At 41.8% G+C, this 125,186-nt stretch overlaps 2 protein-coding genes and 1 long non-coding RNA gene across 8 annotated transcripts; 2 read left to right on the top strand and 1 right to left on the bottom strand.

The window, feature by feature from the left end:
- Positions 1–26,435: 26,435 nt before the first annotated feature.
- HMGCS1 (3-hydroxy-3-methylglutaryl-CoA synthase 1) lies at positions 26,436–46,638 on the top strand. Of its 4 annotated transcripts, XM_017665320.3 has the most exons (12): positions 26,439–26,587; positions 31,698–31,758; positions 35,713–35,773; positions 37,299–37,756; positions 38,059–38,184; positions 38,724–38,888; positions 40,036–40,201; positions 41,021–41,191; positions 42,640–42,746; positions 43,591–43,716; positions 43,931–44,094; positions 44,894–46,638. In XM_017665320.3, exons 4-12 carry the CDS (start codon positions 37,309–37,311, stop codon positions 44,981–44,983), a joined length of 1,563 nt encoding a protein of 520 aa, XP_017520809.2. In that variant the 5' UTR covers positions 26,439–26,587; positions 31,698–31,758; positions 35,713–35,773; positions 37,299–37,308; the 3' UTR covers positions 44,984–46,638. The 4 variants fall into 4 exon arrangements, with proteins under 4 accessions (XP_017520808.2, XP_017520810.2, XP_017520809.2 ...); XM_017665318.3 differs by lacking the exon at positions 35,713–35,773; XM_017665319.3 differs by lacking the exons at positions 31,698–31,758; positions 35,713–35,773 and having other exon boundaries at positions 26,436–26,587.
- A 5,443-nt stretch (positions 46,639–52,081) lies between these two features.
- NIM1K (NIM1 serine/threonine protein kinase) lies at positions 52,082–116,131 on the bottom strand. 3 transcript variants are annotated; one of them, XM_037023563.2, is made up of 4 exons: positions 115,994–116,131; positions 70,033–71,021; positions 57,662–57,930; positions 52,082–55,602 (listed from the first exon to the last, which is right to left on the bottom strand). In XM_037023563.2, exons 2-4 carry the CDS (start codon positions 70,322–70,324, stop codon positions 54,853–54,855), a joined length of 1,311 nt encoding a protein of 436 aa, XP_036879458.2. In that variant the 5' UTR covers positions 70,325–71,021; positions 115,994–116,131; the 3' UTR covers positions 52,082–54,852. The 3 variants fall into 3 exon arrangements, with proteins under 3 accessions (XP_036879458.2, XP_073092701.1, XP_073092704.1); XM_073236600.1 differs by lacking the exon at positions 115,994–116,131 and adding an exon at positions 114,636–114,729; XM_073236603.1 differs by lacking the exon at positions 115,994–116,131 and adding an exon at positions 83,934–84,141.
- Positions 115,785–118,571, top strand: LOC108400111 (uncharacterized). The gene is made up of 3 exons (XR_012131339.1): positions 115,785–115,921; positions 116,330–116,666; positions 117,323–118,571. It is a non-coding gene; the product is annotated as an uncharacterized lncRNA (long non-coding RNA).
- Positions 118,572–125,186: the final 6,615 nt, after the last annotated feature.

The following is a 125,186-nucleotide window of genomic DNA, read 5'->3' on the forward strand; positions in this document are numbered from 1 at the left end:
GATACAATCAGTACTACTTCATAGGCAATCTCCTTTGTATATAACTCATATCAGAGCACATTCAGGCCTTCCCGGGCCTATGACCCAAGGCAACCACCTGGCAGACCTCGCAACCAGAAGCATAGCTTTTCCCCTGCTAGACCCTATCACCACAGCTTCAAAATTCCATACACAATTTCATGTCACTGCCGAAACACTGCGCAAGCGGTTTAGCATAACCAGGGCCGAAGCTAGGAACATTGTCCTTAGCTGCCAACATTGCTGCAGCTTCCTTCCCACACCTCATGTTGGGATCAACCCCAGAGGTATTAGGCCTTTACAAGTTTGGCAAATGGATGTGACGCATATTTCGTCTTTTGGGAAACTGAAATATGTACATGTATCCGTGGATACTTGTTCAGGAGTCATCTTTGCCTCCCCATTGTCAGGAGAGAAAGCTTCCCATGTCATCCAGCACTGCCTTGAGGCTTGGAGCACATGGGGGTTACCACAGATTCTGAAAACAGACAATGGCCCAGCCTATACCTCTACAAAATTTGCTCAATTTTGTCATCACATGGGGATAAAATATATCACTGGCCTTCCCTACAACCCACAGGGTCAAGGGATTGTGGAACGCGCAAACCACATGCTCAAATCCTATTTACTTAAACAAAAAGGGGGAATTGAAGATATACCCCCCACACCAAAAACTGCCATAGCCCTAGCACTTTTCACTATAAATTTTTTAAATCTGGATGCTCAAGGCCATACAGCAGCGGATCGCCATAATCAGTGGCCAAAAGACCCACAAGAACTAGTAAAATGGAAGGACGTGTTATCTAACCAATGGAAGGGCCCGGATCCAATCATAATCAGACCCAGGGGAGCTGTGTGTGTTTTCCCCCAGGGTGAAGAAAATCCCTTCTGGATCCTGGAGCGCCTAACGAGGAAAGTCCTAAACAAAGGAGATGACTTCGCTGTACCTCCTGACCCTGCTCCTGACACTGGAGACCCCGACTCAGGGAGTATTGAGATGGGGAATCCTGTCTGCCTTTCCTAAGCCTATGCCTGTCCGTTTCAATGCAGCCGTTTTTCTGCGCTTTTTCACTACCAATGCTAGTATGAACTTGCCCTACTTAGTTAAAGACACCCTAGTAGCTCCCCTGGGAGAAAACCGATCCTTCGTAACTAATGGGTCATTATGCTTCACCACTCAGAATCTAGCTGGCTGTATCTCCCTGAAACGGAGGAAATACGGATGGTTCAGTGACATAATTCTAGAGGCCAGTAGCCTCCCCGTTATGTCAGCTAAATTTGAAGGGCCTAATAAGGAAGGGAGCCCGCCCTATAAGAACATGACTATCCACCAGATGGTTCTCTGGATCAATGGCACATTTGTACACTCTCCCAGGAACAATTCCACCAACAGGCCTCGTCAACCCAAATATGCCTCCCATTGTGTGGGCGACTATGAGGGAGAGCTGTGGCCCTGGACTGACTGTCAGTCAACTGTAGTAATGTGGGCAACTGAGAGGCAGGAGTTTACCATCTCCCCAGATATGGAGGGACGGCCAGCCAATGAGGCTTGGTGGCCAGTAAAGGTGCTCGAAGGCGAGTTTCGTCAGCAGCTGAGCATGAACCCCTTCCATAAATGGATGCTGTGTGGAGTCAATGGCTCGTGTATCGACCTCTCCCCCTTTTCCGCCCTCCAGGGTGGGGGAATCGGTGTAAAAAATATCACCTTTTGGTGCGAGAACAACCACACGCGCGCACACTGGAACATGACCATGACCCATAACAACAAGAACTACACGTGTTCAGCAAAATCAGGTCCAGAGTCACCTAATTCCCTTTTTCCACCTTCTCCAGTATGCGTATACCCCCCATTTCTGTTTATCTTATCCAATAGTAGCTTTGACTCCTGCTCCAATGAAACCTGCTTTCTGTCTCAGTGTTGGGATGCGCGTAACTTTACCAATGCTTTGGTAGTCCGCATCCCCCGTTGGGTCCCTGTTCCCGTAGACGCCCCTAACACCATGACTCTGTTTCGAGAAAGGCGCGATTTCGGCGTTACAGCCGCCATAGTGCTCCTGATCTCCGCGACCGCGGTCGCAGCCACCGCCGCTGGTATAGCTTTAGACACCTCCATCAAATCGGCTACAGAGCTCAATAACCTTGCAGCCTCAGTAGCTTCTGCCCTGGACCAACAGTCCACACTTGATGGCAAACTGAAAGGAGGAATAATGATCCTCAATCAGCGCATAGACCTTGTAGAGGAACAAATGGAGGTGCTTTGGCAGATGGCCCAATTGGGATGTGAGCGGAAATATCGTGCTCTCTGCATCACTAGCATTCAATATGAAAATTTTACACGGGCAGCTAATCTGTCACGAGACCTGTCCCAGTATCTTTCAGGAAACTGGTCCCAAGACTTCGATGGGACACTAGAAGAGCTGCGGCGAGAAATAATCCACATCAACTCCACCCGTCTAGATATCTCCGTAGCAGAAGGACTCTCTTCCTGGTTCCTCAGAGCTCTCTCCCACATCAAGGAGTGGGCGGGCATGGCTGGGATGGGCGTGTTCATGCTTGGAGGTCTCATGCTCCTACTCTGGTTGTTATGCAGACTCCGCAACCAACATAAGCAGGACAAGGTGATCCTTGCTCAAGCCCTAATGGCGCTAGACGTTGGCACCTCTCCCCAAGTGTGGCTCAACATGCTTAAGAAGGAAGCTCGGCTTTAGCTTGAGGTAGCTCTTGCACCCTGAGCCCATGTGGCACTGCACCAGGCCCGAGTACCTCATTGCTTAATCACAGCTTTCTCTAAGAAGCTCATGGTGCAAGAGGGTTGAGAAAAAAGGTCCAAACCCTTTGTACCAAGCGGTCCCAACGCCAGCCAGAGGATGCGAGGCAAAGCACTGCAAGAGGTCTTGGACCCCTCTGAGAGGCATGCCTGACTGCATAGGGGTAGATGCCCAGAACCCCTCTCCAAAAAGGGGGCATCAGGAAGTATGATGGAGGTCAGGCCTCTGTCTCCGCCTCTGCTGGCAAGTTCCGCCTTGAGCTTCTGTTAGACAAAAAAGGGGGAGATGTTGGCAGCCGCGCTCAGAAAATAGCGCCCAATGCAGGGCAGCCGGAAGGCCCCGAACTTCCTAATGACAAATCATCCCACACCACTAAACTACATGCTAATTGCGCCTTGGCATAAGGACCAATGAGACCCACCAAATTGTTATGCTAATAAGGCATATGGAGCCGCACCAACCAGGTCAGAGCATGAGAACTATATAAGCAAGCCTCTCCTTCCCCTCTAGGTCCTGCCCAACTCATTTGTTTCACAAAGAGCTGAAGAATAAAGCTTTCTGCAGAAGAATCCTGCTGTTGTTGCGTGCTGTTCTTGCCGGCGAGGACGGGGCGCGCGATACATCTCCCTAAGCTGGTCTGTGTGTCTGGTCCAGTAAAGGCATCATTGTCGGGGGCCCCACGGTATTGTGACGAGCTTGTGAGGACAGAAGCCATATGTAGTGTGTTCCCAGCTGCCTCTGTGGTGCCTTGCCAACAGTCTGGTACATACAAGGTGCTCAGTGAATATTTGAGCATAAAAGTTGCTAATAAATGACACAATCTTTCTCTACCTAGTGTTTGCGAAGCAGGGGTTCTCTGCTTTGGAATGAATTCTTATTCAGGTAGAGGAGACAGAGAGGTCTTGAGAAGGAAAGAATCCATTTGCGAATAAAGATAAATTAATTTGCCATCAACTGACTGGAAAAATAAAGGAAATGTGACTGTATTTACATCCCAAGTCAGTGGAGCGAGTCTTAACTGGCTGTGTAAGATATTTCAGATACCTGAATCATGTAGATCACAGATAACAATTACAAGATTCTGATTCCCTGAAAAGATGTGCCTGAACAAGACTTACTTCAACTGGGTTTGCTCCTTATCATATCACATCAGTTTTCTAAGTTAGAAATGGCTCTTCACTTCAAAACAGGCTAAAGTTACTTTCCAGGGGTAAAAGTTGAAACAGCATTTTTAGTTCCCCAAACCAAATCTCAAAATCAGGCCAATTTTCCCATATTTCAGGCTGAGAAATCAAAGGTAATGAAGATACAGCAGATATTAAATGCTACCTGAAACTAATATACTCACAATGACTGCAATGTAAATAATTCCAATAAAATATTAGTTTTAATAGTCTTGCATGAGTTTTTATGAAGTTAACAACTGCTATTTAAAAAACATGCACACAGTTAAGAAACTGTATGAGAATCTGTTTTTTATAAACTAAACATTTCCCGAAATACTAGGAAATACTTAAAAACTATGTCAGTGTTCAGTTTATGTTCATAAGTAGAATTGAATTTTAAATGAAGTAGGAGTTTCTTATTTAAGGAAATTTCTCCAGAAAAAATCATTCGATAAAACTAAAGTTGATATTTGATATTTTGTTTGTGCAGCATTAGGTAGTAGAAAAAGCACTGGATTGTTTGGTCAGACAGGCCTTGAGAAATGCTTGTTTGGAACATTGGTGTATTTATCTGTAAATGGAAATTTAAAAACTGGCTCAAAAGATTGTGACAAGGAGGTGTGACAACAGAAGAGTAATCTATCTCGAGAAGAATCTTGAGGAGCTGTGGGAAAAATCTGACTGACTGTTGCTGGCTGAGAAGTTGGAGGAAAGACGCTCAAGTCCCCGAACGTATTCACAGCCTCTAGAAGGTGGAGACCGCTTCTCCCCCAGGAAGTCCCCTGGAACCAGACAGAATGCAGCCCTGAAGACACCTTGATTTTTGCCCCATCAGACCCATTCCACATGACCTCCAGAACTTCACGGTAACAAATTTGTGCTATTATTAAAGAAAATTAAAAAAAAAAAGATTACAATGAGGATTTAATGATTTAATGTAAAGCACAGGGTTTGATACATAAGAGGTGCTCAATAACTATACTGTTTGGGGGGAAAACTACATCCTGGTTTGTTTCAAGTGAGAAAAGGCTTTGAGATGAAGGTCTTCTCTCCAGCCCAACTGTCACCCTAGGCTTCTTAGCACTCGACCCCCACTAGGCAACACCACCCGGCCACAGCCCCGCTGGGAGAGCTCCGGAAGGACCTGCACTGGACTTCGGGAAGCATAGCTGGCAGGGAGAGCAGTGTCCTCACATGGCCTGAGTGGTGACACTGGGGACCTCTCCTGACAGTCTGCGCCCCACAGAGCAGCAGCTTTGTGTGGGTCATTTAGCTCAGGCAGCAACAGGGCAGCAGAAACAATGCCTGAGCAAACGCACACAAATTGCCTGTCCCAGAACACAGGTGGGGTAATACCTTGGGCCCTGGGGTCACACCGAAGAAAAGTAAAATCTGACCAGTAGATTCCTGGGTTACAGGATATCTTAACTGAGCATCAAAATAATGTGTCCCTATCTTTCAGTCACATGTGTTGTTTGTTTCACACCATGAAAATAACTTGTTTCATTGATTAGAATTGCGCTGGAAAGAAGTTTAAGAAGATGTCGTGGTCTGCCCTTTCTTTATCAGGAACCTCCGAGATCGGGGTGGGAAGGAAGGGAGAGAGGGAGAGAGAAAAAAAGAGCAAAGGATAAACTATAGCTGCAGCTATGTTTTTGGTTTTATATATTTTTTTCCCTCTGCTTCCATTTTCCAACAATATACTTGCCCAATGCCATTGCTGAAGATCAATGACAATAACTCTTACAGGCTTTCCTGTCGTCCATGTCAGGAATGGCATCAAAGAAGTGTTTCCCCAGCTGAACTTGGAGTCTGCGATGGATCATCTGTGGTATATTGAACCGGTATATTGACAACTCCTTGTCCTTCCCTGTGGCCACGCCCTTGCCATGTGACTTGGAAGCTCCTCCCACAAAAGCAGTGTTTATTTCCCTTTATTGGGGCACATTAGCAAATGTGATGCATATAGGAGCTTGAAAGGCACCTGCGTGGTGGGCTGGCCCTCTTGCACTCTGTCACTGGGGAAGCATCCTTCCACCCCGGGTAGCTGCTTCCTCTATTCTGGGTCACAGAGTGAAAAACACAGAAGTAGTCTGAGCTGGCCAACTCGAACAGAACTGTTCTGCTGACCCCAGCCTGAATCAGCTGCCCCCTGGCTGCCCCACAGACATATGAGCGAATAAATGATCACTGTTTTCAATCACTGAGTTTTGGGGTGGCTGACTAATACACCATATTTCTGTGGAAGGAAGCAGAGAAGAAAGAATGCTGTTTTCGCAGTGATTCATCTGTCACAGGAGAAATACCACTCCCTCAAGGAATGAAAAAGAAGACAAGAGGTGGTGGAGAAGAAATGAGGCTATGAGAATAAGATAAATCTGAGACTAAGAGAAATCTGAGACTAAGAGAAAATAAAATCAGCTGTGTAACACCCCTTCAGGGTGGGCTGAGACAAGTGACTTCCTTCCAAAGAGTACAGTAAGGGGGGATGAGTAACTTCACAGTGGAGGAACCAGTTAACACGGCCTCAGCCTGGTGATCAAGGTCAGCATCACGCTGACAGTATGTCACTTTGACATGATGTGATGAGAATGGCACTGTAGCCTCTCCGGTCTTCTTCCAAAAAACCCATAACCCTGTCTAACCATGAGACAAACCCCATTGAGGAGCATTCTACAAAATAGTTGACCAGTATTTCTCTGTCAAGGTCATCAAACACAGGGAAAGGCCATCAAACACAGGGAAAGCTTGAGGGGTGGGGGAATTGGAGGAACGTGGTCAAAAGATACAAACTTCCAGTCATAAAATAAAGGAGGACTGGGGTTGTCACGTACAACACGGGGGCTATACTTAGCACTGCTGTATGGGATGCTGGGAAGTTGCTAAAGGAGTAGACCTTAAAAGTTCTTATCACAAGGAAAAATACATTTTTCTTCTTTTTGTATCTATAGGAAATAATGTAAACTGTGAAAATCATTTCACTACATATATATGTGTAAGTCAGGTCATTCTGCTGTACACCTTAAACTTGCAGGGCTGTATGTCAATTATATTTCAGTAAAACTGAAAGAAAACAAAATAGTTAAAGGCAAAAGATCAAAAACAAAACAGGAAAAGTCTGAAAAACTGTCACAGCCTGAGGCAACATACGAACTTAATGTAATGTGGCATCCTCAGTGGGGTCCTGAACAGAAAAACGTAGAGTCTGAGGAAATCTAGCTAGATCCTGATAATGTACCAATACTGATTCATTAGCTGTGACAAATGGAGCATATGCAGGACATGCACAATAGGGGGATCTGGGTGCAGAGTACAGGGGAGCTCTTTATACAATACTTGTAACTTTTCTGTAAACCTAAGACTAATCTAAAGTACAATTTTACTTTTAGCAAGTATAAAAGTAGATTTTCTTAACCAAATCTTCACTTCCACCCAAAGACTTTTTTGCTTTAATTGCACTCATTGATCTCTTCCTTCTCTTTGCTCAGGGCCCAGAAATTCCAGTTCAGCCACGTCTCTTTGAAGTAGTGGGTCTGACCTCTTCGTGCCTTTCATTTGCTTCCATGTTGCCTGCTGTCATCCTAGTGCATCTGAGCACATTTCTTGCTGCCTGAGTGGTGAGTGGGTTGGTGGTATGCTGCCCCAGGCAGGGCAAGACGGGGCAAGTCAGGGCACCAACCTAACATTACTTCAGCAACTCAGACGTTGTCACCCTAAAGAGCATGTTTTTCTCCTTGGAGCAAAGATTATTTCGTTGAAGAACTGAAGACAAGACAAGTCAGCAATCGCATGTTTGGCATTAACATTTTTGTAAGTGTTGTAGAAAGAACTCAGAAATCATCTGGTGAAGCCTCTCATTTTAAAGATGAAGAGAATGGGGTCCAGAAAAGACAAGATTAATGAGTGTAAGCTTAAAGCCAGGTTTCCTGGTTCAGAGGTCATATGTGCAGTTCCATACATAACATTTTCAGAGGAATGATGACCCAAATCAACTACATTCATATCAGAAAATAGTTATTAAGGATCTCCTTTGGGCAAAGCATTGCTAGATGCCAGAGGCAATGGAAACATGAGCCGAAACAGTGTCTGTCCCCAAGGAGTTTCCAGTTTAGGGATGGGTAGGAAATAACAGCAACATGCAGAAGAGCTATAAGGTAAGCAAGAGTACTAGATGTGCATGAAAGGTATAAGGCTGTGAAAGGGAGGCTGGCATCCAGTTAAAGATATCAAGAAAGGATTTATGGAGGGGGTATCATTTGTGGTGGACATTGAAGGTTGGGTAATATTTAAGGGGCTGGAGATGGGAGGGAGCAAGACATTCTAGACAGAAAAAGAGCATAAGCCAAGACAGAAGTGTTGGGAAGTATTGACGCATTTGAGGAAGAGCAAATCCCCTGGTTTGGTGAGAATATTCTTCAATAGGCCAGAATAACATTATGGATGGCTTTAAATGACTGTGGCTTTTATATTTAGTTCTGTAAGCGATGAGGGATGCCCAGTCTATGCCACTGATAGTGAAGAGGTGGGACTTCATCTGGGCTGGTGCTTTTCACTGCCAAATTGATAAGGTCAGAGCCACACTTCACCCGCTATGTAAAGACAGAGAGTAAGACGGAGTGGAGGAAGCTGTGTCCCTTGAATGAGGTGGGAGTAGACTGGGCAACCCACAGTGATCTAGGAGGATATGGGGCTTGAATGGGAACAATACCAGCATAGCCATTAACTGTGTGCGCCAGGAGGAGTGGGACGTACATCAGAATGAGGCCAGAACAGCAAAACTTGTGGCCAGTGTAAGAACCAGAGAGGCCAAGAGATGTCCTGAGCAGTGAATTATTGAAAAAGATGAGAGTGATGCCAGGAAGTTCAAACTCAAATAAGATGCTTATTGTCTGGAATATTCTCATGCTGATCATCAAGATGGTCCATAAGGCAATCAGATTGGTATAATAGATGCAAAATTCTAAAGTGAGTGCTAGATTTTCAAAGGAAATACTCAAGCACATTCCATAATTCTAAAAATACTCAATCCACAATAAGGGTGTGATGGCCAGCTCTATGTCGGTTTAGCTAGGCTCTAGTCCCCAGGTTACTTAAACACTACTCTAGGCACTGCTGAGAAGATATTTTGTAGATATAATTAAAATCCAAAGCTGGTTGGCTTTAAGGGAAATCATCTATATAATATGGGTGGAATTGATTCAGTTGATTACAGCTGAAACACTTCAAGTGCAGAGCTGCGATTTCCTTAAAGAAAAATACATACCCTGTGTGGAGGGCAGCTTTGGCTCCTGTCAGAGCTGCCATACTGCTCTTCCTGACAGCCTGTCCTATGGATTTGCCTCCACAATGAGGCGATTCAATTCCTTGCAGTAAATCTCTTAATATAGACCTCCTGCGGGTTGTGTTTCTCTGGCAGACCCTGACTGATGCAGAGGATATCAATGAGTTTGAAGGAGGAATGCCTAAGAGACAATCTAGTGAGGAGAGAGTCTGTGCACGGGGGTGGGCTTTGAGTTTTTCCTCTCAAATCAATTGGGACTTCAGTGGGGCCACTGAAGTTGGACATGTGTCTCTGAAATTGGGGGCAGCGTGGACGGATGACAACAGCAGAGGACGAGGGTTGGTGTCTAGCTCCTTTGATAGGGGATCCACAAAAACCAGGCAGAGACATCCACGTACAAATGTGAAGCGAACATGCACTGACATTTCCTTTCTAGTGACAACTGACTGAAATGAGCATACATGATTTTCTAAAAAGCCATAAATACATGAAGATGGAAGTCTAGGAAAAGAGACAACAGGAACAAATTTTGCTGGGAAGGAAATAAAGGAGTGGTGACTCAACCCAGCAGAACCTATTTGTGTCATCTGAATATATATAACCAGCTATCTGAAGAGAAGAAAACTTCTCGGTGTTCCCTACAGGGGACAGTTTTGAACGCAAATATTTACCTCCCATTTCTCTGATGTCTTTGAACAAGCGAACACACATTCGCTACCTCAGTATTGGGTTATCCTGAGTTTTTGAGAGCAGTTGAGAGTGTTAGAAAATACAATTGACTTGATATCACTATAAAATACAATCAAATCAATATCTAGGTGTGCCATATGGATGTGTTGCCTCTCAGCTCCAAATTCACCATGTGTGCCCTCTCTGGGAAAATGGCTCAGTCACCCACAAACATTTTTCTTTTGCCAGTTGGCATGATGTTAAACATTGCCAGTGGAAGGGTGCTAGAAAGTCATTACAGAAGGGTTTGCTTCCTGTTCCGCAGGGTGCTCTCAGCAGGCTCCTGCAGAGCACAGGGCACTGGGTGGTAGAGGGTGGAGGGTGGGGAAGGGCACTCAGAGGCCAGCAGCTCTCCCCCTCCCTACACTGGCTCCTGGTCCTGAGCAGTTTTGCAGCCTAGTGCTTCTGGCAAGTCCCGACAACTTCCCTAATGCCCTAGAAGGTGAAGTTCCAGTAAATTCCAAAGGACATGGCATTGCAGTGATTTCTCTGCCATTCCGTGAGTTACAGCCAAGTGCTCTCCTACAAAGTTTGGATCTCAGCCCTGTGGATGGTGGTTGCCCCTTCTATCTGCTGGTCCTATAGTCGTTTGCATTCTCTTTACTTCTGCACTAGTCAAATCCATATATAGCAATCATGTCATTTAGTTAATAGCTCTTAATATTAAAAATTTCCTGTTTAAGTTACTGTGCATGTTCTCTTTCCTGACTGGATCCAGACTGATAAAGGAGGGAAAAAAATAGCAAAATAGACAAATATTAAACTTTAAAAATTTTACTCTGAAAGTACACCTAGAACAATTTTTTTAATAAATCTGTAGAGCTTGAGGGAACAAATAAAAAGCAGTCCTCTTCTCCTGTTATGTTCTGAAAGAACTGTGGTTGAGATTTAACTATTGCCTTTATTACTGATAAAAGTCAAGGTAGAGGACATGGTCTAAGTGTGTGGTATCCGTGGGCTTCCTAATGCTGTGCCCCATGATCACAGACTTGCCTTTCCAGACAAAGGCAGCTGTGCACTAGGCCAGACCTCTTTCAGAAAGGCCAGGTTGATGCTGCAAGTTACGATCTGGCAGAGAGCAGCAGACAGCACCTACCCCCCCAACAGGGAGGGGGAACTCACACCTAGCATCTGCTCCCAAAGTCGCTAATTAGGTAAGTCACTCCTTCCTCCCAGGGTAAGTAGGTACAAAGGCCAGTAGGATTATACAGCCACGCCTTCCATATGCCTCCCAGACCACCTCCAGGTCTGTGCCATCTTTGTTATTTTTCTGGGTTTCACAAGTGCCGATTTAAAAAAGACATAAGCACAACTAGATTATAACACGTATCGGTTTAAACTCCACCTTCATAATCTCTGAGTATCAATATGGGGGATGAAATAACATCTACAGGTTATTTTTAACATAAAATTAGGTACAATAAATTTAGCAAGGTACAACCATAGAAGGTTAGTCATTGTATCAGACACCAATTCTGGTTGGTTTAAATACAAAAAGGATTTTTTGAAACAATATTGGAATATCAGGCAAGGCCGAAAAACCTGAATGGGAAAATGGGCAGAAATGAAGGGAGGCTAGCCAGTCAGCACAGCAGCGGTAGCCATGCTAGTTGGGCAGGACCTGCTGTCCCTGCTGAACACAGTAAGGGCCATGGCTTGCATTGTTGATCCAGAACACGCTTTTGGACTTTGCCCCTGGAAAATGGATGGTGCAGCCCCAGCAGTCACTGTCAGAGAGAATTCTCCACTTGCCTTGCTTCTTTGCAACACTAGCTTCAGGTTCAAAGTTCCATGTGAATGTATCAGACAGACTGAATCTGGGACATATACTTTCTCCCTGTTAGGTGACCTGGAAAATTGATTATCTACTGTTCTCATCTGATTGTGGGTGAACATCAAGAAACATTCATGGGGAATTCCCTAAATGTAGGAAAGAGATCCATATGCTAAGAAGTCAAAAGAAAAATAAAAGATAAATGTGCACTATAGCTATTCTTGGCAGTAATACAAATAACCAAATTTACATGGATTAAAATGGGTCATGCCTCACATGAAAAGATGTTCAACATCACTAATGATCAGGAAATTGCAAATTAAAACCACAGTGAGATATGATCTCTCACCAGTCAGAGTAGCTAATATCAACAAGACAAGAAATAACATGTGTTGGTGAGAATGTGGAGAAAAGGGTACCCTCCTACACTGTTGGTGGGGATGTAAACTGGTGCAGCCACTGTGGAAGGCAGGCAGTATGGTATTTTTAGTTTCTCAAAAAACTAGAAATAGAAATACCATAGGACCCAGCAATTCATTCTACTTCTGGGGATTTACTTGAAGACAACAAAATCACTAATCCTAAAAGCTATATGCACCCCTATGTTTACTGCAACATTATTTACAATAGCCAAAATATGGAAGCAACCAAAATGTCCATTGATAGATGAATGGATAAAAAAGAGGTGGTACATATATACAATGGAATATTACTAGGCCATAAAAAGAATGAAATCTTGCCATTTGTGGCAACATCGATGGACCTTGAGGTTATTATGCTAAATGAAAGAAGTCAGACAAATACCGTGTGATTTCACTTATATGTGAAATCTAAAAAAAAAAACAAATGAACAAATAAAACAGAAATAGACTCATAAACATAGGGAACACACTGGTGGTTGCTGTGGGGCAGGGTCGGTGGGGGAATGAGTAAAATAGGTGAAGGGGAAAAAACTGGTGAGATTGTTTGATATCTTGATTTGGGTGATGGTTACGTGAGTGTATACACGTGTCAAAATTCATCAGATCGTATACTAAGATTTGTACATTTTATTATATGTACTTAAAAATTATAAAAATAAATCTGTTTAATAACAAATAAAGAAAAAATAAGTCATGCCCAAACTCACAATTTTGTATTCTTTAGTGCCTTTATTATCACCAGAGAGATAAGATTCAAAGTTCAACTTTTAAAGAATTAAAGTCCACAGAACAAAAAGTCAATACAGCAATAGATGTTTTTCTTCATTCTAGCTAGGGGAATCAGGTAAGAAAATACCTAAACCAAGATATAACAAACTTCTCATATTCGGTGTATCATGCATTTTTACTACTTTTTAAACTGGAATGTGGGTACATTCAGTATGTGGGTACAGTGATTCAATGTCATTTATTCAGTTCAGAAACTGAGCCTGAAGCCCAGTTTCTCAATATTCAGAAATGACAACCAAACACTCATATTTTTCCTTTCTGTCTTTTTCCTAAGTATTTGGCTTCAGTAACAATGTCCATAATTTGTTCTGGGCATATTGCCCCTTAATTATTTGCTACAATTGGGACTCTCATTTTGAGAGTACATTTATACTGGAATAGAAACTATTCATATTTTAAAACAACTTTTGCATAGTAACATTTCATTTGCTAGTTTGGAAGCTGTAAGTTAGCACTCCCTGCACTTTTTCCACATAAAGGAAACACATTAATCCTGTACAGGACATACTTCATGCATCAAAGATATTTTTTTTAAAGTGTGTTTTTAAAACCCATCTTTAATATTGATATTTCATGTTCTTGATTATGTATTTTATTTATTTGCACTTTCCTAGGCAACCATATTTGAAACTGGCATTCTGAATGTTTCATAATGATCATCATAAACTTGGTTGATCTGACTGTCCTGAGCCTTTTACTAAAAATTACCTTCTGAGCCCACAAGGCAAAGTGCCAAATCCTTGAGCATGTTCAGTTCCTCAAAGAAATGAGCACTGTCTTGTGAGGCCTTTCTGGGGAAGCTTCTCATGCCCCCTGTCCAATGTCTACAACCCTACTCTATGCCTGTACACAACTATGCTTACTGGGGAGTACATATAATAGTGGAAAGAGCATGAGTTTTGGGACAGAAGACCTGGATTTGGATCCCAACTTTGCCATACTCTATGAGGCTTAATTCTTCACTTATAAATTGGGAATAATATTTACCTGTAGATTGGTGGGTCTGATAATGTACCTAAGATGCTTATTACAATGCCTAGAAACAGCAGAAGCTCACTAAATGGCAGCTAGTATCGAAACATTTCCAAGTGATAGCAGGTAACTTAGAATCACAGTGAGGGAAGAACACTCTCCACTGAACTCAATCCTGTTGCCTAGATTGGAAGAGAGGAAAAACCCAGCACATGGGCTATCATTACTTTTAAAGTAAATTTCTTTCTTTCCATTAAAGTTATGGCTGTCACATGGCTGTGATTCTCTTTGCCTAAAATAAATGACCCATCATTCCCACCCCCACATCCAAGTCTGGCTAACTCCTGTTCTTTCAAACTCAGCTCAGGCGTACGTACTTGTTTTATGTCTCATCTTCAAACAGGAGCAGTTTTTTTCTGTCTTGGAACCTTCTGACTTGCTGTTTTGCAACAGCCAGGGCTTCAGAAAGCTGGCTTTTCTCATCACTAACTTCTCAGCTCAACTGTCACAAGAAATGAATATTTTCCTAACCAACTCATGTATTATCCTCCTCCTCCCAACCAATCATATTCTATCTTATTATCCCGCTTTCTTAATAATATTCAATCTGGAAGCATTTCAATTTATTTATGAACTTACATATTTGCTAATATATTCCTCTGGCTCCTCTCCATCTTTAATACAGTGATTCATAATAAGAAATATATTTTTTGGTTTTTGTCCCACGGCTGAATTCCTCAAATGCTTGGAACTTCCTGTGTGATAAGAACGATAAAGGTGTCTTTTGTTTGTTTTACAAACCCCTTTCAACCACACCTGAGTTTCTGTTAGGTGACTTTTGGAAAGCATCTAAGGATTGGGGGCCGGTTGTCAGGGAACCAACCTTGTGATTATAGGTGTTTAGGATTTTCAGTACCCCCACCGCTGGGGGGGAGGGGAGAGGGACTGGAGGTTAACTTCAATCAACCATGTCTAAGAAATGAAGCCTCCATAAAGACCCAAAAGGACAGGCTTTGAAGAGCTTCTGGACTGTTGAACAATGCTGGGAGGGTGGCACACTTCAAACTCCATGGGGACAGAAGCTCCCATATTTGGGACCTTCACTCTGTGCATCTCTCCATCTGGCTATTGGTTCATATCCTTTAATATACTTTGTAATAAACCAGTAATCTAGTAAGCAAACTGGTTTTCTGAGTTGTGTGAACCACTCTAGAAATTAACTGACTCAAGGAGGAGACTGTGTAATCTCTGACTTAGAGCTGGGAGGTCAAAAGCACAGGGAACAACCTTAACTTATGATTGGCATCTGAAGTGGGTTGGGGGTGGCAGTCCTGGGGGACTGACCCTTAACCTGTGAAATCTGATGCTATCTCCTCATAGTGTCAGAATCGACACTATGCAGCACACCAGCTTCCACGAAACAATTGCTTGGTGCATGCCAGCCACGACTGGTGTCAGCACTGAAGTGTGCTGCAGAGCAGAGTTGACATGCAGAGGTGTGCTTTTTCCTTAGCCCGGTCCACAGGAGGGTGAACTCTGCGGCAGCAAGGCCTCTGTCTTGTTTCCACTGCTAACCTTGTAGAATGGGCATTTTGTGGAAGGAGCTTTCTGAGCTAAATGTCAACACTGAAGCAATTGTTCTTGAAAGGTGAAGAGCAGAATAATAGTAAAGTGTATCAACTGACCTCTTGGGTCCAATTATCCTTGAAACAAAACCAACCTTCTGACTTTCTTATTATGTGAACTAATTGATTAAGCAAGTTTCTGTTGGTTTCTGTTCTTCCCCACTGAAAGAGTATTGACTAATACACCAGAAAGTAGACTCTCCATATCAAATTAGCCAGCAGCCAATTAGGGGTTAAAGGCAGTGTACTGCCATACAACCCCAAACCTACCAGGAAGTGTCTGTGATTACTGCATGCGGCCCCCACGAGCCCATACCCACACATGGGAATGGGTTGCTCAAGTGGAACAGCTTCCAACTGGGGACTCGTCCAGATGGCAGATAAAGTTCCTGCCTATCCTATAGCCCTTTGCTCCACCTTTCTTGTGCACAGAATCCAGAATTTTTTTAGGGAAGGCTGAAGCTACTTGTGATAATTCTATTACCCCATAATGATTACTTTAAGAATGTGCATGTGATGTAATTCTGCCCAGTGAGATACGAGAGGAAGTCCATAGGGAATTCTAGAAATGTCTTCATTCTTCCAATGGGATTTAGGGAAGTGTACCTTTTTCCCCCTCTTCCAGCCTTTGGCTATTATTATGCTTAGATCTGTTATAAACTTATTGTGATGTAAGGAAATAAACCTGAAGACAAAAGCCAAACAAAACTATGAGGGTGGTGGAGCCTAGCAAGGTTTTACATGCAGCAGCCATGCAGCTCTGGCGCCTCCTGTTCCCAGAGCGCCTTTGCATGCAGCCATGGGAAGTGCTGAGGTTCTCTTCCATAACTCTCTTAGTGTCGTGGTAGACCAGGGCAGGGGATTCCCTCATCTTCCCAGGCCCCGGAAGACTGAAATGTGACCATTCCAATAGGTTTTCTTTCAAAAATCTACAGACTAAAAACAGGTATGAAGCTTTATGTGGACACGTGTTCTTCCCTTCCTCCCGGGGGATGTTTGTAAAGCTCTTTCAAGAATTCTCTCTCGAAGCCCCCCAGTGCTTCTAAGGCAGCAGTAGGAAAAGGCCCATAGGCCCTGCAGCTTAGCAGTCAGTCAGTTGGGGACAGAAATATCAGCCTCCCCTTTTTGTCAACAACCACCCTCCACACACACACACCTTGATTTAGCCGGAGCGAACAGAGGAAGAGCCACCCTTCCTCTCTTTCCCTAGAACATAGCTCTATACCCAGGCTGCTGTCTCCTGACCTCCCCCTCTTCCCACCCTCACCATCCCACCTTCTTTTAGGTTAGGGAGGTGCAGCAGGTGAGGGTTGATTGTAGAAAAGCTTTTTTTTCAGCAATTCAAAAGTCCTTTGAAGGAAGGTGCCTGGCCCCAGTATTGCTCTGTTTAGAGGATAAGGTCTTTAGTGCCTCATTAGTTCTCAGCTTCAGCCCTCAATGTTCAGGTCTGCCTGCATGCTCTAAATCTAGGGTGACTCTCTGATAACCACATTACATAATACAAGCTGTCTGTGGGCTAGAGGAGGTCTTTATACCTTTCCTATGCACACCTCTGTGAGGGTAAATGAGGGCAGTAAGTGCCTTCAGTACGGAGAGTCTACTATGAGGTAGCCCCTAAGGACCTGGAGATGAGATTATCTGCGGTGGAGCAAGCTTAAGAAGTTGACACATACTGGAGCAGAGATCATAAAAGTCACTTTAAGGAAACCGAACATCACCCAGGCAGTTAAGACTAAACTTTAACCTGATTGATTGTACTGACTTGTTTAGAGAATAGACAGTTGGAAGTGGAAATGGTCAGTCATACATTTATCAAAAGGAGAGTCATAGATAGAAATGCAAGCAGCGTTCAATTAAGGATGGACTTCAAGTTTCTAGAATTATTAGCAAAACCAGTCTTAAAGTGGCATGGGTGAAGGTCATTGGTAGATTGATGGCCTTGGCATATCTCCTCTCCTATTGGGAAGACAATCTTATTGAAAAATGGGATGCATCACATTCTCTTTACCCAATAGCTTAAAGAAGTTGTGCTTCTAACTTTCTTCCCAATGCCATGTTTACAAATGTGAGGATGACTTCACTTCCTGTGTAGGTTAACCTAGAGGGTTAGTCATATAGACTTTGAGGGTTGTGGTCCCTTTGTATGATAAATAGTAAATGCTTTCTGATTTTATGTACTGTAAACTTGGTTAATGTAGTCCTCAGAGATGGACTTGTTTTTAGCAGGCTGATAAAAGAAGTGAGCCAAGCACCAAACTGTTCTCTGGTAAGATTCCCCAGGGTAGTGAGGGCTGTCCTCTGAGGCCTCTCAGGAGGAGTTACCCACCGTTCCTTTATTCCACATCTACCATCCCCCTCTCCCAGTCTACCCTACTTTGAGTACAACTGTGCTTTTGTATATAGAATAGGAAGATGAGTTTTGATGTCTGAAGACCTGGGTTTGAATCCAGGTCTTTGTTACTTGGTTACTTTATAATTAAGTAACTTGGAACATGTTACCTCACCTCTCTGTGCCTCAGTTTTTTTATTTGTAAATTGGGGTTTACCCAGTGGTAAACTGGAGGTACAGTGTATTTAAGACACTTAAAAATTTTGGAAAATAGTAGATACTCAGTAAATTCTCATTACAAATGTTGACAAGAGAGTAGTAGATTATTCTCAGGATCACAGTGTGGGAAGGACATTCCACTGAACTCAGTCCTTTTCCTCCCAATGGTACAGGGGAAACATTGTACCCTGCTCCATTACCACTTCTTTTACAAGAGTATTTTCACTGTTTCTTACCACTACCTTACTTTAGCACTTTAGCAACTGGGAAGTTGCAGTTCCCACTTAATACAACGGATAGATCCCTTTCCCTGAAGTGACTCCCCACTACCTACTCTTCTTCCTGCCCTCTGGTCCACAGCCCAGATAATTCCTGTTAGTCCTTCAAAACTCAGCTCAGACACGTGAGCCTTTTGTTTCCTGTTCTTCAAACAAGCAAGCCTTTGCCCCTGCAGGCCCCTCTCCTTGAGTCTGCCCACAGAGCTTCATAGACTGGCTCCTTGTCATCCATCACGTGTCACTTTCAGGGAGATCGTTCCTAACTACCCCATGTGCATATCCACTTCACAATCATTTTCTGTCTTGTTACTCTACATTATTTCCTTCATAGTTTTTGTAACTGCATGGAGACACCTCAACTTATTTTTCTTGGTATTAGTTTTCCTCCACTAAGCTTGACTGGATCAGAAATTGTGTCTGTCTTACCATACAGGACACCTGATTTTAGAACAGTGCCTGGCACACAGTAGGACTCAATAAAGATTTCTGAATGTGATAAATGAATGAATAACACCTGCTCTGGAAACCCTTCCTTCAGCAAGATGGATTAGATACTGCTTGGAACTTCCATTGTCCTTTAGCCATGCTTCTTTGTGTAGCGCTTGAACTATATTGTAATTGTAATTGTTAATTGTGCTATTTTTTAATTAAAATATCATTGATATACAATCTTATGTTGGTTTCAAATATACAACACAGTGGATCAACAGTTACTCATATTATTAAATCCTCACTTCCTCTAATGTGGACACTATCTATCAATGTAGTAATGTTACAGAATCATGAAATGTATTCTCCATGCTGTACTCCAGTCTGTGACCAATTTATATTTTGATTGTGAATTATTGATGCTGGGGTTCTTGTTTGTGGAGTCGGAGAATGAATTTAGTAAACAGTCAAGGTAGGAGAGCCAGGGAGACTTTTATTGAGAGATACAGTGAGAGGACAGACAGAGCTCCTGGCTTGAGCCAGGAGGGGACATGAGAGCGGGTAGCCGTTGTCTAGGGGATTTATAGGCGGTTGAGAGACAAAGAGCTAGGGATGCAGATCCACCAAATGGTCTTTAAATCTTTATTTTTAAAGAGACACTAAGTTTCTTATCAGTTTTCTGGATTATTTGGCAGAGTTAACATAAGAAATTTACTGCTTTGATCCTTTCTCAGAATAGCAGCTTCTTGGTTTGGGAGCATATCAATCAAGGCTGCTTGTCTTGCTTTCAAGGGGAGCTGAGTTATTGACTTGATTAGGGCTGGAGGAGGAAAAGCAGCATCTGGGTAAAGTTAAAGATGAATTGGGCTTTTTATCAGGCTAAAGTAAATTTTACAATAGCCTCATTTAATTGGCACAAACAATACATGGGCTATGCTGAGGTATTTTCTTATCTGGGGGATGTTCAAACATTCTACGCTAGGTTATTCCTGGCTTTTTAGTTTTAACTAATCTTCACTGAAGAATGAATGCTTATATTCTTAGTTTAATATTTTACTTAAGAGAATTAATGTGAGTCTGTCTTTGTTTAATTGTTTAATATGGAGCTTTGGTAGGGGTCTTTTTTCCAGAGGCCCTCACCCTGCTCTGACTACACCCATGGTCCCTGTCTCATTATTGTGCCACTTTATCCCCTTCCTCCTGATACCTCAACCTCCTCAGCCCCTCCTCCTTGGTAAGCACTAGTCCTTTCTCAGGGTTCACTATCTATCAGTGTAGTGAATCTACTGCTATTTTGTTCCTTCTGTTTTGCTTTGTTTCTATATTCCACAAATAAGTGTAATCATTCGGTATTTTTCTTTCTCCACCTTGTTTATTTCACTGAGCGTAATACCACCTAGATCCATCCATGTTGTTGCAAATAGGTTTCTTTTCTTTTTATGAATGAATAGTATTCCAGTGTGAATATGTACCACATCTTCTTTATGCATTCATCCATTGGTGGACACTTCAGTTGCTTCCATATCTTGACTATTGCAAATAGTGCTGTGATAAACATAGGGGTGTATATATCTTTTTGAATCAGGGACTTTGGTTTTTTCAGGTAAATTCCTAGGAGTGGGATTACTGGGTCAAATAGTAATTCTATTTTTAGTTTTTTGAGAAACCTCCATATTGCTTTCAACAACAGTTGCACCATTAACTGTCCTATTTTTAAAATACCTTTCATGCCTCCTCTGAGATGGAAAGAAAAGGGCAAGAGCTAAAGCACTGGGGGTGGGGGATAGTGTTGGAAACAATACTGTATTGTTGGAAGCAGTTAAGTCAACAGGGTATCCAATCAAGTACCCATTAAGAACTCTTGTCTGCTAGAGGCGGGGAGAGCCTGTCTGGAGAACTATCTCCCTGGGAACCACCTACTACTTTGGAGTATAGCAGTAGGGTAGAATTAGTGTCATTGTGTCCTCAGGGAGGGAAAATGCCCTGAGCATCCCTTAGCTCCTAAGTTGTGTGGAAAGGTTCCAGAAGTTCCTTATGTCACGCAGAGGAAAGAAGATAGCTGAAACTATGGTTGGTAGTGCAAAAGGGGCTGAGTGAGCCTGTAGCTAAGGGCTGCTATAGAGCTGCAGAGAGCAGACTACCAGGTAGGGCCCCAAATGGAAGTAGTGGTGAGCTTTCGGGTTCTGAAGTGCAGAACGCACCATGGCCACGTCCTAGTCAGCCAAGGGAGGTCAGTACAAGAACCCACAGTGGGGCTGAGCCCCCTCCTCTGATGTAACACAGCCCACTAAGCTCCTCTGGGTGCCATCTCATGAAGTAAAAGGAGAAATAGCCTTGATAGGGAATTAAAGTTTGAACTGGCAAAATATTTAGGCAAAATAGAGTGGCTTAAACCTGAAGAGATAAAGATACTTTTACTTGGCAAATCTGAAGCTTCCTCCCACCCCACCATCTCCTACTCTATCTAGTGAGATAGAGGCTGGAAACCCAGCCCTTTGCTGTGTTTATTTTTCTCTCCTTCACTCTTTAGACTATGAACTCTTGAGTGACAGTCTTTCAATTGTTACTTCTATATTATTGTTACAACATGTTGGTAATACAAAAATTATTAATGACATATTTCCTTTTTGCACTAAGTCTTTAAAATCTGGGGTGTATTTTACATTTATATCACATCTCACTTTGGACTAGCTGCCTTTCAAGCACTCAGGAACCACTTGTAGCTAGTGCTTACCTTTTTGGACTGTGCGATTACAAGTCCGATCGCATGCTCAAGTGGGCGAGTTGCAATGGGAAAGCACTCAAGAAATCAATGGAAAGACCCAGAGATGGGACAGTGTGGAGACATGAAGGTTTATTGAAATTACATACAGGGAGCCCAGCAAGGGCTTGCTGGACACAGCCACTGTCATGGACAGGGAGGGAACTGCGTATAGGGGGTGAGGTACTATGTGTGTGCCAGGTGCAAAGGGACAAATGCTATGCGCTATTCTAGGAGGGATCATTCTTGTGCCACTAGTGCCCCAAGGAACAAAAGCTGGGGCAGAGGGGTCTGCCTCCCAATAATATGTTTCCAGAGACAAGGCCAGCCTAGGTTTGGCCAGCCTCAGACCATCAACATACCCTATACCTATGTGCGCACATGATTATTCTGGGACAAAAGGTTCTACGCAGCAGCACTTCTCCCTGCAGACAGCATGGGTGTAGCACAATCCCTGCCAAAGAGCCAATAAAAATTAAATGTTTGTTTTATGGATGAATTTATAATACTGTTATCATTATATCTTCCTGCCTCTTAAACTTCCATTCCTTTCAAAGTAGTCAGAACATTATATTTAACTTTTGATATATAGCATCTATAGTGCTTGATCAATACAACTTGGCATTTGCAAATCTGGAGTGCAGCCAGGGGTCGCATCCAGGACACAAGGACTGTAGAAGCAAATAACTATGATTTTGGGGGGGCTACTTTGCTGTTATTCCAGGAATACACAGGAGGCCAGCTTCCAGGCCTTTTCCCCAAGGTGCCAGAAGAGTCAGCCATTGCTGGTCCATGTGTCAAAATGTCCAGGGCCCTGTCCATTTTATTCCTAATTGCTGCACCCATCCTTGCAACACATGTCCAATAAAGTGGGTGCCTTGATAGCTCTCAATCACTGGTGACTGTCCATAGGCTGCAAAGAGATGTTCTAGGCCCCTCTTGGTGGTTTGATGATCTGCACAAAGTGCAGAGCACTCCTTCTGGGCTTGGCTGACTTCTTCAAAGTTCAATGGCAAGCCCCACTGATGGGCTACAGCCCACATTGTCTTTTGCCCCACATGCAACAAACGCTGGTGCAGCCATTGGGCCATATTTGAGGCAGGCTTTCCTTCTAGCCAGTGCACCTGGGCCAATGTGTCTGCTTCATCATTCCCTGGGATGCCAAAGGCAAATGGCCAGTCACATGATATACGGTAACAGTCTTAGTCTGACCAGAGGCACATAGATCTTGCCACAACTCTTGCCCCCAAAGGGGCCAGTGACCAACCATCCAGTTGGCGTGATACCATGTCAGTAGCCACAGGGTCAAGCCCTGACTGATGGCCTAGCTGTCAGTGCAGATAACTATGGGAGAAGGCTCCTGGGTGATCACGAGCCATACTGCCTGCAATTCAGCCCATTGGCTGCTCTTCCCCCTCTCCATTCTCCATCCATATTGTCTCAGTCTTAGGATGGAAAGCTATAGCCCTTCACTTTGGGGGCTGCCCACAACTGGAGCCATCTGTATACCAAGCATCTTCAGGTATAGGGACTTTTCCTTCCTGATAAGGAGTCTCGGCAACCAAGGGCTGAAAAGCAAGTTCTTCCTGCTTTCCACTGGTATAGGTCACTGGCCCAATAAAGCATTGGAGTTCTCCGCTTAAGGGGCTAGTAGAGAGGGCACTGTACTGCTGTAAATATGTGCCCCATTTGACCAGTGTAGGTGTCTGTGCCATGCCACTCTGTGGCCTTTGGGCTCAGTCTTGCACCCACCCCGTGAAGGGATAGGTGATTATTACCTTGGTCAGAACTGTTCCAGCAATGGGCTCTGTAGCCAGGAAGGTGTGGTACACAGCAGCCAGTTGCTTCTCTATCAGGGTGTACCGGACCTCTGCTCTTTTCCATAGTTGTGACCAGGCTCCAGCTGGCAGCAGGAGCAGCAGCAGTGGCAGAAGCAGCAGACTTAGGCTCAGGCCATGGGCCAGGGTTGGAGTGGCCAGCAGCGGTGGAGGTGCCTCCACGACCACACCAATGTAGGCATACTTCCCTCGGCGTGAGTGCCACTGCTCCCCATCATTTCTAGCGGTGGTCCTCCCAAAGGTTGCACCCATTATGACAGATTTTGGGTTCAGAGGAATCCTGTCGGCTACCACCAGATATAAGTCCACGGAGAGGAAAATACTGGGGCAAAATACCTCTAAAAACTGAATCCAGGCCATCTCTCTCTCTCCTGCTTTAGCAGAAGCAAAACCGGCCCTCCCCTTACCTCTTGGGTACAGATAAGCCCTCCTTGCCCAGGTAATTACCCACTGATATGGAGATGAACTTCTTTCCACCCCTGAGGAATGATGCAAATGCACTAAAGCCATATTTCTTTCCACCTCTGAATGCCTATTGATATGCAGATGTACTAAAGCCAGGCGAGATATTCTGGAAATATTACAATTTTACTCACAGCATTAAAGTTAGAAACAATGTAATAAAACATGTTACAACTGTCTTAAAACTGTACATTCAACTATGACATTAATTTCACTATGCTTGTCTCAAATTGTAGATAAAAAAAACTGTGGTCCCTTCCAGAATAAATATATGTATACTTTGTCCTCACTGGCATGGTCCACAGCTGATATTTGTGCAGCCTGTTATAATCTGATATTATATTTCTCAGAATCTGAGAGACTTGTTCTTTAAAATTCAATTGAGATGTTCTATATGTAATTATTAACCGATTTCATTGTCCATTGCTTGGTTTCTGAATGATTAATAATCATGCTCAATTAGCTTGCTAATTAAAGAATAATTTGATCAAACAGACAGTCTGTGCCTTGTGGGAATTTCCTGTTGTGCAAGATGATTATCCTCACAACTATCTGGCTTATCATTTCCTATTGTGTACTACCAGTTAGAATTGTTATCCTTTCTAAGGACAGAGCTCTATCTTTTTCTTTTTGTTTGTCCATACTGCCCTTCAGTGCATTCTAATATGCCAAGAATGTTTAATTCTCCCCTTAAAAATGGCTGTTGATCAAACTGGGCAATGTCTCTCTCTCTTTATCACCTGGTTACTTGATAAGGTATGAAATGACATTGATTCTAGAACAGAATGAATATCATGCACAATTATTACAGACTGATAATCATTACTGAGTGGTCTTCTCCCCAAGTAACTTAGGCCACTTCACAGTGGTTCCATTGCCAATGTATTTTGCCACTCTGTGACTGAGACTGTCCCTTACTAGGTTAGTATCTATAGTGAATAATAAATTTCACATAGCAGTAGTTATGTGATGTACAGACTCATCAGTGAGCCCTTATTAACAGGGTTCCTGGTTCATATTGAAACTGAGAAGGGGAGAGATACAAATAGCTTTGGACCTCTGTCATTGTCTGCTAGCAAACCTAAGTATTACAGTTTCTGTCTCTGAAGTGATGAGAAGCAGAGTCTGACCTAAGGACATGTGGATAAAATGAGAGTTCCTGTGGCTAGGATTCTCACCTGGCCCTGGTTGACTAGCTCACTGCACACCTGTGAGCAATACATGGCTGTTGACTCTATAAAAAGAGCTCTGCCCAGTGCTCTGGGTGCAACATGGTGGCAGGGCTGCAAGGCTGCAGGAGAGCAGAGGCTGGAGTGGTGGCAGCGCCAAGGACTGAGGCCCAGAGGACGGCTGTGTGGGACAACTGTGCAGAGAGGCCTAGAGGATGGCTGTGAGGGATGGCTGTGCAGAGAAGCCCAGAGGACAGCTGTGTGGACAGAGGGGCCCAGAAGCAGAGACTGGTTTGCTGCATGCAGACCCGCTCTGAGTGAACTGGATTTTAGTGACTGACCTGCCACCTGGAAATAAAGTTGGATATAACCCTTTCACCCCAAGAACGTTTTGCTGTCATTTTCTTTGGTCACATTGAATCCATAGCAAATTTGCCTGGGGCTGAAACTCATTGGCAAGGCAGGCCATAACTGTCCTTTGGATTCTCTCAAATAGTGTTTTGGTGATTTCCTTGAGCTAGAATTGCTCCTTTCTATCTTCTGGCAGAGCTTGGCAGTCCGTATCCTTTGGATTCACTATATGAAGAATAATGGAGTCCCTTCTTCTTTCAACTTTTACTTGGTGCCTACCACATGTCAAGCTCAGAAGATACAGTGGGAAACCGGCCAGATGGATTTCTTCTGGGTGCCTGGGCTAGCAAAAATCCTAGAAGCAGGACCAACTTTTCCTGCTCAGACAAGGCCCCTTTCCTTCCTCACTGGTGTCTAACCCCAAACTGTCTTGTTTTAGGTTTAGTTAGGAAGAATTGTCCCAGTAGCAGTGGCTTTGAAAGTCAAGATCATTTTGAATAGAGGTGAAAATGTTGGGTATTTACAAATGGCTATTTAGAGATTTATAAATTCTGGGTGATGTATCCTGCTCCAACTTGTAATGCAGGCGCATTTGGCTGCTCTGGAAGCTATAAAACGTTAAGACTGAATTCAAATCAAGTATTTCAGAAATCTTACAGGGGCATTGTAGCTCTGGTTGCTAGGCAACCTGACAACCTCAAGCGGGGACCAATTTGCCTCCCACACTTGACCATCTCTCCCCAGTGGTGGGACGCGGAGGCCTCATTGGCCCCCATCGTCTCTCCCTAGGCTCCAATTGGTCGGAGAACCTCTCAGTCCGCTCCCGTTGGCTCTCGCCGTCTCTCGCCGCTCTGTCATTGGCAGGCCGGCTCTCGGGCCACTGCACGTCACTCTCTCACCCCACTTCCTCGGCCCTCTGACTTTGTCCCCGCCCCTCCCACCGCCCTTCCAGCCACGAGGGAAAACCCGAGCGAGTGCCCTCCTCTAGTTTCCTTCGGATTGGTGGTAGCCGGCCTGGGGGGCGGGCACTGTAGGTCTACTCTGCTGGCCGCGATTGGCTTTCGGAGCCGCGGTCCCGCCTCCCAGCGACTCTCGGCCTTGCCGGAGTCGGGTGGGTCACTGGCTATAAAGCCGGCGGTGTAGGGGAGGTGCCGCGTGTTGTCCCTTCTTGTCTCCTATACTGCAGTCGCCGCCTGGTCACATTTGGGTAAGTGCCCCGCGCAGGGAAGAAGAGCTGGGCTGCTGCGGCGCCGCGGGAGGAGTGTGGGCCAGGCGGGGGCGGTGTCCTTGACTAGGCCCGAAGGAGCGTCCGTCCCGTACGGGTCGGGGCAGAGGAGTGGACCTGGCTGGTGAGGATGCTGCGCCTCGAGCCGGGGCGGTGCGGAGCCTCCCCTGACAGCGATCGGAGGCTGACCGCGGCTCGTGTGAGCAAGCCAGTAGCGAAGGGGAGAAGGGGAAAGGGTGTTGAAGACTCGGTTGCTAATAACCTACTCAGCCAGGGCTGGAGGTGCTGGGGAAGTGGTTGTGACCTCTGTGGGGGAGTTGGGCGTGGGGAGTGCACCCGAGGGGACGAGGGACGAGTTGGGCTGCTAAGGGCGTCCCCAGAGCCTTGGATTAAGGCTATACGCCGGAGGATGGGGAAGATCACGACTTCACGGAGGCTTGCAGGTTGACAGGGGGTGTGTCTCGCTGCCACATAGAGTTGATGGGAAAAGGGAAGTGGGCAGCATTAGGTTCTTCCCCAGCTCAGGTGCAAGAAAGCTTCACAGGTATTGATTTAACCTGGTTGAGGTCTTGGGCTCCTGACTGCTTGAGTCTGTGCTTGCTTCACATATCACAGATTCCTATCTCCCACCTTCCCACCTCCATATTTTTATGCCTGTTTTTAAAAATAGGTTTCCTCAGTGTTCTGAAATGCCATGAATCACTGCAAATAGCTTTAGGAGAAGCCTGACCTGAGACGATAATGTAATGGGCAAAGTGCCTCAGGGTCTTCACACACAGTAGGTTTTGGGTTAAGCCAAGGATATTTCAAAGCCAAGTATATGGCGTCTTTGAAAAACGTGTGTCCTGCCTTGACCACTGGTAGAGCAAGGATTTCTTGGAGCCACCCTGGAGGAGGGATCTGGGCAACAGGTAATGTGAGGTCCTGGCATGACATGCCTGCCCTGTTGCCTTGGCTTTAGAGCATCACAGGCTGCTTTCACTGCCCACCTCTGGTGCAGCTTTTCTCTCCTGCTGATGCTCTTGCCAAGCTGCTGCAGTAAGATGATGTATTCTGGCCGCTGCTAAGTAACATTTGTTGTATTTCAGGGATGAATTATGAAAAACAATGGCAAGATAAGTGACAAAATTAAGACAAATGGAAGTATTAGTATAGGTAACAGGTTTTCCTTGTGAGATGGAGTTTGGACACTATTGCACAGATTCTACCAGAAGACAGATTAAAAGTCCTTAACATGCCAAATGGTTCTTTGCAGCTTGAGACATTTAAGTAGTTTGTGTTTGTTCTTTGACCAGAACTTTTATTTTTAAGATTTCAGTTATGTTGGTGTGGATAAGGAGGGCAGGGATAGCATTTCTTATGAGAGAAAAGGAAGACTTTATTTTCTTTCTGTCTAACCTTTGTAGGTCTCTCCTAAGTTGGTAAGTCTGCCCTTTATTCAATTCTAATTTAGTCAGTAACCCAGTTCTCAGAAGGTGTTTCTGATGAGGAGAGTTAAATAGATAATGTTTGTGGCCATAGAAGATCGTGTCATCTGTTAGGCTAATTCTGGGCCTTCTTTTTTATTTTGTTTTCTTTTTCAGTATTCCTCCAGAGTGCTTTTAGACCTAGTTTCTCCTAACTGTGGGACTTACTAGAAATTTTTTTGAGCTTTTTAGATAGCTTTTCTCACAGGATACAAAACTGATAATCCTGTATCATGTGTCTCTTGGGTACCCTAGAATTTCTTGAAGCCATAATCCTGTAGAAATGAATGGGGAGGCGTGGCTGGGGTTGTGGATTGAAGAGTTTGATAGTCTGTACATTGGAATCTATTTACTTTCATTTGGAAAGGAATATAGAGTCTTATAATTATATATTGGGTTACTAAAAAACCAAATATCATATAAAGGTATGAATTTTTGTTTCTCAAGAAGGTGGTATTAATTGAAATTTTGGGAAACACGTTACCCAGTCTAATGGGAGGATGGTAGGACTCAGTTCTTCTGTTCATTCTCATTCTTGGCACGGGTTGATGCTCACTTGCTGTCTGTTAGCTGAGTATAGTTAAGAGCAGTAGAGGAGAAACTAATACCTTAAAGCTGCATCTCTGCAGGGTTTATATTTGGGGATGTGTGCCTGCATAAGACCAACAAATGTTCTCTTCTGATTACATTTGGACTCCGTACATTTTTCAGGTTAGGAACTGAAAACAGTTGAAGCCTACCATTTGCTTTGAACAGCAACAGTAAGACAGTTTTCTTAAAACTACTGGAGACTGTTTAGTGCTGCAGCTTATATTAGAAAGTAATAGCAAAGAGAACTTACTAATGAAGGCTGCTACAAGTACTTGTATCTAAAATATTTGTCTTCTTAATTGTTATAAGTCCAAATTAACCCCTCAGAAAATGGCAGTTGACTGCTTTACTCTAAAGTCTCAAAGGGATTTCAAAAGAATCAAAATATAGCCTCTCCCAATAGGAGTCTAGGAATCTAGTATGGATCAAAAGACTGCCTGTAGGTAGTTTTCCATTGGGAGCAGAATGTGAAGACCGGTGTGTATGACATACCTGCTGTAGGAGTGCCAGGGGCTTGATATACGAGTAGAATCTCTGATAAGCAGAGCAGTAACTCCCAGTGGTGGCAGGAATGTCTGTGTTTTTCACTTGAGAACTAGAGTGGAGTGTACAGGTGTGAGCAAGTCTTTCTTAACAGTTTTTGCTTGCTTGCTAAGGAAGACACATTGCCAGCTCATTCGCAATTGAAAGGGATTTCCTTGATTTCTCTTCTGTAACAGCGAAAGGTATCAGCAGGCAACTGCTTATGGTTTACTAATACCAAAATGTGTACTAGATGAACTTCTCTGACAGCTTGTTCAAACCAAGGCTGAGGAGGGAGCCAGAAGGAAGAATTCAGAATACTGAATAAACCCTCGGAGAAAGCATCATGTCTTTAACCTGTTGGCTCCTGGCAGTGTTATCATTCTTCAGTTTAATCTTGGCCAAACTCAAAATGCCTCTATTGTGGTTCAGGAGTCTCCAAATATCCTTTGTGGTATCCTGTCCAGCCATTTGTGATTCATAACTGCTTCCTGACCCATGCTGCTTCCTTCTCTATCGTGTACTCGGATAAGACCTTCTGTTAGAAGTGAGCCGGAGACCTTCCTAAGACCTGGGCAGTGCTGGGGCACACAGGCGGGTAGAGAACCCCCTAGCAAATGTAGAAGGGATTGGAAAGCCTAATGCCTTTCAGATCTGCTTTTCCCCAAAGTGTCATTTACTGCCTCCATTTCTTTTCCTTGTTCCCAGGCCTCTTTTTCCTGAGCATGTACATAGCACAGCAGTCCTCTTTTTTCTTCTTTCTTCTTGTGCCAGTGCCCAAGACTCTGTCTCCCTCTCCATCCCCTTCCTTTCCTCCCCACCTCCCCAATTTAAATAACCAAAATGGAAAAAGAATATTCAGGAGAAATTTCATTGATGGAAATAGTGTCAAATGCGTTTACATACATGGCTTCAAGAAGAGATACTATGAAGCTATTTAAATAATCTCAACATGGAGAGGGACTCATGTTTTTCCCCTCACCTGTGATAACTGGTCCCTGTGGTCTGCTTGCTTTGCAGATTACAAAAGCATAATTTGAGATAATAAGGAAGAAAAAATACGTTATATTCTCAAAATGTATATAATCCTGCAGTTAGGTTTTGAAATGTAGTAGTCTCATCTTTTCCTACAAAACCTAGGATATTTGAGGGAAGCCAGGTAAACTTAAATAAAAGTAAATCTATGTAGAGCTCTTAAATGATCTAATCAAAAGAAGTTAAGCTTTACTAACATCCCGATGTAATCTCTGATTACTCAGGCAAGAGCAAATGCTAAGTTTCCCAGTAATTAAGTAGAGAGGAAAGGTAATTGTGTTTGCAGTAAACATAGGTAGTGTTGTCTCAAGTAACAATCCTTCAAAACAGACTGAAGAAAATGCTCCAAAGTCACCTGTATTTTATTTCCATGCAATTAAAGTGATCAGAAAACTTAATGCTTCTTTGTCTTGATATCAAATACTTATAATTTTAATACAAGCACAAAGGAAAATTACTTTATAAAAAGTGGGGGGTGTGAAGCTGGCCATGTTGAAACCCAGGAGCATAAGATTAAATAAATGAAGATAATTAGCTCTTGCTAGAAAGATACTTATCTTGTTTGAAAAATACTAAGAACCTGGATAATAGTTAATTGGTGCTTTATATTATGAAGTGTTATTCACATACTGTATCTTCTCAGCAATGCTTCATGAAGAGCTGGGAGGGCAGGTAATTAGCTCCATTGTACAAGGAAATTGAGGCTCAAAAGGCACAAATCATTGTTAAGGCTGCAAGCTCTTCTATGTTTAAATCTGTTTACTCCAGAAATTTGCTAGCCCAGTGTGGGGAAAATTACAGATCCTATGGCCAGGATCCTCACCTGAACCTAAGCTACTTGGTGATATAACTGGCCTTATTGTTAGGCGACTGCTTCTCCACCTGTGGGCAATAAGCTGTAATTGACTGATACACTTTATAAAGAGCTCTGCCTAGTGTCCTGGGCAGAGGGCATAGACAAGGTGGATTACAGACCTGCAGACTGTTGGATGCAGACATAATTCTATTGCTTGACCTATTGCAGGGAGCATAAGCTGTAATAAACCCTTTTACCCCAAGAACATCCAATTGTCATTCCTGTTTTACTGAATCCATAGTAAATTTGCCTGGGGCTGAAATCCATTGGCAAGACACCTAGTACAACTCATTTATTATATTCCTTTCCTCCAATTCTTGAAAACCCAAATTTAGTTGAGAGAACTACAGTACACCCAGTGTCATGTGTGGTTTAAAGCTTGAATCAGTGATATGAACTTGTTAATGTTAGTTCATTACCAGTACTGAACCTACCACTAGGGGGGTTAATACAGGTGAAAAATTTTATAATGTTTACCTTTTTTTTTTTTTTAAGCAGAGTCAAATTCTGTTCTGCATAATGTAATTGGATGAGGAAATGTTTATTTTAACTCACTTTGGAGTCATTTTAATTTGTGTGGTGATTTATGACTTTAAAAGAAGTTCTTATTTGAAATTCCTAGTGCCTGAAGGAGAAAACAGAGTGACAGACCTGGAGGCTGCAGCTCTTTATCCCTCATACAGGTATGGCATCCTGTCATGCTGCTAAGGGAAAATGTTCCACTCTACTGGAAGGGGGAAATTATTTTTATTCCAGGGCAAATGAACATTTGTCTGTGCCACACATTCTTAAAACCCATTACAGGATTATATCTTATCTTTAAAAATTTATTAATGCCATAATGCTTCAGGAGACTGTCCAATTTTGTGTTTAAAATCTAGAAACTAATTAAAAACATTAGTGCTCATGAGAGAAAAAATACAGAAAATAAAATGTAACCACATGAACTACTTAATCACCAGAAATAATCCACAGGTATGCATATGTGCCAATAGTATTTTTTTGAATTAGAGCCTCCAAAGATAAACATCTGGGTTATGGGTGAGTGTTTACAATCATGTGAGACTGGGTAACGATTACAACTGTAATATAATTATTTGCATCCACTGCTTCTCCTGTTGCCTTGGAGCTAGCTCCTTTACTATGATTCTGCTGTGTGTGTGTGTGTGTGTGTGCATGCATGCTTGCATGTGCTCAGTATTATGATTTCCTATGGTTGTTACTGATTTTAGATTAGAATGCTCATAGGATTTCATTTATTCAGCATTCAGTTTCTACCATATGCCAACACTGGGCTGGGAACCAGGTATACAAAGATGAGTGAGATACAATTCTTCCTTTGCAGAAGCTCCTTGTCTAGTGAAGAGGCTGAGACTAAATAACAGAGAAAAAACTTGGAATGGTTTTAAATAGCATCTTGACAAAAAGTCAGTTAAGCATTTAGAACATTAGCCTGGGACAGTGGAGGGCGTGGAGGCAGAGAGCTCAGTTGGGCTGGTGTAGTCAGGGTTGCCCCTGCCTCAGCATCTGCAGCTGGTTTCCCTGCTTTTCTGCCCTTTTTTTTCACTTTATTTTTCCAGTTGTCTTTCTTTCACAGATTTTAGAGGCCGTCTCTTGGTTCCTTTTGTGTCACAGGCAGGAAGCGCTCAGGAAGTGGTAACAAGGCTTCCACTTCATCTTGCTTTGCCAACTCGGGGGAACAGGGCCTGGGGCTCCTTTTGTCCACCAGACAGGCGATCAGCCTTCACTTTAGGAAAAAAGACTCGAGCCTTCTGGTGGTATTTGCTTGTTGGAACATAGTTTAGCAAGGTTTACAGAGTTCGGTCATAGAAGTGTACCTTTTCCCTCTTTTTTAAAGATGAAATTTAAAAAACTTAAATATTTTTTTATCAATACAGAATCTCCATTATTATACTCTGACTTTTTTTATTGTGAATACACTGCTTTGAAATATAATGAAATACTTTTTTATCAGCAAGTTTAAAAATAATATGCAAGTAATTTTTTAAACTGTAGATTTTAAACATTTTATTAAAGTATCATTGATATATAATTTTATGATGGTTTCATATACCCGACACTGTTGTTCAACATTCACCCATATTATCAAGTCCTCACCCCCTCCGGTGTGGTCACTGTCCATCAATGTAGTAAGATATTACAGAATCATTAACTATATTCTCTGTGTAAACTGTCAGATATCTAACTGGATTCTATTTAGAAATTTCTTGTGATACTTAGAATAGTGAACTAACTAAAATACCCTACTCTCTATGGGTGTAACACCATAATGTGACCATCTCAGATCTTGAGCTGGCCTTTTGTTTCTCTAGTTTGTATCTGGCCTCCTTGAGACAGCATTTAAGGAGGCAACATAAGAGCATAGACTTTACAGGATAGTTAAAAGTAAAGATTACAGACCACAAACTTCAAACTTTTTGTTGTTTCAAATACCAGGGAAGCAATTACTTCCCTATATTAATTCCCCTCTTTTTGCCAACTTAACCTGCTCCCTCTCAATTTCAACGGAAAGCTAGTATTTCAAATTAGGTGGTTTGTTTTTTAACAAGAGTGTGGTGAAAACTTTTTTCATTTGGTGTTGAGAATGAACAATATTGACTGAGTCAGACAACGTAAAAAATTTTTCTACACCAAGATCAGTGTCATGATTCACTTTCAACTTGAGGTGTATGGGTTATTTAGTTAAGCTACATTTTGTTTTCCAAATTAAACAAGTTGCTTATTTAACCTCGAGGAGGTTAAAGAATAACAATTTTGTAAGTACTACAGTATAAGAACTGATCAGAGCTAATCAGATTATGGTAAACGTGGCTTTGTTTTGGAATTAAAACCTTGCATCATAGCTTTTTATAAGTGGTTTATACCTTCAGAAGGCTATATTTGCCTATTTTATTTCCAGAAGCATTGTAAGATGTTGGGCCAGGCAGGGAAAATTACACTGTCCTTAACATTTTTTGAGCAGTTGAAAGACCTGAAAAGAATCTAAAGAGTAACCTATGGGAAGGCTGGGAAGGTGGCTAATCCTGCCACCTCTGCTTTGGAGACTTCGAGGGTAGCATAGAGGAGGTGTTCCTCATATGAGTATATGGACTGGTCTTTTTTTAAAAAAACACTACTGTAGAGCTCTGTTCTGTGGACTATGCAGAGGACTTAATCTTATTTTACTATAAATTTAGAATCTGCCTGATGACTTATTAGCCCCTTTATGTCTTCATTTCAACCTCAGTGTAACAACCCATCCCACAGTTGATGGGTTTGTGTGGAAGCCGGGAAAGGTTAGGACCAAGTGGAGAGATGCTTATCTATTCACTTAGTGTAGCTGACAGTAGTAAGCCTGTGAGTCATAAAACACTTCAGGCTAGAAATCTGGGAGTCATCCTAAACACTTCCTTCTTCTAATGTCTAGTCACAGTTTCTGCTAATGTTTTGGCTTCTTCTGTGTTTTTGGAAGCTGTTCCTTCTTCACCCCTCATGTAGTAGTTGCTCTAGTTCATGACCTATCTCTTATCTGGACTGCGGTATCAGCTTCCTAACTCAAATCCATTCTCTACAAAACCAGTGACTATAAAACAGAGACTCCCAACCATTTTCAGCTGTGACCCTCAGTAAGAAAGACACTTTATATTTCAACCCCCAGGATATGTATGACTAATTGAAACAAAGTCTTCATGAAAAAAATCCTTACATTTGTTATGTGCCATGCAATCTGATATATTTTCTCTTTTCCATTTCATTTATTAAAGTGTATGCCATCAATTTAGTAATTGATTCCAGAGTTATAAAAACACTGATATGAACATGACCATGTTACTCTTGTTTAAAACTTTGATGGCTTCTTACTTCCTGATAAAGTTGAAGTTCCTTAGTGCGAGAACCTTTGTGACCTGACCCTTAATAGTTTTCCTGACCTACTCCCTGAGCCTCACATTTCACGTAAGTGAATTTGCAAAATATGCATAGTTGCTGGCAGTGGGACTTTGCTTATGCTGTCTACCCTCTTGAAAACTACCTCCATCTGCTCCTGCAGAGCTTTATTGATGACTAGTAACTACTCATTCCTAAGACTCAAGTCAGGCACAAGTAACCAAGAACTTTCTTCCCACTCCTTCCCTGTTGCTAGGCTGGGTTAGGTAGTTATTCCTAATGTAATGTGACTCTCTCTGTTGTTTCACTTATTCATTATTACGTGTTTTTATCTTAGTATCCCACAAGACCACAAATACTGGAAGGGGCAAAGATTATCACCTATTATACTTATCCCAGATGTTTGGCATGTAGCATGTTGTCCTTGTTTGGATGAATGAAAAAAAAATGAGTTAAGATTCTTGTGTTTAGAAAGTATTCACCTGGTATCCCTCAAGACCTTAAGATCTTTACAATTGTATTTCTAGGTACTTATTTTTTAGGTTTTAAAATACTCCTAACTTGATGACCTACAGGCTCAGAGTTGATTTCATGATTTAAGGGTAGCCTCTCTTTGGATATTCTCTCAAGATTTCAATAAGTACTGCTCATTCTGGCAGTAGTCAGTAATTTCATTATACCTGATACACCAGAGTTTGCAGAGTGGCAGAGGACATGTGACATTAATACAGGATTTGACTTATCATTTTTAGGAGTCAAAGAAGTGGTGAGCTGGTAAATGATGTAGAAGATTAGTGAACAAGTTTGACCCAGGTAACTCCTAAAAGCCAAGACCTTTAGCTCAATGAAGCCCAGAAATTCTGCCCCCCTAAAGCAGCATCACCCAATTATTTGATACTGGAAAAGGAAACTGAATTAAAGAGGTTCAGATATGAGAAATCGCTCTGTAAAACTAAGGTGCTATGGCGCTCCTCAAAGCCTGACAACTGCATTTCTCTCTCACAGGGTTCTGGGTAAACTACTGGTGGAAGTACTCAAGTGAGATTAGAAGGTGGCAAGAAGTAGCCATTTTGGTTTGTCTGTGGCGGTGGCGGCAGGAGAAATGTGGGTCTCAGGTTCTAGCTGAGGAGCGGAGGTGCTGGTAGGGTAGTTCCTGCAGCTTTGGTAGGAGTGAGAGCTCATGGGATCTGAGTAATTACCCTCCCCCTTTTGCTCCTCTAGCCTGGCCAATAAGTTTATTACCATTTCCCTGTATTAAATTCTCCTCTGTTGGAAATATCTAGAATAATTTCTTTTCCTGATTTATACAACCTCTAAGGAAATCAAGGCTCTGTTAGGTTATGTGACTTGTTCATAGGCACATGGCAATGGTCTTGAGTGTTTAGCACTTTTTTTTGCTGTTATTACTGTTGATAAGTAAATTTATACACTGCTGAAAGTCTTTACAATGTGGCAACAGTTCCCAACTTTCTAGTAACCCTTTTAAAAAAGAAACAGTTTTAAGAGGTCTAAGATGCCACACAAATAATATGTGGATTACCAATTTTCAAATTTGAATCAGAGTTTGTTTTTTTCTGATTTAGAAACTAAGTGAATCCTTGTGGTATCATTTATTACCAGTGCATAGTGTAGAAAGTATAGAATATTGGCATTTGATTCTGTGATGGGTCCTGGAACTTGTTTTGCTTAAACCTTCAATCATTCAAGGGTGGGGATGGTTCTCGGGAAGGGTAGGATTGTATTAGCAGGTGCTTTGTATACATTGGCCTGGTAGACTTCCACAGTGTGGCTTTTCTATTTGTCGTAATTATTTGGATCAGTAAAGAATGTGATAGGGTTTGATCTAACAAACTTTAGATGAACTATGAAGTCAATAGCCATGAGTAGTCAATGTATCTACGATTAATGAATGACTGACTTAAACTTTTTCGGGTGGCCTGGAATAGATTAGGTACTTGAAATCTAATTTGTGGGCCCTATTGGTAAATTGTCATTGTACTTTATCTTGTAGTTCTTTACAACATAGAAGAATCTTATTTTAAGTTTTCTTTACATCCAGTAATCATGTTTTAAATCTAAACATGTCTAGTTTTGAATAAAATGCAAGTCTTTATGAAAGATAATTTAAAATAAATAGTAGTATTCCATTCATACTGTAATTGCTACTTCCTCATATTAAAATTGACTGCCCTAAGTATAATATACTAAACTTAAAAACTAAACTAATATTTAAGGTGATAGTTGAACCCCTACTGTCTTCTCAAGTTTGGACTTGACAATCTGCAATTTATAACCTCAAACAATGTTTTTTTTTTTTTTTCTGTTTTTCTTTTTAAAGCTCTTTCACCATGCCTGGGTCACTTCCTTTGAATGTAGAAGCCTGCTGGCCGAAAGATGTGGGGATTGTCGCCCTTGAGCTCTATTTTCCTTCTCAATATGTGGATCAAGCAGAGTTGGAAAAATATGATGGTGTAGATGCTGGGAAGTATACTATTGGCTTGGGCCAGGCCAAAATGGGCTTCTGCACAGATAGAGAAGATATCAACTCTCTTTGCATGACTGTGGTTCAGAATCTTATGGAGAGAAATAGCCTTTCTTATGATTGCATTGGGCGGCTAGAAGTTGGAACAGAGACGATCATCGACAAATCAAAGTCAGTGAAGACTAATTTGATGCAGCTGTTTGAGGAGTCTGGGAATACAGATGTAGAAGGAATAGACACGACTAATGCATGCTATGGAGGCACAGCTGCTGTCTTCAATGCTGTTAACTGGGTTGAGTCCAGCTCTTGGGATGGTATGTGATATGTTACTCTGGAAAAGCTGTTCTTGAGGATGAATGAGCTTTTAACTAACAGTATATGCAAACGTTTACCAGTTAATGCTTATTTGAATATGGTCAGAAAGATAGCTATGACTTTCAACTTACTTATGAATTGGTTATCTTTATCATGTAGAAGAAAATCATCAGAATTTAGTCAGAACATTTTCTTTCTTTACCAAAGACGGGGCAATCATGCTCTGGGAAAATATAACAGGCTTCAGTTTATATATATATGATATAATGTTGATCACCTTCTTGTGTACTAATATTTTTAGGACGGTATGCCCTGGTAGTTGCAGGAGATATTGCTGTGTATGCCACAGGAAACGCTAGACCTACAGGTGGCGTTGGAGCCGTTGCTCTGCTAATTGGACCAAATGCCCCTTTAATTTTTGACCGAGGTGAGTATTTGGGAAAGCATTTTTTTATTCACATGATACACTGAGAAATTCTAAACTATAAGTAGGAGCTAGTACTTATTTACTGAATGTTTATGAAATGCAGGCATTACCTACTAAATGCTTAAATGTGTTGTCACATTTATTCTTCATAGCAGTTATTTCAAGTAAGTGATGTCATCCTCATTTTACAGAGAATTAAAATGGCTTTAAGTTGGTCTTATGTAATTACTAAAAGGGGTAACTTGCCCATAGTTACACAGTAAGTGATAAGTTTAATTTGTTTTCAGTTCAGAGCGCTTGTGATCTCCCGGTTAGATATATGCATAAAATGTTACATATCAAAGGTGACTTAGGGCTATTCCTGGTTACTGTTATGTTTCATTTCAATTACATTGTGGTTTCACCTTGTGATTTCTATACTGCAAGTGGTGAGAGTTGACTATAGTTAAGGAAGGTACCCAGATAATGCAATATGTTTACTAATATACAAACATCATAAAGCAGAAATACATGGACATGTTCCTTTTTGGTTCTAAAAGGACTTCGGGGGACACATATGCAACACGCCTATGACTTTTACAAGCCTGATATGCTTTCTGAATATCCTATAGTAGATGGAAAACTCTCCATACAGTGCTACCTCAGTGCGTTAGATCGTTGCTATTCTGTCTACCGCAAAAAGATCCGTGCCCAGTGGCAAAAAGGTGGGTTTTATAATTTTTGCTTGCTTTGACATCTGTTGAGGGCTGTATAATGTGCTCAGGGGTTTTTAGTGAGAAGCTTCTCTGTGGGCATCCTTCATTAGTCTCCTTTAGCCATTTCTTCCTCACCCACCAGATAGCATTTTCCCATAGTTTCTGGGAATGTGAACTTTAGGTAAACAGGTAAGCTTTGGAAATGAGGTACATCTCTGCAAAAATACTGAGGTTGACTTATCCCCAGTAAGAAAATCAAAAGTAGGATAAAAGAAAGTAACTTGAATTTTGTTCACCTTTTGAGAGAGCTATTTTCACAAAGTTTTAGTTTGCAGCTATGATCCTAGTTTCATGTTTTCAGAAGTTTCACATTTTCTCATTTTCATGAGAAAACTAACGAAAATAAACTACTGAATTACTCCCTCTCCCCTCATAGTCTGTTTGCGCTTGACTGTGAATTCATACTTATTGTCATTAATCTCCATCTTTAACCCTGAAAAACTTCTTGAGGCACAGAAAAGGGCAGTATTTAAATTAATACAATTAAAACACAGCCTCATATAAAGTATGCTTTTTCCATCAACCAACTTTACTTTATAGAAGTTGTAAGAGAGGGCTAAAATAATATTCAGTAACAGATATTAAGAAACTTGTGGCTCTGGATAGGAAGCATTCTTGCAGTATCTCAGATGATATACTTTTTAACAGTATTTTATAGTCCAGTGACTTTCTAACTTTCTGTTAGGATCCACAGTAAGAAGTACACTTGACACTGTATGTATGTACCTGCTAAACTGAAACAAAAGTGTCATGAAATTACTTACTCATGCTGCAAGTTACATAGTTTTCCTATTCTCCTACTATATTCTATTTTATTTAAAAAAACACATTAAGACTAAAAAAAAATGCTGGCTTTGACCCACTAAATTGATGACATAACCCATTCTTAAGTTTGAATAAGCCGCAGTGTAGTAGTGTACATTGTTCTGTCCCTGGCTATGTCTTTGATGGGCATTTAAACCATAGTGATATTTCATTATATTGTATAATTTTGGTTGCTATTTAAAGATAAACCATCCTCACCTTGTTCTAAAATCAGACCTCAAAAGTTAGTGGGTTAAATGAATTTTATAATTCCTTTGGATTTCTCTTTCAGAGGGAAATGATAAAGATTTCACCTTGAATGACTTTGGTTTCATGATCTTCCACTCACCTTATTGTAAACTGGTTCAGAAATCTCTAGCTCGGATGTTGCTGAATGACTTCCTAAATGACCAGAACAGAGATAAAAATAGCATCTATAGTAGCCTGGAAGCCTTTGGGTAAGAAGAGTTGTTATTGTTTCTTCCTGCTATGTGAGAGTATTGGTTTATATCTGGTAAGCCATTATTTGTACAGACATGAAAAGCTTAAGAGTTGAAAGAATCTTAGAAGTCATTTAGTCTCATGTATTTATGTCATCACTGGAGAAATTGATTCCCAGAGAGGGAGCAGCTTACCTGCATGAATTCTTTAGTCATTTCTACTCAGATTATCTGATTTCTTTCTTTTAGATATTTTCCCATTGTCACACAATAAATAGCCCCACAGTGTCTGTATTTCCTACAATAGCCTCTTAACTCCTTGCCTTTTCAGCCTGTGCCCCGTATCCATCCTGCCCATTGTCACTGTTGAAGTCTGCATTTGTACTCCTTCCACATTTTTCCCACTTCCTTGGCTCCCTACCTAGCATGCCCTGCCTGTTAAAACTCACTGTTCTTCCTTGCCTGTCTCCCTTCTCCATATGATAAAATTTTCAACTTTTTAAGACTTAGCTCCTGTAATACCATGACTTTTCTAAGTAGATAATCTTATGAATTTGAAATAATATATTCCATTTGGTGACAACAAAGTTTTAGCAGGTTTATTAGTCCTAACATTAGAATTAAAGTTGTTTTAACTTGATAATAAAAACTTTGAGGAAAAAGACCATACGTGTATAACTGTGTGACTTCTATAGCAATTAGCATGCTGCTACTTGGCTTTTAATAAACAGGAAAACAATCATATACACAAATTAAAATATTAATTAGGTATACTATGAAATATAAAGAAAATGTAGTCTGAACACTATAAGACTGCCTTTTTTCTAAATCTTTCAGGGATGTTAAATTAGAAGATACCTACTTTGACAGAGATGTGGAAAAGGCATTTATGAAGGCTAGTTCTGAACTCTTCAATCAGAAAACAAAGGCATCTTTGCTTGTATCAAATCAAAATGGAAATATGTATACATCTTCAGTGTATGGTTCCCTTGCTTCTGTTTTAGCACAGTAAGTATAAATTTCAGTTGCCTAACTCCCTTCATATGGGGATGTTAGGTTCCTGAAACGAAATCCTGTATCTGGCATGTTGGTGGCAGGTCACAGAATATTTTATTTTCATGTGCTCTAGTGTGCTATCCATTGACTTGAGGGAAAAATTTTGTTATAAAAGATATATGGAAAATGCTATTTTTTTAACTTTCTTTTTTTATAACTATAGCATGATGGATATTCTCTTTATATGTCCATCCCCTTCACTTTTTTCAGCTTCCTCCTCTGACCCTCCCCTATGGTAACTACTAGTTACTTCTCAGTGTCTATGAATCTATTGCCATTTTGTTTGTTTTGTTTTGTTTTGTTTTTGTTTTGTTTTTAGATTCTACACATAGGTGAAATCATATGGTATTTGTCTTTCTCTGCCTGGCTTATTGCACCTAGCGCAATACCCTCTAGGTCCATGCATGTTTTACAAATCACAGGATTTCTTTCTTTTTTATGGCTGAATAATACTCCATTTATATATGTACCACAGCTTTATCCATTCATCTGTTGATGGACACTTTGGTTGCTTCCATATCTTGGCTATTGTAAATAACATGGCAATAAATTTAGGGGTGGGTATATTTTTTCGAATCAAAAATTTTTTCTTCTTTGGTAAATTTCTAGAAGTGGGATTACTGTGTTGTATTACATTTCTATTTTTAGTTTTTTGAGGAACATCCATACTATTTTCCACAGTGGCTGCACCAATTTACATTCTCCCCAACAGCACACACACAAGTGTTCCCTTTTCTCCACATCCTCTCCAACACCTGTTATTTCTTGTCTTTTGGGTAGTGGCTATTCTAACTGGTATGAGATAGTATTTCACTGTGGTTTTGATTAGCAGTTCTGATGATTAGTGATGTCGAGCACTTTTTCATGTGCTTATTGGCCATCTGTATGTCTTCTTTGGAAAAATGTTTCCTCGGGTTCTCTGCCAATTTTTTAAGTGGGTTTTTTTGTTTTTTTAGGTGTTGAGCCGTATGAGTTCTTTATATATTTTGAATGTTAGCCCCTTATCAGATACATCATTTGCAAATATGTTCTCTCATATAGTAAATTGCCTTTTTGTTTTGCTGATGTTTTCTTTGCTGTACAGAGCTTTTTAGTTTGATGTAGTCCCACTTGTTTATTTTACTTTTGTTTCCCTTGCCCTGGGAAATGCATCCATGATCTTAATTATTCATGACCTACAGTGGAATGAGAAATCCCTGCCTGACAAAGTAACTTATTATATTGTATTATAACTTTAATAGGCCCCATCATTCCCAAAGAGACAAAAACTCTTTATTTTCAGTCTGTTTACTGTAATAATAAAGCCTTAGGTTAGATCCCACAGGCTATGGGGTGAATTGCCCATGCATTGTAGTTTGGGATCAGTGAAAACATTTTAACAGCTTTTCCCCATTATACAGGTACTCGCCTCAGCAGCTGGCAGGGAAGAGGATTGGGATGTTCTCTTACGGTTCTGGGTTAGCTGCCACTCTCTACTCCCTTAAAGTTACACAAGATGCCACACCAGGTAAATGCTGTCTTTCAGCAGAAATGTATTGAGAACTTGCTGTAGTGTGGTTAATTCAGCAGGCTTCTCCCCAACAATCGCTTGAATCTGTCCCATGGCTCATTATGTTCTATCTTCATTACTCGTTGTAGCATAGCTGGACTTCTACTTTCCGCCTGAACTGGGTAAAGGGCAGGATTATGTCTGAGTTAGGATTTTCTCTTTCCTTCTGTCCATGTCAAGAAAAAGCATGTAATCAGCTTAATTTTTATGGCACAGTTGTTCAACTTTTCCCTTTTTGGCAAATAATTATTTTGTCTTATATCTCATTTTTCTAAGCATATGTAGTGAGGGAATTGTAGGTAGAGAAACGGAAGTATGTTCAATGCAGGTGGCTTCAGAGTCTTCACACTAATGATTGAGTCTGATCATGTAGGTGGGTAACACCAAATCATTTGTTGTTGGGCTTTTTTTAACTTACCTTATTTTTATAGGTTTATGGTCTTGGTGTATATTTAAGGAAACTTCTGTGCCTTTCTTGAGCAGGAATGAACAAAAACATGCAGAAACACTGATGGGAGATTTGGTGTTACTCTTAAAACTATATCATAGATGGACTGTAGACAAGTTATTTATAGTTTCAAATCCTACCTATTTCCTAACTTGTCTCTTGGCTGATACTAAACAACTGTCTAGTCAGAGGTCATAGGAAGCTGTGCCAAATAAATAGCATCTTATCTTTTAAACAATAGCCAGTAGTTCTAAAAAAAACAAAAAGCTATTTTTTTCCACTTGGCAACATTTTGTTCAGGCTTTTGGGCATGCTACTTTTGTCTTTTAATGTTGGTATTATTTACTATTTTAGGGTCTGCTCTTGATAAAATAACAGCAAGTTTATGTGATCTTAAATCAAGGCTTGACTCAAGAACTTGTTTAGCACCAGAAGTCTTTGCTGAAAAGATGAAACTCAGAGAAGACACTCATCACCTGGGTAAAAATACTGTATTGTGTTTTAACATAAATATATACCGAACAGCCTATTAGAGACCTATAACAGCATTAAGCATGTTGTGTATAAGATAAGGCTATCTAGTTTTATTCAGTACTGATCTGATTCTGGTGAAAATTGTAGGGAATGTGCAACTTCTTACCTTTAGTGTTTCTGTAGCATAGCTAATGTTTCATATTCTTTGCCTTTCCTCTAGTCAACTATATTCCCCAGAGTTCAATAGATACACTCTTTGAAGGAACGTGGTACCTAGTTCGAGTGGATGAAAAACACAGAAGAACTTACGCCCGGCGCCCCTCTCCAAATGCCGACACTTTGGATGAAGGAGTGGGGCTTGTGCATTCAAGCACAGCAACTGAGGTGAGTGAATGAAGGTCTTTGGTCTTGGGCTTTGACAGGGTTAAGACATTTCCATCCCCAGGGCTTAGTTGACCTAACAGATTCAGCAACTAAAGGAATGTCGATAAAGCAGAGTAACTCAGAGCAAGGGCTCTGGGATTGGTTTCTGACTGTGACATTTTCAAATTGTATCAAATGCTTTGCCATTAAGTTATTAGCCTTTTTAAAGTATATAGTAATTACTAAGTTTTATTAATAATACCAGCATTTAAAGGAAGACTGACTAGGGAGAGGTTCATGTGATGATGTCCTGGTGGGAGATGAAGTAGGGATCAGGGTGGTGAGCCCCCTCACATCTCTTCTCTCAGGCCTCGTCAATCTATCTCTATTAAACTGTCAAGAAGCAATAATTTGAATTCCTGTTATATGTTAGGGATTTTATTTATAGTTTCTGTTTAATCCATATAAAAACCACCTTGAGATGAATGATATTGTCCTCATTTTAGAGATGAAGCTATAGGAAGTTAAGTGACTGGCCCAGGATCACAGCCATGCCTCAAACTGAGGACTTTATAATCTTGAAGTTCTTAGTTTCATCTGCTCACCACAGGTTTGGTGAATGCTTAGTGTTGCCTCTTGACACAAATTAGCATCAAGCCACTAGTGTTGGAGTTGTGAATGCAAGATGTGACAAGTAAAATACTTTATGGCAGATCTGTGGCCTCTCTCTTGCTCTATGAGTAACTGTATAATAAATTCAACATAAGGTAAAGAATGGCTATTTCCTTCCTTTCAACAACTTTTTTGCCTTTGATTTTAGCATATTCCAAGTCCTGCTAAGAAAGTACCAAGACTCCCTGCACCGGCCGCAGACCCAGAAGCAGCTGTCATTAGTAACGGGGAGCATTAAGATATTCTGAGTGGGGAAGACCTCAGTGTGGGTTGGGGTGGGTGGGGGACGTGTGAGAACGGTTGGGGGAATGGGATGTCTGGGGACAACTTTAAAGGATTACATACTGCTTACGTTTGTACGTGACTGACATGGAGCCTGGAAACTTGTGTTCTTGGGAAAGTCTGCTCAGTTTGCTAACGTGCTTCCTATTTGTGGTCTAGCCAATAATGCTTAATGTACTGGAATGATGTTAAGGGCTCTGTAAAACTTTGTACCTCTCCGGCCATTTGTATGCATGAAGCTTAGTTTTTAAATGTGGTATGATGAATTGTGTGCTTCTGGTGAAGAAAACAGGTACTAGTCTCCAATTTAAATTTTTTTAAACATGTAAGAATTTTATATTTTGAAAAAACAATGTTACTTAAAGTACCTGAGGTTTTTGAAAAAGGTTTCTAGGGTATGTGGTCTTAAAATGTGATATGCATAAAACCCTGTTTGAAAATGGCAAGATGAACCTGTTCCTTTTCTAAAATGTATAAATCCTGGAGAGGGAGAAGAGTTGGGACCATAACACTGGTTCTGGAAACTGGAATGCAATGATGAGCTACTGTCATGATCTCTGTGAACAGAGAGATGCTAGCATTGAGCAGATGTCTCGTATGGACAGCGTGGCTCATTTGGGGGCAACGGAGGTAGCTCTGCTCTAGGTCAGTTCCTGAATCAATTCAAGATGGATTATGCTGAACCATGAGATGTTATTGGAGCTACTGTGTGTGAGGAAGTTCATTGTAACCCTTCTTTGCGCCTTATTTTGAAGAATAAATAAAACACTTTTCTGGCTGCCTTTTAAAAATTCAAAACAAAAAGGAAGGATGGGGCAGGGCATTATTAGGTTACTTCTGATGCTTCAGTGTTATAAATTCAACTTAAAGACCGATAACCTAAATTCACAGTATTCTTTTTTTTTTTCTTCATATCTATTAAATGAAAATAAAAAGGTACAACCCAAGTTTTTGCATAGTATGACCAGCCACAGAGTATTCCATTTCAAGATCTGGAAGAAGGATATTTAAAACTTTCTTTGACTTTCACCTAAAAAAAAATTATGAAAACTATCACATGGGATGAATAAGACTGGTTAGACAATTTTGTAGATCTCTTTGGTGCTGAACTATGACATGAGCCTTACAGATTGTAAAGTAGAGATAGTTGGAACTAATGTACAGAACTAAATTTTTTAAACTTCATTTGCTGTTAAATTCTGTGAAGTTTCAGTTATCTAAAACTTACACAAGTACAAATTGTAATGTTTCCAATTGCAAGGTAATATGTAATGTAGTGTTTGTAAAATACTCTTGTCTAATATTAATTAGTGGTGTTTTGATTTGTACAGTCATAACTTGTTAAAATGACTTCATTTTAACATCAACTGATGTAGATAATGTAAGTCAGATTTAAAGATTGGTGGGACAATGATGCATGTAATACTTTTGCAAGTATTGGGAGTTTGGTATGTTTTGAAAATAATAATTTAATTTTCGGATGTCAGGAAATGGGTTTTCTCAAAGTCCATTGCCGGCAATGGGCGGGCCCTGTAATATTGGCACAGAGAATGAACTGTATACCTTATTAACAGTGAGGTGAATAACTTTGAATAAAGTTTTAGAGAAATATTTCAGATATTTGAGTATTCTTTTCTTCTCCTGCACTAACAGTTTAGGCAAAAAAATCAGCTTAATTTGCTGTTTTTAAATACGAGCATCCAGCTCGTTCACTGATTCATTCACTGTTCATTCACTGATTCATTCATTCATCCATCAAACATTTGAAAACCTGATATAAACAAGGTACTCTGCTTATGTCAGAAATAAGGATTTATAAGATAGATGGCCTTCCCTTCAAGGAGATATTCATCTAGTATGGAGGAATTTATACTATTTATTCTTATACCAAAGAAATTTACTCCCAAATTGGGTAGTAAGTATATATAAGCCTTTCTATAAATGTATATGAAGTAAGTTAGTGCATTTCCCCAAAACAAGATTAATGTTTGGCAATTAAAGATTAAAAGCAAATTTTATAGCTGATAACTGCTTCCCACCACCAGAGCCTCCAGTTTAAGGGTTGCATGTTGCCAGTGTTCCCTCAGGTCTCAGAATTTTTGCATTGACAGTACGGTTGGACTAAATCTCTTAAGAGTCCTGTCAACTCCTAGCATTGTATGAATTAGGAATTAAGCCAGATTGTTTCCTAATCATCAGCTCATATTTTAACTCATGTCTAGATTTAATATGTAGTAATAATGTCTTAGTTTCTGGGCCAGTCTCCTATCCCTTTGGTCATTTAGAATATGATGCCTGAGTAAAGTCCTTTCTGCAAATTCTAGGGTCCTTCCTACTTAATACAGCTTTAAGAGTTTGGTCCTTCCCCTTTATAGAATTGTACTTTCTCTGTGCACATTTTTTTTTTTGAGAGGGCATCTCTCATTTATTGATAAATGGTTGTTAACAATAAAATTCAGTATAGGGGGGTCAGTGCTCAATGTACAATCATTAATCCATCTCAAGTCTAATTCTCGTCAGTCTCCAATCTTCTGAAGCATAACGAACAAGTTCTTACATGGTGAACGAATTCTTACATAGTGTGCACATTTTTTTTTTTACCTCTAGGGTTTTTTTATGAACATTAATGAGTAAGTTTAACACTAGAATTCCAAATTTTCAGACAGCTGCTTTTGATACCCCTGTGACTTACTTGAGACTCTTCATCTCTTGTCTGCTACTTCAAGTGTCCTGAAAGAAGCACTAGGTCGGAAGTGGATGTGGCACAAGGAAAGTAACAGGATCTTGAATGTAGAGCTGTGTAATCTTGACATAAAAGTAAGCCATTTCCTTAAAATTCTAGCAACTGCTCCTAATTAAATTGCAGTTTCCTTATTTTTCCTAATTGGTGGTAGAAGAAAATAGTTGACCTGTGGTTCCCCCCCACCTAGAATTATCATGAAGGCAGTAATCTGGTGATTATGAACATCAACCCTCAAGTTTATCACCAGGGCTTTCGTTTATAATAAAAGCATTTCATTTTAATGTTTAGAAATAAAAGAGGAATTCATATTTTCTTTGCCCTAGTTCACCATTGTGCAGGCATCTATTGTATCTTAAGTGGGTTTTGAATAAGCGTCCCCTTGCCTCTTAAGTTTTTCACACCCTATTAAACTAGAACCTCCAACCCATTTTAGCAACACCTTGTTAATCTTCAGGGTCTCATCTCAAGAGTTGCTTCCTCCCTGAAGCCTGCCCAGACCACCATACTCAGTAGTAGGCACTTTTCACCCTGTGTATTAATTCCCTATTCAGTCCTGCCAAATCATGGGGTTTGTTGCCCGCCTACTTCAATTCAGTACCACACTCACCAAGGCCTACTGTTTTCATCCTCCCTGCCTTTTCCTGCCTTAAATGAGCCAACCTCAGAGCCTTTGATCTGTGTATCAGAAACCTTAGACCCTACTTCAGACTTTCTCTGTTCTGCCTTCTACTCCAGCCACAGCTGTGGTAACTGCCTCCATGCGGTCTTTGACCAGGATATCAGGACATGTTAGCACCTTATCTGGGTTCCTGCTATACTTCCTTTCACTTCAGCCTCACTGATCGGACCCCCACAGAACTCATTCAATACCAACAATTTCACAGCCCAGAAGTGCAGAGGAGTTAGTGCCTATGTGGCTACCCCTTGACCAGTGGTTGATGCTTGCTGGTGGATAAATGCTTCCTTTCATCTCGGGCAGACAGTTCTGAGAAGCATTCCAGAAGGTTCCTCAGAAAATGTTGCAGAATCAACTACCAGTTGCCTATGGCCAATTTGGCAATGCATCTTTATGTTGCTTTTCCTCTTTTGTGTTTCACAGCTTGCATCTCCTGCATCCTGGGATCATATAAATAACTTAGGTGCCAACTCTTGTCTCGGTCTGTTTGTTTTTGAGGATCTCGGCTAAGACAGTTGGTACCCAGAATAATCCTATAAAGGAGGCTTCAGGATAGGCTGTAGCTGGTGTATTTACCAGCCATGGTAATCACCCCATCGCTGCTAGTAGCATGATGACACCCCCCACTCCTACCACAAGATGACCAACTTAGGAACCTATGAATATGTTACCTTGTACGGCAAAAACAGGTGTGATTAAGGTTAAGGACCTTGAGATGAGATTATCCTAGATTGTCTGGATAGGCCTAACCTAATCATATGGGTCTTTAAAAGCAGGGAGACTTTCGGAGCTGTGGTCAGAGGGAGACATGGCTGCAGAGGATGAGAGATGCAACATTGCAGGCTTTGAAGATGGAGGAAGGGAACCATGAGCCCAGGAATGTGGACAGCCCCCAGAAGCATGAAGCAAGGAAATGTGTTCTTTCCTAGAGCCTCCAGAAAGGAACCCAGTCCTGATTTTAGCCCACCTTGATTTTAGCCCAGCGAGACCCATGATGAACTTCTATTTCACAGAACTGTGAGGTAATAAATTTGTGTTTTAAGCCACTGTGTTTGTGGCAGTTTGTTACATCAATATAACACCGAGGCCCTGCTGGTGAACAGGGCCTGGATGACCCCCGCTGTGCAGGAGCAGTGCAGTTACCACCGGGATGCACCTCTAGGTATAGGAAGATGTCCTGAATCTTGTGGTTTCTATGGTACTTTGAACAGACTGGGGCAGTGATAAGGGGGATTTGGCTAGCTTTCATTAACTGTTCGGGACACCTGGGGGAAAATGACAGGCTATGTTAGCCAACTATCAATTCAAGGTGCACTGGGAGCGCACGGCCTTTGGAGCAAGGGTTAAGGAGAGCCTTATCTCCTGCAGCAGAAGGAAAACTACCTAAAACTGGCCCAGGATTGAACTGTAAAGCCAGCTGGGCTGCAAAGTAGATAAAATACTCAGTCTTGACAATTCTTTAGCAAAGTCAGAGCCTGGATAGGAAGTGAGTGGGACAGGGGCCTAAGTAACAGTAGTGTGGCTGAGCCTGGAAACCAGAATTCCCTCATGTGGGGCTGGTGGGAGCAGCTCATTCTTCCTTGCCTAAAGACCCTGCCGAGGGGTCTGGTGAGGCAGATGTCTGCAAGATCATGCTTGACGTCCTGGACACCATCTTCCAATATCCTTATTATTCTCCAAACCAAGAACTGGTTAGGTCTCAACACAGCCCAAGAAGAGAAATACAACTTCTGGGAGGAAATAGCTTAGACACAGAGTGAAGGGAATTGCAGAACTTGGCTAGAATGCACTGTCAGGAAGCAGAGGAAATTGTGTACAGGTAGATCTTGAGGATGTTGGGCTGGGGCAGAAGCAGACGAAAGAATATTAGGATAAGGACGAGTTAGTTTATGATCAGGGGAACATTGGCCCATGACTTGCAGTCAAGGACACCTGAAGCTGGTCCTTCCTATAGCTGGAGTGGCTGCTGAGGCTTGGGCATGAGTATAGCGAAGAGTGAATAAGGTGGAGGTGGTGGAACCGCCATGGGATAGTATTAAGGAAAGAGTAGGGAAGTTCCAGGAGGTCTGAAAGTGAAGATGGGTTCATTATGTGAGAATGAAGAACTGTCTAACTAGGTTCCCTGGGAGGATACTGCCTTCACAAAGTCAATAAGGAATGTACTACAGATGGGAGCAGCGTCTATGGAAAGCTCGTGACAGCTGGCCACCTCCGGGGTGGGGGCGTTGATGGTAGGAAATGCCACAGCACTGGGCATGCTACTATCAGTGGGGATAGTGGGATTCTCAAATGGGAGAGGCCAGTGTCATCACTTAAATGTCATGGGGACATGGATATAATGGACAGTAAGGCTGGAGTGGAAATCAAGCTTTGACCTGCAGGGCTTTGTGACAATGGCCAATGGATCACCAAGTTCTGAGTGAAAGCTGGCTGGAGTGTTATCTGACTTATATAACAAAAAAAAGAAAGAAAAGAGGCAAGCTGGTGAGCAGAGGCTGGTGTCACCTGTCATTATGAGAAGATCATAGTCCCAGGTGCACAGTGATGGAGAGGCCAGGTCCTAAGGAAAAGCCCTGATGCCACAGGTATATACAGTATACCCACTCAGACTTCTTAAGGGTTGGCTAAAAGGAGCTGCCCTAGATGCCAGGGGACCCTCAATACCATTATGACCCTCTGTGTGGATGGGGGCTTTGGAAACCAGGAGTTCTGCTGGAGTTCTGGCCAAAGCCTTATCTCCTAATGAGTCCCATCCTGGGGTTCTTTTTCCAGTCTACAAGAATATATTTGGGTTAAATATATTTAGACCCCTGGCCTGCAGAGGAAGACCCATTAGGGGAGGAAGAGCCCCATGGAAACCTGTGAAACCATACCCTCTCCCTTGCCATGTTGGTAAATCATGAGCAATCATTTGAAGAGATGCAGCCATCAGTGTCACCATCAAAAAATGTAAAGGACACTAAAGCAATGGGCTCCACCATAACCTTGTTTAGCATCCTAGCAAAAGTGGATGGATAGTGGGCTGCTGTTGGCCTGTGGTAGCTGCTAAGTTAGATGTTGTAGCTCTGCTGGAAGCCCCTAACATTGACAGGCACTGCCACTTTGGAAATGCATTCTCCATTTCCATCAGAAAGGAGGATCCAAAGCAGTTCACGTTCCTCTGGGTTGGGCAGCAATTCTCATACATCCTATTGCCCCACAGGCAATGTGAAATCTCCTGCTCTTACTCTGAAAGGACCTTGGTGATCTTGACATTCTGCAGACCACTGTGGTGGTGCACCGCATTGTAACAGCATGCTGGGTGGATTTGGCGGCAGAGGTGGAAAGTACTCCGTATGTCCTAGCAAAATGTGTGCTAGAGTGTGGGTGACAAACTCCGGAAAGAATCGGGCCTGCCACCCTGAGGAAGTATTTAGAGGACCAACGACCTGGGGCATGCCTGCATATATTCCTTCTACAGAGAAGGACCATTTGTACCACCTAGCAGTGAGACATAGGCACAGGGGTTAGTAGGCCTCCCTGGGGTTTGGAAGCACTATGTTGTACTTGGTATATTCCTCCAAAGGGCTGTTAGTTTCATGTGGACTCCACCCCCTACCCCTGACCCCAATCCCCCACCCCCACAAAGATCCAGGCTTCGGTGCAAACTGCATTGCTGCTCTAGCTGTATACATGGCAGTTAGGAATACTGTGTGCAGTCTCTGCAGCAGAGAACTACTCAGGCTCCAGGCATGCTACTGGGCCTGAGTAGAGACTTTGCACATGATTATGGGAGACTAAGGGACCAAACAAATGGAGCTGTCTCCTCATGAGCTGGGCATTAGCAGATCCATGGAGTCATAAATTCAGATGGGCATGGCAGTGATTCACCTTTACTGGGACTGACATCTACTGAGGATGGGGATCACTGCTTCTGCCCACAGAGTACCCTCCAATTCAATTGTGCTTTGACATAGACAATATCAGATCCATGGCCACAGTATCTCACAAAAATTTTGCCTCAAGGATTGCTTTTCTGTCAAAGGACACTTGACTATGAGATCTGCTCATCTTACTATCTACCTCAACACCAGAAGCAGCCAGCATGAATTGAGCAATGGAGTAGCTCAGCTACAGCACTGGCTATGCCGGGGTGCTGTCCTCCAGGATTCAGTACACGTGCTTTAATGGGCTGGTAGGGACATGTGCCCTAATGTTAAAATGCACAGGTCTGGAAACATGGGTAGAAGTAGGTTTGACTTCATCTCCACCATAATCAGTGACCCACTTGAAGAATTTGTACTTGTGTGGGGAAGTTGGGGTTCCTATGGGCAGGATCCTCACTGAACTTAAACTAACTGATGATGTAACTGGCCTGTTGCTAGGCTACCGCTTCCACACCTGTAGGCAATAAGCTATTATTGCGCTATATAGAGAGCTTGGCCCAGTGCTCTGGGCTGAGGCAGAGACCTAGTGCTCAACCTGCCGCCAGGAGAACAAGCCGGGTAATAAACCCTTTCACCCCAAAGAAACGTTCTACTGTCATTTTCTTTGGTCACACTGAATCCCTAGCGAACTTGCTGGGGGCTGAAACCCATTGGCAAGACAACTTGTCTCCTACAACCTAGGCTCAGATTGATTAGAAGTTTTGCTTCCAGGGGCAGGGGACCTGGTAAGGGTAAGGTGACTTGACTTCTAAAAACACCGCATGGTCCCTGTGCGATCTCCGTGCCAGTGGATGAGCAGGCAAGGAAGGGGCTATTGTACTGGGGCAGATAATTGACCTGGATTATCATAAGGAGCTAAAGAGGAGTATGTCTGGAGCCCAAGAGATTCACTGGACTGCCACCTTCGGGCCTCGTGGAAACAGAGAGCAGGCCATGGCAGCAGCCACAGCCTGACAGGGCAAGGCAGCTAAGGTCTCAGGTCCCATGATGGTCGAAGTCTGTGTCCTACTTACCTGATCTAGACCAGCTGAAGTGCTGGTCCAAGGTGAGGGACTTCGGAATGGGTGATGGGGAGGGGGGACAGTCCAGCACCAGTTGCAGTGGCGAGCAAGCTCAGTCGTTAAAGTGCGGTGCCTGACTTGCAGCAGCAGCAGCATTGAGGGGCTCGTCAGAAAGGCAGAGCCTGGGCTCCACCCCAGGTGTGCAGTCAGACCTCATGTGCGCTTTAACGAGCCCTCCAGGCGATGCTGATGCCCCAGAACCTGAGAACCACAGCTGCAGCTTGTTCTCCTGAGCCCCCGCATTAAGTCCTTCCAGGTCCCATCCCCCTGGAAGGAGATGCCTCTGCAACGGATTTAACAGGGGAGGAATCTGACAGAGCCTGGGGTGGGCTGCGTCAGGTAGCTCCTCGGTACCACTTCGCAGCCTCTCTGCCACAATTCTCCTTTCAGCCACTGACGCAGTAACCAATTCCATGCAAGTCTGGATGGCTTCACCCAGGTCACACCTGACTGCATCTTATCTAAGGCCAGTGCTGTGTACCTCTTACTTCCTGCTCCAAAGCTTCTCTGACACTAAAGCATGGGAAGCACAGGGAACCTATTCGGCACTCCTCAAACAGCATAATCTGCCGTTAAATGTTCTTCCCAGTCGCACCACTGGGTAGCGAGGTACTTACAGCATGACCTGAAAGTGCAGGCAGGTGAAACTGTGGGGCCACTCTTGCCCAGTGGTGAACAGGAACCAATGGATAAATGCCTTCTTTCTCCTTTTGTACCCTGGACAGGACCCTGCAAGACTGACACCAGTACCTGTACCACTGGCCAACTCTCATCGGCTTTCCCTGGTCCTCTCCCTTGTCTGGCAATCTTGCTCTCTAGGATCACTTCCCAAATAAACTGCTCTACATGGAGCCTTGTCTTAGGCTCTGTTTGGGAGGAACCCAGAGTAAAACACCTGGCTGCCTGGAATGCTCTTGGCCTGCTTTTCAAGAGTCTCATTCAGATTTCAGACTGTCATCTATTCAAAGAGGCCTCCCCTAATGATCTAATGCAAAGCAGCAAGCCTCTATCATCAGGTTACCCTATTTGAATTCTCAGTGTAGCAGCTATAACTATCTAACGTTTTCCTTTAAGAGATGATTTCATGGTAGTGTCTTTGTCCAGCACTGGAATAGCTTGCATAGGAGAGGGAGAACCTGGCTTACTACATCTTCGCTCTTTCCCCAGCACCTTGAACAGTGCCTGGCACATAGGAGGCATTGGATATGTATTTCTTGATTAAATGAATGAATGCTAGAGTTTGAGAACAAGACAGCAGAGCAAGCCAGAATCTGAGCTAATACACTTTTTGAGGAGAAAAACCCTTGTCTTAAATTTATTTAAAAATTACAAAAACGTCTTCACCCAAGTTGTCCATGAAAAAATTTAAAAGCAGCGACAATGCTCTTGGTTAATTGGTTACCAGTCATCTAATGCAATTTATAAAATTGAACAAAATTTGGATGTGTGTCTTATGCCTCTGCAGACACGGGACCCTTTCTTTAGATCCCTTTCTTTAGGGTCTGGTAGAATCATTACTGGGACACTTTCCAAAGCCTTTTTCCTTTGGACTCTATGTAAAATGATCCGATAGACCCCTGTGATGGAGCTTCGGGCATCCCTCCCTTGGTTATTTCGAATATGCTCCTCTGTGATGCCCAAATGTTCTAAAGTGCTTTTGACCTCATTTTCTTCTTCCTTGAGAGTGCTGGTCTCTGACAAATGCTTGGGATCCAGCTGGAAAGGTTCCAAAGGGGTGGGGTATGGCACCCCCTGCATCCATTCATTGTTCATGATGGAGTCGATCCCATACCTGTCGGTGGGTACGGGCTGAAGGACCCCCCGGATGAGGCGGAGGCAGGGCTCCGACAGGTGCGGGGGCGTGCAGTACGTGCCCTCCAGGATGCTCTTCTTCAGTTTGGCCACGGTCTCTGCCCGGAATGGCATGGTGCCGGTCACCATGAAGTACAGAAGCACCCCCAAGGCCCAGATATCCACATAAACGCCGACATAGTGCTCGTCTCGGAAAAGTTCAGGTGCAGCGTAGGGAGGAGACCCGCAGAAAGTGTTCAACATTTCACCTTTTTTACTTAATGTGCTGAATCCAAAATCACCCACCTTCACACAAGTGTTACTGGTATAGAACACATTTTCTGCTTTCAGATCTCTGTGAATAATTTGGTTTTCATGCTGTGGAAGAAGACATAGGGAAAATCATCATTTTCAAAGTGAAATAACAACATGAAAAAAATGCATCAGTTGCTATGAAACAGTGAGGTGATGGAGAGCAACTTAAATCAGGTCAGCAAACCTCAAGAGCTGCCCTGTCAAACCTTTAGCCAAACACAACACCCACACCCCAAAAATAGTCCAAAGGTCTTATTCTTATGTGGGGTAAGGGTTGGAGTCTGACCCACACATGTGAACTAAAGATTTAGTGCCAGAAATAAGGCCCGGATCTTACGAAACTGCATGGTCCCAAACACAATGGAACGGTCTTGGGTTTAGAGGCTTCTCTGATTGGGTGATACCTCGATGAGGGCCGATACCAAGAAGGCTGGGAGCCCTCCCCCACCTTCCCAGCCGCGCTCCTTGCGGCTCCTTTGTCTCCGCAGAATCAGTGAAGGGAGGAGGCCTATGTGGCAAGTTTCTAGCGGGCCCCACTGTGGGTTGGGAGCATATGCCCACCCCTACCCTTGCAATTTGGGTCCAGCCAATCGTGAGGACCCTTGACCTGTTCAGTCCCAAGGGCTCTTGAGAAACGGTTTAATGTTACTTTTCCCAATGGGCCTCCTGGGGTGAGAAACCAGGCTTTGGAGCCTGACAGCTTGGTTAATTCTAAGTTCAACGATACCAGCAGTGTAATAATGTGAGTGTCAGTTTCCTTCTTTGAGAAAGTGGGATACTGACAGCCACCTCATCAGGTTGCTGTGAGACCTGTCAGGGATGCTTTCTCTGCAGTGGTCCTGGTACAGGGTCAACATGCTCAGTAAAACTCAGATCTATATCTATGATCCACCCTTCCTTTCTTCAGAGGTGAGATTGCTGGAAGAAATGTCAGAGGATAGCGCCTCCGAGGGCTCAGTCTGCACCCTTTACTACTGGATTCTCTTCTGCTCTCCCAGCAGATTTCTTTTCCAAGTGAATGTGGAAGACTCTTTCCCCATCTGCTCTCTGCTTGGTATGGGTCTGGCTTATTCCCTAGCCCTGGGAAAGCCCACCACAGCATAGGGCCCCTTAAATGACAACTGGTGGTACTGCAGGTCTGAAACTCCCCCCTGCCCCCATTACAGTCAGGTTCTTCTCCCTTGCTCACTTCTTTCTCCACCCCTTCTCCTTCCTAACTGCTATCTTGGGTCCCCTAGGTCACTAATTCCTCTGCTAATAATTTGGCCAAGTCACTGATTCCAGTCCTTGCCCCACAACATCCAGACAGAGGAGTGAACTAGAAATAGCTTCTCAACCAGACCCCAGAGAAGCATCTCTTTTCTGCCAGTTGGACTGAGATCTGGATAAAGAAGGCAGCCGAAAGTTTTGCACTAATGGAATAGTGAAAATGGCAGCCAGATCTACAAGTCAGGTTCCTTCTGTGTGTCTGGCAACACTGCCCATAGAGAGAGCACAAAAGGATCAGTTCCTGGAGGAACCGGGATAGTGTGCTTTAGGAGTCCAGATTTACCTAAAAAAAATTGGACAACCAAAATAAGAATGACATAATCAAGTGGTAATGTGCAGAACAGAGAGGCAGCAAAAACTACTGGAGATCTTCAAAGGTAAGAAGGATTGGTGTGGGCTGACGTGTGATTGAAGAAAGTTTCAGAGAGTGACAGAACTGAGCTGGGTCATGATCTGTGTCTAGGACTTAGAGTGTGAGATGTGAAAAGAGGGGAGAGGACATCCTAGACAAGAGTTTGGGGAGGCAAGGTCTCGAATCAGCGAGGAACCAGTTGAGGAAATGGAGTTGAGAAACAGATGTGGCCAGGGAGCAGCTGATGATCATCCTGCTACTCAGAGTGACTTGCCAACCTTCGCAGGTGCCCAGAGGCTGCCTGGAACTGGAGATCCCAGGGAGTTGCCTCAGAGGCAAGGAGCATGAGCCCAGCCAGACTTCTGACTCTCACAGATGGACTATTGTCTGTCCTTGTAGGACTAAGGCCCTCTGGGAAGCTTGGGTGTTAGTAAACTAAAGCCCCATGCTCTCATTGTGGGTAGAATGGGAGCAAGACTCTTATTGCTCATGCCCGCTCACCATGTGCTTCACAGCGGACACGATCTGGGAGAAGATGAGCTTGCTTTCTGGTTCTGAGAGCTTCCCTTCAGTGCTAATTTTCCCAAAGAGCTCCCCACCTCCTGCATACTCCATCACCAAATGAAGCTTGGACAGAGTCTCCACAACTTCGTAAAGACGGATAATGTTGGGATGGTACAGTTTTTCCATGCTGGAGATTTCACGAGATAGTAGCCTTTGAGTTTTCTGGTCTAACTTGGTCTTGTCCAGGATCTTAATGGCCACCTTTTCTGGGGAAAAATAAAAAAGAAAGTCAAGGGAGGTGCCAGTGTTCATAGTAGCACAGACATTTAGAACTGGAAGGGACCTTTGTTTCACTAGACACAGAGGTTAAGTGGCTGTTCCCGAGCTCACAGAGCTCATCAGCAGTAATGACAGAAAGCAATTCATGAGTTCAGTGTAAGTGCTAGTCCTTTGGATCAGTCTGAGTTTTCCAGGTTTTAATGCCAATTCCTGCCTCCCAGGGAGCTTTCATTTTAATGATCTTTATTCAGTTTTTTGGATAAAGTTAAAAGTGCTTGGCTTAGCATAGAGAGCCCTTCTTAACCAGACCCAACCCTTTTCTTTGCCCACTAGCCCATGACTCCTGTCCACAGACCCACCTCCCTGCACACGTTTTGGTCCAACTTTTTGTTGTTCCCTGAAAAAAATCTGAACATTCATGCCTGGGACTTTCCTCTACCTGAATCCACCTGGATCATTTCCTCTGTCTGGTTCATCACCCCTTCCCTGACCTTTATTCAGGTAACTCCTGATGATCTTGCAAGGATACCCTCAGAACCGCCCTCTTCCAGGAAGCCTTCCCTGACACCTGTCCTAGGAAGATCACCATGTCCGGGTTCTGTGTGTTCTCTGTCCTCTAACCTCCACCCACTGGCCTGTCCGTGCTGACTCCTCACCTCTCCTCCCAGCCCTTCCCTGTATGGGCTAAGTTTTGTTGGCTTTTGTCGGTGCCTGGCATGTAATGTAACTGCACCATACACACACTAGTACTCAGTGTGCTGGTGTTGGTAAGGGTATGAGAACTGCACTGCAATGCATGGCTGCTGGGAGGTTTAACTGGACAATACCCAACTGTAGTTGGTATTACGTACTGAGAGCCTTAAAAATAGTCACACCCTTTGATCCAGTCATTCCACTTTTGGCAATTACTTGCAAAGAAAGAATCTGACACATGTGCAGAATAGTATGTGTAAGAAGACTTCTGTGATATTGAGAGCAGCTGATGTGTCCAACAAGAGAGATGATCAAAGAGTGGTTCACCCATCTCTACGATGGTACATCATGCAGCTACCAAAATAATGATGTTGATCTTTATTTATTGACATGAAAAGATGTTCAATTTAGATCAAGAGAGGAAAAATTCAAATATACATTAACATAGAAAAAAAATCTGGCAAGATACTCACCAAAATGTTTAGAGTACTTTATTAATGGTGGAAGAGGGAGGGGCTCATGGATGGTTTTCCTTTAAATTTTTTTTTACTTACTATCTGTATTTTCTAGCTTTCCTAAAATTGTACAATTAATACAGATTAAATTATGTAGTAAAAATCATTAATGATTGAAAATAAACGAATCTCTGCTCCATACTTCACGTTTTGGTTTAAACTGGGTCAGACTTCTTATTTGATAAGCAAGAACTTTCCAGGCAAGTGAACTGAGAGGACGAGATCACAGGGCTCCTGCTTGACCCACTTGCAAAACAACTGCCTTGAAGAACTTTGGCACAGTGATTACCGGCATGAAGACACCTCTCGTTTAAAACAGGAGTGTTTTTGGTATATTAACTAGGTCCTTTAGGGCTTCTGGAAGGGGAAGAGGCAGGGTTCGCTGGTGCCCGATGAAGGCATACTTGCTCTGTGCTGGGGACAGAGGCGGCCAGCGATCACCGCACGGAGCGCGGGGGCTGCGCGACCTTGGAGGGGACCTGCCCAGCGTGTCCTTCCGCCCTGGTGGCATCTTCTCTACTGTTCAGACTGTAGGGTTCGGTGCCGCCGCTAGAACAGAAGCTTCTGCTTGGTGTAGCCTGTTGGTGAGCTGTTATTTTAAGGGCTAGACAGCCCATCCTCGGTCTGGAGGGTGCTGGCAGCGCGACCACACCTCCTCTCCGGGGCGTGTCCGTTGGCTGCACCCGCGCCCTGCGCTGGGAGCGCCCCGGGACCGGGTCGTGATGCGGCTCGGGCTGCTGTCACAAACCTCCCTTTCGCACAGTCCCAGTTTAATTTAATTTTCTTTATTTTATATGTGAGTGATCCTTAGCATGGGCTGCCCTGCCAGGGTCAGAGCAGAGTGTGCGGGGCAGGAGCTGTGAGATTCCGCGCTCTGGGTGCCTCCTGGCCCCACTTTAGTCCCCACCTGTTTCCTCCACTTTGCGTTCAGTCAGATTCTAGCCATGCCTCAGAATATAGACATATAGTCTATATAGATAAAACATTCTGAATTGTCACTGACTGGAGAAACTGCTGTTCCGTGAAGAGCTACGTCTCGGAATCCACTCTTCCAACATTTGTTCAGCGAGTACCTCCTGCGGCCACTGAAAGTCAGAGGCACCGGTCCCACAGCCCAGTGGGAGGAAGACTCGGAAGAAAGCCCTACTAGGAGTGCAGCTCATGATAGGAAGGGGCATGGGCAGGAAATGGGAAGGCCTCCCTGACAGGGCATGCTTAGGGTGTGACCAGGAGGTGAGGAGGGGAGGCCCACTGGCTGTGGGGACTGCACCCACGTGTGCCCTGTGAGACACACACAAGTGCTTGAGGACTGAGAGAAACCCACTGTGCTGGACACAGAATGAGGGAAATGTCCCAAAGCAGCCTGGAGCTGGAGGTAGGGGTCAGATAAGCAGAGCCTTGGAGGTCATTTAAAAAAATGTAGCCGTTATCTTTAGAGCAGTAGGAAGATATTACAAGGTTTTAAGGGAGAGTTGCATATATGATTTCCATTTTAGAATGAGTACCCAGGCTGCAGTGTGGGAAATGAATAGAGGAAAATCAAGCCTGAGAGCAGACGGTGGCTTGGGAGGTGAAGATAGCAAATCCAGAGAGAGGACTCCCACGGGGAGAGAATGAAATCGATTTGAGAGGTAAACCTCCCGTCTCCAAATTTAGTGAAGATTCTGACATAGGCCTCATCTCGGGCAACGCATTCCTCAAACCAGAACTTAAACGCCAGTGTCTCTAGAGGCCAGGGTGGAAATGAAGTGGCAAGCTTATCGTAAAGCCATAGTGGGTTCCATGCCCAGTGCAAAGAGGCAGCTGCTATCCAATATAGTTACTGTTTGGAATGAAGACTCAGTGTTACCTAATCTGATTTTTTCAAGAGGAGCCAGACATCTGAATTTGAATGCAAACATTCCAATCATTAAATGTCAGCAACTAATTTACAATTTTAAACCTAGAATGGACCAAGCAAAATGTGACTGCAAGACCAAAGGGACAAGGGGAGGGAGCAGATATTAGAACCAGAGAGTGTTGTATAGAGAAAACTTGCTTGAGAGGAGCTGAAACCTCCCATCTGGGCACCCAGCCAGCCTGAGTCAACCTTCCAGGGAGGGGCTGCAGGACAGATATCAGGCCTCCCTCTCCTTCCTTTGATTTTCTGCATGGGCTTGCCACAGACAAAGTCAACTGGAACACAGAGGGCTGAGACTTGATGTAGGGAGACAAACAGCAGATGCAGGCTGGAGCATGGATCTGAAGGCGGAGGGAAGGTATCCAGCACAGCCGGCTTGCAATGTAAGAGTGTGAGATGCAAGGGCACATGAAACAAGGGGCTGTACCCTAGTGTGGGGCTCAGGGAAGATTTTTAGACTTTCCCTGGAGTCTAAGTTATAGTTGAGGAAAGGAGTGGAGAGGCAATAAGAGGTGCTGATCATAGGGATGTGCAGGAGAGATCTGGAAACACCCTGATACCATAGGGTATTGGTCCATACACTTTTTTGATTGGCTTCCTTTATCAATAAAATATTTTTGAGCACTACCCTAAAATATGTACATTTGTTTATAAATTACATGCATGCACTAACACATTTTCAATATACATAATCATGGAAATTGAAGATATAATTATAAATAAATAGGAGTAGGAATTTTAATATTTCCTTCCCTCATCCCAGTGAATCACCTGAGGCAACCCCTAGGGTATGTGCACACTGCTGTGGAGGCCACTCAGGGTCATGAATAATCTCCAAGGTGCTAAAACCAGTTCTCAGGCTTCATCCCTTCTGCTTGAAACGCCTTGATCTCTTGGTTTCCAGGACAACACAAACCCCTGTTTTTTCTCCTGTCTTTGCCACTTCTTCTAAGGCTCCTTTGCTCTATCCTTTTCATCTCTGTAGCCTCTAAATGTTGGCTACCTGAAGGCTTAGCCCTTGGACCCCCTCATATTTATTATTTCCTTAGTGATCCCTGGTGCATAACTACATCTGCCTACCGACCTCTCCACTTAGTTTTCTTAGTTTGGGTTCTGCCTGAAGCAGATCCTGAGGTAGGGATTCAAGTGCAAATAGTTTATGTGGGAGGTGACCTCAGAAAATACTGGATGAAGAAAGAGGAGGTAAGATAGGAAAAAATAAAGGGTGCAGTTACTAAGCAAGTCACCAGTTAGCCCTGCTGTGAGTTATCATGCTAAAGTTTTATGAAAAGAGCAAGAAAGCTGGGGTATTTCTACATCAACTCCTGCCAGGAACTGTTTATTGGTTGTGCCTGGAGGACGTTAACTACCCTATATTTCTGGGGTAGAATGCTTGCAGGAAGAGCAGGCTCCAGCAACTAGAGAAAAGCCCAGAGGCAAAGAGATGGAGAGGCTGGCATTTGAAGGTCAGGCCTGTATGCACGCCCCAGGAGACATGGGTGTGGCACCCGCATCGTCTGCCCTGGATGTGTAGCACATGGAATAGGCATGTCCAACATAACGTGTTCAAGATTGACGTCTTGATCTTCTCTCACCTGAAACTTGCTCCTTCTATAGTCCTCCCAATTTTAGTAAGTGGAAACTCTGTTCTTGCGTTTTCCAGGCCAAAACCCTTGAGTATTTGACTCTTCTTTCATACTCCTCTATTTGTCTGTCAGAAAATTCTGTTATCTCCCTTCTATAAATAGACAGGATCCAGCCACTTCTCAGCATTGCACTGCTACCTTCCTGGTCCAAGTCACCGCCACCTCTCTTGCTGGGATTATTGCAATAGCCTTCTAACTGATTGCAGTCTATTTTCAACAGAGCAACCACGGTGATCCTATTAAAGCTTAAGCCAGGTGTGGTTGCTGCTCAGCTTCCTCAAAGGCTCTGGTTTCAGGTAAAGCCAGTCCTTACTATGACATATTGACCCTGCATGCTCTGGGCCCTGCTGCTGCTGGCCCTCATCCTGCTTGGCCACACTCCACCTGGGTGCTGTGAGGCCTGTGCTCCCTCTCCTGACCGCCTTCCCCACATACATCCATGGCTGGCTCTCTGCTTCTTTCCATTCGGTCGTCACCTCCTCAGCAAGGCTGGCCCCAGCCAGCTGATCTAAAATTGCAGCTGCTACTGCTCCCTGTCCCCTCTCCTGCTGTTTCCTTCTTGTCACTTATTCTTCCATAACATGATGAATATTTTACTGATTTGTTTTTTGTCTTTCTCTCCCCACTAGAATATAAGATCCACAGGCCAGAGACTGTCATCTCTTGTTCACTGCTCTATCTCCAGTCCCTAGAAGAGTGCTTCTTATACAATAGGTGCTCGACAAATATTTGTTGAATGAATGATCTCATCTGATCCTCACAAGAGCCCAGGATAAGTGACATCGTTGCAGCATACACTCAGTTTGGCACCTGGTTCTTTCATTTACTCTTGTGTCTCATGTATCTTCCATGTTTCCACAGACTCTTCAGAATCATGATTTTTAATGGCTGTGGAACCATTCAACCAGATGATAAATTATGCTTTAATTTTATCAATTGCAATATAAATAATGTCTCAATGAGTATTTTTGGCTATAGTACTTCTAATAATGGATTTATTTTCAGGATGGATTCACCAAAGTCACTAACTAATCATTTTTAAAATTAGGAAACAACTTCTAATTGCTGTTTTGATGAGTGTGCTCAAAAGGAGGGACAGCTTTTTGAAAATCAGGGCGCCTTCTCTATTAAGCTTTACTAGACCCTGAATTAGTTTCCTGATCCTGTCCCAGGAGATTATGGCACAGAGAACCTACCGGAGGGCCTACCCTGCACTGTTCCCTCTACCAGCTCTTCATAACACCTTCTAGCTGTTCATGAGAAGTTAGTATACTTACTTAACTCACCAAATATTTGTTGAATGTTTATTGTTTATAATGCATGTGGGGGACTCTAAGGATCAATATGACACAACATCTGACACCACTCGTAACCAGGATATCCAAGGCTTTCATGATACCAGGGATTTGTTAAGCCCCAAATCTTTATTTCTCATTCATACTTTCCCTTGGTTCCAAGATGGCCGTTGGACTCCTTTACTTCATGACCTCCATGTACCTCCAAGTCAGTGCTTCCAAATCATTACTCTCAAATCCATTTCTTCTGGAATCATTGTTCACTGCTAAGTCATTAAAGCTGGAAACGTGGGAGTCATCTTCAATTCTTCCTCTCCCTTACCCCTTTCTGTTCTCATTCATGCAATTGACTTCAAAGTTTTCTAATATTCTAAAATATTTCTCAAGTGCATCCCTTTTCTCCATCCACACTGCCACTTCTTTAGATGGACATCATCCTTCTTCTGGACCATTAGACTAATATTTTTCTGACTTCCCTGACTCCTGCCATGTCCTAATTTCAACTCCCTTGACTCACTGAAATCAGGTCATATTAACCACTTGTAGTAATTGCTAGCTTACAGCTCTTCAATAGTTCCCCAGTACCTATATGGCAAAACCCAAACATGCAAGAAGATTCTCCATGATCCAGCCCCTGCCTACATCATCCATTGCATCTCCCACTACTCAGCAGGTGCATCCCAAGCTCTAGCCACGCTGAATGACTCTCAACTCTCCCAGTATTCCGCACACTGGCTCACAGTTCCATGCGCTTTACATTCACTCTCTCTGCCTGGAATTCCCTTTCCCCCGTGTCCTGTATAACTTCTCAAACCTTATCACCGAATGGTAGCCTGACCTTTTCCTGCTGCCCTCAGACACAGGCTGAAGATCCCCTTGGTGCCTCACTCTGTGACAGCAATTATCAATTGCTTCTTGTCTGCCTCCATTACCTACTGCAGCTCCTGTTGGGCAGGAAGTGTATCTCGTTCATCTCTGTAAGGATCAGAACAATGTATGGTACAAGAGAGTTTATCTTTTTAAAAAAGGGGAAATGAATGACCTGATGGATAAATAAGTTGAGAGAAAAGAAGAACAGGTTCTGGAAACCTGAGACTGGAGTAACAGAGAGGAAGACCAGGGGACAAGGGTCAGGAAGGGCAGCAGTGGAGACAGCGAGAGGCGCCCACGGCCGTTCTTACTCTTGTTTGTGACAACAGATGGGACATAAAATATTCAGAAGCCAAGGGCATCATCTCTTTTGAGAAATTTCTAATCAGCTTAAAAGGGCACTTATGATGTCTTCAGCCTATCCTATCAGCTTACAAGGCCCAAGAGAATCCGAGCTATTAGCTATAAAAATAAACCCCAGCCAGCAGAGGCCTATACTGGGGCCTTTTTTCTAGAGATCCAGAGTAGCTGATGCCTTTTTGTGAACTGCTGTCCTAGGAGCTGTGAGTGGCACTGAAACCCTCTGCTTTCTTGGGAATCTTCCCCATAGTGCTATCCAGACTGTCCGCATTTCCCAGACAGCCTAGTAACTATTATGGGCAAGCTGGTGTGACATGCAGACCATATTTATACAAATCACTGTCCACACTACAGTGATTTCATACAGTACAAGGATCAGTGCACTGTCCATAATCTGATGTGGCCTCTCAGGGGACAGGGTATTTGAAAGTCTCAGCAAGCCTTTCTAAACCACTCCTTCCTCTTTTGAAGGTAAGATTTTAGAGGAATGCTCTGGTCACTTCTGGGTAGCCCAAGGCCACATCCTTTTCACAGGCCACAGTCTCTCAGTCCTAACTCTGTCATCCTCCCCAGGACTCCATCTGCCAACACCTGAATGCCATTCTCCCTCTCTCCTCAGCCCTCACAGTGGTTTGCATCCAGGTGTCCCCCGCTTCACACCTCTCAGTCCCTCTCATTCCCACCTTCCCACTGTTTCCTTGACTGGAGGCCTCGCTCAGGGATGGCGCCCCAGCAGGGAGTGAGGATGGCACTGGAACTCCTACAAGCCAGGTGACATCTGGGATCTGTTTTTCTGTTGCATCAACCAAAGGTGTTCATTTACTTGGTGTGACACTTTTTGGCTTGTTTAAACTCCCTTGTTGAATGGATTTTTCCACTGCCTGTGCTTCTGGCCTTCCTCCCCTCTTTTGTATATACCATGCCGTAACCAGAGGGTGACACTGTCCCTTTGACAATAAGGCTACCCTATGGCAGGTTAGGAGTGAGGAGAGCATGTCAGTGAGGCCACTGAGGTGCTCATCTGCACAGCAGGAAAATGCCATGTTCTCTGGAACTCGGGGGACTAGAGTTAAGTTAATTTTGTGATACAACAGATAAGAAGCCTTTGACATTCAGGAAGAAAGTCACTATATAAGTACCAACTGTTATTTCTTTCTTCTGTCCCTTTCACACGACAGCCCATCTATAGAATTAGACATTTTCTTGCTCCTGGCTTGTGGCAGTTTTCTGCTTAGTGGGTTATTATCTCTCTGACGGATATGTCTGTCAGTGTGCTGTGCTCTCAGCTCTTCCTCTTCACAGACACTTCCTGGGACCTCAGGCTCTGCTGAGAGAAATGGTGTGTGACCCAAGGGCTGCAGCTGACTGACACAGGTGTGCCCTTGGCTTGCAGTGGCCCATCATCGGCTGGCCAGTGAGCAGCCATATTCTCTCCCTTTAAAGTTTGAGCTGAAGTAGAACGAAAGCAGTGGGCTAGAAAAGGGCAATAAAGGTGAGAGATTATGTAGATATGGGGCTTGGCAACAGCAATTCCTGTCCACGTGCCCTCTGATAATTAAGCAGAGAAAGCCACTCTGCAGAAAGAAGTCAGAAGGTAGAGCACTTTAATCAGGGGCAGGAGAAATGAGAAGTCATCTGTGGCCCCAGAGAAAGAGGAGATGGACAGAGTAACATCTGGAAACTGGGCTCTGCTTCCTTGCTGGGTTCACAGAATTCCCCTGTACACAGTTCAGCCCTTTCAAACGTGAGCTAATTTGAGTAGGCTTCTGTTTCATGAACCAAATGGCATGTAACTCAGACAGGCTTCAAAGACCTAGGCTTTTTTGAAAAGTAAATTAATAATAATAGCATTTAATGACTACTTTGTGCTCTCTGTAGGCACATAAAGTATATTATATTTTAAAAATTTACTCCCCCTAGAATCCTATGCAGCTAGTACATGTTTCTCACTTATACATGAGGAAATTGAGGCATGGAATGGTAAAATAACTTGTTCCAGGTCACAAAGCTACAGAAAAAAAGAACAGGAATTCCACCGAGGGCTGGCTGATTCCAAAGCCAGCACCTTTGCACCACACTGCTCTGCCTTTGTTCAGACAGTGCCTACAGCTCCTCCTAGACACCGTCTGCACAGGGGGAGGACAGACAGCAAGCAGACTGCAAGATGGGCCTGGCTGCCCTCGAGACTTGTTTGTAAGTCCTCCGGTGCTCCCTGTTTCCTGTCTCTGCACCCCTTCTGCAGGTATTCTGCTGGTAGGACCACTGCCTGGTGGTATTGCCACCAGGAGAGGAACGGCTCTTGAGGGGCTGGAGGCTGGCTGGAGGCTGGTGTTGGAGAAGGCAGCAGGACCCATTTGGCTGGCTGTCCAAGGCAGCATGCAAAAGGGTTGCCTTCTCCATGTTGCATCAAAATCTTGAGGCAGCTCAGTGGAATGAACAGAAAGCTGAGTTCGAAACCTGTCTCTGACTTTGGGGCAGTCAATTCTGGGCCTAGGTTTCCTTATTTGTAAAATGCTGGAGGACTAAATGAGGTCAGTGTTTCCCAAAGGGGAACCTTTAACGCTCATGGGGCACGAAATGATTCCAGTGCACGGGAACAGCCTTAACTAGCCTTGATTCATATCATAACAACATTATTCCTGTTTCAGTTCTCCTTAAGTTCTCCTAGTAAAGGCAAAGAGAAAATCTCAGATTGGCTGTTGGCGTGTTTTAAATTACTTTCTGTTACTTGGTAATTTGCCTTTAAAACTTTTTAAAAGTTGCTAAGAGTAATATTTTAACAATTCTCACCACACACAAAAAAATTGTAACTATGTGAGGTGATGGATGTGTAAACCTTACTGTGGTAATCAGTTTGCAATATATACATATATAAAAATCACTACATTGTACACCTTAAACTTACACAATGTTATTTGTCAATTAAATTTCAAAAAATGGAAAAAGTTTATTTATTTATTACATAGTAAAACCTTTAACTTTTTTGCATTGTATTTATTTTTACTATGACCTTTCATTCATAGCAAGTGATGATGGGTTTTTTTTATTTTAATAATATTACTTTTCCTTTTGAAATAAGTTGAAGTAAAAAATAGATACCTGACTACCAATGATAGCTACTGTTTATTGAGCGGCTACTAGGCCCTGTGTACTTCATGTATGTTATTTCTAATTCTATCAACAATTCTAAGACAAGAATCATTATCTCTATTTTTTGGTTGGGGTGACTGAGGACCAAATGGGCTAAGTAAGTGCCTAGTGAGTGATTGAACAAGAATTTGAAACAAATCTGTCTCGCTCTGAAGTCCATGTTCTTTCCTCTGTCTTATTCTGCTTCCTTTCCCCTGGAATCTAACATCTGAATCCACACTAGGGAAACTTTCCAAGCTGGCCGCATGCAGTGGCCTTAGCTCCGCCTCTCGCCCCAGTGATCTGTCTGCCGTGGGATGCTCTCTCCTTTCTGAGTTCCTCTCCTGGTTTACCTTCATCCAGCTTCTCCTCTTCCCTTCCTCATCACATCTTCTGTCGAAATCTCTGTCGTCATCTCCTTATGTGTTCTATCTTTTGCCTTGCATTCCTGCTCTAGACCTCTGAAAAGCAACATCTGTTCCAATTACATTGGAGTCACAGCACGAGATTTGCTTTTATGAATAAATTAAGTACAGTTACCGGTTGCATTTTGTAAGTGAGGAATCTGAGGCTCTCAGAAATACTGTCATTTACCTGAGTAAATAAGGTGAGTAGCTGAGGCATAAAGACATGAACCCAAGCCCTTCGGCTCAGAGCAAGATGGAAGGGGCCCTGGCGCTCCAGTGACTTGGTGTGTGTGGGCTGGGGTAGGGGGTTGTGTGGTATGTTTCCTATAAGGAAAAACACAGGATGGAGGGCATGGGATTGGGGGTTGGAGAAAAAAACAAGACAGCTATAGTACAAGAAAACAGCCACCTTGGAGACGTGGTGGCAGGCTGGGTCCAAGGATGGAAAATGTCAGTATGGGACTCTCAGGGGGAGGTAGAGGGGCTTTAGGAAGTAGGCAAATTACACTGAGTTGCAAGCATTCTATTTTTTGCCTAGTAACTCCTTTATGGTAATCTCCAGGCTTCAGCGAGGTCAGAGGTGACAGGGGCAAGTGTGGGCTCCTGGCACAGTTCCTCGCCAAGGCCTGAGAGGCGGCACTGAGGGCTTAGAGCCCAGAGGAACCGGTGGCTCTTTCCAGGGAGCAAGGGGCCGAGCAGCAGTGAGAACTAGTGCAGAGTGGACTGAGTGGGAAGGTCCTGGGATCGTATCCCTTTCCCCCAAATGTAAGAGAGGGAGCAGCCTCAGGTGAGGATGGGAGACGGTGGCCGTCAGGGAGGTCTCCTGTGCCCTTCTGTTCTGTGCCGCTGGTACTGACACACACAGACACAAGTAATAAGCGAGGACTTGGACGATGAGCTGCCTTGGAACTGGGCCACCCTCCACTGCTGGTCCCCAAGTCCTAACTGGAGAGGACAGAGCCCCCCCCAAGTTTGGGTGAGTTCATCCACGTGGTACAGCAGCAGAGTTTTTAGAGTCAAAATCATCTGAGATTGAACTGCTGAAGCCACATTTAACTTCTCTGGATCTTGGTTTCCCTATTTGTAAAATGGAAATAAAATACGGGCCTCACAGGTTACTGTGAAAATTAACCACGTAGCAACGGAAGGCTCTGGCACAGGGCTTGCACGGGGCAGGGACTCACTGAGGCCCCCTCACTAGCTTCCTGGGCCCTGCCCCCAACCCCTCCCCCAAACTAGAACCCAATATCCCGGGGATCCAGATCTGATCCTACCTTTGGTCAGGGAGTGAATCCCCAGCTTCACTTGGGAAAAGTTTCCACTTCCAATTTCCCCTCGGATTCGGTAGAAGCCGATCCGTTTCCCCAGCGTGATCTCTCTCACCACCTTCTCATCTTGGGACATGTCCTGGGTCAGCTTCTCAAAGGGTGTCAGCTGGCGACGCTGTCCGTCTTCGTCCTCCTTGCTGCACTCTGTCTGGCAGCCACTTCCCACGCTCTCCCGCCGCTCCCGCCTGGCATAGTGGGGGTTCACCAGGCCGCCTCCATTAACGTACACTGCAGTCATCTCATCGTCCACGGCAGGCCCACGTCTCCATCGCAGCAAAGGGGCACGGAGCAGGGGCAGGTGGGGAGGTGCGGAGGAGGCCCGAGGGTGGGAGGTAGGAGGTAAGTCCCGCCAGAGTCCCGTCTGGGAGCTGGCCCCAGACTCCTTGGGAAGCAGCGTCCTTCGCGGCTGCGGTCAGAGGAGGGCAGAGGCAAAGGGGCCCCGTGTCTACCCAGCCAGGCCCAAGGCTGCCCGCCTCACCGGAGACATCTCACACCTTCTTTCACGTTGAACCTCCAAGCTCTGACTGTACAATCAGGCACCCTTTCAGTTACCATAGCTGCTTCTCTGGCAGGCTCCCGGAGCTTTCTGGATGGCTGCGCAGTAGGTGGCTGTGTCCCGGGACAAAGGCTCCAGTTGGCTATTTTCTTTGATGGCCAGAGAATCTGTTCCTCTGGTGTGTAAAAGCCCCCCTGAGGCCCCCAGGCCCCTGATGGTGGCGCTCATCTCTGACCTTCTTCATCTCGCACTCTCTTGCTCAGGGCCCCAGAGACCCGATAATCTAGACCCCAGAAAAAAAGAAACTTGAAAACCATCCTCTGGTAACATGGGCAGCCGGAGGATTACAGCCCTGCAATGTCACTTAGCCGGCCTTTATTTAGATGAGCCTCCCTCTAAGCCGTGGGCTGTCTCAAAAATTGTCAGGTGCTGGTTCATCCTAAGAACAAAGAGTAAGAAAATTTATTAGCCCATGCTAATGTACTGTACAGGATTTATAAAAACATGAAACTGCTTCATAAGCATTGCTCTGAAAGCACTGTGCAAATTTCATTTATGACTCAGAACTGTAGTAAATGCTTTATTACATATGATTTAATAAGAAAATGCACATATACACATTACTCAATCTACATTTTACAAAAGCCCTCACAGCCTATAAATATTTCTAACAATTTTTCTATTTCTTGATGATTAGGAAAATATTCCATGTTCCTATAAATATCAGTTTTCAAAGGTTCTTACATTGATTCAAATAACAATGTGTTACACTTCCTTTACACTGATGTTCTTCTATGACTTTTCCTATCCTGGTTGCTCTCACTCTTTTGTTCTGTGTCATTCTATGACAAAGGCTAATTTTTCTGCAGGCTTATTTTCTGGATATTTCTGATCAAGCAAGAGCCTCCAAGCCCAGCAGCTCATTTTGAAGGTATAGAAACAGTGGGTAATGTTTCCAGAAGGTAAAAGTCTGTGGTGTCATCAGCAATAAGGAATATTGTCCAGCTAGAAAGTCTTCATGACTTTTTCCTGCACCCTGCAGTCAGAAATAATTACTTCCCCTCTGAATCCCTACAGCCCTTTGTGCATTTTCCAAAATGTCTCATGTCCATGAAGGTGGCAAGTGGGTCTGACTCATCTGTGTGTCCTGCTTGCCTCCTCTCTCCCTCAGCATGGAGCATGATGTCCTACACGGAGAAAGTGTCCTCTTCTGCATGTGGGTTGAATTTGATGTTTGGACTTAGGCATTCCAAACCAGAAACCTGAGTGAAAATGTGAGAGATTGCTTGGAAATGTGAGTTTCCAAATCTCTTTAATGAAATCACATTATTACAATTAATCCAGGGTTGGTTATTTTTTTTTATTTTATTTATTTTTTTATTTTGGTATCATTAATGTACAATTACAGAAAGAACATTATGTTTACTAGGTTACCCCCTTCACCAAGTCCCCCCCACATACCCCTTCACAGTCACTGTCCATCTGCGTAGTAAGATGCTGTAAAATCACTACTTGTCTTCTCTGTGTTGCACAGCCCTCCGCGTGCCCCCCACACACTATACATGCTAATCGTAATGCCCTTTCTTTTTCCCCGCCCTTATCCCTCCCTTCCCACCCAGCCTCCCCAGTCCCTTTCCCTTTGATAACTATTAGTCCATTCTTGGGTTCTGTGATTCTGCTGCTGTTTCGTTCCTTCAGTTTTCCTTTGTTCTTATACTCCACATATGAGTGAAATCATTTGGTACTTGTCTTTCTCCGCCTGGCTTATTTCACTGAGCATAATACCCTCTAGCTCCATCCATGTTGTTGCGAATCTTAGAATCTGTTTTTTTCTTATGGCTGAGTAATATTCCATTGTGTATATGTACCACATCTTCTTTATCCATTCATCTACTGATGGACATTCAGGTTGCTTCCACATCTTGACTATTGTAAATAGTGCAGCGATAAACATAGGGGTGCATCTGTCCTTTTCAAACTGGAGTGCTGCATTCTTAGGGTAAATTCTTAGAAATGGAATTCCTGGGTCAAATGGTATTTCTATTTTGAGCATTCTGAGGAACCTCCATACTGCTTTCCACTATCGTTGAACTAATTTACATTCTCACCAGCAGTGTAAGAGGGTTCCCCTTCTCCACACCCTCGCCAACATTTGTTGTTGTTTGTCTTTTTGATGATGGCGATCCTTACTGGTGTGAGGTAATATCTCATTGTAGTTTTAATTTGCATTTCTCTGATGATTAGCGATGTGGAGCATCTTTTCATGTGTCTGTTGGCCATCTGGATTTCTTCTTTAGAGAACTGTCTATTCAGCTCCTCTGCCCATTTTTTAATTGGATTATTTGCTTTTTGTTTGTTGAAGTGTGTGAGCTCTTTATATATTTTGGATGTCGATCCTTTATCGGATCTGTCATTTATGAATATATTCCCCCATACTGTAGGATACCTTTTTGTTCTGTTGATGGTGTCCTTTGTTGTACAGAAGCGTTTTAGCTTGATATAGTCCCACTTGTTCATTTTTGCCTTTGGTTCCGTTGCCCAGGGAGATGTGTTCATGAAGAAGTCACTCATGTTTATGTCCATGAGATTTTTGCCTATGTTTTTTTCTAAGAGTTTTATGGTTTCATGACTTACATTCAGGTCTTTGATCCATTTGGAGTTTACTTTTATGTATGGGGTTAGACAGTGATCCAATTTCATTCTCTTACATGTAGCTGTCCAGTTTTGCCAGCACCATCTGTTGAAGAGACTGTCATTCCCCCATTGTATGTCCATGGCTCCTTTATCAAATATTAATTGACCATATATGTTTGGGTTAATGTCTGGAGTCTCTAATCTGTTCCACTGGTCTGTGGCTCTGTTCTTGTGCCAGTACCAAATTGTCTTGACTACTGTGGCTTTGCAGTAGAGCTTGAAGTTGGGGAGCGAGATCCCCCCCACTTTATTCTTCCTTCTCAGGATTGCGTTGGCTATTCAGGGTCTTTGACGGTTCCATATGAATTTTTGAATTATTTGTTCCAGTTCATTGAAGAATGCTGTTGGTAATTTGATAGGGATTGCATGAAATCTGTATATTGCTTTGGGCAGGATGGCCATTTTGACAATATTAATTCTTCCTTGCCAGGAACATGGGATGATTTTCCATTTGCTGGTGACCTCTTTAATTTCTCTTAAGAGTGTCTTGTAGTTTTCAGGATATAGGTCTTTCACTTCCTTGGTTAGGTTTATTCCTAGGTATTTTATTCTTTTTGATGCTATTGTGAATGGAATTGTTTTCCTGATTTCACTTTCTATTACTTCATTGTTAGTGTATAGGAAAGCTACAGATTTCTGTGTGTTAATTTTGTATCCTGCAACTTTGCTGAATTCCGATATTAGTTCTAGCAGTTTTGCAGTGGAGTCTTTAGGGTTTTTTATGTATAATTTCATGTCATCTGCAAATAGTGACAGTTTGACTTCTTCTTTACCAATCTGGATTCCTTGTATTTCTTTGTTTTGTCTAATTGCTGTGGCTAGGACCTCCAGTACCACGTTGAATAACAGTGGGGAGAGTGGGCATCCCTGTGGTTATATTGTTGTTAAGTGTGGGGTGTCCTATAAAGATACATAAGGACATGGACTAGGCGACGGCTGCCTTGCACGGCTCTGTTGCTGTGTGGGGGAGAGGACGTGGGAGGAAGGATAAGGGAGAGAGGTTTCAAAAGGGCTGGGTGTCAGGAACCATGCACATCTCCAGGTCAGAGTCTGACTAGAATGTTAAAAGATGTGCTTAAGATAAAAGATCCTTAATTAGGTTAAGGAAAATCCAAGTCACTGATTTCTTAAGCTTTCTGGGGTCCCACATTCCTTTCAGATTCTAATGAAATCTATGACCCTATCTCCAGGAATGAGAAACACACCCACATAATTGCATCCAATTTTAAGGGATTCACAGGCCCTCTGAAACCCATCTCTGCACCTCAGATTAAGAATCTCTACAAAGATCAAGTGGCTCTAGATCTCAGATCCTCGCAGAAGGAGACCACCGTATACGAGAAGAGGGATAACATGAATTGTGATTCTGAAAAAAACTTTAGCTTAACCTATGTAAAGAGAGTAAGGATTTTAGACAAAAGTGTGCTTGATCACCTCATGTCCTGGGCAGCTCCATGAAGAACTTCCTGGCCCTGTGTCCTCCCTGGGCCCTTCCCAGGACTCCAGGCATCCCTCTCTCAGAGTGCCTCCCCACTATGCTATCTTTGTCACTGACCTACTTGTATCCCAACTATATAAACATCTGGAGTGGGGCAAAGGGGCAGAAACATGTGCCTTATCCTTCTATGTCCCAGAGGTCAGCACAGTGCCTGACACTTATTTGATAAACGTTGGAGGAAAAAGTAATGAATATACCAACTTACTGATACTTACATTTAAAACATTTTACAGTTTAGTAGAAGTAAATGTTTTTATTTATAAACTAATAATGCTATCCCTACATTTACTTGAATTATCTCAGAAAGCTCATTTCAGTCCACATGTCCAAGGCCTCGGCTTCCCTTTACTGGCTATTAGGATTCTTGGCCGCCACCTTCTTGCATAGGTAAAAGCTTAGTCAGAATTCCACCACCCAACTGAGAATTGCTGCAGAATTCCATAAAAATATGAATCCCCTATTCTTGCCCCTTCTAAAGGGTCCGCTCTCCCCAGGCACCCAGATCTCAGCCTCCTGCAACCTGCTCTCTGACTTCCCGGGCGCCGCTCAGCCAGGACTCCTCTGCTTTCCTGGCCGCCCCCCTCCCCTGATTTGAGCTCTTTATCTTGAACTCCATTCAGCCTAGGATTTATAATGGGGTTTTAGACTTGTTACTGTGATTAACTTCAGGTACTCCTCTTTCCCCTCCCAGTTTGACATAGAGGGAGGGGTCAGACATAGTTGTCAAGTGTCAAGTTCTATCTTGGATTACATACCCCACACCTGCAAATTAAAGTTCTTGCACAATGGCTTTGAAATCAATTGAATTGCCTTCATGGCCAGGGAAATAGTTCATCTGTTTAGATCAGATAAGGAAGTCTGTATAATTCTTAAAATGTTGCTGTGGGTTTGTATTGATGATGAGTTACAACTTGGTGGGACAGCTAGCAGGCCAAATAGGAAAAAACTGAATCACTATCTCCTCCAAAATGAACTCCTAAGTAAATGAAAAATAAATGAAATAATAAGATACTAGAAAACCACAGAACTTTTTTTATGACTTCAGAGAAGGCCATAAAAGAAAACACTAAATTTGACTACAGTAAATAAAAACTTTCTGTTTGCCAAAAAGAATCATAAGCAAATAAAACAAATTAAATGATAAATTGATAGGGAAAACTTTCCAATATATATGATGCACAAAAGGCTAATTTTCTAGATACATAAAAATTCCTTACAAATTGATAAGAAAAATACTGATATCCCAAAAGAAAAGTGATAAATAGTTATATAATATGATACATATGAAATGATATATAATATATAAAAGATACAAAATTTTTAAAATGATAAATATATAAAAAGGTATTCAAGTTCCCAACCAAAGAATGCACATAAAAACAACATTGAAATTACTAGAGTTTTTACAAATAAGTTTGTAAACTACAAAAAAAATTTGATAATGCACTAGTGAGAGAGGGTTTGGGGAAAAAGGAACTCTCATTCATTATTACTGAGAGTGGAAATGCATACAAGAGCTGAGAAGGCAATTTGGCTGTAACTATTAAAGTAGAAGTGTATGCATCCTTTGCCTCAGCAATTCCACTTCTAGAATTTATCTTATGCACAAAGATATACCTATTTCTAATGTAAAGATGGATCAATAGATATTCAGTGCTGTATTATTTACAGTAAAAACTAGAAATTGTTTAAATGCCCATCAGTAGGGAATCAGTTGTATGATTTACAACAGTATATACATAGATTACTATGCATTTGTGAAAAAGAATTAAGTTACAACATCCAAGCTATACTTGGTCAGGAGAGTGTATATGTGTTATTAGAAGTGTAAGAAAGAGGAGGGTGTACCCAAGAAACCGACAATAGTTATTACATCTGGGGAGGGGAACCATTGTATTGTACTGGGGACTGGAGTAAGAGAAAAGTGTACTTTTCACTATTTACTCTTTTACATGATTTACATTTTTTTCATTTGCATGTATTTACATTTTGAAGAGGAAAAAAGTAAAAATACATAATGTGTTGCCATCTTACACAATGTTTGCTTTATTTTGGATACACAGGGAAATTACCACACCTGATTCTATAATATCTAAAGGATTGCTTTTGAAAAATCAAAAGATAACTAGGGATTCTGATTAAATACAGAAAAGTCTACACTTTCATTTGTCTCCACATCCTCCCCAAAACCCACAAGAGGAACAGCAGGAGAAAAGGTACAAACCTATAAGGACAAAGAAATAAGAGAGCAGACAGCAGCAGATGTGAGATGTCACCAGATTTGAGGAGGAAGGAAAGCAAATTGAGTGGTAGTAAGAACATTATAAGTAAGACAGTAAGAACATTGTAATCTAAATTCCCACATAAGGGCACACCGAATAGAGTCACCTTTCTAGATGCTCCAAAGACTTCAAACTATGAGACCAAGTACCTCAATATTTGGAGGGATGAAGCAGACCAAAACCCATGGGAATTGGGTGAATGTGGAGCAGGAAGAGCCACCCTTTCCCTCCTCAAAACCAGGCTGTTACTTTCCCCACACACACCCACCCAGCTCCAGGACAAGGCACGGGAGGGAGGACTCGTCAGACTGTGCATTATGGGAAAACACTCCGAGTTTCCAGAATGGTGAGAAACAAGCATATAACCTTCCAGACAGGAAACTCTTCTTTTGGATAAACTAAATTAGCTCAAGAGAAAAGGCCTCCTGAGACCAACACAAAAGTTGCCTGACCACCTACCATGCAATCCTCTAGGTGCCAGGCTCTTTTGCACACTGGAAGTTTCCAGATTTTATTGCCATCGACTTAGAATGTCCAGTCAAGAAGCACCAGACATCTGAGGAAAGGCTCCAGAGACAAAGAAAGAAACCATACCCAACCCAAACAATAGCAGCCGATGGGAACTTGAGGAAACAGAGCAATGCAGAAAGCAAAAGACGAAAGATAAGTTATTACATCCATAAAATCAGAACAAAATGCTAAAACAAAAATGTTCAGAGAACAAGGAAGAGCTCATTTGGAAACTGAATTTAAAGAATTCAATTGAAGCATAAAAACAAACAAACAAACAAAAAAATCCTAGAAGAGATGAACAACAGAGAAAGAAGAAAAAACACAGGTGATCAATTCAAAAGGTCCAACATCTAATTAGAATTTCTATTATGATTTCTATTGTACTTGAATTATCAACAAATCTCAGAATTTTCAAAAGTAGTAATGAATGAGGAAAACCCAGATTCTTACGTATTCGAACAGAATAAGAGAGTAGAAGAAAAAAATCTGACAGGAAAGATAAATCCTGTTTAGGTATGTATATTATGCAGAGTGTTTTTTTTTTTTTTATGAAGACATTTCTTAGATGTTTGGAAATAGAAATCCTGATTACGGATTGTGGGATTGTTATTATTAAATAGTTTATATTTTGATTATTTTCTACCAGTGTCCCAAAACTTCAAGCCACATCATGCTGAAAAATAAGCAAACAGTGGAAATGATGCCATACCTAATTGCAGATGAAATCTCTTCTTTTCTTAGATGCATTTGGTGGGGTTTTTATCTTTTGCCCTTGGTTTTGAGCAATTTTTATGGATAGTAATAAAAGCTCCAGCCAGCCAAAAAAATGGAGTCACATCATTGTAGATCAAAGCTTCTGGAGAAGGTGGAATGAGGCTTAATTGTTATCTTACTGTTGCTGCATAGCAATGAATTAAATAAGATTAAAGGAAACAGAGCTTTCTTGGTAATTTGTTTTCTTGACTTGCAACCCACTGTGAAAATAGTATCAAAGAAAACATCTCGCCTTTGTTCTCTTTGTTTGAGTTTAGCTTACAAAACTTCAGGGCAAGGCTCTCAGAAACCCCTTCCTTGGATGAGAAGGCCAGGCACTGGTTTGCTTAGAGGAAAAGCTGGGTTTTCCCTGGGGGGCTATAGAGAGCCAAATCCCATGTAGAGCTTCTCAGGCATAGTGCTTCCTTAGGGGGATCATTAGCAAACAGGCTTCATTTAAAAATCCGTTTTGCCATTTAAAATCATTTGCACTGTCTTCATTTTTGGCTTTAGTTCTTTATTTCCCAGCATGTCAAGATCTCCATGGGGAGAAGCGGGAAATTTTGAAGCCAGTGGAAAATCAGTGTGAATTTGTGCCTAGAGATGAATGACTGTGCTGACCCTTGATGCTACCTTCGTCCTGCTTGACTTCACAGGCCACTTTCCCAGCCACTCGGCTGAGGTCTCCACCATTCCACTTACACACCATCCATGGCCAGTCCACCCAGTCTGGTGAGCTTGTTACATCAGCAACTCCCACACGGAGTTCTCCTACACTTGAGGCTCCCCCAGGCGTCACAGGCTCAGGTGCCTAGGTAGGCTGCGCTGCTCTTCTACAGGGCTCAGGGCCATGCTCACACCCGGCCTGAGGCAGCAGCTTACACTCAGCTTCAGCCAGGGTAGCCATGCCAGAATGCAGGCTCACTTTTGCCAGGCCTTTTAATTCCTTAAAAGCAACTGGACATCAAGAAATTTGGGGTGGACAGTCTCAATTTTTAAATGGTGGGTTAAATATTTGCAAAACACTGTGTGGCTAAATGAAACTGAACTATCAGGCCAGTTTTTGACCTTAACATTGCCATTTTGCAGACTCTATTCTAGGTTATAGGAACATCATTAGAAAAAAAAAAAAGGAGGGCAGTCCCTAGATGCCCAGACAAACACTCCTAGGAACAGTGCATGTTATTCCACTCTTAGGTATTTGCATTAGTACTGACAGTCTTGTGGTATTTATAACACTCTCACAAACAGAAAATCTGTTTGCTTAGTTCAGTGTTCTCTGAGTTTATTTAACCATCAATTAATTTATTCTCACAGAATACCTTTTTGTCACTGACATTTTTTTTTATGACTCTGACTTCAGAGTTAGACAAATCTATTTGACTGCTCAACTGTCATCTGTAAGAATTTGGGCCCCAAACTTGATAATATGGGTGAATGTTGAAACCACAATGTTGTTCATGTGAAACCTTCATAAGATTGTATATCAATGACATCTTAATAAAAAAAAAAAAGAATTTGGGTCCCAAGAGGAAAATTATTAAAACAATTCAGTATGTAATGAAACAGAAAACAGATTGGTTGAGTTTAATCCACAGATAGAGCCAATGCGGTGAGAGCTGCCCACCTCTGACATCTAGGATGACAAAGAAATTTCTTAGTAATTAAGTATCTTTTAACAGAAATGTTTGGGAGACTCAGATCCCATAGTATTAATATTTTGTTTTGATGAATCTGTACAAAACTGGTATTTTATATACTTGGGAAGAAAATTTGTCAGAATAAAGTAACAGAAAGTTTTGTGACTCTAATTTTAAATAAAGAATTGAATAATTAATTTAGACTTGTGGTTTTAAGCTGAAATTCTATTGTTTATAAATAGCATTGGAATGTATTTAAAAGAACTTAAAGTTTACCCTGTTTATAGTTTAAGTCATTATATTTATAAAAATTGTTGGTATTTTGGAAGTTTTTTATTAATCTAATTAAGTGTTTTAAAAGGAAATGAAAAATTATAAGCACAGTTTAAAATGCTTAAAAAGTCTGAATTAAGTTTTAAATGGGATCAAGCATTAGTCTTTAAAAATGACTGTTAGATGAGATGATATCTGGAACCTGCTTCAAAATAATCAAAAGTGGAGGGAATGATGGGAATTTAAATGAAATAAGATTTACTATGAATTGATTGCTTTTGAAGCTTGATGATGAGCACATGGGGGTTTAGAACATTCTTTGCACCATTTTTCTATCTGCTTAAAATTTTCTAAGTGCAATTAAAAAAAGATTGTTAAAGTTTATGAGATCAAAGATATAACATTTATAATTTAAAAATGGCAGGAATGGCAGGCCTATGGGGCCAACAGCCCTTGAGCTTCAGAAAGAGGAGAAGGGCAATGAAAGGTCATGTTTTTTATAGTTCCACTGGATTCAGATGGCTGGGATTACCGCCCTTACCAGATTCTGGCAAAATGACGTGACATCCCAGCCATTAGCTTTCCTAAGGATGATTTAGTAAAATTGTGGAAAAGTCAGGAGAGGGAGATAATTAGCTACTCTTTTCTCCCCATTGGTGTTTGAATCTAAAGAGTGATGACTTTCTAAAGCATTAGTGACATTCTTAGAGCTGGTAGCAGATGTTTCTATTCTCGAAGTTTCCTCTACAATATGAAAACAACAGACATTCTTTACAGGTTGTATCAAAATAACATCTTTTCAGAAAAAAAAAGTGAGGTATGTTACAACGGGCAATGGTGCCAAATGAAGGGATAGATGAATGAATTACATCACATGACCCCCTTGTGAGGTAAGGTATTGTCATTCCCTTTTCACAGATTTAGAATAAACAAAACTAAGGCCCGCTGAAGTTAAGGAAGTTGCCCTTGATGTCTTGGCTGTTCGGTCTAGGAGGGTGGAGACTGTTTAAGTAAACCTTACAACTTGTGAAACCAGGAAACTCAAACATATGAGGAAGAGGATGGAGTCATGTTCCAATCAGGACATTGCAGAAACTTGAGGACCTTCCCCATAAAGATTTTAATCTCCTTAAATTTTGTTTCCAAATCATGTACCTTCCCATCTTCTCTGAGGGAGTATGCCTGTTTCCAAATAACTAAGGAATGGCATTAAGATACAGAATGGAATCATGAACTGAATCACACGCAGGTGGTCCTGTGCAGAAAACAAAATGTATTATTCATTTCCTCAGGAGTAAATTAATTTAGGAAACACAGTATTGGAACACTCAGGCCTATTTGCAGCTCAGGGTTTATTTTTAGGGGATTAAACATTTTTGCAAGTCAAAGCAGAAACTGTTCTTTTGCTGCTTTATGACTTTCTCCAATTCTCCTGTAGTGTGTTCACTAACAAGCAGGGAACAAGTGGGTGATGGCCTTAAGGGGCGTTAGAAAAGCATCCTCCTTTTCTATTTGAGCAGAACTCAAGAAGCCTCCCGTGGCAGGAGGCTGGAGGGCTGTGGGCATGGAAGGGGAGAACAGTGTTGCAGAAGAAAAGCTTCTACATATACTATCATAAAAAGCTCACATGGATTTGAAGTCTTTATTGAGAACTTGCTGTATCTCACATAGCATAAGCAACACATCTGAGAATTATAAATAATGTACCCAGCAGTGGAGAGAACAGAGGTCAGGAGAGAAGTTATTGTACATATAACAAAGTGAACAAGTGTCAGCATGCAATAGCAATCTGAATTAACAGAAGAGAGATTTTTTTTTAAAGATCTTTATAGACATGGAAATTAAAATGTAATAGAGATGGTATTTCAAACCACTGGCAAAAGATAAGTAATTCAATAGATGATGTTTGCAGGGACTGATGCAAGAGGTGGCTTGGGTAGGCTTTAGCTCTCCTACCACCGCTAACTCTCTACCAGATTCCCCCATTCTTTGAAATAGATGATTCATATTTTCTTAAATTAATGTAGAGTGCCTTGCAAACAAACACAGACACTCACCCCTTTTCCAGTTGTATTACTATCCCAGGTCCCAGCTGTACAGAGATTGTGGAATCACCACTGGGTGTGAGGAAATGTCCATATGTATGTATGTGTTTGTCTGTAGATTCATAGAAAAAAGCCTGGAAAAATACAGATTGAACTAGTGGATGACAATTCAGCCAGGGCAGTGAGGGGGAGTGGGTGGTACAGAAGTGGAAGCAGTGAAAGGGGGTGTGGTAGAGGCTGCTAGTTATCCCCACTCTATCTGTTCCTTCTTCCCTAGCAGTGGTTCTCAGCCCTGACCTGGATCAAAATCATCACAGAGCTTTTTTAAGATTCAGAGGCCCAGACCCTGCCTCCAAAGATTCTGATTAAATTGGTTCTGGGGAGGGCATGCTTCTTGTATGTTTGTGTTTAAGTTTCCCAAACGGTTCTGTTGTGCAGCCAGCTTTGAAAATCACTATTTCTATTACATAGATGTTTTATCTGGACACACTGCGGTCCAACTGATGTATTTCCTAGTCACCCTTCTATTTAGGTTTGGCCATATGTCTGAGTCATGGGTTGTGAGCAAAAGTGATAAATGCAACTTGCAGATAGTGCCCTTAAAAGAAAAGAAGAATGCCCTCCTTCTCCTCTTTCTTCCCTTCTTCGTGCTGGCTGGAATACGGCCATGGTGGTGTAAACGGAAACAGCCATCTACGACCGAGAAGGAGACCAGGAGCTGAGGATGGTGCAGCGCGAGGGGGGGGGAGCCTGGGCCCCACCACGCGCATCATAGCATCGGCCTGGGTCGCAGCTTGGTGGCTGTGATGTGAGACGAATAAGAGTCTGCCTTGTTTAAGACTCTGTTGCTGACCTTTGTTACAGCGACCTAATATTTATATGGACCTAATATTATACAATGTTCATGATGTTTATAAAGTGAACTTGTTTCATTTTTTACTGCATATGTTTCGGTATTGTTTGAATGTCTTATAACATGTATAATTACTTAAAAATTAAAATGTATAGATAGATGATAGAGAGATAGGTAGATGATACAGATAAATAAATAGCTGATAGAGGGATGATAGAAAGTTCAGCTTGACAGAGTAACAACTGCAGAGACCTCAGATTTTGGTCTTCTCTTATCTCAAAATATTTCAAATTATTTATATCTTCATACAAAGCAAATTCATAAATATTTATTGAGGGTTGGTCATATGAAAGGAACTAAGGTGATATGAATAAGTGTGTAACTGGTTTAGTAAGCACCATACTTACGTTATTCATTTATGAATAACTAATTTCAACAACACAATACTTCCCGTATCTTTCAAGTAATTTTGTTAATCTAAATTTAACTGGTTTGAAGTTTTCTTTATATTTATTTAACTTGGTAAGATTTGTTATGCTTTATAGTTGTATATAAGCTATAAGGCAAAAGGATTTAAATGGAGTTTCATGTTTGTACATTTTTCAGTATCTTTAATGCAGAATTTTTGTTTATATTTATCCATAATAAAATAATTGCAGGTTCATCTATTCAGGGAGTTGGGAGAATTTTATTTCATTAAAAGTTATGGGTAGAGTTATGGCACAAGTTTGAGGAACTCTGCTTTTGAGGGAGATTCTCCCAAATCAAACAACTAAATGGTTCATGGAATAAGCACTGACCTTAGGGGCAGAACGAGGTCGGGGCCTTGACTCTCCCACTAAACGCCTGTATGACCTTGAGCAAATCCTTTCCCCGCTCCAGGCTGCAGTGCCTTTCCTGGCGAGTGAAAGCACTGTAGCCCTTGATGTCTATAGGTCATTCCAGCTGTGACCTGAGATGCTCTATTTTGGATGAATTCTAAAACCTCTGTGGGGAGAAAAAAGAAGAAAACAAAACCCTCTGAAGTCCAAGTGTCACATCGCCCCCTTCTGGACCTTGGCAGTATTCACATGAATGACATTAAAAACCCATGAGCCGATATCGACATGCTGAAATATTATTGCCCAATCCTTTTCCTGCCACAAACCACTTAGAAACCCAGATTTGAAGGTTTTCTAATAGAAGTATTAGAAGACAACGCAGGCAAGGAGAAAGGGTGTCAAAGGAGTAAAGGAGTAGGTGTTGACATGGTGGGGGGGCTAGACTCAGGAGGAGGGTTTTACACATAGTTCTATCTCCATCGATTCCTACAATATAATAAATAGTTAGCTGTCCTTCATCAAGTGCCTACTATATACTGGGAACCAGTCTTTTAATCCATCCAACTACTCTTCTAGTTAGGCCTAGAATATCTGTGTGCTGAGTTGCTCCTGCTCATCCCCACAATTTTGCCCTTTTCTTCTCAAAAATGGCTTGAAGATGTGAAGATGGTGCTTTCCCATGTCCTTCTCCTGACCACACTGACACTACTATCATGCATCGTTTCTGTATCCCATAATCTGATCTTTGAATTTATGTTTCTCCATTTCATTTGTGTGAATGAACACAACCCTCCTTAAGGGCAGGGCCCATGTGCAGGGCAGCATGTCCATTCCCCACATGCCCCCATCAGCGAGGACAGTGAGGCTCCCCGTGGCCTTGACAACTCGCAGGATGACTTAGTCTATGCCTGTGTCCTCCGCCTCATTCCTCTGTAGGGGAAATTTTTTGTAGCAGCTTCTCATATTTACTTTAAAGTAGGAAAAAACCAAGTTCTGATTTTCTTCTTCAGACTTGCTCCTCTCACAGTCCATCCTTCCAGCTGAAGCCCAAGCCCTCGACTCCTTCTTTTATCTTACATCTCACGTTTAGTCCATCAGCAAATCCTATAGGCTCTACCTGTAAAATACATCTGCTTTATCCCATTATTACCCAGATCACAATCATCCCACTATTACCACTGAGCTCAAGCCAGCACTGGGTTTTGACTGGATTACAGTTACAGTCTCTACAGCTGGTCTCAGCTTCTGTCCTTACCTGCCTCCTGCCAAACCCCAGCACGGTCTGTTTCAAACAGAACATCCAGGATGATCCTTCTAAAAGATGTCAGATCGTGTCACTTCTCTACCCAAAACCCTTTGATGGCTCCTTTTCTCACTCGGAGTAAAAGCCAAGACCCTTAGGCCTCCGAGGCCCTGCCTGATGTGGCCCCCACCTCTCTGACGTCATCCCCTCCCGCCACGCCGGCTGCACTGGTCTCCTCACTCTTACTTGAGGGCACCAAGCCTGCTCCCCCTACCTGTTGCAAACTCCTACTGTTCTCTTAAGGATCATTTTAGTTGTTACCTCCCACCCTAAACTTTCAGGAAGCTTCCTTACCCACCCACCCCAAACCAGGTGGAGTTCTCTTTTATACTTCCAACATCTGTGGCTAGCGCTGTGATTTTCTCCACCTCTTTGTACAATTATGACTTCTATATCAGGCTGTCTCTCTCATCAGATTGTAAGCTCCTTAAGGGCAGCGATCGTGTTTGACTTCTTTAGACTATACTCATAACAGCTACACTAATCAAGACAGTGTGTAAGGATAGACCAAAAGATCAAAATAAAGAGTCCAGAAATGGATCGACACATATATGGTCAATTGGTTTTCCACCAAGGCACCCCACCAATTCAGTGGGGAAAGGGAAGTTTTTTCTTAACAAATAGTGCTGGATCAACTGGATGTCTGTCTAAATAAAAGTTAAGCCTTGATCTTTATCCTATGCCTTACACAAAACTTAATTTGAGATGGTCATTGGCTTAGACATAAAACTTAGGACCATAAAGTTTCTAGAAGTATGCATAGGAGAATATCTCCAGGACCTTGAAATAGGGCAAGTCTTTGGACTGGATACAAAAAGCATGAACACTAAAAGGGGGAAAAAAAATAAATAAACTGTACTTCATCAGAATAAAAACTTCTGGATATCAAAAGATACCATGAAGAAAACCAGTTGACAGATCACAGACCAAACTATATATCCAGGACTCTAAACAGTATCTGGCATATAATAAATGCACAATTAAATATTTTAACAAATATATAAAAGACCTGGCTCTTATCCACCATTAACACATGGCCATTCTAATGGGTACAGCCAGCTGAGATGTTTACACTCTGTGCCTCTTGAGCAGGCAGTGCTGGTTATAGGGAAAATTTAATGTATGGGAAGAAGGAAAGGTAACAAGATCTGCTAGTAGGAATAAAATGTATTATGTCAGCAAATTCAGGAGAATTTTACATCCAGACTCATAGAGAATAAGACAAAATATGGAAGGGTTAACTGTAGAACAGTCACATAAGTAAATTAGCTAAAAACATGGCTGGAATTTTACCAACTGGAGCAGAAGGCATATGCCTCATTCTTAGTTGCCTCAGTAATGTTAATTATTTTATTATGAGGACTATAGATGCTGTAGCTAGGAAATGAAGGTGAAGTGAGGTCCAAGTGTTTTACTAGAGCTTAAGAGGACTTGGGAGGAGTTTTATCACAGATAAAGGATGGGGCCAGGAAGGAAACAATTTTAGTTAGATAAAAAAGGTTGAATTAATCCTGCATGCTTGCGACTGCTTCTGGGCATGGCATAGACCTAGGCCGACTGGACATTCTGGATTGCCTAAGGCTGTCCAAGTGTTTCCCAGTGTAGTTAATATTAGCTACTTTTTTATTCTCAAAATTGTGCTTGTTCGGATGGTATATAATGTGACCATCCTACTTACATGAGTTATTTCTTCCTCTTACTCTGGGTAGTCAGTTTTTGCTTTGCTATTTGTTTTAGCTGTTAGTATCACTTCTGGAAGGAACCACAGGCCAGTACCAGTGAATGCTCATTCTCCTAACGAGCAGAGTAAGCCTGGGCTGAGCGACTGTACAGCCTGGTTTTCGGATTGCTTCTCTGCCCCTTACTGTAGGTGAGTGGGGCAGCAGGATTCTTCAGTGTAACTATTTAAATTAATATAGTTCTGTTTTACTCCCAAAATCACCAATTATATTTTCATTAATATTACTTTAAAGACATGGAAACTGAGGCATGGAATGATCCAGTTACATAACTTGCCTGGGATTATTCAGGGTAAAAAAATCAAAACGATCAATTTATTTTCAGTTCACCATCACCACCATCATTCATTCATTTACTAAGCATTTATTAAGCACCTATTGTGTGCTGTCAAATCTCTCTCCATGTGATAAGTTCCCTGAGAACCCAAAGTCCTGGACACTCACTATGTGTGCGTGACTTACCACAGGCGATCTGCTGCTGAGGTAGGAGCATCAGGTACCAGTGCTCAGTGTTTGAGGTACATTCTGTATTTCTACTAAGAAAATTGATGGAAGGAACCTGCAGTAAGACAAATCTTAATTGTATGACTAAATTGTATTTCAGGGGTCCAAACAGTCCAACTGGGAGCACTTGGATTGGGTGTGAGGAGTAGGTTCTTGCATTCAGTGATGGAAATCAACATTCAACCTTTCTACTGTATCCTTTAAATCTAAAGATTTTTTTTAAGCCTCAAAAAGAATCTTTCATGATGCTGCTCTTTTTCATGATAAAACCCATGAGGAACAATCTTTAACTGGTGTTTTGAGTGGCTCCTACATTCACATTAGCAGCATCGCCTTTGGCACCTCTCGATTCCCGAGCCCATCAATCTGCCACAGGTTGGACGTCTTGGGCAAGAATCCATTCATGTCAACCTAATTTGAAAAAAAAAGGCACCTGCTGTCCTGCCCTGTAAATTACCCACCCAGGGGGCTCCTCTCTCTTCTGGTAACCTCTGGAGGCAAGCTAGTTTTTCGAAGTAGAAAACAGCCTTTTGTCAATAAAATGAAATAAACATACATAAGAAAAGAGTTGTTACCTCTTAATGACTCGAGCTGTAAAGTAAATAGGTAGATATATATACACAAATAGCTGCTATTGAGAAGATGCCTAAGTAGCTAGGTAGTATGGAAATGGGAAATCTGAAAATTTATTGAAATATACTACATAATCTCAATTAACTAACTGTGCTGGTCTTTGCTTAATAATAATTATATCAATAATAATTGTTAGCTCATATATTATATACTATGTGGTAGGCACTCTTCTAGGTGCTTTATGTGTATTAGGCATGTAATCCTTACAAGAACTCTGGGAGGCAGGTTCTAATATCTCAATTTTACAGAAAATTGATGAAAGCTTAAATCAGCACAGAGACGTCAGGCAACTCGATCCAACTGGCTGCAATCCCAGGCTGAAGGGCTCCAGTCTCAGGCATCTTAATCACTACAGTGGGCTATACAATTATTTCCAGAATGTTTTGACAACAACGAAGTAATTTTTTTATGTCTAGGACTTAATACATGGCATCAGACACATAAGACATTGAGAAAGATGCTTTCACTTTACTATCTCTCTTCCAACATCACCACAACTCACATAATCTTATTCCTTTAATCTCTTCATTATCATCTCCACATCTTACTGGGGCTCTCGGTCTGGGAGTTCATTTATTAACTGAATGGAGATCAATATTTGTTCATTTATATATTAAGTGAGCCCCTACTAGATGATGAACACTGTTCTAGTTGCAGGGAATGTGATGATGAGTAGAGAGTGTTTCTGCACTCAAGGGTCTTAAAATAACTCCTGAGTCTACTTATATTTACTATCCTTTCTTCTCTCAACTTCCTTAAGAGACATTAAAATTATATAAAGCAATAATTATAATATGTTGCTGAACTTTTATTATATAGTGATAAAACAATGATAAAAATAATACTACAATAAGGGGAGGAAGAAATGGAGCTATAAAGGAATAAAGTCTCTAGTTCTCATGGAATTAAGTTTGTGTAAATCTTAACTAGGTTCTGATAAGTTTAAATGTATATTTTATGCCTTAGACCAACCACTCAGACAATAAGTAGAAATATATAGTTAAAAAATAAAGGGCTATCCACAGGCAGAAGAATGAAGTTAGATCTCTACCTCACACCATAAACAAAGTTAACTCAAAATGCATCAAAGACTCAAATGTCAGAGCTAAACGTACAAAGCTCTTAGAAGAAGACATAGACATGAATTGTCATGACCTTGGTCTAGGCAATAATTTCTTAGATGTAACGTCAAAAGTATAAGTAACAAAAGAAAAATAGATAAATTGGACATTATCAATTTAAAAATCTTTTTGCTTCAAAGGAACTATCAAGAAAATAAAAAGACAACATACAGAATGGGGAGAAAGATTTGCAAATTATATATATGATAAGAGACTTATATCTGGGATGTATAAATAAAACACCTCAATAATAAAAAGATAAGTGACCCAAATAAAAAATGGGCAAAGATCTGAACAGACATTTCTGCAAAGAAGATGTACAAATGGCCAATAAGCACATGAAAAGTTACTCAACATAATAGCCATAAGGGAATGCAAAACCACAGTGAGACACAGTTCAAAGCATAGAATCAAGAAGACAGAGTATAACAAGTGTTAGTGAGGATGTGGAGATACTAGAACCCTCCTATACCACTGGTGGTAATGTAAAATGGTGCAGCACATTGAAGAACAATCTGTCAATTTTAAAAACAATTGAATATAATTGCCACATAACTCAGCAATTCCACTCCTAGAAATGTACCTAAGAGAAATGAAAACATATGTCCACACAAAAACCTGTATATGAATGTTCATAGCAGCATAATTCATAATAGCTAAAAGGAAGAAACAACCCAGCTATCCATCAACTGATGAATGCATAAATAAAATATGGTATATCCATATAATGGAATCTTATTCATCAATTAAAATAAATGAAGTACTGATGATATATGCTATGACACTGAAAACATTAGGCTAAGTGACAGAAAGCAGTCACTAAGGACCATATTAAGTATGACTCCATTTATATGAAATGCTCAGAACAGGCAAATCTAAAGAAACAGAAAGTAGATTGATGGTTGACTAGGGTTTGGGGGGAAGAACTGGGAATGTTGGCTAAGCAGTGCAATATTTCTCCTCAGAGTAATGAGAATATTCAAAAATTGATTCGTGTTCTTTAATGGATTTACGTCATTATTCACTAGGCTGCCTTCAGAAGGAAGGCCAGTTTGATTTTGATGTATTTTCTTTTCATATAAAGTCCAGAATGACTGCTTATACACATATGATTTTTGAATTTGCTGCCTCCCAAGAGGTTTTTCTGTTTCCCATCAAGATGACTATCTGTTTGATTAAAAAAAGCAACTTAATCTCTGATCCTGGTATAAACGTTGGAAGAAATGTAAATAATTTTTGTTACCATTTCTTTCCTGAGTGCATTCTAAATGTAAAGATGCTGTGTCTTATATGGACTACTGTGCTCTTTTCTGAAGCCCTTAGGAACGGTTTTCTGTGAGGTGAGTTGAGGGAATGTCCCTTATGAAAGCTGGGTGGGGAGTTTGTCTCTGGCTTCTTGTGGTGATGTATGCACAACTCTGTGAATACACTCAAAGCCATTGAATTATATACTTTAAATGACTAAATTTTGTATGTTATTTCAATTATATTTCAATAAAGCTATTAAAATGAACTTAAAATAAAGGAATTAAAATATTATACTAGAAAATATTCACTCAATGTAAACTACCTCGCCAGCTGCTTCCAAAGCTTTTCCCTATTACCCTGATCATATTTTTTGGATTAAATATAACCTCCAATTCCAGACCATTCATCCTTCCTTTCTGTATTCACATCTCTGCCCATATCTTCCATTCCCTTCCACAGTCTTAACAACTATCTCCCCATTCAGATTTATTTAGGTCTTGCCCACTGGTCTTTGCTGAAACTGTCCAAAAAATGGCTAGAACAAAGAATCACATAGTCATGGACTGTTAGAAATGGAAGACACTTCTGCACTATACTCCTCCCACCTCTTCACTTAGGGATCAGGGGACCGAGGCCCAGAGAAGTCACTTAACTGGTCCCTGGTGCCCAAGATACTCTGGACTTGCTCACTCCTCCAGAAGCCTTCCTTCATTAAGTGCCAGCATTTCCTCGTCTTTCTACCTAATCTTGGATACCTTTCTTTACTGCATTACTGAAAGGTGTCAAACCGATCTGAAAGGCATTGATCTGGAGACATCATTCCCATGTAAACTCCAGTCCTGCATCCCAGAGGGAAGAAAGAAAGCAGCCCTTGTGTCTCCATGGCCAGTGCACCTCATGTCTCTGCTGCTGTGGCTTTTCCTTCTCCTGTTGTCACAAAACTCCAAATTCACAAGAGGCTGGCTTAGGGCCAGTCAGGGGCAAACTCCCCACCCAGCTTTCTTAAGGGACATTCCCTCAACTCACGTCACAGAAAACCGTTCCTAAGGGCTTCAGAAAAGAGCACAGTAGTCCATATAAGACACAGCATCTTTACATTTAAAATGCACTCAGGAAAGAAATGGTAACCAAAGGTATTTACATTTCTTCCTAGGTTTATACCAGGATCAGAGATTATGTTGCTTTTTTTAATTAAACAGATAGTCATCTTGATGGGAAACAGAAAAACCTCTTGGGAGGCAGCAAATTCAAAAATCATACATGCATAAGCAGTCATTCTGGACTTTATATGAAAAGAAAATACATCAAAATCAAACTGGCCTTCCTTCTGAAGGCAGCCTAGTGAATAATGACATAAATCCATTAAAGAACATGAGTCATGACGTCAGAGATCACACAGCCCTGCCTGGCTTGGAAAAGCAAAATAGCTTGCTCTCTGAAAGGACAGGAAGGGCCTGCCTGTGTCTGGCTGCGTCCTTACTGCTCCAGAACTACAGGGTACAGACTTCTGCACAGACCTACGTGACTGAGGAAGAGAAAGGCACATGTGATTAGAGATGCTTTCTTCCCCAGAGCGGAACCATTTGGGGGCTGACTGAAGAAGTGATTACACCACGTAGGAGAGGCAGCTTAAGTGTTGCCCACCAGGGAGCCGGGAGACTTCCAGAGCCAGTTCTGAGAATTACTCACTGTTCATGGTGCTTACTAAATGACCCGGTATTTCTAGCTGAAAAATTTCCCCAAGGAGGCAAATAAAAATAGATAATGAACATCTCTCATCTCACAGGGCAGCTCATGAGGAAACCCTGCGCTCTAGAGACTAGGCATTGCTGAACTGTTCCAGGAACCTCATGGTTGCTGCCCCACCCACCTCCTATCCCTACAGTTATGTGCCATTCCTAAAATTGGCACTAGACTAATACAGGGGTGGGGGGAGTGTGGGCTGAGATGCATACTTCTGAATCTTTTCATGTTCCCTCGTGAAAAGAGAGCTTTATGGTAAAAGTCACTTTTCATTTAAGTGGAGATCTATGCATCTATAAGGGAAGACAGCTGCAAAGTGCAGGAGAAGTTCTGGGTGCACCAGCACCGGCGTTGACAGACAGGACAGAGGGAGGTGAAATGGTGGTGAGGAGGACACCTCGAGCTCTCTCGGTTTACCCTGAGAGCTTCTCTATGCTTTGTTGACTATTTACCATTACAACAGAGATTTTCTTGGTATGAGGGCTAAAAGGATACATTTCTCTCCACTGATACCTGGGGAATATGACCTGACTCTGATGACCACGTATGTAAAAGTGAGTCATCCCTGATGTCATAAACTGGCCCATCCACCTGACATGGTCGGGTCTAGCCTCCAAAGCTGGGGTTTTCCAAAGTGCTGACTCCAGAAATAGGATAACTTAGAAATGAAATCTGGCACAATGTAAGTCAAATAGTTAAAATGGTGACATAGTTACCAATTGACTACAGAAATACTCCAAAGCAGAATGGATGCTGAAATACTGGATGAAAATAAATGGCACTTATGGGTGCCCATATCCTACACTGGACCTGCAAGCACACAGAGAGGGAGCTAAAGCTCTATTTGAGAATAACCTGGTCTACACTCTAAATTTATTTTTATTTGTTTCTCTTGAATTTAGGGCTTTGGGAGTCCTGAAGAAAAAGATAATGAACACTAGGCTCAGGCTCATGGGGAAAATTATCTTCCTAACTGAGTCCTTGATGCTTCAGAATATTCAGGAACAATCCCAAAGATATATTTAGCTGCTGCTTGGGGCCTTGTTCCCAGATTTGGGTGCTGGGAGTGGGTTAATTCTGCATCACACTGGGATAAAGCAGTGTCTCCATCAGGCTGCATCTTCTCCTTTTGTTGCACAGCCACAGTCCCAGAGTAAGTAAGGGGATCTGGCAGCTGAATCTGGACTTGAGGAATTTCACATCTATGAGGGATTTGCTTTGGGGCTCTCAGATGAGCATATTTAAAAATACCCACTGAACCCTGGACTAAGTGCAAAGGATAGAAGGATGGCAGGACTCTGCAGGGGGAGCAGATGTTGGAGGCGTGCCTGTCTGGCAGGGGCCTCTAATAAATGTTAGAAATGATGAATAGTGAAAGTTTAAAGGGTCAGCTAAGACAGAAATCAGGTGCCACCCCATGCTTCAGTTTCCCCCTCACCCAGGCCTGTTGAGCCACTCTCTGCACCCCAATCCTTTTACCCATCATGTGACCACGCCCCTGCTGGCCAGGGCTGGATTCCACAATGAGTACAGACACATATGCTCTAGGGCACCAGAGACCAAGGGCACAAGACAGGATGTAATCAAAATCTAAATCAGCTTGATATTTGACATATTTTTTCAATGCATCTAAGCAGTCCTCACAAGAAAAACCAGAACTTGGGTTTTATTAGATTTCTTTTATGGTTAGCTTTGCTTAAGTTCTGAATTACATGTGGGGGATGATGAGGAGTGATGGCCTCTGAAGGTCTTAATCCCACCCAGTACCTGGTTGGCTGAACCATCCTTCTAACAGGACTTACTACTTCCTGTCTTGCCCAGTTCAGTTTTATTCTCCAGGAAACCACCTGCAGGGTCTTTCTAAAATTTAGCTATTACTGCCCTGCTTAAAAATCCTTCATTAAAATGACTGTAGGATAGAATTCAATCTCCACTGTGTGGTCTAGAAAGCTCTTCAAGTTCTGATGCTTGGTTTTATTTCTAGCTCATTTCTCATCTCCTCTGCTGTCACTCACCCTGCTTCCTAGGGCCCAATGGGGTTCAGGATATGCTTCCCCAAATATGGTATCTTGGTATGCTGAATGTTTTCAGCAAGAAGATCACACTCACTTCCTTTCCCCCTCACCCTTCTTCTTCAAAATGTGTTATAAAACCCTCAGGTTAGAGGTGCCCTCCCTACACCTGGAAGAAAGGACCATCCTCACCTCCAAAGGCAAAGGAATGTCAAAAAGAATGCTAACAAACATGCCTGACTCAGTTTCCCCAAATTTACTATACTTACTTCATACAGTTATTGCCCCTTATCCAGAGAGGATACATTCTAAGAGCCCCAGTGGATGCTTGAAACCATGGGTAGCACTGAACACTGTATGTATTGCTTTTTCCTATAAGCACATACCTTTATACACACATAACTTTATACTATGATAGTTTATTAATTAGGTACAACAAGAGCTTAACAATAATACTAAAATAGAACAATTATAACAATATACAATTAATAAAAGTTATATGAATGGGGGCTTTCTCCTCTCAAAATACCTTACACTATGCTCCCCCTTCTTCTTGTGATAAAATGTTTATGTAATGAGATGAAGTGAGGTGAATGATAGGCATTGTGATGTGACATTAGGCTACTACTGACCTTTAATGTTATGTCAGAAGGAGAAGCGTCTGCTTCTAGGGAGTTGTTGATGGAAACCACAGGAAGTGAACCACAGATAAGGGAGACACCGCGCTCCGCAACCTACCATATTCCTCCACGACTGTCCACTCTTCATCAAACCTAGCATAAAAGACTCAGTTCTAACTGTTTCACTGGGTCTTCATTTCCTTATAAAGGTCCCAATGTCACGTAAAACTTATATTAAAATAAATGTGTGTGTGTTGTTCCTGTTGATCTTTTTTAGTTTAATTTTCATACCCAGCCAGGGATTCTAAAAGGAAAACTTTTCATCCCCTACAACCCTATATTTGAAACATACCAAAAAAGTTAAGGTCCCATAACCATCCCATGCTGCTTCATGCTTCTATGCCTTTGTCCATGACACTATGCCCGTGTTGTTTTCTTCAACCCATTCCCCACTGAACCTTCACAATTCTATCCTTCTGTAAAATCTTCCTTCACTTCTAATCTGTGGTGCTCCCAGAGTATTTCATACACACTTCTGTGGCTATCTCTCTCCTGTGGTGTCATTGTTCGCATGTGCATCTCTGCCTACCTGTCTGGACAATGAGGGTACAGAAGGCAGGGAGGAGGTTCTGTTCATCTCTGTCCCTAAGCCGTGGGACATCACAGGTACTCAATACACATTCATAGAATGGATGAATGAATAAATGAATTAAAACAGATTTATTTTGCTGGTAAGCACAAACATTATTTTAAATTCTTGTGTTATAAGAGATTAATTCCATTCCTTTTCTTATTTCAATCATCTAATGTTTGGAATTCTACTTTTCATCCAAATTTAGCTTGAATTCTCTTCTCTCCTCTTTCTGATACTCCAAGCAGAATTAATCTCCTTTTCTGGTATTTCTCTGAACTTTGTGCTTTCCTTCAACATCTTCAGATCCCATCTGGTGTTTGAGTTACTTGTGTACATATTTGTTCTCCCTATTGGAATATGGGTTTCTATGGGGCAGGTCCTTGATCTTACTGATTTTAGGATTCTGGACACCCGGAATCCAGGAAGAATCCGTAAATGCTGGCTGAATTGACTTGAATGGTACAGACATTTTAAAAGGTAATGCAGATCTCAGCAGATTTAGAAATAGATGTTTCTTCTCCAGCTGAAACAAAACACTACAAATACTATTCTACAATGAAGAAGAAAAGGCAAAAAATTTTAAAAACAACCGAACAAAAAACTAAAACTCTTTCAAGTGTTGTTTCTTGAAACAAGGGCAGGTTTATTATAAATTCCTCTAACCAGAGCACATATTATAAATTCCTCTAACCAGAGCTGGAAAATTTCTGAAATACTGTGCTGAGATGCCCCACTGCTTTTATATAATGTTCTAAGGTTCCCAGGAAGGCACACCTCAAACGTGGGTAGACAGTCTTAAGAAGACTCTTTGAGTTGGAGGCATCAGAATGTTTACAGACCAGCATTTGCTCCAGCCCACAGACAATAAAAACAACCCGATTATGGCTTCCCTTTGCAAGGCTACCGAGGCTAGAATGATCACAGTAAGAGTGAAAAAGGCTCAATTTCCCTCCCTTTTTATTTTTAGGGTGTGATATGTTAATAGCCTCCAGCAGAATTTGGTTTATTTTAAAACAGGAGAAATCACCCTGCTTTATTTTCAAGACCTTCTCTGTACTTTTCAGTCCCTCCAAAACAGTTCTGCAAATATACACACCCACGCACTTGTCTCTGCCCCTCTCCCTACTCGTTGCCTTCTCTGTTTACACTTACTTCCCCAGGGAAGCAAAACCAACACCAATTAGCAGTGACTTAAATCCTGACACTGGGACACTAAAGGAGCAGTGTTTACACAGATTCCGAGGCCTCCCTCAGCCCTTCCCTCAAGCTCAAAGACTCCCAGTTAAATATTCTTTGCAGATCTGAATCAAATATGCAATTTATTCCTAAATTTTACCTTCTCTGTCATACAGTGTCCTTTCCTGCCCAGGTAGCTTTACAGACCCAGTCTGCCCTGACTAGAACTCACTTGCTTCTTCTAAGACCCTAAAATACCACCTTCTTGGTGTTTTCTTCTCTCTACTCACCCAGACAGTCGCTCCATCCTCAGTATTCCCACTGAGTTCATATCTTGATACTCTAATATCTTACCTTGATATCTCACATCATACATTCTATCAGTTCATATTCTCATTATGTTTGGCCTTTCTAGACTGACCTCTTCTGCTGATTTATCTTATATCCTCTCTATTCCCCAGCATGTAGTCCTAGGATATGGTAGGCACCAAACAAATATTTGTTAAAAGAAAAACAAAATTAAAACGTAATGTATGAAAGGTGTAATATAAACCTATAAGCCACAGACTAATAGCACCTTTTGAAGGACATTTGGAAGCAGCCATGCTCTTAGTTGGTGTGAACATGGTTTTATTAACATTTCAGTTAGCAGAACAGGACAAGTATACTAAGCATACACCAGAGAGTGTGTTCTCTTACATTGTTCATTTAATCATTATAGCAAACCTTGTAAGACAGATAATAGAATTCCCATTGCACTGATGAAATTACCAAAGTTTAGAGAGGTTGAGGAATTTGTTCAAACTCAAAGAGCTAGGAGCAGCAGGCCAGCACGGGACCCAGGCCTACCTGCTGCCACATGCTGCCTTCACTTGGTGTGCACTGTCATGGACCATGATGTTCTAAGGACAGGCCACCATCATGAAACCCAAGCTCGGGCACGGCATGAATCAGAAACAGCAAGGCAGGCAAGAGAAGAGAAAAGAAGATTCTTTTGTGCTTTGTTTTTTAATAAACCACTGGAACTGATGAACACCAGTGATAGTAAATATGCAAATTATCCTTTATTCCCAACTTTGTAATGGACTTGTTATCCCCAATGCAAGTATCTAAATGCCTTGATGAAATTTAGATAACCCTGTGCTATGGATGAAAACCTACAGAGGGAAAGTCCAAAGTGGCTCATGGCTATTATCATTATTGCTCAACAAGTCCAAATGCCTCAAGGGAAGTCAGAAATAAATAAGAATACATAGCAATACTTGCTGTACATGTGTACACCACAGAAAAAGCAAACTAAACTTTAAGGTGGAACCACAACTCAGGTCATCTTGGGATAGAATACCTGCTGAAAGTTTAATAGACTGTACAAGAAAGTGAAATTATAAGCCAAGTTCACTCCCTAACATAGACACCAAAAATGTAAAATTAAAAATGTAAACTAAATTCAAATCTAGAAGTATATTTATGAAAACATGGCCTAGTAAAATTATAGCAAATCTTGTAAGACAGATATTAGAATATAAGCATGGCTTAATGCTAGAAGATCTGTGGACTTAATCTAATACAATAATTGATTAAAGGAGAAAAATAAAAGGATATCTCAGCAGATGCAGAAGTATTTCAAAAACTGTACATTCATTATTAATAAAAATATTAGCAAACTGGGTATAAAGAGGAACTTGTTCAACCAAGTTACAGCTATCTACCAAAAACCTATAGCAAACACCTTTTTAAATGGCAAAATATTAGAAGCATCCTCTGTAAAGGATGCCTGCTAACACTGATTCTGTTCAATATTTATTGGAGTTTGTAGCCAATGAGAGAAGACAAGAACTAAACATTAAAAAAGAGGAAATTAAATTGTTCTTATTTACAGACACAGATTTTAAACAGAAAATCCTAAAAACCCTATTTATAAATTATTAGAACTAATAAGTAAGTTTAACAAGTATTCCTGGAGACAAGATTAGTGCAAATTCAATAACATTTGAATTCATTAATATCTGGTAATAATAAGGAAATGTAATAATAAAACATATTCCATTCACACAGTAGCAATAAAATTAATGAGATGCCTAATAATAAATCTAACAAAGTTGTTGAGAAAGATATACATGATAAAAATTATGAAAGCTTATTGAAGAATATAAAACATCTAATAAGTGGAAAAACATACCATGTTTAATAAGGCAATACTCAATATCATAAATATGCAAACTCTCTCCCAAATGAGTCTATAAACTTAGTGAATTTCAATTGAAATCTCAACATTTTGTTTTTGTGGGTGGGTATGCTTAAAATGGTATGTTTAGTCTTCTGTTCTGTAATGCATCCATACCAGCAGACCTGATTCAATTTCATGACATTGGTTGGTACACTGCACTCATCTCCAAATTTCAGCACTGCAAACATCTTTATACCTTCTAAGAGAGGTATGAGTGGAACTGTTACATATGAGTCATTCATAACAGCCACAGAAGCCTAAACAACTTTCCAGAAGGCAAGGCGTTCTGGGCATGAAACTGGGAGGAATCTTTTTCAACATCTCCATCAGGGAGCTAAAGCAGGAAGTGCTCAGCAGATGAATCTAAATCTGTCAGATGAAAAGATGAGGAAATCACAACTACCTGAGGAAGATTTCACAAAAAAACAAATGAGTTTTTAGGAATGGGGGAGATAAATTAGCAGAGGAGATACAGATGAGGACTTAATAGGGGAAAAAATTTCCAAGAAACTGCAAATCACATTAAAGGTGGTCAGGGTTGAGATCCTGGAATGGGTCAAGAACAGGATCCTTTGGTACCCTGAGGACATCAGTCCAGCCACACCATTTCAATGGACAACTTAAATATCAAATACATGGTATGGTTACTCCTAAAAGTGGCACATGACATTGGAATGCTAAAACCTTTGCTTTTTGATAACATTGTTTCCCAAGGTAAAATCTAAACAGAAATTGGTTGGGATGACTGAATGTGCAAATTACCTAGATTCTAAACCTTTCATTTCAGAAATAAAAATGATAGGGAAATAAGGCTGCCAAACCCTGGGGATGTCTTTTCCAAAGAAGGTACAGGTTTCCCCTGCTGTCTGAAAGTAAAGCTTTTATATGAAAAAATTTTAAAGCCCAAATGGCAGAAAGCGAAGAAGCAATTACATTCATTTATATGGAAAACATTTTGAGTGTTCTCAGGCCCAAAAAATAACCTCTCTTAGAATTTTCTGATGCCTTGGGATACATCTTGCCAACAGGTGCACAAAATAAATGGAGATAAAGCCACACATGCTCACAGACACAGTTCAGATCTTGATGCTGAGATGCTAAGTGTAATTTGGGGAAAGGAGCTTGGTGCTCAGGGTGCACACTGCTTCTATAACTCAAAACAAATGATTAACACTATTCTTGCTTTTCTACTTCTTTTGTAAAAGTGAAAATCCTCTTCAAATTTCTTTTGGTTATCAAGAACAGGTACTAATGTACATCTTTCATAAAAGTGAAGTGGTGTAACTTGAACTTTTGAAAAGTGGGGGATACCTGTGGTAGCAAAAATGGCAGTGGGAGGGTGGAGTTGGAGAACAACCAACTAGACTGTGTCAGAGCTCTTAGGCCTGTGAGGTGGTGTTAGGCCATCTCAGGGCACACCAGGAACAGGTGAGCTAAGCCTCAGTGCCACCGTGCTTTGGGCCAGATATGTCAGTAGGTCATTGAGCACTGCAAAATAGCTCCGAACCTGGAATAAAACAAGTCTTTTCTTTATTGTCGGTTTTTCTTCCCTTCAACCCAGGCAGCACATCTTTATCCCCACACTGATCTTCCCCTGCTGCTTAGGAAATTCCTTTACTCAGTCACAAATGCAAGTTGCTTAGCAAGACATTCAGGCCATGCAAGGCCTCATCTGAGTTTTCCTCTGAAATCGTACTTCTTAACACAAACCAACCCGAGGCTGCAAACAGATTGGCTTTCCAGGGTTTCCCTTGGGAACGCAAGCAAATTCAAGGACTTTTAGGGGTTTTGCAGGGAGGGGCCTGAAGGATTATTTAATTTCTCATTTTGTGTTGGAGAAACAGATCCAGAAATGTAAAGAGACTTGTTAGTGACAGGAACAAGACTAGAACCAAATTTCTTTACTTTGTCTCTTTCCACTATGTCAGCTCACCAACCAGACCAACAGAATGAACGAATATCTAAAACAAATTTTGTGGTTTGAAAAACCAGGCTAAGGAAAAAAAAAATACAGCTAAGTAAATATTTTCATTTCAACTCAAAAGAAAATTCAGAAGATGCAAACATTTTCTCTTGATCAAGGAGGACTTTCTTACTAAATAGCTCAAGGTTACAATCTACCTACATGTTCCACAAAAGAATAATTTAGAATATCATTTCTCTTCTCACATGCAAAATTTTTGTGATAAGTTTTATTATGGTAGAAAAAAAGTATATGTGGCTTAATAAGTACAAATGGCTCCTTATTTTTTTGCCATTAGTCCTCAAAATGCTTTTGGGCCATGTCATATCTTAGCATTAATAAATGGAAAAACATACCATGTTTTTGTACTGCATTAATACATTACAAAGTGTTCATCACTTAAATAAAGGCAGCATTAAAATGTGCTCATTGTTTGTTTTTTCAAAGAAAAGTACTTGGCACCTAAGCTGTGTATTTTTCCATTTTTCAAACTGTGCCCAATCCATTTATTTTTCATGCCTTCATGTTACAGCTCCCCCATATACCTCATCTCCATCCAAACCAGTGCACCCCAACTCATTTGTCAATTCACATTCATTTATCTGTCCTGTGAGTCAGCACATCTGCTGCCTGTCCCCCACAGGCATTCACCTCATGTGATCTTGGCTCGCTATTTATCATATGGTTGAACTCTATCTTTCTTATTAATAACTACTATTTAATGAGACTCTGCAATAAATAGCAACTGCTCAATATGTAGAGTGGACATAGAAACTGCCATTCAATCTAGGACACCTTTGAGAGTAGAAAGGGGTGCTATTAATACTCACACTGGGACAACAGGTGTGAACCAGCGCTGTCCCTGACAAACTGGGACATATGTTTACCCTATCAATTAGTGATAGTGTGGCAGACATTGAGGCTGGATCACTCAGCATCTTTACTCTCTCCTCTCTTCCTTGCTTTCTTCTGCTAGAGGCTGGAAAACCCAATTCCTCTTTCTCGCTCACAGCTAGGACTGGCCAGGAGACATGGTTCTGGGCAATAGGACCTTAGTGAGGGGTTTCTTCTAACTTGTGCTTCTAGATCAAATGAGATTGTTGCAACTAGCAAAGCTCCTTTCCCTCTTGTCCTGGGTGGAACTTGTCTGAGGGTGTAGTAGCCACCCAAAGACCACAAAGTGATAACGAGGAGAAAGCAAGAGGAAGCGAGACACAGAAGAAAGATAGGTATACGTCAGGTCTCTGATGGCAGCTAAAGTGAAGCTATCAATTGCCTACTGCTATGTGTGAGCTGGGTCTCCCTTAAAATTTGTATGTTGAAGCCCTAAAGCCCAATGGGAAGGTATCTGGAGATGGGGTGTAGGTTTAGATGAGGTCATGAGGGTGGGGCCCTCATGATGGGATTAGTGTTCTTACAAGAAGAGATCAGGGAGCATCCTCCCCTTCCCCCTTCCCTCTTCCCTCCCCTTTTCCCCTCCTTTCAAATATGTGCGGACACCAAGGGTTATCTATAAGCCAGGAAGGGAGCTCTTGTCAGAATCATCTGTGCTGGCGCCCTCAGCTCGGACTTCCAGCCTCCAGAAGTGTGAAAAAATTAATGTCTGCTCTTTAAGCCTTCCAGTTTATAATATTTTGTTACAACAGCCTGCCCTGATTAATACACCTATCTAGACCTTTTCTTCTGCAAGATAATTAACTTCTTTTAGCTAAACAGAAAAATCCTTTTATTACTTGCACCCCAAAGCATTCTCAGCTATCATTTTGCCCCCAATTAGTTTATACATATTTTCTTTAATCCTTAAACAGCCCTGAAAGGTGCCTTTAATTATCCTTATTTTTCAGACCTCAGATCCTGTGCTTTACACAAAGCAGGTGCTGCTGCTTCACCTGTTCTCATGAGCAGGAGCATCTCCACTGAACAGATGCTACTAGAAAGGAAGAGGATAAAAAAGAGATCATCCTTCCCTACCTTACTTCGTGCCCTCACTCCCACCAGAAGCAATGTGAGGTTGCTACCCTCTCACTCCACTATGGAATCCTCCAATATCAAGATGAAATGTCCAGACTGAAAATCAGAGATTGGATTAAAGATGGTGGCATAAGAGGTGCAGAGGCTTCCTCCTAAAACCACATATAATACAAAATATATAATTAATACAATTAATCCTGAAAGAGCAACAGGAAAGAGGATTGCACCAAACTGCATACACTTGGAGAAAAGAATAAACCTCACAGAACAGGGTAACGTACAAAAGCCTTAGCCAGGCTGGACCCAAGCCCTTTCCCCACCCCAGCTCACTGGCGGGAGGAAGAGAAATGGAGTGGGGAGGGAGTGGAGGCCTGGGACTGCTGAATACCTAACTCTGGAGATCTGCTCTGGGAGCACAACTCTACATTCATGGTGCTTTCATGATTAGGGGGTTTGAAAGCAAAGACAGGGAGAATACCTGGGGAGACTGAGATTCCAGCTGCTTGTGGAAATCAGGGATCTATACCTAGCTGCTCTGGACAAAAGAAAGGTGGGCAGTTTGAGAGATTTCCTAACAGCAAGAGGGCTGCTAAAGGGGCAAGGATTGCACAGAGCTTACTGCTCAGGAGAAAGGACAGGTAGACAAAATTGTCTGGGTGCACTCTGCCCAGCAGGTTGGGAACTTTCACAATCTTCAGGCACTCCAGCTTCCTGGCTGGCTACATAGCTCCAAGGACTCCCTCCATGATATGCAGTCTACTGCACCTTTCTCCCAGCCAGCTCCACCTGGCTTACAAACTGGCAAACCCTACCCTGGTGTTAGGCCAGCCAGAGGGAAGCCCCATCTACAGCAACTATAAATGCAAAGCACAGAGGTTTATACCTGTGGGCTTGGCCCACTGGTCTGGCAGTGGAGACAGGCATAGCAGCTGGGAAGCAGGAAATAGCTCTTTCCACCCCCAGGCACCAATACCACTCCCCTGTGACCCCTGACATTGCTCCAGGGACTGAGCAGCTCCAGACAGTAGAGCTTCTGGGCACTAGAGGGTGCCATATATAAATATGAAATGCCAAAGGAACCTGGTTCGAAGTAAAATTATGAATGCAACACCTGAGAAAGATTTAAATCAAATCAACCTCATGAATCTTCCTGAAAGGGATTTCAAATAAAAACCACTAACATGCTCATGGAGGTTCAAAAAATATTCAAGAACTCAGGAATGAAGTCCAGTCGGAGATTCAATCATTATGGAACACAGTATTAGGAATGAAACATACAATGGAAAGTTTAAAAAGCAGATTAGATATGGTGGACAAGACAATAAATGAAGTAGAAATTAGAGAAGAGGAATACAAAGAAGCTGAGGCACAGAGAGAAAAAAGGATCTCTAAGAATGAAAGAATATTGAGAGAAATGTGTGACCAATCCAAATGGAACAATATTCATATTATAGAGGTACCAGAAGAAGAAGAGAGAGAAAAAGGGATAGAAAGTGTCTTTGAGGAGGTAGTTGCTGAAAACTTCCCCAATCTGGAAGAGGGGTTAGTCTCTCAGGCCATGGAGATGCACAGATCTCCCAACACAAGGAATCCAAGGAAGACAAAACCAAGACATATAGTAATTAAAATGGCAAAGATCAAGGATAAGGACAGACTATTAAAAACAGTGAGAGAGAGAAATAAGATCACATACAAAGGAAAACCCATCAGGCTATCATCAGACTTCTCAGCAGAAACCTTACAAGCCAGAAGGGAGTGGCATGATGTATTTAATGCAATGAAGCAGAAAGGCCTCAACACAAGATTACTTTATCCGGCAAGATTATCATTTAAATTTGAAAGAGAGACTAAACAATATCCAGATAAGCAAAAGCTGAGAGAATTTACAAACCATCTCTACAGTGTATTTTGAAGGACTGCTATAGATGGAAGTGTTCCTAAGGTTTAATAGCTGTCACCAGAGGTAATAAAACCACAGTAAAGAAAGTAGAACAGTTAATTACTAAGCAAATGCAAAATTAAATCAACTATCCCCAAAGTCAATCAAGGTATAGACAAAGAGTACAAAATATGATACCTAATATATCAAGAATGGAGGAGGAAGAAAAAGGAGGAAAAAAAAGAACCTTTAGATTGTGTTTGTAATAGCATACTAAGCGAGTTAAGTTAGACTCTTAGATAGTAAGGAAGTTAACCTTGAACCTTTGGTAACCACAAATCTAAAGCCTGCAATGGCAATAAGTACATACTATCAATAATCACCCTAAATGTAAATGGTCTGAATGCACCAATCAAAAGACATGGAGTCACTGAATGGATAAAAAAACAAGACCCATCTATATGCTGCCTACAAGAGACTCACTTTAAACCCAAAGACACACACAGACTAAAAGTGAAAGGATGGAAAAAGATATTTCACACAATATGGAGAAAAAAGCAGGAGTTGCAGTACTTATATCAGACAAAATAGACTTCAAAACAAAGAAAGTCACAAGACACAAAGAAGGACATTACATAATGATAAAGGGGTCAATCCAACAAAAATATATAACCATTAAAATATCTATGCACCCAACACAGGAGCACCTACATATGTGAAACAAATAGTAACAGAATTAAAAGGGGAAATAGAATGCAATGCATTCATTCTAGGAGACTTCAACACTCCACTCACTCTGAAGGACAGATCAACTGGACAGAAAATAAGTAAGGAGACAGAGGCACTGAACAACACAATAGAACAGATGGACCTAACAGACATCTACAGAACTCTACACCCAAAAGCAGCAGAATACACAGTCTTCTCAAGTGCACATGGAACATTTTCAAGAATAGATCATATACTAGGCCACAAAAAGAGCCTCAGTAATTTCAAAAAGATTAAAATTGTACCAATCAGTTTCTCAGACCACAAAGGTATGAAACTAGAAATAAATTACACAAAGAAAATGAAAAATCCCACAAACACATGGAGGCTTCACAACATTCTCCTAAATAACCACTGGAACAAGTACTAAATAAAAACAGAGATCAAGCAATATATGGAGACAAATGACAACAATAATTCAACACCACAAAATCTGTGGGATGCAGCAAAGGCCATGCTTGGAGGAAAGTATATTGCAATACAGGCCTACTTCAGAAAAGAAGAACAATCTCATACGAACAGTCTAAACTCACAATTAATGAAACTAGAAAAAGAAGAACAAATGAGGCCCAAAGTCAGTGGAAAGGGGGACATAATAAAGATCAGAGAAGAAATAAAGTTGAGAATAATAAAACAATAGAAAGAATCAGTGAAAGTAAGAGCTAGTTTTTTGTTGTTTTTTTTTAATTTTGAGGCATGGTAATTGATTTTTTTTTTTTGAGAGGGCATCTCTCATATTTATTGATCAAATGGTTGTTAACAACAATAAAATTCAGTATAGGGGGGTCAATGCTCAATGTACAATCATTAATCCATCTCAAGTCTAATTCTCGTCAGTGTCCAATCTGCTGAAGCATAACGAACAAGTTCTTACATGGTGAACGAATTCTTACATAGTGAATAAATTCTTACATGGTGAACAGTACAAGGGCAGTCATCACAGAGACTTTCGGTTTTGATCACACATTATAACCTATAAACAATCAGGTCAAATATGAATATTCGTTTGATTTTTGTACTTGATTTATAGGTTGATCCCACATTTCTCCCTTTATTATTATTATTATTTTTATTTTTAATAAAATGCTGAAGTGGTAGGTAGATGCAAGATAAAGGTAGAAAACATAGTTTAGTGCTGTAAGAGGGCAAATGTAGATGATCAGATGATCAGGTGTGTGCCTATGGACTAAGTATTAATCCAGGCTAGACAAGGGCAGCAAAACATCCACGGATGCAGAAGATTTCTCTCAAAGCAGGGGGGGGTGAGGTTCTGAGCCTCACCTCTGTTGATCCCCAAATTCCCACCTGATGGCCCCCCTGCGACTGTGCCTGTCTTAGGTTGTTCCTCCCTTGAGGAATCTTACCCGTCTCTGGCTAACCAGTCATCTTCCGGGGCCATACAGGGAAATGTAAAGTTGGTAAGTGAGAGAGAAGCCATATTGTTTGAAAAGGTTAGCTTTTTACTTCTTTGCAGATTTATGCCCTGTGGCTTCTATGCCCAGCACTTGTCTCAAGGTATCTTTACCACCTGGAGGAATTATGATACTCGGTAAATTCGATATGAGGCATGAATTCTATTTAAGAGTTGTAATTAGGAAGAAAGAAGAAAAGCTATAGAAGTAGCATATGGAAGGAAACATGGGAGGATTGATTATTTCTTTGACATATCTTCTTGTAGAGTACCTTAAGTATGTATAGGTTTTAAACTACCAACTAACTTGCGCTCACATATTAACATAATAGGAATACGGTGACATAAACAAAGCAAATCTATAATTACCATCCATCTCCAGTGAAGCCAAGAAAACCATTTAGGCACCCTAGGCATTTGTGAAAATTTGTCTATGATATGATGGATATTGTCCAACTGTACTTGAACAGTCTGAGAGAAATCAGACAAATTAAAGCAGCCCATTTCTGGGATCTGTTCACATCCCATATGTTCTTTTAACCGTAGATAGTCTATAGTCATAAGATTTTGGAGTGCTACAACTTGCACCCCTCCCAACTCCTGGTTGAGTTCCAACAGTACAGATCCGGTCAAATTCGTTGTCTCACTGTATGCACATGCCAGCCTAGACATCTCCCTCCTCATTCCTATGGCAAGTCCAGGAGACGGTGGGCTGGATGCAGCCACAACCGCAGCATCGTCCGGATCCCTGTGGAGGCTTTTTGATGATCATCCCCCAGCACAAGTCCTCCAGAGAATGCTGATGCCGGAAGTTCCTCCTCATATCGTATCTTAGTTCATTTTCTGGGTATCCAAGCTAGGCCTTGATCTTCTGCATAGAAACAAACAGACCCTTTGCCCACACTCTGACATGCCCTCTATACCACTGTGCAGAACTCATTGGAGGTCAGCACACAGTAACTGAAGAGCTAGTTTTTTGAGAAAATAAATAAAACAGATAAACCCCTAGCCAGACTTATCAAGAAAAAAAGAGGAAAGTCTACACACATAAACAGAATCAGAAATGAGAAAGGAAAAATCACTATGGACACCACAGAAATACAAAGAATTATGAGAGAATACTATGAAATATTATATGCTAACAAATTGGACAACCTAGAAGAAATGGACAACTTTCTAGAAAAATACAACCTTCCAAGACTGACCCAGAAAGAAACAGAAAATCTAAACAGACCAATTACCAGCAATGAAATTGAATTAGTAATAAAAAAACTACCTAAGAACAAAAATCCTAGACCAGATGGCTTGCATCATCGCTGAATTTTATCAAACATTTAGTGAAGACCTAATACCCATCCTCCTTAAAGTTTTCCAAAGAGTAGCATGAGGGAATACTTCCAAACTCATTCTATGAGGCCAGCATCACTCTAATACCAAAACCAGACAAAGACACTACAAAAAAAGAAAATTACAGACCAATAGATGCAAAAATACTCAACATTAGCAAACTGAATTCAAAAATACATAAAAAAGATGATCCATCATGATCAAGTAGGATTTATTCCAGGGATGCAGGATGGTACAACATTCGAAAATCCATCAACATCATCAACCGCATAGACAAAAAAGGACAAAAACCACATGATCATCTCCATAGATGCTGAAAAAGCATTTGACAAAATTCAACATCCAATCATAAAAACTCTCAACAAAATGGGTATAGAAGACATGTACCTCAGCATGATAAAGGCCATATATGACAAACCCACAGCCAACATTATACTTAACAGCAAGAAGCTAAAAGCTTTTCCTTTAAGATCAGGAACAAGACAAAGATGACCACTCTCCCCACTTCTATTCAACATAGTACTGGAGGTCCTAGCCATGGCAATCAGACAACACAAAGAAATGAAAGGCATCTAGATTGGCAAGGAAGAAGTTAAACTGTCCCTACTTGCAGATGACATGATACTGTACATAAAAAAACCCTAAAGAATCCACTCCAAAACCAGTAGATCTAATATCTGAATTCTGCAAAGTTGCAGGACACAAAATTAATACGCAGAAATCTGTTGCTTTCCTATACACTAATGATGAACTAGCAGAAAGAGAAATCAGGAAAACAATTCCATTCACAATTGCATCAAAAAGAATAAAATACCTAGGAATAAACCTAACCAAGGAAGTGAAAGACCTGTACTCTGAAAACTACAAGACACTCATGAGAGAAATTAAAGAAGATACCAATAAATTGAAACACATCCCATGCTCATGGATAGGAAGAATTAATATTGCTAAAATGGCCAGCCTGCCTAAAGCAATCTATAGATTCAATGCAATTCCTATCAAAATACCAACAGCATTCTTCAATGAACTAGAGATAATCGTCCTAAAATTCATATGGAACGACAAAAGACCTTGAATAGCCAAAGCAATTCTGAGAAGGAAGAATAAAGCAGGGGGAATTACACTCCCCAACTGCAGGCTCTACTACAAAGCCACAGTAATCAAGACAATTTGCTACTGGCACAAGAATAGACCCATAGACCAATGGAATAGACTAGAGAGCCCTGATATAAACCCAACCATATATGGTCAATTAATATATGATAAAGAAGCCATGGACACACAATGGGGAAATGACAGCCTCTTCAACAGCTGGTGTTGGCAAAACTGGACAGCTACATGCAACAGAATGAAACTGGATTATTGTTTAACCCCATACAGAAAAGTAAACTCAAAATGGATTAAAGACTTGAATGTAAGTCATGAAACCATAAAACTCTTAGAAGACAACATAGGCAAACATCTCCTCAATATAAACATGAGCAACTTCTTCCTGAATGCATCTCTTCAAGCAAGGGAAAGAAGAGCATATAAATGAACGCATGGGACTACACCAAACTAAAAAGTTTCTGTACTGCAAAGGACACCATCAACAGAACAAAAAGGCATCATATATATGGGAGAATATATTTGTAAATGACATATCTGACAAGGGGTTAACATCCAAAATATGTAAAGAACTTACACACCTCAACACCCAAAAAGCAAATAACTTGATTAACAAATGGGCAGAGGATATGAAGAGACAGTTCTCCAAAGAAGAAATTCAGATGACCAACAGACACATGAAAAGATGTTCCACATCACTAATAATCAGGGAAATGCAAATTAAAACCACAATGAGATATCACCTCACATCAGTAAGGATGACCAGCATTGAAAAGACTGAGAACAACAAATGCTGGCGGGCATATGGAGGAAGGGGAACCCTCCTACACTGCCGGTGGGAATGTAAGCTAGTTCAACCATTGTGGAAAGTAATATGGAGGTTCCTTAAAAAACTAAAAATAGAAACACCATTTGACCCCATAATCCCACTCCTTGGAATTTGCCCAAAGAATACAACTTCTCAGATTCAAAAAGACATATGCACCCTTATGTTTATCGCAGTACTTTTTACAGTAGCCAAGATATGGATGCAACCTAAGTGTCCATCAGAAGATGAATGGATAAAGAAGATGTGGTACATACACACAATGGAATACTATTCAGCCATAAGAAAGAAAGAAATCCTACCATTTGCAACAACATCGATGGAGCTGGAGGATATTATGCTCAGTGAAATAAGTCAGGCGGAGAAAAACAAATGCCAAGTGATATCCCTCATTTGCGGAGTATAACAATGAAGCAAAACTGAAGGAACAAAATAGCAGCAGACTCAGAGACTCCATGAATGAACTAGTGGTTACCAAAGGGGAGGGGTGTGGGAGGGTGGGTTGGGAGGGAGGGAGAAGGGGATTGAGGGGTATTATGTTTAGTACACATAGTGTGGGGGGGATCACGGGGAGAACAGTGTATCACAGAGAAGGCAAATAGTGGATCTCTGGCATCTTGCTGCACTGATGGACAGTGACTGCATTGGGGTATGGGTGGGGACTTGATAATATGGGTAAATGTAGTAACCACATTGTTTTTTCATGTGAAACCTTAATAAGAGTGTATATTAATCATATCTGAAAAAAATTATAAATAAATAAAATCTGAATCACCAAATAACAGCTTCTAATATGCAAGAACAACTCCTCCCTCTTCTAGAAGCCAGCCTTGACCAACTATTGCTGAAACTAGCTGAAGTTTAGTTGCCTTGGCTAAAGTCCTAGGAAACATTTAGCCCACCTCCCCCAAGCCAGATACTCTTAAGAGCTTTCCCACACGCAAGGCCGTTTCAAGTGAACTGCTAACATTAATGATGTCCTGGCTGATTTTCTTCCACCAATTGTACTGCAAAAATAAAGGGAGGAAAGCTGGAGTTGATGGAGTAAAAGAACTACAATAAGAGAAATAGATAATATAATAAGAGAAAGTACACAGTTCTGTCTAAAATAGATAAATCAAAGGGCTGCCACATAAGAGAATTATTTGGAAATATGGAGGTAGGTGATCAAACAGTTGAGAGGGAAGAATGATTGTATCCAAGGAGGGGGGGCTGTTGTTTTTGCTGGAATCTTTTAATATGTTCTAAATCATAAAATTAGATGTATGCATTATTTTGATAACATTAAACAGTTTTTTAAAAGTGAAACTTACAATTTAAAGTAAATACTTGCCATTACATAATCAGGTGTGTCTACAAATTATCCCAATGAAAAGATCTCAACAAATGGAGATGCAGAACGCTTTCTTGGTGGCTTACGGATTTGGGAAGGTCTAGCGAGCAGCTAGTTGGGCAGACCTGGAAATGGGAAGGCTGCCTCCGCCCACACTTCTGTAATAAGAGGCAATGAACAAAAACATTCAGCCTCCACTCAGGCCTCCCAAAGACTAAGTCAGAGGATGTTGCTAAATGGCATACCTGGGGGTTTCTGGGAAAGCATCTTCTCTGTTCTCCATGGAAGATGAAAAGCAGAATTCTGTTCAGCTTGTTCTTCCACTTGATTTTTGTTCTTTTTTTTCTATGCAACTTTCCTTACATTTGACATTTTCTCTTTTACTCCCTTCCCCTTAATCTGTGAGGTTTCTCCTCCCTTAAGTTTTTTTTCCTACAGCTTTATTTTTCTTTCTAATCTTAAATTCTTCCTGCCATCCCTACCCTATATCTTCTCATCTCAGTTTTCTCTAAGTCTTGGCTGATACTCATGCACTTTTGTCTCCTAATTTTCCAAGTAGTTAGCTGAAACGACTAGTCTTTTGAATGCAAATTGTCCATCTGTACAACTGTTTAATATTCCTCAGGATGCTATATAATAATGGCAGAATTATCTTTTAAATTCTTGGGAGAAAGTAATTTAAGAACTGTGATCTGCTGAATTCAAATTGTAGACTATTGTCTTCATGAGTAATTTGAATATTTTCTTCTCTTGAAACTTAGAACTTCAGTTCTAGAGAACTTTTTCTAGAATGACAATAGGAAATGACAACAATAGAATGAAACTAATCTTATAAAGTTTGTCCTTTCAACAACTGACAGAAAAATCAGCCAATAAATTAAGGCTCTTTAGTCCTTAGAGAAATAGTATGATAATATTCAAAGAATGAAGTTGAATTTCACATTTTATTTTAATCTTAAAGTTTCTCAAAATGGAACTATATATTTGGCTGAAAACAGTAACCTACTAATACAAAAACCTTTTCTTCTTTTAAAACTGGGGATTTCATAAGAACAAACCCATAGATCAATGAACAAAATAGAGTCCAGATATAAACCCACACATACATGGTAAATTAATATATGATAAAGGAGCCATGAATATACAATGGAGGAGAAGACAGCCTCTTCAATAACTGGTATTGGGAAAACTGGACAATTGCATCTAAGAGAATGAAACTGGATTACTGTCTTAACTCCTTACACAAAAGTAAACTCGAAAAGGATCAAAGACCTAAATGTAAGTCATGAAACCATAAAACTCTTAGAAGAAAACATAGGCAAAACTCTCTTGAATATAAACATAAGCAACTTTTTCCTGAACACATCTACTTGGGCAAGGGAAACAAAAGCAAAAATGAACAAATGGGACTACATCAAACTAAAAATGTTCTGTACAGCAAAGGACACCATCAGTAGAACAAAAAGGCACCCTACAGTATGGAAGAATATGCTTGTAAATGACATATCTGATAAGGGGTTAACATCCAAATATATAAAGAACTCACATGCCTCAATACCCAAAAAATAAATAACCCGATTAAAAAATGGGCAGAGGATCTGGACAGACACTTCTCCAAAGAAGAAATTCAGATGGCCAACAGGCACATGGAAAGAGGCTCCACATTGCTAATCATCAGGGAAATGCAAATTAAAACCACAATGAGATATCACCTTACACCAGTTAGGATAGCCACTATCCAAATGAAAAGACATAGCAAATGCTGGCGAGGATGCGGAGGAAAGGGAACTCTCCTACACTGTTGGTGGGAATGTAAATTGGTGCAACCATTATGGAAAGCAATATGGAGATTCCTCAAAAACCTAAAAATAGAAAAATCCATTTGACCCAGTAATTCCACTCCTAGGAATTTACCTGAAGAAAACAAGATCCCTAATTTGAAAAGACATATGCACCTTTATGTTTATTACTGCATTATTTATAATAGCCAAGATATGGAAGCAACCTAAGTGTCCATCAATAGATGAATGGAAGATATGGTACATATACACCATGGAATATTATTCAGCCATAAAAAGAAAAGCAATCCCCCCATTTTCTACAACATGGATGGAACTATAGGGTATTATGCTTAGTGAAATAAACCAGGTAAAGACAGACACATACCAAATTATTAGACTTATTTGTGGAGTAGAAAAACAAAGCTGAACGAAGCAACAAATTAGCAGTAGGCTCATAGACACCAAGAAGAGACTAGTGGTTACCAAGGCAGAGGAGTTGGGGGAGTAGTCAATGTTGAACCACAGTGTTGAGTATTTGAAACTAACATAAGATTGTATATCAATGATACTTTAATAAAAAAAACCTGGGGCTTTCAAATTTTTCAATCATATGCTATCAATGTAAAAAATTGATTTATAGGACTCATTGTTCAGGAATTGTGAATGTGTAAAGAATTATGGTTCTTTAAAGACACCAACATTTGCCTGGTATCATGGCTCCCCTCAAATTAATCCACCTTAATTGAAAACCTACGGCTATGGCCTGTCTGTTGCTACTACTGGGAATCTTAGCTTTCATACAAACCTGCCTTTATTTTAAATGCAGTTTATTTATTTAAAAAAAGCACACACCTCAAACTAAATATCCAGTCCATATTTCTTTCCTAACACAGGAGGCCTCTCTGAAGGTTTTTGTAGGATTACCACTTAATAGCAGCCAAGCCCAAAATAAACCCATGAGGGCTTTGCTAGGCAAATTCAATAGCACAAAAAATACCAGTCCATGAGAGTTGGACTTAGCTTTTTCCCCCATTAGCCTCTTTTTGGAAACTGCTCCCCACCACCACCATTCCTTCATCTCCTAATTAGAAAGCTAATTAGGATCCCAAATTTAAATGCAAAATGGGAAGAGAGATCTGGTGCCCGGCCAGGATTCCTTTAACATAAATACTCTCCTTTCTCCTCTTCTGTTAGTGCTGTAAGCTGTGGGAAAAAGGGATCTGGGATGCAAGACTGATTGATGGGCTGGGGGGCAGCGTTTACCCTCAGCTGTCTGAAAGATCTGTTTCACACATTGCAAACCTGAAAAGATAAAATTTAAAAACAACAACATACCTTGGAAAAGAAACAAGTACCATGTAAGTCCAATTATTATTGCCACGGTGACATGAGGGGACATGAGATCGCCTCAAAAAGAGTTCCTGGTTCCACCCACACAACGTCCCAACAGTGCCAGGCAACTTCTTCGGTTACCAAGGCAACCAATTAGAAGTGCTTTTCCAACACTAACAGAAACCATCTTTTGAAGCGCTTCTATGAATCACATTGAATACTGATGATGCAAGCTTAAGTGATACATATTTTTCAAACATTAAAAAAAAAAGACACAACACCATATTGCCATAAAGAAATATTCGTTTGAGATTCCTCCTCTGAAATCTTGACTTGGAATAGATTTGTCGGTCTGGTTTTGTTTGTTTCCCTTTTGGATTCCCGCGGCCTCAAGTCCGAAGGCGATTTGTTTAATTTCCAATTTGTCTGGATTGCACGGGTAAGAGCGTAGAATGCGGAGTGGCTCTCGCTGTGAAACGCGACGAGGAATGGGGTGGGGGAGGATGGGTCCCACAGAGAGCGCCCTTGTCTACTAACCTCTGCAGGGCGAAGACGCGGGCGGGGTGTTGGAGGGGGTCGGGAGCCTCCAGGAGGGAGGGAGGAGGAGGGAGGGAGAGGAGGGAAGAAAAACGTGCAGATGGCTGAGTCTTCGCTGCCCTTACTGGGGCTAGGAGCACCTTTCTCTGTCGCCTGGATCTCTCCATCGGCCGAGGGGCTGTGTCAGGCACACAAAAGCTGATCGGAAAAGGCAGTTTAAAGACGATCCTTTCCTGATCTATTGCCGTGGCCTGGAACTGCCAATATTCCTGGATGAAGAGACCTCCAGGAAGAGCAGACTAGGTTCTTCCCGAAGAGGCAGCTTCCTTCAGGGAGCGCCGCGGTGTGGGGTGTGGTGGGAGGTTTCATTCCCTGAACCACAGTCGCTGGCCGCCGTTCCTCCGCCTCCAGCCCTCGTCTCGCGGGTCCCCAGCCCGTTACAAACTCTCCAGATCTGGGCGCGGGCCTCTGCCCCCGCGCCCCAGGTGTGCGCCCGGGGCGCCCCTAATGCGTGCTGGGCTCCCGTGGGCGCGCGGCAGACACGGGGGGCGCGCACGGGGCGCGGGGACACAGGCACGGGCCCACGCGCGCCAGCTCACCCTCGCCCGCAGCCCCAACGCCCTCTGGGGCGCAGCGACCCGCCAGGGAGGGGCGCCCCCGAGCAGCCCCTCAGCTTCCCCCGCCCCCAGGAGGCGCGTGTCCCTTTCCCCACCGGGTCGCGGGGAGGACCGGCGTCCTTCCCAGCCCTCCAGGTCAGCAGCCCGGAGGAGGAAGGGGCAAGCGGGGTGGGAGCGCTGGCGGTGAGCCCCGCGGCCCTCGCTTACCTTCCCGGCCGGCCGGGCTCGCGGGCTCCGAGGCGCGGCGCTCGGGGTTGGGGACGCGGGCTCCGGCGGCGCCTCGGAGGCTCCCCGAGGTGACAGGGGTGGCCGAGCGGGCCCACAGCGGCCTGGCAAACCCCGCCCGCCGGCAGGGCCCAGGCTGCTCCGCGAGGACCCAATCCGGAGCGGGGGGCTGGCCCCGGGGAGGGGGCAGGGGGCCGGTCCCGCTCCGGGACGCGGGCCCGGACCTCGCAGGCGGGTTTCTATGGCAGCCAGGAGGGAGGCGAGCTCGCGGCGCGGGGACACCCGTCACAGGCAGGAGGGGGTCTGGCTCTGCCGCAGGGGGACCCCCTCCTAGAGCGTGGACACGAAGCAGCGACGCAGCAAAAGAGGGTTGATGCAGCTCCCAACTCACGCCTGCACTGAGCCGCCTCAGCCCCTTGATGAAAGCTTTCCGTGTCCTCGGGAGACCGCCACCCGGTAATCCTCCGACAGAACCGGCTTTCCCGCAAACCACCGCGACAGCTCCTTCGTGTGTGCCTGGTAGGGTTTAGGCTCTGCAGAAAGAAGTGCTAATGCCACCGTGCCCGCATACAAAAGGTCCAGCTGCTTTGGTGCCACTTAGGCAGTGGATCCCTAATCTCCTGCCTACTCCCCAGCTGTGACCCTCCGGCTAACCGTAAGTGACAAATATCTTTCCAGTTCACAAACAGGGAAGCCAAGTCACCGAAATGGGTGTAGAGCCGCGGATTCGGAATGCTACAGTATAGAGGTTATTTATGGAAATTCAAGTCTTTCGTTTTACAGAAGAGGAAACAGAGGAGGTCAGAGAAACAAGTTAACTTAGTAAAGGTCACGCAGCTGGTTATTGGCAAAGCCAAGGTTGGGCACCCTAAGTCACAGCTCAGTGAGCTCTCTTCACTTCCTCATGCTCCCGGATCCTGTATTTATGACTGACAGGGCAATGTTTACAAACGCCCGTGTGCTGAGGAGAAAACTTAAGTTTAAAATTATTTTGTGGTAGAAATGAGGGCACCAAAAGATTCCTTTTTGGGTTTTTTTGTTTTTTCCTATTTGCCAGGTGCTGTTATAAATATATTCACAAAGAGTAACTGATTAGTCCTCACAATAACCTTCTAGGTTAGGTACTCTTAGTACCATTCCTGTTTTGACAGATGAGGAAACTGAGGCCCAGAAAGGTTATATGACTTGCTCCAGGTCACACAGCTGTTCGACGCTGGTGCTGGCATTCAAACCGAGGCGGTTTGACTTCAGAGACCAAGCTGTTCTTCCTTGCTAGCCCCCTCTTCTGCCTTTTTCTTTGTCTGATTACAGGGGCCAAGAACAGGAAGGGCAAGTAAGCAAACCTTGGACAGCTCCATGGACTGCACATTGAGACTGGCAAGAACTCAGAGGAACCTGGAATGATCGCCTCCTTGGTTTCTGAGTGGCCATCTGCTTGTATAGGATAAATAAATGTTCTCTGTGAGAAAGGGAGACCATCTCCTTAAAAGACAACAAGATATTTTTAAAGAGTAACCTTTAAAATAGTACATGCCATCAGTTTTTCTTACTAAAGCAATAAAATACAGGATAAAACTTTATGATTTTAAAAACATAAAATACTCTTTTGACATGACAATACACAGGCTAGGATTTCACAAGGAAACTGTGTAGAAACCAAAAGCCTCAAGCTCCGAATCTGACAGACTCTCATGGGCTCTCCCATTATGTCCCTGTACAGTACCCTGTACAGCACCACAGAGCAAAAGGCTTAGAAGGATACTGAAGATTTCAGGCTATCACAGAAAAGGGAAACTTAAAACAGCATCAGAGACCACTTCCAAAGTCCACTGGCCACATTCGATTTCAGGAGCCCCCCTGCACCCCCTTTCTCTAGCAGCCAGGTTGCCAGGGCCTGCTTCCTTCCAAATCAGAATGCTTCCTTCATGCCTTCTCTTCCCTTCCCTTGTGAGTCCTGGGACTGATCCCCACACCCCCAGCCATATAGGACTGATTTTGCATTCAGTTACCTCTACTTGAAAAAAGTGCCTTTTTCTCCTAGAAAGGAACACTCAACAAGTTGATTATAATGTAAATATAGAGGTTAAAAATTCTTGTTGTGAATAGTGTTGGCAAATATTTTCAACATATTAAGTGAAAGCAAAAGTTACAAAACAGAATGGTACAAATTTGGATATGTATGATTAGAAGGAAATACACCAAACATTAGAAATGTTTTTTGTCACCCGGTGGAATCACAGGTCACTTAAATAGTACTTTCCAGTATTTTTCGCATTTTCTACAATGGGCATATGTGTCCGAAAAATATTTTAATGCCAGAAAAATATTATTTCAAAAAAATTGATGAAACTGTTAGACCTATAAAGACAATGTAGGTAGTTCCATGGTTACTGGGGAGCTCCTTAAAATCCTGCTTCCTTGTGTTGGCAGTGAAGAAGCCAATTACATGTTTAGGAATAATCCCAGGTGATTCTAATGCAACAAGTATTTGTTCTATGCTTTGACAAACATTGGAAGTAGCTGAAAGTTTGGAGTTTTGAATAAAAAATCTACACCTTGACTTCTAGCTCTGCTGCTTACTAGCTATATGAATTTTTGTTTTTAAGCATCTTCTACCCTCAGTTTCCTCATCTGTAATCTGTAGTTGTGAGAATTAGTGAGATAACGCTTCTGGCACAGAGTAAATGACATTCTCTTAACCTGGAGTCCATGGTTTTGGGTGGCTGGCAGGAGGCTCCCTCACTGAAAATGTGTGGAAGTATATCCTCTCATCACAATCTCTAAGTAGCTGGGGTCCAAAGAAGGTCAGGACCTCTTCTAATAAGAGCATAATAAGTGGTACTATTATCATTATTGTAAGTTCTGAGGGGTCATTCCACATCTGGCACTGTTCTAGGGCACATAGGGACGTCCTACTCTCATTTTCTGGTCATTAAGTTACCCGGCACACGGCATCCCTACCGAATGTGAACCTGGGCTATTCATGGGGTTTTGCGTCTCCCACTCTTCTTTCTTCTTCCCTCTGGCTGGGATATTTGACAAATCTTGGGAATTAGTACTGAAGGGTAGAATCTGCAACCCAAAAGGCATACCCTGTTCCAGGGAAATTTGTTTTACTTATCCTGTTTGGGATCTGTGTGCTATCTGCATCTGAGAATTCATGTCTGTGAACAATTCGGAAAAATTTTCAGACAATATCTCTGAAATGACCCCTATGCCACGTTTGATCTTTCTTCAGGAATTCCAGTTGGAATTGTGAATGTCAGGCTTTCTCATTCTATCTCATTTCTTTTCGCATGTTTTCTGGACTTTTACCTTCTTTTTATATTCTGAGTAATTTCTTCAGATCTGTCTTATATTTCACTAATTCTGTCTTGTGCTGTAATTGTCAGCTGTTTAACCTGCACACTGACTTTATAAACATTGACAATGCAAGTATAATTAACAAGAGGTGGAAGTATGAGAACACTAATTTCATTCATTTACAGCAGGGATCAATTGACAGTTTAAACTTGAATCACTTACTTACAACTAGTAACTTATTAAAATCCTTTTTTCCTTACCTTTATAGGAATGTTTTAAGAACTAGTATTTCTTGCAGTAAAGAAACACTTATCTGAGATTCACCAGTTCATTCATCCATGGCAATCCTATTTTATTAAACAGTTCTCTCCCCACTTCATCTTTCATGTGTGCGTAAAGATATTTGTATAATGTTAATAATTATTTCTGATTAATGGCTCTTGGGGTGGATTTTACTTTATTTTCTAAAATATGTGAGTCTTTTATTTGGCCAGGTGTAACTTAAGAACAGCAAAATGGAAAAGAAAGAAGGTTGTTGTAAATTTCAGTGGTCGAGTGAGGGACCACTACCTCTCTCTCTGCCAGTCTGATTTAAATTGTTGATATTCTGGGTACTTTATTTAATTCACTTTAGATTTTCCTGCCTGATCATTTAGTCTAATGTTCAATATTGACCTTTCTTCCTAAAGGCAAAATACAACAAATAGTGAAAAGAAGAAAAAGAAAAAACCAATTGTGATCTTGAAAAATTTTCATTACAAAAGTAATTTTCATATAAAATTTGAGTTCCTGAGATTCTCACTATTGTTGCAACAAACTTTTCTTGAATACGTAGCCATGTATAGCAGCGAATGAAATATTTTCTTATAATTGACATTTGGGTATTATGTACAATTAGATAATGAAGAACAGCTGAATGCTCTGGGCCCATCAATGCTTTAGCAAAATCATCTCTTATGAAAAGTTGTAAAAATCAAATTTGAATCATTACCTTTGATTTTAGTCTGTAGTCTTTAAAAAGCACCTTTTCAACTGGACTGGGGTTCTGAGCCCATATTATCCCCTCCACTGTATTTCCTAAATGTACTGATAGCTATTTCACAGTACGGCTATTCTCTAAAGCAGGTAGTCTCCCAGGTCCCTGAACCACAGTTAATGATCAGTCATTATCTTAAGTGAATTCATACATTGGCATTTACTTCCTAGCAGATATTAACTAACATTTTGTGTCTATGTATACTTGAGTTACACAGAGGAAGCACAAGTATTCCTAGTCAATTGTTACTATTTTCCTGTTTTTCATTTATTGTTCTCTAACATTTCTTGTTTTTGTGGCATTTTCATTTCACAAACATAAGTGACTAGTTACTGAGAAGTAGAATGTTCTTGCTTGATATTAAAAAATCCAAGAGTGTTGTCTCAGTCCAGTCCATCACATGAATGGTAAATAAACATGAACAATAGGTAATTGATAAGATATTTTTAGGAGCACCTGGCTACAACTTTATCAAAGAAGAGACCATCAAACAGGTTCATTCCACTGGCTAATTGTCTGTGCTTCCCTGAAGTGCTCTGTGGCAGTTGTTCTCCAAGTGTGGTTCCAGGACTAATAGTGTTGGAATTGACTGGAAACTTGTTAGAAATGCGATTTCTTGGGCCCTAACCCAGACCAACTAAATCGGCAACTCTGGATCTGGGGTCCAGCAGTGTGTTTTACCAAAATCCTGATGCACAGTTAGTTGCAGAACCATGGCCTACATATAGTCTCAGGACAAGGGGAAGGCAAAGAGGTATCAGAAGACAATTTGCTGCATGTATCTTGCCAGCTTTTCTGATCTGTTCCATCCCAGACGCATCAAGGGCTGATATGTATTCTGAAAAGAAAATGGGTTTTTAAACTATACTCTGTGCAATGCAACACTGTCATCCACAAGGACAGCTCATACAGAGGTAACTGTGTTTAGTGATCAGGAGTATGTCATCTGTATATAGAGTCAAGCTTCCTGGCTTCAGATACTGACTCCACCTTTTACTGTTTCTTATCTCCTCCAACACTTAGTTTCCTTCATTTATTCTTACCTCATGAGATAAACTGAGGTTGAGGGAGAACATATTTGTAAATGACATTTCCGACGAGGGGTTAACATCCAAAATATATAAAGAACTTACACACCTCAACACCCAAAAAGCAAATAACCCAATTAACAAATGGGCAGAGCATATGAAGAGACAGTTCTCCAAAGAAGAAATTCAGATGGCCAGCAGACACATAAAAAGATGCTCCACACAACTAATCAGGGAAATGCAAATTAAAACCACAATGAGATATCACCTCACACCAGTAAGGATGGCCAGCATCAAAAAAACTAAGAACAACAAATGCTGGTGAGGATGCGGAAAAAGGGGAGCCCTCCTACACTGCTGGTGGGAATGTAAGCTAGTTCAACCATTGTGGAAAGTAATATGGAGGTTCCTTAAAAAACTAAAAATAGAAATACCAATTGACCCCAGAATCCCACTCCTTGGAATTTACCCAAAGAATACAACTTCTCAGATTCAAAAAGACATATGCACCCTTATGTTTATCGCAGCCCTTTTTACAATAGCCAAGATATGGAAGCAACCTAAGTGTCCATCAGTAGATGAATGGATAAAGAAGATGTGGTACATATACACAATGGAATATTATTCAGCCGTAAGAAAGAAAGAAATCCTACCATTTGCAACAATGTGGAATGGAGCCAGAGGACATTATGTTTAGTGAAATAAGCCAGGTGGAAAAAGACAAATGCCAAATGATTTCCCTCATTTGTGGAGTATAACAATGAAGCAAAACTGAAGGAACAAAATAGCAGCAGACTCAGAGACTCCAAGAATGAACTAGTGGTTACCAAAGGGGTAGGGCTGTGGGAGGGTGGATGGGGAGGGAGGGAGAAGGGGATTGAGGGGTATTATGTTTAGTACACATGGTGTGGGGGATCACGGGGAGAACAGTGTAGCACAGGGAAGGCACATAATGGATCTGTGGCATCTTTCTACACTGATGGACAGTGACTGCATTGGGGTATGGGTGGGGACTTGATAATATGGGTAAATGTAGTAACCACATTGTTTTTTGATGTGAAACCTTCATAAGAGTGTATGTATATCAATCATACCTTAATTAAAAAAAAAAGAAATTCAGATGGCCAACAGGTACATGAAAAGATGCTCCACATCACTATTCATCAGAGAGATGCAAATTAAAACCACATTGAGATATCACCTCACACCAGTAAGGATGGCTAATGTCCAAAAGACAAACAACAAATGCTGGCAAGGATATGGAGAAAGGAGAACCCTCCTACACTGCTGGTGGGAATGTAAATTAGTTCAACCATTGTGGAAAGCAGTATGGAGGTTCCTCAAATAACTAAAAATAGAAATACCATTTGACCTAGGAATTCCACTCCTAGGAATTTACCCTAAGAATGCAGGATCCCAGATTCAAAAAGACATATGCAACCCTGTGTTTATCCCAGCACTATTTACAATAGCCAAGAAATGGAAGCAACCTAAGTGCCCATAAGGAGATGAATGGATAAAGAAGACGTGGTACCTACACAGAATGGAATATTATTCAGCCATAAGAAGAAAACAAATCCTACTATTCGCAACATGGATGGAGCTAGAGGGTATTATGCTCAGTGAAATAAGCCAAGTGGAGAAAGACAAGTACCAAATGATTTCACATCTATGGAGTGTAAGAACAAAGCAAAAACTGAAGGAACAAAACAGCAGCAGACCCACAGAACCCAAGAATGGACTAACAGTTACCAAAGGGAAAGGGACTGAGGAGGGTGGGGGAGCAGGGGATTGATAATGGGATTAAGTGGCATTATGATTAGCACACATAATGTAGGGGGGCATGGGGAAGGCAGTATAGCACAGAGGAGAGAAGTAGTGGCTGTATACCATCTTACTATGCTGATGGACAGTGACTGTAATGGGGTATGTGGTGAGGACTTGATAATAGGGGGAATCTAGTAACCACAATGTTGCTCATGTGATTGTATATTAATACCATAATAAAAAAAGTTGCGCACGTGCACACACACACACATACACACAAAATTGAGATTGAGATGATTAAATGTAAAGTGCTCAGCATATAACAACAGCTCAGCACATCACACACAAAACTTTCAGCCTCGGGTTCCCTGTCCTGATGTAACTGACCCAGAGGTCAGTGTTAACCCAATGAATGAGTACAAAGCTGTTGTCTTCTCCACCAGCATCAGGCCAAGTATTCACCTGTCATTTTGTGTGACAGTTATAAAGCACTACTTTCACGTGAACAACTTAATGGCCATCTGGTCACTTGTTTTAAACAATCAGCCCATATTAAATAGAAGATATACATTAAAATCCACTTTCCTGGTGGTGACTATTTACCTTTAGCCCTCCATCAATACCGTTGGCTTACTCAAAGTATAAAGTGGGTATTAGTCTAGAAGACCGCCATGGACCCTTCTAATCCTGAAATCTTTAATTCCAAATTGAATGTAGTGGGAACAAAAGCATTTACAATTCCATGCACATATTCCTACTTTCATTGGTGCATGAGGATGACAGCCTTATAACTGGTGAGACCATGAGCCTTCTGGTTTAGCATGCATTCAAAAGATTTCTGGGCTTTAAGTACTTTCAGATTAAGTTTTCCTTTGAATCTCAGATGGTAGGTGTGGTGTAATAAAAAACAGTATTCAGTCACCATTGTCCCTGTTCCTGGAACAGAGCTCCTGAATCCCTTGGAATTTCCTGATCTGCTGCTTATTTGTAACAGTCTCCTTCTGCCCATAGGTGAGTTTATGATTAAACTATCAGCCCCACCCGAAGATTCCCAGGAAAGGAGGGCCGGGAGAGTGAGTTCAATTACCAGAGATCAATGAATTTATCAATCATGCCTAGGTAAGGAACTTCAGCCAACAAAGTTAAGGAAGCTTCCATGTGCTGGGAGGGTGGACCACCAGTTTAGGGCACAGATGCTCTGCTCACCTCCCCCCACCCCACCTTGCCCTAAACATCTCTGCCATTTGGCTGTTTTGGGTTGTAGCCTTTATGTAATAGAGATGAGTTGTTCTAGTGCATTATTGAACCTGGGGAGGGTGGGAAATCCTAATCCGTAGCTGGTGAGACAGAAGTGTAGGTATGTTAGAGAGCTCATTTTCAGCTGGTATCTGCAGTACTATGGAATCTATGCTAACTCCAAGCAGCAATAGCTGCTTGTCAGACACCCAGTTGGTGTAGAATTGAAGAATGGCTAATGGACCAGTAGAGTAGGAGAGAGAAGAGACTCTTCTGTCATTTTTCAGTGCACATGAGATTCCTGTGATAACCAGTGTCTGGCACTCTACTTAACCACTGTAGGCCTAAAAACCCCAGGAGTAAAGTGGGAGGAACAAAATACCCACTTCAGTTCTCTAAAGAGAACTGAATATCATGGTTTTTAATCGCTGTTTCATATGTAAAATGCTTTGCAAACTGCAAAGTGCTAGTCAGCATTAAGGTTTATCACCAGGAGGTAGTTTTCCTTAATCACGTTTACTGGCATTCAGAGCACAATGATGTAGCCTTTATACCTTTTGGGAAAAGAAAAATGAACTACTCCTGACCCTCAAACCTGTTTTGAAAGGCCTTGCCATATCTGAAAACCCAAATGATAATTTACACTTCCTTGTGCCTTTGTCCCTGGATCTCTACTTTCGGATCAGAGCTCTTGAAAGATTATGTTTAAAAATAAACTTTGTTTCATACCTTGGCTTGAGGGCACATAAGCTATTTTCAGCATTCAAAATCCACTAGATACTAACTAGTCATTTACATAATTGAA

This window comes from Manis javanica, chromosome 1 (assembly GCF_040802235.1).
Source record: "Manis javanica isolate MJ-LG chromosome 1, MJ_LKY, whole genome shotgun sequence".
Lineage (NCBI taxonomy): Eukaryota > Metazoa > Chordata > Mammalia > Pholidota > Manidae > Manis > Manis javanica.

Coding starts and splice junctions, on each gene's coding strand:
- HMGCS1 (XM_017665319.3), top strand. CDS start 37,309: ATGCCTGGGTCACTTCCTTTGAATGTAGAAGCCTGCTGGCCGAAAGAT. Junction 37,757..38,058: donor TGAGTCCAGCTCTTGGGATG/GTATGTGATATG, acceptor TAATATTTTTAG/GACGGTATGCCCTGGTAGTT. Junction 42,747..43,590: donor TACACAAGATGCCACACCAG/GTAAATGCTGTC, acceptor TTACTATTTTAG/GGTCTGCTCTTGATAAAATA.
- NIM1K (XM_037023563.2), bottom strand. CDS start 70,324: ATGACTGCAGTGTACGTTAATGGAGGCGGCCTGGTGAACCCCCACTAT. Junction 57,931..70,032: donor GATTCACTCCCTGACCAAAG/GTAGGATCAGAT, acceptor ATTTTTCCCCAG/AAAAGGTGGCCATTAAGATC. Junction 55,603..57,661: donor TGTCCGCTGTGAAGCACATG/GTGAGCGGGCAT, acceptor CTTCTTCCACAG/CATGAAAACCAAATTATTCA.